This window comes from Mya arenaria, chromosome 1, assembly GCF_026914265.1.
Source record: "Mya arenaria isolate MELC-2E11 chromosome 1, ASM2691426v1".
Classification (NCBI taxonomy): Eukaryota; Metazoa; Mollusca; class Bivalvia; order Myida; family Myidae; genus Mya; species Mya arenaria.
In genome coordinates this window covers 44,797,971-44,928,640 of record NC_069122.1, presented here as the reverse complement: position 1 = coordinate 44,928,640, position 130,670 = coordinate 44,797,971, and the positions used below count along the sequence as shown (strand labels likewise).

At 34.7% G+C, this 130,670-nt stretch overlaps 3 protein-coding genes across 4 annotated transcripts; 1 reads left to right on the top strand and 2 right to left on the bottom strand.

Annotated features, from left to right (window-relative positions):
• Positions 1 to 3,744: 3,744 nt before the first annotated feature.
• LOC128237315 (aquaporin-11-like) lies at positions 3,745 to 7,484 on the bottom strand. The gene is given in 5 exon segments (XM_052952716.1): positions 3,745 to 5,053; positions 5,056 to 5,076; positions 5,079 to 5,117; positions 5,704 to 6,431; positions 7,433 to 7,484. Coding segments are annotated over 4 exon segments (987 nt in total). The 5' UTR covers positions 6,386 to 6,431; positions 7,433 to 7,484; the 3' UTR covers positions 3,745 to 4,808.
• Positions 7,485 to 9,741: 2,257 nt separating this feature from the next.
• LOC128208383 (DNA-directed RNA polymerase I subunit RPA2-like) lies at positions 9,742 to 36,891 on the top strand. The gene is made up of 30 exons (XM_052912258.1): positions 9,742 to 9,854; positions 12,352 to 12,429; positions 12,809 to 12,868; positions 14,340 to 14,414; positions 15,070 to 15,189; positions 15,585 to 15,650; positions 16,073 to 16,147; positions 17,191 to 17,289; positions 18,990 to 19,085; positions 19,351 to 19,427; positions 19,864 to 20,013; positions 20,203 to 20,256; positions 20,612 to 20,729; positions 21,107 to 21,203; positions 21,536 to 21,642; positions 22,185 to 22,320; positions 22,890 to 22,963; positions 23,157 to 23,360; positions 24,211 to 24,408; positions 24,744 to 24,851; positions 25,846 to 26,022; positions 26,331 to 26,475; positions 26,781 to 26,880; positions 29,513 to 29,654; positions 30,618 to 30,676; positions 31,758 to 31,855; positions 32,393 to 32,518; positions 34,392 to 34,519; positions 35,875 to 36,039; positions 36,429 to 36,891. Exons 1-30 carry the CDS (start codon positions 9,783 to 9,785, stop codon positions 36,651 to 36,653), a joined length of 3,429 nt encoding a protein of 1,142 aa, XP_052768218.1. The 5' UTR covers positions 9,742 to 9,782; the 3' UTR covers positions 36,654 to 36,891.
• An 8,071-nt stretch (positions 36,892 to 44,962) lies between these two features.
• Positions 44,963 to 130,403, bottom strand: LOC128230818 (polypeptide N-acetylgalactosaminyltransferase 5-like). Of its 2 annotated transcripts, XM_052943264.1 has the most exons (14): positions 130,292 to 130,403; positions 119,535 to 119,597; positions 86,103 to 86,710; positions 78,843 to 78,996; positions 74,630 to 74,796; positions 68,085 to 68,249; positions 64,894 to 65,110; positions 62,972 to 63,089; positions 58,395 to 58,580; positions 54,073 to 54,201; positions 51,869 to 52,102; positions 49,020 to 49,160; positions 46,904 to 46,938; positions 44,963 to 45,783 (listed from the first exon to the last, which is right to left on the bottom strand). In XM_052943264.1, exons 3-14 carry the CDS (start codon positions 86,509 to 86,511, stop codon positions 45,762 to 45,764), a joined length of 1,977 nt encoding a protein of 658 aa, XP_052799224.1. In that variant the 5' UTR covers positions 86,512 to 86,710; positions 119,535 to 119,597; positions 130,292 to 130,403; the 3' UTR covers positions 44,963 to 45,761. The 2 variants fall into 2 exon arrangements, with proteins under 2 accessions (XP_052799224.1, XP_052799232.1); XM_052943272.1 differs by lacking the exons at positions 44,963 to 45,783; positions 46,904 to 46,938 and having other exon boundaries at positions 47,785 to 49,160.
• Positions 130,404 to 130,670: the final 267 nt, after the last annotated feature.

The window sequence follows — 130,670 nt, the reverse complement described above, 5'->3', positions numbered from 1 at the left end:
TTGATGTTTTATGCATTTTCCTTAAACCGTTAGTATATTTTGCACGGAAATATGAAAATCTATGATCTGCTTTTTTGTCAACAATCTTATATCATTGATTTGCAGATATTTACGCAAAGATTTGCTCTTTCCAAGACAAAAAATAAAAAAAAGTTTTGAATACGGTATATCTGTGAGAGTGCATCAACATTTCACAATTTTTGGGATATATACTCAAAGTGGGTATATTTCGACAAAAAAGACAAATCATTTTTAAAAGTGATTTCAGACTTAAAACACAGAAACCCGAATAATACATAATCTGGGTAAAATGATACATGATAAGCAACAGAAAACAGGCAAGTGTCTGGATAAATACATGCAGCCCTTAAACCAGGTACATTATATAATATGATTATTTCATTAATTGAATACATTACAAATGTATACTTCCTAAAAGATTTTATTGACGAAAGTTCTTATCCTAGAGAAAACAAAATGGCACATTATTAATAATGCAGAGTAAAAACTAGACCTATCACAATAACTTTACAAATCCCCCCAGATCAATGACACAATGTTTGAGCAAATCACACTACAGGACATTTTCAAAGTGCTTAAACTGAGTGGGATTATTTCACTCTTGTAGGCGGAGGGGAGGGGGTTACTGTTTTTATGACGGAATGCATCCAATATTCAACCTCAATAAGGCTGAATGAAGGCTCTGAAGTATGTATGTGTGACCTTCACCTTGGTGATGACAACACAAACCTTAAATGTGCAACATCATCAGGTGCCCTACAATTATGTGAAGTTTGGTAGAATATCCATTAATAATTTAAAAATATCGCTGATACACATCTTAGTGCTATAAATTTGTATTTTGTAACATTGACCTCCAAGTATGACCTTGACCTTTAAGAAGAGAGCACTAATTTCATACATGGCAAAACTTTCCATGGTGCTCCACGACAATGAATCAACTTTAATTATAAATCAATAGCTGAGACTAGGTATAAATATATACACCAATGGACAATTGGCCTCTCTTCTGCAGTTTCTATTCATTATAATAGGAATGTAATTCAAAATTTGTTTAACACTGTTTCACACATACATGCTGCATTTCCATAATTATACAAAACATTATATATACATGTATTAATATATTATAGCACATACCCATAAACACAATTTGACTATTGTAACTTTTAAATATATATTTTATCTGTTACACCCATATATTGCTTATGTTATGCACACATGTTTATACACTCGTAAAATCAAGCACGAGACTAAAAATACTCTGAGACTAAATTTAGATCTAAGTGAATGGCAATTATGTGACATATAGATATAAAGATTAAAATATCCTTAACCACCATTTCTTAATTGCACAATTTAAAATAATACCAACAATTAAAATACAGCACATTAAAACAAATATTTTCAACATACAAAATACAATAGGCAACCAATTTTACACTAGGTAAACTATTCATTGTCTCCATGTATTCCAGAAGTTCTAACAGCTGTTAGTGGTTATTCCAAAAATAGCAAGGGTCTGTTTGAGTATAAGGGATTCATGCCCAAAACAGGAGCTTAGAACCCTTTTTATTAAAAAGAAATTCCATTTTTTGATACATAACTCGCACCTTTTTGAGTGCAGCAACAATTTCATGAATCAAGATTGTTGAAAAAATATGGTGGTAATAGTACAAAGTTCATGACTTTTTGTGTCTTAATTCAAAGCTAAGCTTTGCAAAGCTAAGCACCAACTATGGCAAAAAAGTTATCACAGCAAATGAACTGATTCAAAAGGAAAAAATGCTTTAAAAACAACAATGACTCTTTCTATGAAGACCATATAAAAACAGTATTAGTAAAATTAATTCAATGGGTCTGCGAGTTACATTTTGTTTAATTGGTCCGTGAGTTACATTTTGTTTAATTCGTCAGTGAGTTACATTTTGTTTAATTCGTCCGTGAGTTACATTTTGTTTAATTCGTCCGTGAGTTACAATTTGTTTAATTCGTCCGTGAGTTACATTTTGTTTAATTGGTCCGTGAGTTACATCTTGTTTAATTCGTCCGCGAGTTACATTTTGTTTAATTGGTCCGTTGAGTTACATTTTGTTTAATTCGTTCGTGAGTTACATTTTGTATAATTGGTCCGTGAGTTACGTTTTGTATAACTGGTCTGTGAGTTACATTTTGTTTAATTGGTCTGTGAGTTACATTTTCTTTAATTGGTCTGTGAGTTACAGTTTGTTTAATTGGTCTGTGAGTTACATTTTGTTTAATTGGTTTGGAGTTACATTTTGTTTAATTCGTCCGTGAGTTACATTTTGTTTAATTGGTCCGTGAGTTACATTTTGTTTCATTCGTTCGTGAGTTACATTTTGTTTAATTCGTTCGTGAGTTACATTTTGTTTAATTGGTCTGTGAGTTACATTTTGTTTAATTGGTCTGTGAGTTACATTTTGTTTAATTGGTCTGTGAGTTACATTTTGTTTAATTGGTCTGTGAGTTACATTTTGTTTAAATCGTCCGTGAGTTACGTTTTGTTTAATTCGTCCGTGAGTTACATTTTGTTTAATTGGTCTGAGTTACATTTTGTTTAATTGGTCCGTGAGATACATCTTGTTTAATTGGTCTGTGAGATGCATTTTCTTTAATTGGTCTGTGAGATACATTTTGTTTAATTGGTCCGTGGGTTACAATTTGTTTAATTGGTCTGTGAGTTACATTTTGTTTAATTGGTCTGTGAGATACATTTTGTTAATTGGTCCGTGGGTAACATTTGTTTAATTGGTCCGTGAGTTACATTTGTTTAATTGGTCTGTGAGTTACATTTTGTTGAATTGGTCCGTGAGTAACATTTGTTAAATTGGTCCGTGAGTAACATTTGTTTAATTGGTCTGTGAGTTACATTTAGATTAATGGAACAGTTTTTAATGACGTTGAATGTTTAGGGGTGTGGGGATATCAGGAGACTGGGAACAGAATAAACACCAGAATTGTGAGTAACTGATTTTCTAAATAAACCTTACTTCATTTATACACCTTTACTTACATAAATGCAAAATAAAAACATGAAGGCAATCTCTCTCTCTCTAGATTATATGCAGAAAACAATTTCCTTGTCTCTTTCTAGATAATATGCAGAAAACAATCTCTTTCCCTCTCTCTCTCTCTCTCTCTCTCTAGATTATATGCTGAAAACAATCTCTCTCTCTCTCTAGCTTATATGCAGAAAACAATCTCTCTCTAGATAATCTGCAGAAAACAATCTCTCTCTAGATTGAATGCAGAAAACTGTCTCTCTCTAGATAATCTGCATATAAGCAATATCTCTCTAGATTGTACACAGAAAACAATCTCTCTAGAATGTATGCAGAAAACAATCCCTCTCTCTCTCTAGATAATCTGCAGAAAACAATATCTCTCTAGATTGTCTGCAGCAAAACAATCTCTCTAGATTTTATGCAGAAAATAATCCCTCTCTCTCTCTAGATAATTTGCAAAAAACCGTCTGTCTCTAGATTGTATACAGAAAACAATCCCACTCTCTCTCTCTAGATAATCTGCAGAAAACAATCTCTAGATTGTATGCAGAAAACAATCCCTCTCTTTCTAGATTATCTGCAGAAAACAATCTCTCTCTAGGTTATCTGCAGAAAAAAATCTCTCTCTAGATAATCTGCAGAAAACAATCTCACTCTAGGTTATCTGCAGAAAACAATCTCTCCCTATCTAGAAAATATGCAAAAATCACTCTCTTGCAGATTTTTTTTTCCCTTTTTCTCTCAAGATAAACTTAAAAGTCAACTTTCAATAAAATAGTATAATTTAAATTAGATAAAAAGAATATTTTAACTAGAAATGTGTCCATAGGACACGGATGCCCCCACTTCGATTTTTTGTCACAGAAAATAAGCCATAATGATTATTCAGGATAATCTGAGGGCCCTAACTCCTAAATGATTAAAGCGATTTCCATGGCTATCGAACTTGATGAAGATATTATGGTCACAAACATGTGTTAAAAGTTTGGTGAGGATTGGACAAACAGTTTTCAAGAATTAGATCGAAAGCAATCTTCGGGACGTATTTTTCAAGTCTTTTTTTGCAAATAAAGGGCCGTAACTCCTAAATGACAAAAGCGATTTCCATGGCTATCGAACTTGATCAAGATATTATGGTCACAATCATGTATGTAAAGTTTGGTGAGGATTGGACACATACTTTTCAAGAATTAGATTGGAAACATATATTTTTGAAGTATTTTTGGCAAAAAAGGGCCGTAACTCCTAAATGACTAAAGCGATTTCCATGACTATCGAACTTGATCAAGATATTATGGTCACAAACATGTGTTTAAAGTTTGGTGAGGATTGGACAAACGGTTTTCAAGAATTAGATCGGAAACAATCTTCGGGAATATTTGGCAAAAAAGGGCCGTAACTCCTAAATGACTAAAGCGATTTCCATGACTATCGAACTTGATCAAGATATTATGGTCACAAACATGTGTTTAAAGTTTGGTGAGGATTGGACAAACGGTTTTCAAGAATTAGATCGGAAACAATCTTCGGGACGTACGTACGTACGTACGTACGTACGGACAAGGGCAACCCTATATGCCGCCACTTTGTGGGGGCATAAAAATGTTATTTAAGAATTCATTAATCATAACAATTAAACATTAAACATTTGAGCAAAAAGTCAAATCACCTGATCCTTTTATAAATAAAAAATACCAACAAAAACTTTGAACAGGAATGAAAATTAAAACACAAAAAAACTTAAGATCTGTCTCCCGTAACTTAATTAAAATATCTCCGCCTTGCTCCATTCATTGGCTTCTTTGATTGACCTTTACCATCCCCATTTTCCTGCACCTTCATTGCTAAACCGGTTTTGGTTCCATTTTTCACCCTTGGTTTTGTCTGTGTTTGCTTTCCGGTTCCCGGCCTCCTGATGTATATTTTCTTCTGTATCTGCACGCTTAGCCAGGAACCAGCCATGGGTCCGATCCAGTAAATGAGAATGTGGGTGAATTTGGATGTTCCCCACACCCCCATGTGTGCCCGGTGCCATGGCTGGATGGACGTACATGCCTGTCAGGTGGACACCTGCAATGTCATTCAAGAGTTCAGTTAGTAAGGTAATTATAATAAAAAGCAGTTATGATAAAGTAATTATAAATTACAAAGTAAATGCAGCCTTTTTAGTTTTATAAATCACAAGCTTGAATTAAGTATTGACTAAAAGTATTAGTGTTTTTACCAAACAAATGGTTTCATGCCTTGCAGTCAATAAATGCAAACAAATTTTTTGTTTAACCAGGTTAGTGGATTATATTTTGTCTACTGGCCCAGTTTCTATTTATATACCGGGTAGATCCACCTATTCACCTGGCTGCTGCTGGCTGCTAATTAACCAGAATAATTGTAACAGTTTTGGAAAATACTGCCATCCCACTGGACAACATGTAATTTCGACCAATAAATTACAAATACATGATGTGATGCGACTAGCTTCATATGATATGATCATGGTGTTTGTGAATTTGTGTTCAATGTGAATATTTTGATATTTTAAGTTGAAGCCAATGGTTAACTTATAACATGACAAAGCTGCTGACCTTACACCAATCCTTTATGACAACACTTCAACTTTTTTCATCTTAAACAGGTTAGAAAAAAAATGTAAACATACCTGCTACCACTAGCAGACTGCTGTTGACAATTTTGATGAGGAGATCAATATAAGGAATCCTTGTGAATTCTTGACATTGGAACCAGGAATCGTACACCACTGCAGCAAACTCGATCAGAAACCCCACATGGACAGGAACATGTAGGTCTGTCTCACAAAACTGCTCATAATAGTTCTTCAGTCGATTAACGTAAGCTTCATGAAGTTCCAAGTTCAAGATATACATGCCTAGATGATATGCTGAGATCCCAGCTGATAACTGGATAAGATTTTTTACCAGGCATATCCACAAAGGCATGACCTTCTTAAAGTACTGCAGCCAGACTGCTATGGGGTTACCAAATCCATCACGCTGAGTGGTCAGTGTCAAAAACACCATGGGTACCATTGCTGACACATACCCCACCTCCCCGTAGTACTTTCTCATTATCCCATGTCCAAAAGGATAACCACAAAGCGTCATTGTTTTGACAAAGTCCAGAACAAACCCTCTCAAAAATGAAGGCACAACAAGTTTGGTAATGTTGTGAAGGACGAATCCAAAAATAAATATTGACAAGTACAAGGTGCAAGCGGCAGGAATAGCTGGAAGATACTCCATCTCGGGTCTCCAACCTGTGATGGTTGTGAAGATTTTCTGCCATCCATGAAGGCCGGGTCCAGATCTTCCAATGTTCTCCATGGTTTTGAATGTCAAAAATTCAAACTAGTGTACTACCTCAAATGTCCTGAAAAGTAGCAGTAAAGGTAAAAATTATTTCACAACAAAGTTATAAACAAATAACAATAAAATCCCTAAAGAGCATTATACCGATGGACATGAAGAATAGTATGATCATAATATGCTACATAGATTTTTTATCAAGCTCAGCAAAGGTTCCTTATGAAAACATTATCTCTATCAATCTTTAATAAAATATGTTAGGGCATTACTTCCTTAATTATTTTTTTCTGGAACGATTTGGATGGAATCAAAGAAATTATACGTGAATTAGAAAGTTTCCAATATTTATAACAAATTAAATATATTTAATAATATATATATATTTTAATAGCTTTGTTTAAATAAAAAACCCAACAATGTTACGTTTTTATGCCAAGTGTTTAAAGGAGAACAATACCTGTTGATATATTTTTTTATCAATTTTATTGCATTTTAATGATTTAAATAATGCCCCCCCCCCCCCCCCCCCTGGTACGGGGGTATACCAGGGATAGCTGGGGAAATGGGCCATGTTTTTACGGTCCAGGTGGCTCGCAGTGCCGCGTGAATGCGGTGGTTTTGTCTTCATGCCAAATATAGCGGGAAATTGGCCTTATCTAAGGTCCCTGGGGTGCAGGGGCATTTGGCTGGGGTTTACCAGCACTTCATCTTCGCAGGGCGGAGATTTTGCCCGGGCTTGGTTGCACCAAAAGTCAAAGTCTCCGCTATTCCCAGGACCTGGGGGGTGGGGGTGGTTACAATTGACAGGTACATTTTGTTTAATTCGTCCGTGAGAATTGACACGTACATTATTAAAACAAAAAACATTTGATTTGTGTCAAGTCAAGATAAAACACATAAGCTTTATACTTTATTTTTGAATCAACCTGTCTTTTAAAGGGTTTATAGTCAATGTCTTGGGTTTGGGTTGGGTAAAATTTGATAACAATTTGACAACGATTTTTTATTATTACTGCCAGTAACGTACAAATCAAAGTAACATGCAAAAATAAAAAAACAACATACACGTTAGCTTTTTTTTATTACAGTACGAGTTATTTGCCCTTGACAGTTTTTTGGTAGACTTCGTTACAGTCCTACTACTTAGACAAAACGGAAAAGGCAGAATCGGTTTACATATACAAGAAGCAGGACTCTAGTAGTTTTATTCGTGCAAATATTTGAATGTACAACAGTACATGTTTCAACAAATCAACCAATATCATCGATTGCAATAGCATTATACTTAAATACAAACAAGATCACAGAAATTAAATCATACTACATCACAAAATAGAGATATAATTTGTGTTTTAACATCAACATGAAAACGACTTAATATCGATAGTAAAAGGTTTTATGCTTTTAAAGCTTTTTTATTTAATGACTAAAATGAGGTCTTTGACATATTTCCCGTATAATGAAACTGCAAACCTTAATAATACACAATATGACAATCGCAATATTAACACCATAAAAGACCATCTGAATGTACACTTGCTATTTCTTTTCTTTTTTGAATACATATACTTAAGTATCATTCACAATTGTCACTAAGCTCCATTTGCATGAATATTGGTAAAGAGGTTCATTAACTGTACTCTAAACCTTTAGACTGGCAGTGAATAAGGCAATATCATCGCCAGAAAAAGGTAACATAAATATTGACAGCAAACGAATGTCTTTCGCATCACGTTGGTAAAGTCTTGTATTTTATGATAATATATAAATATAATGGAGAAGGGGGTGGAGGGTGGGGCGGGGCATCCTGTTTAACCCTGATATTAACATCGGAAACATTCAAATCTATAATACTTGATGTAACATTTTTAGATTGAACCATACCCATACCATATTGCATACGCATCAAAATTGCTTCATGTTAAAGAGTATCAAAAGCAAGGCAGAATATAATTTCAACAAGGGATGTTTTTCAAACAGTATGCCTCCCCCTCTATGTTGTCAGGATTACTTGGACAATTGAATGAAATATGCATGGACCGAAATGACAGCTGATTTGTCATTGACATTGGATGCCTTTGAGGCAGTTTTAAGTGTGAGGATAGTAGGTACATATCATTTTAATCATGTTTAGATGATGACTGATATTTGCAGATATCACTGTGACCTTGACCTTTTGCCCGATGACCCCCAAAATCAAAAGGGTCAACAACTGGTCAGATCCAAACTCCAAGTCAAGTTGAGGGTCATGGGTGCAAGCATTGTTAAGTTATCACTCGGAAAACCTTTTATCATTCAATGTCACTGTGACCTTGACCTTTGACCCGATGACCCCTAAAATCAAAAGGGGTCTTCTTCTGGTTAGGCCCAGCCTTCATTTTAAGTTTGATGATCATAGGCCCAGAAATTGTCGTGTTTGCCTTCAAGGTTACTGTGACCTTGACCTTTGGCCCGATGACCCACAAAATCGATAGGAGTCATCTATTGGTCAGGCCCAACCTCCAAGTCAAGTCTGAGGTCCATGGTTTCAGGAATTGTCGAGTTCACACTAAGAACAGCCATTTAAGGTCACTGTGACCCTGACCTTTAACCCAATGACCCATATAATCAATAGTTGTAATCTACTAGTCAGGCCCAACCTTCATGTCAAGTTTGATGACTATATACGTCCAGGAATTGTTGAGTTATCACTCGAGCAACCTTTGGTCTACCGACGGACGGACCGACCGACTGACATGAAGCAAAGCAATATACCCTTCTTCTTCGAAGGGGGGGGGCATACTTAGGGCGTTTTTGTTGGTAATAAACTGGTTTCCGGGTTTATTTCGGTATCACAAACTCTGTAATTGTTGTTACAGTTTCAAATAAAACCAAAACCAGTTGTATCGTGTTATTTAACAAAAACCGAAACCGGTTTTCAAACTATCGAAATCCCTACCGGAGGCGGTTTCATCGGTTCGTTCAATCCGAAAACTTGTTAACTTTAAGAACAACATGGCGGTAATTGATCAACCACGCTTGTTGAAATTAATATTTTTGATAACAATGCCTTACAACGGGCAAATGAGCTTAATGAAAAAGGTACTATTAATAAGTGTGTTAATATATCAGTTTGTATGCTCCGCCATGTTGTTGAAACTGTTCAACCATTTGTTACTTCGAGCAAAATTATCAAAACCGGTTTCGAAACTGCTGAAACCATTGAAACCAAACTGAAACTGGTTTGGTATCAACAAAATCGCCAATAATGATTCATCAAATTCTGAATTATAGTTTTGTAATTGGACATACAAATATATGAAACCGATTCCCGGTTGGCATTAGACCGTTATGCATAATGCGCCGATAATGCGCCTATGCGATACAGACAAGCGCCTACCTACACAGACATGAAGAAAACAAGCAACACGTGAAAATGGAATCTAAACCGAATTATAAGAATTTGACATCAGAAAGCTATGGTAAACCAGCAGAGAAGCAAAATCCGGTATGTATTGAAAAACTTATTATGCGCCACCATCGTTTTAACATTTGCATTCCTTTCAAAATATGTGCTATTATAATTTGATGTACCTAGTGGCACCGGTCATGCCAGTAATGCACCAGTCAATTGTAAACATGGTCCCTCAGGTCCCTCAGGTCCGGGGAATAGCGGAGACTTTGACTATTGGTCCAGCCAATCCCAGGTAAAATCCCTGTTCCGTGGGCAGGGACAAACTGCTGGTAAATCCCTAGTCCAAATAATTGTACTTTGACGGATTTTTTTTTAGATTTTTGATATGGCAAATCCTTCACGTACAAATTGTTTAGTATCAAAAGTGGGTAGTTGTTCCGATCAGGATTCCGGGTTAAAGCATATAGCGTCTATAAAATATCATAAAAACAAGAAATATTACCAGATAATGTTATTTTATATTAGTTCCGTACACAAAAAATAAATATCCAACTTATAATTATGAGTTTGATGGCTTTTCTTCTTTTCATTCTGTCAAAACATAACGATATATACATGAAGGACACCTGCAAGGCTTCACGGCACAGTTTAAAATCGCTCGGAACATTTCGGCCATGGCCGAGTTGTTACGATTGTATAACGAGGTCTATCTCGAAGCTTTGGCGTAGGAGGCCGAGTTATTACGCTTGTATCGAGTTGTTCCCCTTCGCATAATTGTTTTCTGTGTCAGTCAACTTTCGTTTTATTGGAAACATAACAACTTGTTTTAATGCATTACATGCTTGTTTAGTGCAAAATAGCATTTCACTTACATGGTAAAATATGAATATAACTCTTTATGATCAATTTCAACCATAAAATACTTCACTTAAAAGAATTTCAATATTTTTAAAACACCCCCGTTTTTTGCACATTCCCGTTTAGACGTTAGGGATTGGAAGAATCCCGTAAAACACGTCTATTATTTTAGACTAGTAAATCCCTGCCAAATGCCCTCAAACCTCGGGGAGATCCCAGGTAAAGGTAAAGGTAAGGCCTATTATAATGTACAAATGGCACGAAAACAAAACCACAACATTCACTTAGAACTGCGGGGCTACCTGGAAGATATAAACACGGGGGCAGGTTGCATTGTTTTGACACACCAGGCCCCCGTCCGTTGTTTTTTTTATTATATATATATTTTTATCAATTTTTAGTAAGAATATGATGTGGAAACTGTAACTTGTGATAATTGGCATTTTTTTATTTTTTTATTTTATTATCTTTGTAAAGGGTGAGGACTTGACCCTGAATTTCCATATATTTGCCGATAAGACCCTGTTTAAGAAGCCATAACTTTATCAAATCTTAACCAAACTCTACATTTTTGGACTTTCCTTGTAGAGTTAGTGTCAATCTTTAAGAAAATGTACAGTTTTAACGAAAACAAATGCAATTTCAAACCTGAATTTCCTATAACATGTTACTAGACGAACCAACTACCTGCTTATTTCACCGAAATTTTCCTGACTAAAATGCATTATCCTGCTATTGCATCTATGTTACAATTGACTCGTGCATAAGCATAAACTAAAGATAGTGGCAAGTATTTGGTACTCTCAAATCTTTTCTAAAGTAAATTTTAAGTAGGAATAAGATTGTACAGGTGAGTACAAATTATTTCCCTATCTAGAGTTGTTTTTTATGCATATTTACTGTCTTTTTTTTTTTAAAGGCTTTTTCCACTCACAAAGAAATAATGTACATTTCTCAAAACAATAATAACATGTACCAGTGCAATAGACACCATTTCCTTGAAGAAATAAATAAATGTTTATTCAAAACAAACAAGATCTTCAGAAGACTAGCTCTGATTGTATGAGGGATAATCATAAATAACTTTCTTATCGCTGCACATATTATTCTATAAAAAACTAAAAGTTGAAATGCATATCAAAGCGTAATATTTTCACTACATGCTGAGCAAATTTCTGCCTTCTGTTATCTAGAAGTTAAATTTAACGAAATACAGTCATGATTAACGCTTTAACCCCGGTCAAGTGCATGGTGTTTTTTATATAAAACAAAAAATTTACAATTCTGCAAATTTTTGCCTGTGTCATGATGATTTCCAAACAGTTTTTTTTTCGTTCTGTTCGTTTTTACAATACTTTTTATTTATTCTTATATATGTAAAACTAAGATCTTAGTTTGAAAACTTTTTTGATATCCTCTATCAAATTCAAACGGGCGAGTGGATTTGTAGGACTGGTCAATAAGTTTCCAGCATTTTTATTGTTGAAATGTATTTTTAAATTAGAGTATATTTTCAAGCTTAATACGGTACTTTGAATTTGAACTGCAAAGGGTATGTGTTACAACATGAGAATTTAAACCTTTTCCTCTCATTCCATGTTTAAAATTTTGTCCTGAAACTCATCGGCCTAGTCACAAATGTATTAAGTATTGGTTGTAGTACAAGATGGAAAATGGCTATACATGTATAGTGATAAATGAAAAATATTTTAAATATTGCGTATTATTGCAGGTTTTGCAGAATCTGGTAAAGCCACATGTAGAGTCATTCAACTGCTTTTTACATGAGGGCCTAACAAAAATTGTAGAGGTTTGTTTTATGACTTCTTACCCTTAGTCTGTGACGTAAAAATATGTTAAAATTATAAATCTGTATTAAGAAAGAATAATACCATATATCTATAAGTGAGAGAACAATAATATATTTTGTGGTGTTTTATTTTTACGCACTGTCAATGTTATGTATTATATTGTGCAAAAGTAAATGTTTTTTTAAATGAACAAGACGGGTGCATGATAATTTAAAATGTTTGTTCATTATACACGCCTCTTAAATATTGTGCAGTGCAGGGCTCACGCTGGTGATTGCCATTGTTGTCATTTGCACAAAATCCCAACAGTAGTGATTAGTAGTTATTTTTTTCTTTTAATTTGGTGATTTTTAATGTTTTTTTTGTTGTTTTTTTCAGAATCTAGACCCAGTAGAATTTTCCTTACCAAACAAGGATAAAATATCATTAAAGATTGAGGTAAATTGAATATGTGCATGATTTTCATACTAATAAATGTATGTGGGTTATATATTTTCTTCATCACATTTGAAAATGAAGTCCATAACAGAATTTCCTTTAAACTTACCTTAGCAGCTATGTTTTGATAAATATTATCAAATCTTCAAACTTACCTCAGCAGCTATGTTTTGATAAATATTATCAAATCTTTAAACTTACCTCAGCAGCTATGTTTTGATAAATATTATCAAATCTTTAAACTTACCTTAGCAGCTATGGTTTGATAAATATTATCAAATCTTTAAACTTACCTTAGCAGCTATGTTTGATAAATATTATCAAATCTTTAAACTTACCTTAGCAGCTATGTTTTGATAAATATTATCAAATCTTTAAACTTACCTTAGCAGCTATGGTTTGATAAATATTATCAAATCTTTTACAATAGCTTACAATATTTCACATGTATTTTAATTATGCTTTAAAGTCATAGAGATAATATGAGCCACATCACACGATTTGGGGCCTTCGGACATAATTATTACAAATGAAATAATCATTAATAAAAAATGCCAAAAATAATGTTTTTTTCTATGTAAATCAATTTCTTCCTGACTTTTTTCTTTTTAAGGTTTGTCATTGGTGCATCATTTTCTTGACAATTTATGACCATTGGTTTACTCATGTTTCCATGGCAACCATGGATTTCGTCCCGACATATTTTGACTGGATTAATATTCTGTGTTTGAAACGGCCAAATGTATTAAAAATACAAAAATGATTCATTATTTTTACCTTAATTTACGTTTCTTAAAGATTCTGTGATAAGAAAATAGTTTAGATTATAAGTTAGTTGTAATATTGATACGTTAATTTTGCACGTCATTTGAATAATGTGCTTTCATAACAACATCATTTGAATGACGTCAAATTTAGTATTCAAAATGCGCAATACATGGTCTCACTTGTAAACATGTATCTTAAGCAATTTAAGTTTTATTATCATAAAATTTTTAGAATGTCTTCCTGAAATATCATTTCATTTAGATACCTTAAAACATTGTTATATTAAATATATGTTCGAAGGCCCAAAATCGCGTGACGCGGCTCATATGACATAAATGTGATAAATTGGCAAAATTAAGTTTCAAGTCCTTATTTGAAATTAGATGGTTTTAAGCTTGTCCAGTAAACAAAAAAGTTTCTGTCATAGCCATGACATTGTTGTTGACATTCGGGTTTTGGGGTGCAAAAACTTTAAACCTGACCATTACTGATAAAATGTTCAAGTGAAACTTGGTAGTAATGTTTAAGAGACAATATGATAATGCATGAGTACAGGCCCATCACTCTGTCATTACTAATGATTAAGTTCTTTCCCTTCTTTGCTAAAAGACAACCGATAAGCATTGGTGTTTACTCCTTGTTTATGGCACTCTTGTAAAATGATGCGATATCTATAAATATCCCTCGACTCTGTTTGTTACAGAATGTGATAATTGCCAGTCCACATGTCAGTGAAAAGGCAGTCTGCCCCCGAACTGTTAAGGTGTACCCTATTGAGGTAAGATACATGTATAACTTTACACTGTTTTGTATGTTTCAAATAATTTATTTATAAATAAAAAACATAGGTCTGTGTATGCACATAAATAGCAAAAAGTAAAACATCATTTACAGGCCTAATCCTACACTTATATTCTTGGGAGAAGTGACTTCTCCTCAGTCATTCAAAAGAGAGAAGAGTGTCTCAGTGTAGATGATTTTTGATAATTCAAGGGGCTCCTGCTGGTGATTGCCATTTTATGAAAATAAGGACATGATCAAAATGAACATTATCGGTAGATTCATTAATAAAAAGTTTAAAAATGAGTTAATCTTGTTCATGTTCATCCATGTTGATACTGATGTATAATCTTATTAATGGCGTTTGATGACCTATAGATAATGGAGATAAACAAAGACTTCTGTAAAGCCCTTTGCTATGAACTTTGTTAAAGGTGAAATCCTGTGACAACTTTGACCAATAGAATGAGCCCTAGATTTAGAATTATAGTCATAATAATCTTACAAACGTTTTTGATGCAATTTGTCCATTTTGCAATTATCAAGTTAATAAAGGATCTTCAATTAAGGAGGCTATCACAGTATAGATCGGCTACAGTGTGAATGGCCATGTGGGGCCTTCTCTCACCAAAAACGTTTGTCTTTTTTTCCAGTGCCGAGGGCGAGGGGTGACATACAAAGGATCACTGCAGGTACAGATCGGATACAGTGTAAATGGCCATGTGGGGCCTTCTCTCACTAAGAACCTTGGTCAAGTGCCCATCATGGTTAAGGTAGGTTATTTTGGTACTTCAGATTAGTACAATATTGTGAGGTCCTTTTTCACAATTTTTTGTTTTGGCAAATTTCATGGGATTTATAATTTGCATTGCTTTTATTTAATCAACTTGAAGCAACGGTCAATTGAATGTTTTGTGCTAGGTTTTAAATTTCGCAATGTTATTTTAACATTCTACCGTATCTTTGTATGTTTTGCAAAATTTAAAACAGAAACACCTGCTTAAGATGAAAATTATTTGAAATTGATGACTGTTATGGTTCCTGATATGGCTGTCGTTAAAAATAGACATACATACACTATTACTTAATTTTTTCAACTCATCAGCAAACATTGTACTTTTAAGAGCTTGTAGGCTTGTGCTGATTCCTATCAATATTATGATTTCAGAGTGCAATGTGCAACTTGGCGGGGCTGTCACCAAAGGAGCTTATTAAAAGGGGAGAAGAGGAGGAGGTAATTCATTTGGTGGAATTAAGTATAATTTATAATAATTCATGTTTGCTCCTTTTTTAGGTAAAGGTAGTAACATAAAGCTGATGACATGAATTACAACATGTACTCATGAGTTTGTTTCCTGCATAGAAACGAGTTAGAAGATCAAGAGAATGTGTCCATGGTGGGTCTCAATCCCAACCTCGCCTAACATCCGTTTTAAATCAATTTATTTGGTAATCTTAGATAATTGCTGGTAACAGAAATTAAGTTTTTTCATTGTCAGTCTTTTAATTTTGCAAATCTATATAAGTTCACTACAAAAAAACGGCAGTGTAAAATGAATGAGGTATATTCTAGGAATTTGTTTAGATAGAATATCTATATTCATACAGATGCAACATGAATTTTGATTGATGACTTCATGTATGTTTGCCATCCAGGAAATGGGAGGATATTTCATCGTCAACGGCATTGAGAAAGTCATCAGGATGTTAGTACTGCAGAGGAGAAACTTTGTAAGCTTTCAGGGGGTTTTCTGATGTTCCTAATGCTAAAAAGAACTCCATTTTTATCAATTTTTTGATGGAAATTCCCTATGATTTTTATCAATTTTTTGATGGAAATTCCCTATGATTTAAAAGAACAAAACAACCTTAGTCATCAGTAAAATTTATGTTCTGATTTTAGTTTATAAAAACCCACAAGTAAATGGTTAAGAAAAGTGTTTGTGTATATTCAACCTGCGTAATCATTCATAAAAAACATCACAATTTATTGAAAAACAAATTTCGCAAATAGCAGAATTTAAAAAAAAGAACCCTGTTTTTTGTAACAAGCCTTGTGCTGACCACATCGCAAAATATATTAATATATGTTCTTGCAGCATAAATAATGTTATGGTCGGCATTTCCATGAAAACGTACAACCAACTCCAGGAAGGGACTTTCAAATTGGACCTTCCCTCTTTAGAAATTTTGTTTAACACTCTTTTAGAATTTCCTTATTTTGCTTTCCTGGTTAAATGGAATAGTCCTTAGTTGGTCGTTATGAAAAGGAGTTACCGGGTATATTAAAATTCCTTAGGGAAATGCATATATGGCAACATACATAGACACACATGTACAGACAAATCCTGTTGGCTTGAATTCACTTGGCTCGATTTCCTTTTTGGCTCAAATTTCATGAGGCTCAAGCTATATTCGCCTGTTCCTGGGAGCCAGCCGGGTTCGACTGTATTAGTTTGTTTGTTTTGGAAAAATAAATGTTTAGGTCTACTATACCATTTATTAATAGCTTTGGTTGACACCCACAAAATTATAGTGCAAAAGCATTTACCATGACCATAACTCAAAAACTGTTCAAGATATTCAAATGAAACTCTATACACATGTTGCTTGAGAGGCAATATGCATATGGATGGCAAGCTTTAAAACTATGAAATCATTGTTGAGTTATCCCCCTTTTTCATCTGATAAGCAGAAAATGATTTGTTTGTTCTGCAGCGCTCTTATTAAGCACTAATGTTTAAAGATATTAATCATTTGTGGCATATCTTCAGCCAATGTGCACAGTGAGACCCACTTGGAAATCCCGAGGAGCATTGTTCACGGAGTATGGTGTTATGATGAGATGTGTCGCGAATGACCACTCTGCAACAGTAAGTTGTAATGTTAATTAGGTAATCTTCAATTATTTAAAAAGATTGTGAAGAAAGTTGTACCAACAGTTGTACCAACAGTTGTAACAACTTATACTAAGTCACTCTCATTGGAACAATGCCATGCAAGAGTGTGGTCTTGTGTAGTGTGGGACCACAAATTAATTTCACATGCGCAAGGTCTGGAAATCAAAATGAAAATCTGGACGAACAAAACAGTTTTTACACTAGGGCATGGCATCAAATATCTTCAACCAGCCCTGGTATATAGAATCTGGAAAATAAGCACTTTAATCTTGGTAATTTAGTAATGTTCACATTTCACAATCTTGCAATTATGAGCTGTCAGTCACGATTATGTGCTGTCAGTCACGATTATGTGCTGTCAGTCATCAGTTTGGATGGGTTTGTAGGTATAGGGGCCCTTGTGTCAATGATCCCTTGTATTTAGGGATGGAAACGCAGGGCAAAATTGATATTCGAATATTCGGTGATTCTTTCGATCAAATATTTGAATACCAAAATGAACGTTTAAGAATTGTAGTAAACTATTATTCACTAACGTAATAGCAGGGGCCCTGTTACCCTTCTTTGTCGTATCCGGTACACGCGACGGACACTTATTGTTCCACAAATTAGCCTCTGAATTTCCCCATTTTCAGAATATATCCCAAGAAAAAGCGATCTGTTTTAGACAAAAAGCGAATTGTATCAATTCCTCTGCATTCATAGTTGTAAACAATGCAAAATAAGTTCGGGAATTTTCATATTTTCCCGGTTAAATGACGATATGCGCCAACGTGGGACTTGCAGCCTCGTTCTGGGATAGATGTTTACGAAATATATTTATAGAAAATGACACCATGGCCAAACGTCGATTTGGACTAATGTATTGTACAACAATACAGGACAAATATCCTTAAACGCTAAACCATACAGTTACTTTTCAAGGCAAGAGTGTTATATCGAAACATGGAAAACAGTTTAAAGCACATAACTAGCACATGTCCTTCATATCATCAAGGCGGTTTGAGCAATATCGCTAAGCTTGATTAGCAGTGAAGACAACATATTGGTATAAAGGTCGATCTCTTAAACCCTTAATTGGTACGGTCATTTAAATGTACCCAAAATAATTGGAATGTGTTTAAGTCACTTGTTTAACAGCCAGTAAATGCAAAATTACGGGGACTGTTTATAGTTCCCGAAGATATATCCGATATGACGCGTGTATAGTGTCATCAAGTTCACACCTCTGGCATTAGGGGCCAATCGTTGTAAAAACAAGACGGACAAAGAACACAGTTGTAGGCAAAAAGTTGATAAATTTATTAATTCAACAAAAACATCGAATATTCGAATACCGATTTTGACATTTGAATGCCAAACGTTCGATCGAATATTCAAATATTCGTTTGCATCCCTACTTGTATTTGCTTTCTTACTATAGATTTTTAAAACCAGTGTCCCTGAGTTGTGATGATACATTATTTGAAACAAATTCTAATGAGAAAGACTTGAGACAAAGACTTTTTTAATTTCCAAGTTAGGTGTCAATTATATTTGTGATAATAAAATTGAACCAAAATTCTTGATCTTATAAATATTTGGTCGTACGTTCATAGATAATATGGCACCCACATGTAACTGACAACTTAATGTATGATAAAAAGTTAAAGCTGATTTTTTTTATTTTTCAGAATCTAGTGCTACACTACCTAAGTAACGGGTCATCCCAGCTCTGCTTCTACAACAAAAACCAGGTCTACTTTGCTCCCATAGTCATCATTCTCAAGGTATGAGTGAACATTTAATGGAAGTTGATAAATTGATTGTTGTTTTATTTTTTGATCATTAATATATGCATACACTTCCATCTGTTACTGATTCTTCAATGAATTATGTTTTGTCTATTTGATTATAAATCATAATTAATGTCCCATTATGCAACACAACTTATTACATCAACTGAGTGTGTTATTTTATATGTTAGTTAACTGATAGCAAAGAGGTTGATGATAACTATTACCTACATGTTATTTACTTTCTGTTTCCGTGAAGGGTCTGGTATCGATGCCTGACAAGTACATTTATGATGAGCTGGTCAAGGGGAAAGAGGATGACTCTTTCTACAAAGGGTATGATCTAAAACCTTTTATTACCTTTTTCAAATGGTATGGTCTAATGCCTTGTTGTTGTTTTTCATTTATTATTTTATTACCTTACATGCAATGATATGTTTTTGCACATTTACAATGTTTGTAAGCAATGCTATTTGAAGCCCTGATAACCAATCAGTATACATAGTGTTATCATGCAATGACCTTGAATACATCGACCAGTGTGTGTGTATATTATTTTGAATTTTCAAAATGCTATCTGAAGCATCAATTTTTTTTTTTAATACAAACAACTTGATGTTTTTCTTGCATCTGTATTGTAGCAAAACTCAGTGAAGCCCTGACTGAGAAACTATACACACAACAGGATTTTTTTAAGTACATGGGATCTTGATTTCAAGTAATTACTTGGGGTGAAGATGTATTGTGATTGAATAACATATTTTGTTTACAGCTGTATTGTGGCCATGCTCCGTGAAGCTTTGAATGAGAAACTATACACACAACGAGATGTCCTGGAGTACATGGGGTCTCGATTCCGTGTAATCACACATGGAGTTGCTGACTGGAAGACTGACGTGGAAGTCGGACAACACATTTACAGGTGAGGCGGGATATTTTCCTTTCAATTGGTAAAAAGGACATTAGTCTTAGCATTATAACATAAGTAGTAACATGGATTAGTAATGTGTTGAATATTTCTACCACTTGATTCAGAGGCGAACACCTTTATCACTACATCACTCTCAACCTATCTTATGTCTTATTAAGGATGTGTGTTTACTCTTTTCAGGAGATGCATATGTTCCCATCTCACGAAAGACATTGACAAGTTCAATCTACTAGTGTAAGTAAATTGTGAGAACCATGGTATGGAGAGATTTTAACAAAACATTTTAAATATAGACATCTTTTAGCATATATTTTCGGTATAGACATTTTGAACTAACATTTTCAATAAATAGATTTTGACTTTTGAATAAATGAAATGATTAGGAAACTGCTACTTTTGTCAGAAAAAAACTACAGGTCTAATCTTCATTTTAAATTAATTACTGTATTCAATTCAAAGTTTATACCGTCTGAATTATTTGTTTGTCCGTGAGCTTGTATTTACAGACACATGACCCGTCAGCTGTTTGACTTTGTGAAGGGTCATTGGATTAGGTAAATGTAAAATGAACTTGACCTTGTTTTTACAGGCACATGACTCGTAAGCTGTTTGACTTTGCGAAGGGTCGGTGTGCAGTAGAGTCAGTAGACAGCCCCATGTTTCAAGAAGTGCTACTTGGTGGCCATCTTTACCAGATGTTGGTCAAGGTTAGATTATACTTAGTTTCATGGTTTCAAGGTTTATTTTACTTTTGGGCTGTTTGACCTAGGGTCATTGGTACTAAATAAAGTATTACACAAAATGATTCAATTTTAACGTGTATAAAGATTTAAAAAATATCACAAATCCTACCTTTCCAGTGAAAAGTTCATGCGTTGAATAGAATATAATTGAAATTGTGATGAAATTTGATTAGATTTTTATTTTAAAGATAAATACTTTTGGTGTTTCCTAAATAATGATAGAAAAAACATATTAATTTTGATAGTATTTATTATTTTACAATAAACGGAAGTCAAATACAAATATATGCAGACTGCATTTGATTGTCATCTGAAAATGTATAGAGTGCTCTGTTTCACAGGCCAAACTGGAGCAGTATTTAAACGTGCTGCGAACAGTGATAGACAGACATGCCAAGTCAAACAAGGACGGGGCGGAATACTACAAACTTACGCCCGGTATTTCATTCTTACTATTTCATGAACTTCTGTTGAACAATACCTAACGCCCATTATGTGATATCATGTCAGTTCTCCAGACGTAAACAGGTTTTAAATTTTCTGCTTTAAATGTGGGCCTCTGTACCACTAGACCACCCTACATTCAAAATTGCTATGAATTGTTCTTAAATTGATGTAAAAAAAATCATTTCTTTCCCTACTTATTGTCATTAAAACTCCTACTTTTTCTTACTATTTTGTCAATTATATTGATTTTTCGTCATAAGGATATCTTATTTACAAACTTTTAAACTCCTTTTTCTTAAAATTTGGGTACTTTCCTATTGCAGATTCCCTCATGCGAGCTCTAAGGTTTGGCCCAGATATCTGCAAGTCGATAGAGTTCACAATGTCGACAGGCAACATAGACTCCCAGCATGCTCTCTCCCTGCTACAGGCAAGATGCATATGGTTTTTAGATATTTGAAGAAAGATTGTCGAGGTGTTGTCACAGCCTTGGTGTCAAAGGGGGTGTTGTCGTCATAGTGCACTTTAACATAAGCCATAACACAAGAAACTGTTCATGATTTTCAAATGAACTTGGTACACATGTTGCCTTAGACAATACACTAATGTGAAGGAAGGCCAATAACTCTGATTTTTATAATTATTGAGTTATATTGTCAATACAACAACAGACAAGGTCTTTGCACTCTTCGTTGGGAGGGGTATTACTGGTAGCAGGATGGAAACAAACTAGACATACATTCAACATGTATATTGGGAACTAATACTCTTTGTTCATGTTTGAAAATCATAAGTTCATCATTTTGTAAAACATGACTTGAAAGAATTCCCTCATATAATAAATTATTCCCTTTGTAAAATATGAAAACATTTTACCACTAATGTAAAATTATAACATGATTTCAGGAAGGACAGAAATGAAATGATGTATTTAAGTTTATGAGTCTATAATGAATATCCAAACATTTTCAGATGTCCGGTCTAACAGTTGTAGCAGACAAGCTCAACTTTATGCGGTTTGTCTCTCACTTCCGATGTATCCACAGAGGTGCTTTCTTCGGCCAGATGAGAACCACAGGTGTGCGGAAACTGCTACCAGAGGCCTGGGGTATGTTATATCTCATAGTTTTAAGCATCACCAATTTAATTTTCTGTTCTACGGATTTCAGCTGAAAAGTTGAAGCGAGCAGGTAAAAATTAGAATAAGATTACAAGTTGTCTATTTTGTTAATATAGTGGAGCAGGCAAAGATAAAACCATTATATATATTATTTTTTTTACGTAATTTGACATTTGGACTTAAATTCCTTAATTTCCGTTCTAATTGTCATTGGAGGCAAAAACCAGATGAATTATTCATTTCCAATAACTGTTTCAATCATTTGAGAGTTGTCAGATATATATTAAAAAATGTTTTGGCATTGTTTGATATTCCATGATTTAAATATATATCTTGGCACTTTATGAAAAATAGGTGTAGTAAATTCAACGATATATTAAACAATACATGACTTAGGAGTGGCCTTAAGCATGAGACAATGAAAGTTCAAATTATGATCACCATATCATTATAGTAATTGGCGCATAATGTTTTAAATAAGAGTATCATGATAAGTATAGGATATAGGAAGTATTTTTGGAAAAGAAGGCCTGAAAATATAATTAAATTGTTTTTAGGTTTTCTGTGCCCTGTACATACCCCAGACGGTTCCCCATGTGGACTGATGAACCATGCCTCAGCACTTTGTCAGGTACAATTACCTTATATCGTCTCATTTTCATGAGGTTCTTTAGCTATGTAATTTGTAAAGCCATTATTTGAATCATTGGTGTATAAATATTTTACTTAAATGTTCTTTTACTTTAAGTTCTTGTCGTGATAGTTTGAAAAAAATGGCAAATATTCAGTGTCATAATATTTTGTTAAATTTCTTAAATGTTCAGATCCAAGTATTCACCATGTCCCCCCAGCCAGTTTTGAAGGCCCTCTACTCCCTTGGAGTGTGTCCCCTCTCTGACCCCCCAGGGCCGGTACGGGAGTGTTACACCGTCATGGTAGATGGGAAGATGGTGGGGTATGTGGCTGACGACCAGGCAGAGACTGTAACACAGAAAATGAGATATATGAAGGTCAAGAACCTCAGTAAGGTATTAAAATTGTTCCTGTTGTCATTAGTTTTTACTAATGGGGATGTGATTTGTCAGCGGATTCCCGAAATTCCAGGGATCTAATAGCTTAAGGGTAAAAAAAAAAAATCAATATTTTTTTAACTGATTAAAAAAGTTCTAGTTGCTGTTGGTTGCTACTTTATTTGATGTTTGTAATGACACTCCTGTCTGCTTCAAATTTGAAGTCGGGAGAGCCCTTAAAAGGATTTTAAAAAGCCAGTTTGTTTCTTCAGCAGGGTGCTTCACCGCCTTTGATACCCATTTGGGTCCTAAAACGCCCCACAAACCCATCCCTAAAGTGGTTTCTGCCCTTCAGCTGCCAGGTCAATGACATCCCGGACTAATTTCATTCAGCTTAATTATGATGAAAGCTGATTGCTTGCTGATTGCTTATAGAATGACACTTAAGTTCATTTCATTGTTTGAAGTGAGAGTGAGAGTGAGAGACATACACTTATAACATTAGACCGCTCTTCTGCTTTGTGCTTCATCATGTAATGAAACACCAGCCAATAACTTTATTATAGGCTTGCAAATTTAATTTTAATTTAATGAAGACATGACATCTAGTTGTTTCAAAAAGTCTCATCTGAAGGATAATAAATTTTGTTGTCTGTATGGAATCTTGGTACTTCTCAGTCTGCTGTCATGATTTATAAAAGATAGATTATTAAATACTATAATTAATGTACACAATGAAAATAAAAAAATAGATATCTGCTTCCACAATACAATTTTATAACCATTACATGTATCTACTTGTGTATACATTGATTTACATTATGCTTTCTATCATTTCTGTAATGATCCACAAATGAATATACTTCAGGTTCCAAGCACGATGGAGGTGTGTCTTGTGAAGAGGACGCCCTATGCCAGTCAATACCCGGGTCTGTACCTCTTCACGACCCCCGCACGTATGGTCCGCCCCGTGATAAACCTTGCGCTGGAGCAGGTGGAGATGATCGGCACGTTCGAACAAGTCTATATGGACATCTGCATCAACCAGAACGAGGCTTACGAAGGGGTGGGGTTTTGATTATTGTGACATTTTGTTTCCCGATAGTTTGTTTTGTAGTTTGTAAATGGATGTGTTTTTTTCTACCATGAGTTGCTTTGTGTTTGTTGCCTGATTTAGATAGAAAATACAGGTGTGTTCATCACTATGAATTTATTATCACGTATTCAGTGTTTATGAATTTAATTATCCCATTTTAAAGGTCATTCTCAATAGCAGATTGTAAATCAATTAGATGGAAGCAAAAGAACTAACTGTATTGTGCTCCATTTATTTTTGTTATTTTCCAATTTCTGTGTTTTCAATGTTTCACAGTAAATGAAAAAAACATTTTTATGAAATAGGTTACAACACACCAAGAGCTGGACGATGTCAGCATGCTGTCATTTGCAGGCAACCTGACACCATTCTCTGACTTCAACCAGAGTCCGCGTAACATGTACCAATGTCAGGTAGGAAACATGTATAAATTTACATTTGCCATGGACTTTCCGTATCACGTATATTGTATAACACACAAGGTTTTGTGCTGTCATTGTTTATTTCAATATAGCGCTCTGATTGGATTGATGTGACTTCATTAAACCATGGTAAACAACCTTTCAATCATCAGCTGTTCATTTATACAATCATGTGTTGTTGACCTTTCTTAAACGATTCATAAGCTGCTGAAAATTTTGCCTGCATGCTCTACTGCATGAAACTGGATGAACACTAGAACAAATGGGATTTACATGTATACTTAATTTACAGTAAGTATTAGGGGATTATCCATGGGACTATCTCAAGATATGTTGAGTATTTGGTTGGTGCTTTATGCTGGCTTCAATGAAAAGGTTTATTATTATAGAAACCACTTTCAATTAACCCTGAAACAGGTTCTTACCCGGTACGTCAGACGGTTGCTTGATCGCTTTAAAATGAATTTTTCAATGCAATAAAAGTTGAAATTTTGGCATAGCCTTCTATTTTGGCGTCATTTTTGTTGACTTTTGGGGAACGATTCAATATATTGATATAAAATTGGTATTGTAACATATGGAAGATAGGCTGATGATGGGCATACACACTGATATGCTTCAGTGGTTCAGTATGGGAACATCTTACGTTTTAACCATAACTTACAGTCGAAACCCGTTTGCTCAATATCACAGGGATCGGCCAAAATACTCCCTGCCTTGCAAATATCAAGCCAAGCGGGAATGCTTACAGAGAGTAAAACAAAATCAGTCCTTAGTATCAAGTTCGAGCCAACAAGGAAATCAAGCCAAGCAATATCGAGCCATCGGGAAATCGATCGGGAAATCGAGCCAAGCAATATTGAGCCATCGGTAAATCGATCTGGAAATCGAGCCAAGCAGTATCGAGCCATCGGGTTTCAACTGTCCTTCCATTTTAACTTTTTGCAACATTTACACAAAGTTTAAAAAAGAAAATCAATTTCAGATGGGTAAGCAGACCATGGGCGTACCTACCCACACGCTTCAGTACCGAAATGACAACAAGGTGTATAAGCTGCAGACGCCTCAGACCCCAATGGTTCGGCCCAGGAAATATGATGAGTATGACATGGATAACTATCCGCTAGGGACTAACGCTGTGGTCGCTGTCATCTCTTACACTGTGAGTTATGATTGCTTGTATCATTTGGAAATCATATTTGTTTATTGAATATAGTCATTTGCATTTTTGCCAGCACTATTATGCCAAATAGTTGTTGGCCATGAATGAAATATTTTTACATCTTCATAACATAAATGTATGATTGTTAAGCAGAAAGTATGTATAAATTCTGGCAAAACTATTCTGAAAACTTATAAAAATAAAAAATACCCAAGCATTAGGCATAACTTATTCCCCTTCCACCTGCCATGGCATTCTCCTGTCGACTGTTAACAAGATTGTTATAAATGAAGAATGATTTATTCCAGGGTTATGATATGGAAGATGCCATGGTGATCAACAAGGCATCGTTTGAGCGAGGATTTGGTCATGCTACTGTGTATAAGACAGAAATGATCAACTTGTGTAAAAAACAGACAGCAGGAAGATTTGATAAAACCATACTCACATTTGGTAATTTTAATGAAAATTTTTACTTATTGGCTCCATTTTGTTATGAAATTAGCAATACATGTATGAAACAGAAAGACCATACCTTAGAATCCTTTGATTTCACTAGGGCTATTTTCAAAGATGATTTGCAAATTGATCAGGTCTTAATTTTAAACCAAATAAGGTTGAGTACAAATTCTTGTTGTCTTTTTAACAATAATGTCGCGAAGATTTAATGTAAACCTGTTTGACTGCACTTTAATTACTGTTCTGTTTTAAAGAATATAATCAAACGTAAGAAATTAATTGTTTATGTCTACTTTCAGGTTGCAAGCCAGACACTAAGCCTTTCTTGGAGGGGGAACTGGATTCAGATGGCCTTCCTCACATTGGAGCGTATTTGACAGAGGGATGCACTTACTATAGGTAGGGAATGATGGCGTGACTCTGCTTTGTACCAGTAGCCACAATAGGGTGGGCAGCTGTATCAGTTTGGGTGTGTTTGGTGGAGGAATGGATTTTTTATAGGTAGGGAAATAAATGATAGCTTGACTCTGCTATGTACCAATAGCCGAGATAGGGACGCCAGCAAGATTCAGATTGGGCGTGTTTTGTGGCAGGCATCCCTTTCTGCAAGTAGATAAATGAATTTCCACATACAAATAGTTAAGCTAGATTAAGAGGGCCTGCTGCCCATGGGCCACATATGAACTTTTGGAACTCTAAGGTAAGCAAATAGGCTTGAAAAGATTCACCATCTATTTACTTATTTAAAAAATATTCACAGTCGAAAACTTTCAAGCTCATTAGAACAAATGCTGAAAGACCTCAACTTTATCATTTCTGGTTGTTTCATGTATTCCCTATGACACAGAATATTTATGCCCCCCTTCGAAGAAGAGGGGTATATCGCTTTGCACAGGCATGTCGCTTTGCACAGGCATGTCGGTCGGTCCGTCGGTAGACCAAAGCTTGTCCGAGTGATAACTCAACAATTCCTGGACGTATGGTCATCAAACTTCACATGAAGGTTGGGCCTGACCAGTAGATGACCCCTATTGATTTTGGGGGTCATCAGGTCAAAGGTCAAGGTCACAGTGACCTTTAATGTTAAAATAATTTTAAAGCTTGTCCGAGTGATAACTCGACAATGCCTGCACCCATGGCCCTCAAACTTGACATGGAAATTGGGCCTGAGCAGTAGATGACCCTTATTGTTTTTGGGGGTCATCAGGCCGAAGGTCAAGGTCACAGTGACCTTGAATGATAAAAGGTTGTCCGAGTGACGTGACAATGCCTGCACCCATGGCCCTCAAACTTGACTTGGAGGTTGGGCCTGACCAGTAGCTGACCCCTATTGTTTTTGGGGCTCATCGGGTCAAAGGTCAAGTTCACAGTGACCTTGAATGGTAAAAGGTTGTCCGAGTGATAACTCAACAATGCCTGCACCCATGGCCCGCATCATTGAATTGGAGGTTGGGCCTGACCAGTAGATGACCCCTATTGTTTTGGGGGGTCATCGGGCCAAAGGCCAAGGTCACAGTGACCTTGTATGGTAAAAGGTTGTCCGATTGATAACTCAACAATGCCTGCACCCATGGCCCGCATAATTGAATTTGAGGTTGGGCCTGACCAGTAGATGACCCCTATTGTTTTTGGGGGTCATCGGGCCAAAGGTCAAGGTCACAGTGACCTTGAATGGTAAAAGGTTGTCCGAGTGATAACTCGACAATGCCTGCACCCATGGCCCTCATAATTGAATTGGAGGTTGAGCCTGACCAGTAGAAGACCCTTTTTGTTTTTGGGGTCATCAGGCCAAAGGTCAAGGTCACAGTTACCTTGAATGGTTAGAGGTTTTCCGTGTGATAACTTGACAATGCCTGCACCCATGGCCCTCAAACTTGACATGGAGATTGGGCCTGTCCAGTACATGACCCCTTTTGTTTTTTTGGGTCATCTGGCCAAAAGTCAAGGTCACAGTCACCTTGAATGGTTAGAGGTTTTCCGTGTGATAACTTGACAATGCCTGCACCCATGGCCCTCAAACTTGACTTGGAGATTGGGCCTGACCAGTAGATGACCCCTTATGTTTTGGGGGGTCATCAGGCCAAAGGTCAAGGTCACAGTGAACTTGAATGGTAAAAGGTTGTCCAAGTGATAACTTGACAATGCCTGCACCCATGGCCCTCAAACTTGACTTGGAGGTTGGGCCTGACCAGTAGATGACCCCTATTGTTTTTGGGGGTCATTGGACCAAAGGCCAAGGTCACATGTACCTTGAATGGTAAAAGGTTGTCCGAGTGATAACTCGACAATGCCTGCACCCATGGGCCTCAAACGTGACTTGGAGAATTGGCCTGACCAGGAGATAACCCCTATGGTTTTTGGGGGTCATCTGGCCAAAGGTCAAGGTCACAGTGACCTGGAATGGTAAAAGGTTGTCAGAGTGATAACTCGACAATGCCTGCACCCATGTCCCTCAAACTTGACTTGGAGGTTGGGCCTGGCCAGAAGATGGTCCCTATTGATTTTAGGGGTCATTGGGCCAAACGTCAAGGTCACAGTGACCTGGAATAGTAAAAGGTTATCCGAGTGATAACTTGACAATGCCTGCACCCATGACCCTCAAACTTGACTTGGAGGTTGGGCCTGGCCAGAAGATGGTCCCTGATTTTACGGTCATCGGGCCAAACGTCATTTCGGTCCATGCATATTTCATTCAATTGTCCATATAATCCTGACAACATGGCGCTCAGGGGGGGCATAATGTTTGACAAACATCTCTTGTTTTTTCAGTGGTATAGCTTCTGCTAGACCAAGCTATATAAGGAAAGATTAATCCTATCCCTAAATTAAGCCTTTTTGTATTAAAATTTTAGTCTGATTTCCTAGGATATATGTTCCATTAACAGTCTGTTTCACAAAAAAGCTGGTGGCTTGTGGTGTGGGATGCCCCTAGACCCTTGGTCTGGTGCCTACATACCGAAATTGGTCTAGGGATGTCCTTGTCTATTGACATAAAGATAAACAATACACACTTTATATCTGCATTTTCCAGCTATATCAATACGCACAATGGTGAACAGAAGGTTGTCAAGTACAAAAATAACGAGCCAGCATGGGTAGAACACATAAAGGTCCTGGGTAACGACACCGGGGAAAACATGCGCTACAAGGTCGCTATCATGCTACGATTTAATGTAAGTATGGGATTTTTGTGCCATTCGTCGAATATTGTGAAAAATGCATTTGATTGTTTTAAATTTGTTATTACACTGCATAAAACATGTGATACAAGGTCAGATGTGTGCATGGATTACAGAGTGTTTTTGTGTTTTTGTTTCGCCTGAAAAGACGACATATAGGGGTTACTTTTGTCGGCGGCGTCGGTGGCGGCGGCGTCCGTGTCCCATTTTTGCTTGTCCGGAGTATATCTCCTAAACTATTAGTGGTATCAACTTGAAACTTCATATGTACATAGATCTAATTGAGGGCAAGTGCAGTGCACAAGAACTGTTACTCTTGCTTTCTTAGTTTTAAAATTATTGCCCTTTGTTAATTTTCATGCTTAAAGTTTTGTCCGGGGCATATCTTGAAGAATATAAGAGGTATCAACTTGAAACTTCATAGCTAAATAGATCTCATTGAGGGCAAGTGCAGTGCACAATAACAGTAACTCTTGCTTTCTTAGTTTTAAAGTTATTGCCCTTTGTTAATTTTCATGCTTAAAGTTTTGTCCGGGGCATATCTTGAAGAATACAAATCGTATCAACTTGAAACTTCATAGCTAGATAGATCTCATTGAGGGCAAGTGCAGTGCACAAGAACTGTTACTCTTGCTGCCATACTTTTAGAGTTATTGCCCTTTGTTAATTTTCTTGCTTAGGTTTTGTCCGTGGCATATCTCGTAAACTATAGGAGGTTTCAACCTGAAACTTATTCCGTAGGTATATCTGATTGAGGGTTCAAATGCCACCTTCACTTGAAAGTTAAGTGGCAACATCATTGTCTATAAATGAATAAAATGCCAATCTTAACACCTATAATGTTGACAGTTGTCAGGCGACACATCCGACTCGCGGAGTTCTAGTTTTTATTTATAGATCTTTACGTACAAATTAAATGTATGTACTTTTTAGCTAGTGTTTTATATGTGATTCCAGAGAAATCCCATCATTGGTGACAAGTTTGCAAGCAGACATGGGCAAAAGGGTGTTTGCAGGTACACCTATTTAATTCTTTTAGACCATTCTGCTTTACCACTTTCTTTAGTATGAAGCTATACGTAGTATTCTTTTTGAATTTAAACACAGTTATAGCCTTAAAGAAAATGATTGTCCTAGCCTTGGTGTTATTGTTGTTGTTAGAGTGCAGCTTTCTTTGTGCAAAAACATGAAAAGTTTATGCTTATTATGCCCCCTTCAAAGAAGAGGGATAATATTGCTTTGCACATGTCATTTGGTATGTAGGTCGGTCAGTCCGTCAGTAGACCAAAGCTTGTCCAAGTGATAACTCGACAATACCTGGTCCTATGGTCATCAAACTTAACATGAAAGTTTAGCCTGACCAGTAGATGACCCCTATTGATTTTAGGGCTTATCAGGTCAAAGGTCAAGGCCACAGTGACCTTTAATGGGAAATGGTTGTCAAAGTTTGTCTGATTGATAACAATGCCTTGACCTATGGTCATCAAACATGATATTGATACCAGTAGATGACCCCTATTGATTTTAGGGGTCATAAGATCAAAGTTCAAGGTCACAGTGACCTCGAATGCTAAAAGGTTGTACGAGTGATAACTTGGCAATGCCTGCACCCATGGCCCATTTATCTTGACTTGGGAGGTTGGGCCTGACTAGTAGATGACCCCTATTGATTTTGGGGGAGGCCGTGAGAAAGTACCCTTGGTGGAGATAGAACCCACAACCTCTATGGTGATAAGTGGATACCTATACCACTAAACCCCTCTCACCCTAGTAAGGATTGAACCCACAACCTCTTTGTTGGCAGGCAGACACCTATACCTCTTGACCACTCTCACCCTATTAAATGATGCTTAGTACCCATGTTGCCACAGACAAGGTGCACATGTATAGCAGGGCCTATATCTCTGGCTTAAACATTTCTAGAGTAATGATCCTTATTTAACTGGAAAAAAATGAACCAACAAGAATTGAGGTTTGCTCTGTAATGCTTTTCTTTGTCTCTCCAAAACTTGCCTGTTTGATTTTTTTTTCAAATTATAAACAAAACTATGTCAAATGAGGGAAGAATGTGTTAAAGGCTATCTTACACTATTACAGTATGATGTATCCGGTTGAGAACATGCCATTTACAGAGAGTGGAATGACCCCAGATATTATCTTCAATCCCCATGGCTACCCATCCAGAATGACAATAGGTATGTTAGGGTGGGTGTAATGTGACTTGGTTACTTTTCCACTTGTATGCATAAAGAGTCTTTCACTGAGAGTAAAATAATGTTATTGTTTGTCTTCTGTTGCGTTATTGATAAAAAATATGGATTGAGTCAAAGCACTTAATTTTGGGCTTTTGAACATAATAATTAAAATGAAATAATCATTATCATTTATAAAAAATGCCAAAAAACTTCTTGATGATTTATGACACTTAATTAACAAACATTTCAATAGTAGCCGTAATTTGTTTTAAATTATTGTGAATGCATTCATAGTGTCTGTTTCAAATGGCCTGATTGTCTCAAAATACTGAAATGAATCATCAAACTTTGAAAAATTGAAATGTAATGTCTTATTTCAATAAATTAAATGTATTTTCATTCTGACATCATGTGTGTGAAATCAAATTTAGTTAGTTTATTATGTGCAAGTTTTGAGAAGAATTATCATACATTTTTCATGTACTGAAAACATGTAAGTCTTAAAGCACTTGTCTCAGGATTGCCGTCTACTTCCAGGTATGATGATTGAAAGTATGGCGGGAAAGTCGGCTGCCACGTTTGCGCATTGTTATGATGCCACACCGTTCCAGTTTTCCGAGGACGATCCTGCTATCGATCACTTTGGAGAACTCCTCGTAAAAGGTCTGATTCTTTTCCTACACTATATGAATGCAAAACCATTTTGCATAGCTATATATACAAGGCACAAGGTTGCTGTTTTATGTATGGCAGGCCCAAAATTCTTGAATAGATCTTGAACAATTACCATATTTCATTTAGCCATGATAACACCTTGATTTTACAAAACAAAAAATAGTGTACAGTGATTTTCTTAAATACTGTTTCCTTCGAAAGTCCCAAAACAATTAAAAAGCAGGAGAATATAACACAGTTTGTACCAAATGGAAATCATTGTGCTTATCTTGATCCTGATATATGGGAATAAATTGGGGCCAGATTATTATAATTTCATTGCCAATCCATTTGTTATGCCCCCTTTTGAAAAAAGTGGGGTATATTGTTTTGCACATGTCGGTCGGTCGGTCGGTCGGTCGGTCGGTCGGTCTGTCGGTCGGTCGGTAGGAATACCAAATGGTTTCCGATCAATAACTTGAGAACGCTTTGACCGAGGGACCTCATACTTGGTATGTGTATTGGTCATCACCAGCAGATGAACCCTATTGATTTTGAGGTCAGTGGGTCAAAGGTCAAGGTCAGTGTGACCTTTACATGAAAAACGGTTTCCGATCAATAACTTGAGAACGCTTTGACCCAGGAACCTCATACTTGGTAGGTGTATTGGTCATGACCAGCAGATGAACCCTATTGATTTTGAGGTCAGTGGGTCAAAGGTCAAGGTCAGTGTGACCTTAACATGAAAAACGGTTTCCGATCAATAACTTGAGAACGCTTTGACCCAGGGACCTCATACTAGGTAGGCTTATTGGTCATGACCAGCAGATGAACCCTATTGATTTTGAGGTCAGTGGGTCAAAGGTCAAGGTCAGTGTGACCTTTACATGAAAAACGGTTTCCGATCAATAACTTGAGAACGCTTTGACCCAGGCACCTCATACTTGGTAGGTGTATTGGTCATGACCAGCAGATGAACCCTATTGATTTTGAGGTCAAAGGTCAAGGTCAGTGTGACCTTAACATGAAAAACGGTTTCCGATCAATAACTTGAGAACGCTTTGACCCAGGGACCTCATACTAGGTAGGCTTATTGGTCATGACCAGCAGATGAACCCTATTGATTTTGAGGTCAGTGGGTCAAAGGTCAAGGTCAGTGTGACCTTTACATGAAAAACGGTTTCCGATCAATAACTTGAGAACGCTTTGACCCAGGGACCTCATACTTGGTAGGTGTATTGGTCATGACCAGCAGATGAACCCTATTGATTTTGAGGTCAGTGGGTCAAAGGTCAAGGTCAGTGTGACCTTTACATGAAAAACGGTTTCCGATCAATAACTTGAGAACGCTTTGACCCAGGGACCTCATACTAGGTAGGCTTATTGGTCATGACCAGCAGATGAACCCTATTGATTTTGAGGTCAGTGGGTCAAAGGTCAAGGTCAGTGTGACTGTAAGCTGAAAAAAGGTTTTCTGATTGTCCATATTTTTTTAATGCATGCACAGATGATTGGGATTGATGTATAAATGTTTGTATAGAAATGATTTTCTTTTATGTTACTATTTTAGTTGGGCATTTATTTGCCTTCTTAAGTTATCATAAGTAGATGACCTGCCTCATATGCATCCAATGACAAATCAGCTGTCATTTCAGTCCATGCATATTTCATTCAATTGTCCAAATATTTCTGGCAACTTGGCGCTCAGGGGGCATAATGTTTGACAAACATCTCTTGTTCATTATGAAATGTCCTAAAAATTAGGTTTATTATAACATTTTGACAGGTATTTTTTTATCTTTATTTTTTTTAAGCAGTTTACAGAATTTAAGCCTGAGTTTATGCAATTCATTCAAAATCACTCAAATTTTCTTTTCCACAGCGGGCTACAACTACTACGGCACGGAGCGTTTCTACAGTGGGGTAGATGGCCGAGAAATGGAGGCCAATGTTTTCATGGGGGTTGTATACTACCAAAGACTGAGGCATATGGTGTCGGACAAGTTCCAGGTATGTAATTAAGTGGTTGGGTTGGTTAAGTTGTGAGGGGGAACATTTCAACGGGAGTTGTAAACTACCATAGGGTGAGGCATTTGGTGTCTGACAAGTTCCAGGTATGTAATTAAGTGGTTGGGTTGGTTAAGTTGTGAGGGGGAACATTTCAACGGGAGTTGTAAACTACCATAGGGTGAGGCATTTGGTGTCTGACAAGTTCCAGGTATGTAATTAAGTGGTTGGGTTGGTTAAGTTGTGAGGGGGAACATTTCAACGGGAGTTGTAAACTACCATAGGGTGAGGCATTTGTCGTCTGACAAGTTCCAGGTATGTTATTAAGGGGTTGGGTTGGTATGGTTTTGAGAGGGAACATTTCAACGGGAGTTATAAACTACAAAAGGCTGAGGCATTTGGTGTCTGATAAGTTCCAGTATGTTATGAAGGTGTCAGGTTTGTTAAGGTTTGAGGGTTGTGTACTACCAGAGGCTGAGAAATATGGTCCCAGACAAGTTCAAGGTATGTGGTAGTGGGTTTAGTTCTGATGGGGAAATTTTCATGGGGGTCATATACTATCAGAGGTGTAAACAAGTTTCTGGTATGTAATAAAAGCCTGGGGTTTCTGTAGTTTTGTAGGGGACATTTTCATGGGGGTCTAAAAGCAAGGCATATGGTATCTGACAAGTTCCAGGTTAGTTATGACGAGATGGGGTTAAGTTATAGGGGTTGTATTGTACGAAAACATTGCTGGGAAATTGAGGTATACATTTTAATGTTTTTTGTGTATTATTAGTAGACTAGGCTTATGTTCTCAGATAAGTTTCAGGTTTTCAAGAGAGCTTGATTCTTATTCTCATTGAATGTATGTTGAAGATTTTCAAGGAGTTTTCAGACAATTGATAAGTCGCCAAAGCAATTACTGCAACTTGTTGAGATCATTTGGCAAGGTTTTTCAGTTAATCCATATTGCGTAATGCAACCATGTGCTTTTGTTTATTTATAAAGTATGATCCTATTATTGGTTACCTAATTCTTTTATTGACAATTGGGGACTGGTAAATTAAGTTAGATTGGAAGGGGGGAAGTCTTGGATCGACATTTTTAAAGGGGTCTTTAGCTACTAGAGGCAAAAGGGTATGTAAGAATATGAATTATGTTACCAGGTGATCCATAATCCATGCATTAAACTCATGAGTAAATGAAAAAAAGGTTTGAATGTAAAATATACCTTAGATGATGTGAACTATGTATCAACTCCCTAAGTTTAAATCACAAACACCCATTTTAACAAGATAACATCCTATAAATATGAATTTTGAAATATAGATTTCAGTTTACTTTGAAACCCTGATTATTATTTTGTTTATTTCCAGGTCCGTACCACTGGGCCAGTTGACCCTGTGACCCAGCAGCCAGTGAAGGGTCGTAAGAAGCATGGCGGGGTCAGGTTCGGGGAGATGGAACGGGACGCCCTCATCTCTCATGGCACACCCTTCCTGCTGCAGGATAGGATGTTTAACAACTCAGACAAAACACTTGTTAGTAGATACATGGTTTTTGTTCGGCTTCTTCTTGCATTTAAATATCTTTCCATCAGTCTGACAAAATGCTGGTATTTTAATACTGCATTTTACACTCAATTTAAATTCAAAATACCGCATGTAATATGTGGTTCGCATGCTGCAAGTGTTGGGCAAAACGTTAACTTGAGCTAGAAAAAGGCTAATTTTTCATCACAAGGGTGTGTACAAAGTAGTGTACAAGATTATGTTCACACAACTTAGCTGTCTTACGGAGTTGTGCATGCTAGTCATGTTAGACTCATGAATGATGTTTATGATAGGTATGTTGGCACTTGATTGAATGATGGTCATAATAATGCCCACAATGCATCTCCTACATCTTCATACTGCTGTAAAAATTTCAGGCCCCAGTCTGCACAAAGTGCGGGAACCTCATCTCCGTATCTACGGAGAAACTCTCCACCCTGGACAAGAAGGAGCGTAACCGCAGTCATGTGTGTTCACTATGCAAGTCAACCGACCATATACAGATGATCTCGGTGCCCCATGTGTTTAAGTATCTGCTGATAGAGCTTGCAGCAATGAATATTAGGGTGGATTTGAATGTGAAAGAAATGGGTTGCGATTGATAAAAAAAATGACAAAGATTCTATCTCTTCGATGTAAAAATTATACTCTTGCATTAGGAAATCTGTGATGCAAGGGAATGGGAATTGATGGAAAAGTTATAATTCCAACTGTCAAATTGTTCAGAATTGTGCTACATTTACTGAAGTTATGGAGTTAATAGGCTTCACCATTATTGTTACCATGTGTACAATGTATGCAATGTATTAATAAAATAGGAATAAAAATCATTAAAAATAACGTTTTAACTTCCTCACCAAATTTATTTAAACAATATATTTTATTTCTTAAAACCAGAATTCATATTGAACTCCCTTTCCTGGGTAGGAACCTCCCCCCACCCCCTATACATACCATTGGATCAGTAAGATCAGTTGAAAGTGTAGTATCCTAAAATAACAGATTGACAATGATATTACAAGAATTTATGGTTGAAAAAGTCGAGGTCAAAGGAAAAGTCTTTTTTACAATGTGTATTGTTTAGTGTCAAGTCTTGATTAATGTTTGTTTGGCCTTGGTCCATGTGGCTTTATACAGGATATCAGGCTATTTAGATTAAGGCATCTGTCCTTAGTCCTAGTGCCTTTCAGGATATTGGCTAAGCTTAGGGCTACTGTCCTAAGTTTAAGTGCCTTTCAGGATATTGGCTAAGCTAAGGGCTACTGTCCTTCGTCTTAGTGCCTTTCAGGATATTGGCTAACCTGAGAGCTACTGTCCTAAGTCCTAGTGCCTTTCAGGATATTGTCTAAGCTTAGTGCTACTGTCCTAAGTCCTAGTGTCTTTCAGGATATTGGCTAAGCTACTGTCCTAAGTCCTAGTGCCTTTCAGGATATTGGCTAAGCTACTGTCCTAAGTCCTAGTGCCTTTCAGGATATTTGTCAAGCTAAGGGCTACTGTCCTAAGTCTTTGTGCCTTTCAGGATATTGGCTAAGCTTAGTGTTACTGTCCTAAGTCCTCGTGCCTTTCAGGATATTGGCTAAGCTACTGTCCTAAGTCCTAGTGCCCTTTAGGATATTGGCTAAGCTTAGGGCTACTGTCCTTGGTCCAAGTGCCCTTCATGATATTTGTTAAGCTTAGAGCTACTGTCCTAAGTCCTAGTGCCTTTCAGGATATTGGTTAAGCTTAGGGCTTCTGTCTTAAGTCCTAGTGCCTTTCAGGATATTGGTTAAGCTTAGTGTTACTGTCCTAAGTCCTCGTGCCTTTCAGGATTTTGGCTAAGCTACTGTCCTATGTCCTAGTGCCTTTTAGGATATTGGCTAAGCTTAGGGCTACTGTCCTTGGTCCAAGTGCCTTTCAGGATATTTGTTAAGCTTAGAGCTACTGTGGCTAAGCTACTGTCCTAAGTCCTAGTGCCTTTCAGGATATTGGTTAAGCTTAGGGCTTCTGTCTTAAGTCCTAGTGCCTTTCAGGATATTGGTTAAGCTTAGGGCTTCTGTCTTAAGTCCTAGTGCCTTTCAGGATATTTGTTAAGCTTAGGGCTTCTGTCTTAAGTCCTAGTGCCTTTCAGGATATTGGTTAAGCTTAGGGCTTCTGTCTTAAGTCCTAGTGCCTTTCAGGATATTGGTTAAGCTTAGGGCTTCTGTCTTAAGTCCTAGTGCCTTTCAGGATATTGCCTAAGCTAAGGACTACTGTCCTAAGTCCTAGTGCCTTTCAGGATATTGGCTAAACTTAAGGCTACTGTCCTAAGCCTTTCAGGATATTGGCTAAGTTTAGGGTTACTGTCCTGGGCCAAATGCCTTTTAGAATATAGGTAAGAGTTGAGTCCTGGTGCATTTCAGGTTATATGTTAGATTTTAAGCTACTGTCATTGGTCTTTTCAACAAGATATTGGTTAGATTTTGGGCTGCTGGTCTTGGTCCTTGTTAATTTTAACATGAAATTGGTCATATTTTAGGCTACTGGCCTCGTGCTTTAAAACTGAACCTTGTATAACAGTGTGTCTACTTCTTCTTACTGTATCTACATAATTGTTTCATAAATTGAAATGGATATGGCCTATAATGCCTTCTTCAACAAAATAATTGAAATTGCACATGCACTGAGGTAGGATTGTGAAGCCTAGTTAAACCAATTTGGTAATATATTTTTTGTTTTGCACTATCAATGTCTAAGAAAGACAAGTGAACTTCTGTATAGTTGTTTAACTTTAAAATTGAAGTTCGGTTGGTGAGAATGCTTGATGTCCTTCAATTTAAGAAACTGTTGCGCCTCTTTGATCACTAGGCATTTTACTATTTTTTATTTTTTTTAAATAAAAGATGACTGTTTTGCTTTAAACATATTTTTTAAGCCATCCAACATGTACATATTGATGTTTTGGATAGGGAACGTGGATGAGATCTAAAGATTTTTCTACTACAAAACAATTTTCAAGACAAGCATTTCCAATGTGTCCTGCTTCATATTTGGTATCAGATTAAAATTACAAATGTCTAACACCGGCATCTTAAAACCTTTTTAACTTTAGCAACATTTGCAGATTGATGCTTCAAGTGCAATCCTGATTAATTCATTAAGTAGCTCACATATTATGAGTGCATTTTTTTTTGGACAATTTTAAGTATTGTATCTGGTTCATTCATTCTCTTTCTCTTATTTGAGTAACTCAGCATTTTAAGTATTCTCTTATTTTATACAAAATGAAGAGCCAAGGATTATGGATGAAGAAAAATATATCTGGCCTGGTATTCATAAAACATCTCAAGTCATTTCTTAACTCAAGTAGACATCTATTTAAGATAAATACTTAAGTTAGATAATGAGTTTTGGAAGTTATATGAATTCCGGCTGTGAGAATCTAGCTTTATGGCTGGTTAACAAACATTTCAAAAAAATTACTCCCATATACATTCTGACCAATTTAGGTAATGATTGGCCAAAATATTTTAAGTTATTGATCAAAAAAGACTGATTTTAGGTAATAACTATAATTAAAGGACGATTTCTCTTAAGTGACTGGTGCAATATTGCTGGTTATCCAACTTGTCCGAGATACTATGCCCTTACACATTCTGACCAAATTTGTTGATGATTGGACATAGGCTACTAAAGTTATTAACCGGCCAACATACTGGATGCCGCCCGCCTGTCTGACCATTCACCTACCCACCTTTATGCAACAGGTGAAACTAGAACAAGTCCCCATATATATATATACACAGTCGTACAAAAACTTTGTTATTGAGTTATTGCGTTACATTCTTTAGACAACCAAGGGGCATAACTGAACAATGATTACATCTAGAGTTATGGGCCTTGCTATAGAAGTGAAGGTTGTCACTGTCATAAAGCATGTATCATGTAAAATATCTGGCTTGGTGTTCAATCATGGCTTGCGTAAAAGTTTTGCAAGTCGACAAAGACGCGGAAGCAGACAACATGAAGGCTATGATACTCACACACAGCAACAACCGACAAGCTAAATTTATCAACACTGCTCAAACTATTGTGTGCCACTAAAAATAGAATAACAAAACACAAAATCATTTGTCAATATTTTAATGTAATCATAATATGAAGGCACTGAACTTTTGGTCCTCGCTTATAATGCAACAATAGAAGGCCGTTGAATGATCAAAGTATACAATGAATCTTTCATGACTAACACAACAGGGCAGTCTGGAACTTAAAGCAGACAAAATGTAAGCCGGATGATTTTCATTGACAGAAACAATTTCAAAAGAACAATAATTAGTTTAGAAAAAAGGGTCTGGCTTATTTTGTAAGGAATAAGTTGAGGTCTTGGTAAAAGTTCTGAAAAAGCTTCATTACATCAATATTGCTTGTGATATGTCCAACTTCAAACTGAAGACCTTCCTCCATTGAAAGTTCAATTTTCCAATTTTGGATGCAGCTGTTTTTAAAGCTATTTAGGAATAATGTGATTCAAATATCAATCTTAATTCAGAGGCTTAAGTTCTCAAAACTGTAAAAACATTTACTTTAAGCAACACTTTTTTTTTTTTTTGAAATACAGAAAACATGTTTTGGGTTGAAAAGATGTCTGCAATTGAAAGGCAGTACATGTAAATCTCTGGATATATCCTCATATCTGTCTAGATATCTGTCAGACTGGCTGAATAGAATCCGCAACTCTGGATTTGAGTCTATATGAAATCCCCACTTAATTTTGTCTGCCGAATTGTAAAATTGAGGTGAAAAATAGCAATTTACATGCAGCAAAAAACATTGACAAGAAGAATACATATATATTATCCTTGTATACTTAACATTGAAGAAATTTACATCTACCAGTAACTGTAAGTGAAAATACAATCATTCTAGCATACTGCCTAAAATGTTTATTTGTAAATAACACATACCAGGTACTATGTCATCCTCATCAAAAACCTCGATAAACGCACATAAAACTCTGTTCATGAGTACTGGATTAAGTGAACATTTATTTGTCTGACATAAAAATCATTGAGTTTATCTAATCAACCCACATTATGTTATACAATCTCTTTTCCAAATAAATACAGCTAAGAAGTTTTTCAATTTTTCTGTAAATAAAGCTTAATTGGTCAATAAAGACCAACTTCATATGTTTTTGCTAGCAAAACTTTCAATCAGAATTGTGACACTAGCTAAATATCAAACTAAAGTTCTTGATGTTGCATAGTATGATTGCTGATTAAGCAATCCCAATAGTTTTTAAAAGGTTCATGATCTTTATCTCAAAATACTGGGTATTCATAAAACATCTTATGCCATTTCTTATTTTTGTCATAGTCAAATCAAAAGGAAAGTTAGTGTTTTTGAAATAAAAGCATGAATATTGAATGAAATTAATGTCTATTAAGTATTTTAGATAGTTTCCAAATAGTCATATCATACGATCAGTTTGATACTTAACTTAAATAAATGACTTAAGATAGGTAATGAATTAAAATGTTAATGAATACCGGCCTTGCTCTACATTTTTTTACCGGTTTAAATTCAAAATAGCAAATTTTGTTTATATATTTTCCTGTCATCCAGATATTTGGTAATCTAAGATTCTATTAATAAATCAGCATACAATTTCATAAATTCACAAAAAAGCCAATAGATATTTACAAAGAATAAAAATACACAAATCAATCACCATGCATGTAGGTATTAGAAGTGTGTCAAAACCATTGACTTATTGCTTATTCAACTTGTATTGCTTGGAAAACTGATAAAATTATCAACATTAAAAAAATATCAACATTAAAAAATATCAACATACAATAAATCTTTACATTAAATACAACAACTTAAAAAACTAAAAACTCGGCTTAAAATTTAACAAATCATATATATCTCATTTTAAAGCTTTATATATTCAATAGATACCATAGATTTTTAATACATAATACAACACAAACTACTGTAAACTGCTTTATTTTCTAAACATTCCTTTGAAAAAATCTCAGATTTGATGTTTTTTGGCTATATTGGTCTGGTTTTAAGTTTCTGACCATTAAACAAATTCATCAGCAAAAGAAAAAAAAAAAAAAAAGTATTTTTTCAGGTTTTCAATTTCTGATCTGATTAAATGGCGAAGAATAATTGGAATAATACATAGGGAATACTACAGCCTTTCAGACTGCAATTTGCAAATATCATGAATATTTTAAAACCTTGAAAATTTGAACAATCTACAGCAGTCATGGGCTCGTTAGAAGGGAATGTTGTTAAACATACATGGATAAAAAGGGTTGCATGTTTTTCAATAATGCTTTAAGCCCAAGGAAAATATCATTAAAATTTCTGGTCCACAAAAATGCATATAAATTGGAAACGTTTCATTAAAAATTGTACAACATACTTATATAATTCACAGAAATACATGTACTGTTACTGCAAGAAAACATTCCCCTTAAAAATATACAATGATGAACGAGGGCAATTTACAACACTCGTCTAACAAATGACCTTATTTGGACACAAGCTACATCTACATTCAGAGGTCAAACCTTACCGAATGAAGGCCCTAATTTCTCAAAATATCTTGAGTGCAACAGGTTTAAGTATCTTTTTTCATACGTCAAATTCATTCTTTAAACTTGATTTTACAAAACCAAAAGGTGTTTAACGTGATTATCTTCAATATAATAATTTCAGTAAAAGCTTCAAAACTTATAACATTTCATATGATGATAATAACAGTGTGCTTAGCTTGATCATGTTATTAGGGACTTAAGATTTCTCAAGAAATTGAATCTAGATGATTATCAATTTCATAAGTAAAATCATATACATATGTACGTAACCAACCAGGTGTGAATGAACCCTCAACTAAACTGTACACATAAAACACAAGTATATTCACTACTATAGGATAACACAAAACTGCTTTTTATCATGATAACTAGTCTAAGCTAAGCTAAGTATAGAGCCATCGTTTGAGATTATTGACATATCGTGGATTTCAGGATCATTAATGAAAAATCAATAGGGTTCATCTGCTGGTCATGACCAATAAGCCTACCTAGTATGAGGTCCCTGGGTCAAAGCGTTCTCAAGTTATTGATCGGAAACCGTTTTTCATGTTAAGGTCACACTGACCTTGACCTTTGACCCACTGACCTCAAAATCAATAGGGTTCATCTGCTGGTCATGACCAATACACCTACCAAGTATGAGGTCCCTGGGTCAAAGCGTTCTCAAGTTATTGATCGGAAACCGTTTTTCATGTAAAGGTCACACTGACCTTGACCTTTGACCCACTGACCTCAAAATCAATAGGGTTCATCTGCTGGTCATGACCAATACACCTACCAAGTATGAGGTCCCTGGGTCAAAGCGTTCTCAAGTTATTGATCGGAAACCGTTTTTCATGTAAAGGTCACACTGACCTTGACCTTTGACCCACTGACCTCAAAATCAATAGGGTTCATCTGCTGGTCATGACCAATAAGCCTACCTAGTATGAGGTCCCTGGGTCAAAGCGTTCTCAAGTTATTGATCGGAAACCGTTTTTCATGTAAAGGTCACACTGACCTTGACCTTTGACCCACTGACCTCAAAATCAATAGGGTTCATCTGCTGGTGATGACCAATACACATACCAAGTATGAGGTCCCTCGGTCAAAGCGTTCTCAAGTTATTGATCGGAAACCATTTGGTATTCCGACCGACCGACCGACCGACCGACCGACAGACAGACAGACCGACCGACCGACCGACCGACATGTGCAAAACAATATACCCCACTTTTTTCAAAAGGGGGCATAATAAATAATACAATGCATTCGCTCTGTGTCAGAGTAAAATATGATGTTTAAGTATAAGATACTCTTTGAATTAAGCTAGCTGTTTCCAAGTAAAATATGATGTTTAAGTATAAGATACTCTTTGAATTAAGCTAGCTGTTTCCAAGTAAACTATGATGTTTAAGTATAAGATACTCTTTGAATTAAGCTAGCTGTTTCCAAGTAAAATATGATGTTTAAGTATAAGATACTCTTTGAATTAAGCCAGCTGTTTCCAAGTAAAATATGATGTTTAAGTATAAGATACTCTTTGAATTAAGCTAGCTGTTTCCAAGTCAAATATGATGTTTAAATAAATAAAATACTATTTGAATTAGGCTAGCTGTTCATGTGTGATAAATAAGACTAGCTGTAGAATCTAAAAAGGAGGTAATATTTGGCTTTGTTAACAAAATCATGTTGTTTTATGCTTTCCATAAGCCTAACAATAATGTTATCTTTAAACAAACCATTATGCTTATGGACACAACAATTTCCATAACTTCTTCTCAAAACAGGCTAGATTACATTGAAAAGAAGGAAATATAATTACTCCTACTTCTTGTATTAGATACAATATTGCTAAATGTTTAAAATTCTGTGTTAATCGTTTAATGATAGATTTAAAACAAGTACCGGGTATCTATATCTTAAAGCCTTAATGGTTTCTAAAATAACCAGATAAGAAATCAACACCTTAAAGAGACCATTCTCATTTTCTATAAAACCTTGTGACTAGGGGGAGGGAGGAGGGGGGAAGGAGCTGTAGGGGGGTGTGGGGGGCATTTTATCAATTATCTTAGGAGCAATTATGATCCTAGAAGAGTTTTTAAAAAGAAGTAATATACCATTCAAGATCTTTCCTAAGGAAGTACAAAATCCCTTCTACGATTTTTTATTAAACTGCCCCCTTTGTAACACTTCTTTTTAACCTTTTGTAAGTCAATACCATAGGTGTCAGAATCAGTTATAACTAGATATTTCACCAACAAACACTTTCATGAAGTTTGGTGGAAATTGGATGAGAAATGTTCAAGTTAGAGAGCGGACAACATTGTGGAGCCGCCCGCCCGCCCGCCCGCCTAATTTTGACAAATTCAGGGGGCCATAACTCTGGAGTGCCTAGAGCGATTTGGCTGGTTATCGAACTTGACCTAGATATTTCACCAACAAACACTTTCATGAAGTTTGGTGGAAATTGGATGAGAAATGTTCAAGTTAGAGAGCGGACAACATTGTGGAGCCGCCCGCCCGCCCGCCCGCCATGGGTGTTCCCATAATACGGCCATCGTAAGGTGGGCGTATAAAAAGACACAGTTTTTGCAAAAGTGTTCAAGCATCCAAGATCTTCCAGGTAATAGTAGGTACATGTACCTGCTCATAAATTTATATACTTTGTTTTATTACATTTAACATTAAAGTTATTGGGCTTGTTAGGTTTACTGGGCAATGGGTGTCAACGGTCTTGGGAGACCTTATCACATAAGTTATTATATAAATAATATGGTCAAAACAATATATCTGACCATCAGTGGTTTTAAATACCGAGGTGCAAAATCCGAACATCCATCATTATGCTATGTACATATGATTTAAGTAAAATAGCCTAATTAAAACACCAATGTTTAAATATACGCCACAGGCTTTTTTATGAACCAAAACTACTATATAATTAACACATGTTTACACAAAGTTTAACACTTTTCACTGGTTCAGAATATGATGCTATGCACTTTCGTGGCTCCTTGGTAACACTTTCGACCCCGGGCAGCATATTATTTTCAGAAAACAATTGTTTTCAGCCTTAAGATATCCCAGAAAATGCTTCACTTGGCATTGAAGAAAAATATCTCCTTATAAGAATGCCCCTAGACCCCCCTGGCACATCTACCTTGGTCTATCACCTCGCCTGGAATGTATATGAAACATTTAAGCTCTAAGTACACATGTCTGTAAAACTACACTAGGATAAAAATTACTCAATATACAGTCAAAATCTGTTGGCTCGATATCCCAGGGACCAGCCAAAATACTTTCAGCCTCGCGAATATCGAGCCAAGGGGGAATGCTTACAAATAGTAAAGGTAAATCGGTCCTTAACTTCCAGGTGGAGCCAACGAGAAAATCGAACCAAGCGTTATCGAGCCAATGGGTTTTGACTGTATTTCATTTTTACATACTTAAAGCACAACATGTTATCAATGTTGGTATACACCACAATTATCATAATACGAATACACTAATGATTTTACCATGGAATGTATAATATGCCAACTGTACATTATGTCATCACAGGTTAAAAAATATGAAATAAAAATATCAAATCGGAGTAAACATAATTAAAGCCAAGTGAAAAAAGCACACGCTTTAAAGAAACACAAATTAAAACCATTTAACTTTAAAAATACTTCTTTTCTTAATTTCAATATTCTTTTTCTAAAATTCTAAGATTGTAACTCTTACTTGTAACTTGGAGCATTTTATAAATGAATTAACAATATTTGTAGGGTTTCTGTTTTGTTTTATTATAAATTGTATATTCTAATACTACAAAATAATTTCGACCATTGAATATTGAAAATTTCTATTTTGACCACTGACCAAAGAAATCATAAGCAAGTAAACCTTAAGCTTAAAAATCGTGTGTCATCTAAGCCAGCTGAAAGTTAGAAAAACAGTGCCTGCAAATGAAAGACAAAAGATTAAGTAAGATTAAAATCAAAACAAGAGCACCACAAGCAGATATCAATGCTCGTCTGTTGTTGTTGTTGTTTTTAGTCAAAAGGGGTATAACTCAATAATGATTAAATTCTGAGTTATGGGCCTTGCTAGATTTGTGTGAATTGTCCCTGGCAATGTATTTTTATGTACCAAGTTTCATGGGAAATTCTTGAATGTTTTTAAGTTATGGCCATGGCTTAAAGTTTTAGCATGATGACACCAAGACTATCGCGATAACAGAAGTGTTTTTCTACCCCCCCCCCCCCCCCCCTTGAAACCTAAAACCTAAAAACCAGTGCTACTTTTACCTTCTCCCTTTAGGCCTTACATAGGGAACATAGTACTGAAAATACAGAAACAATGCATTATAAGGTATTCAACCCACAATAAGCCTAAGAAATTTAACCCACTAATAAGCCTTACTTAACATAGGTAGATGTTAAATGCATTATTTAAAGTTAACAAAAGTCCCCCCAAGCAGGTACAAAAGCTCATCCATTTTTCATGTTAACATCTATCGACAAACAATACTTTGAGTTTCCACTAGCAACAGATGCAAAGAATAAAAAGTTTACTTTTTAAAATATAACCCCTCTGCTTCGAAGGGGGGCATAATTAAACTAGATGTTCACTGAAAACTGATACTTCAACTCATGCATTTAGTGACATATAAATTTCTACTGTCTACTATATAAGAAAATAAAATATGGACAATCAGAAAACCTTTTTTCAGCTTACAGTCACACTGACCTTGACCTTTGACCCACTGACCTCAAAATCAATAGGGTTCATCTGCTGGTCATGACCAATAAGCCTACCTAGTATGAGGTCCCTGGGTCAAAGCGTTCTCAAGTTATTGATCGGAAACCGTTTTTCATGTTAAGGTCACACTGACCTTGACCTTTGACCCACTGACCTCAAAATCAATAGGGTTCATCTGCTGGTCATGACCAATACACCTACCAAGTATGAGGTTCCTGGGTCAAAGGTCACACTGACCTTGACCTTTGACCCACTGACCTCAAAATCAATAGGGTTCATCTGCTGGTGATGACCAATACACATACCAAGTATGAGGTTCCTGGGTCAAAGCGTTCTCAAGTTATTGATCGGAAACCGTTTTTCATGTAAAGGTCACACTGACCTTGACCTTTGACCCACTGACCTCAAAATCAATAGGGTTCATCTGCTGGTGATGACCAATAAGCCTACCTAGTATGAGGTCCCTGGGTCAAAGCGTTCTCAAGTTATTGATCGGAAACCGTTTTTCATGTTAAGGTCACACTGACCTTGACCTTTGACCCACTGACCTCAAAATCAATAGGGTTCATCTGCTGGTCATGACCAATACACCTACCAAGTATGAGGTCCCTGGGTCAAAGCGTTCTCAAGTTATTGATCGGAAACCGTTTTTCATGTAAAGGTCACACTGACCTTGACCTTTGACCCACTGACCTTAAAATCAATAGGGTTCATCTGCTGGTGATGACCAATACACATACCAAGTATGAGGTCCCTCGGTCAAAGCGTTCTCAAGTTATTGATCGGAAACCATTTGGTATTCCGACCGACCGACAGACAGACCGACCGACCGACCGACCGACCGACCGACCGACCGACCGACCGACATGTGCAAAACAATATACCCCACTTTTTTCAAAAGGGGGCATAATAATCACTTATGGTCGCAGTGGAAATATTTTATACTTCATTAAAAGCATGTTTCTATCTGTACAAATATTATTTTTCATAAATTTCAAGAAAGAATTTCAAAATAAAACAACTTAAATAGACACCCTAAAATACCGATGACAAATTCATTTACATCAAAAATTGTAAGTCTGCATCATAAAATTACGCAATAAATATGAAGTATCACAAAAACACCATTTTTTTCAACATCACACTTTCAAAATTGAATTTAAAAAACACCACCACACACATGTGGGCCCGGGTTCGAATATCAATCACACGTGAAACAAATATAGGAGCAAAATCACAGATTTTTGCTACAATGTATAGTCATGGGTATGTAAAAATGTATATTTACAATGATAGATGGGTAACAGTCTTGACATTTATGGATCATAAAATGTAATTTTCCATAAAATCTGAACACATTTTAAATATTTATTTTACAATCATCAAATTGATTAAAATGGTAAGAAAACAAATTTTTACCGGTTATCGGTACATTTCTAGAATTGGTACACAATTTTGATTTTTTTTAAAAAAATGAAGATAATTATTCTCAATCCATAAAGAATACATTCTGTCTGATAAAGAAATTCATCAAAAATAAACTAAAAGTACTTCAACATTAAAAAACGGTGGTATGAAAAGTGAAAGAAAATAACCCACACAATTTCAGCAAACTATTATGTATTTAATAAGCATAATAACTTGGGTTAGTTTTTATCATACAATATTTTGGCTATCAGCCGACTTGCGCTTCCATGTCCAAAGCTGTCGGTCGATTCCCGTACATTTCTCCATCTGCAGTTTTTGGCCATCTAGTGACACCGTCATACATTTGTTGGTGTTGACATGTATAACTGTATTGTCCTGTAAGAAAATGAGAATAGAAATTTTACATTTAGATTACTTGATACATTGTACAAATACTAATACCTGGGGGTCAAAGGATATTTCTTGGATGTAAAAAATGAGATCTGGGACAGTCGCCTCAAAAAGCTTGATCAAACCTGGCGCCTTGTTGGTGACATGGTAGACAAACGAGGGCTGTGGAGCAAACACCAACGTTGTCTATTTATTGAGAACAAGAGGCATAACTATTATAGCACCTGAGTTGCCAATCAGACAATTGGTCATTAAGACCCGATTATTTTGTTAGTAAAGAAAAGCACATGGTTTCATATTCCAAGTTAGTGTTCAAGTTTGAAATTTAATACTTGAAAAGTTGTTTTAACCAAAACAATTGCAAATAATTACGATCTTGGGAATTGAATTAGCCGAAAAACATAGAATGTTTACAAATCAGATAAAATGCAATACTTAAAAAATGATGTAGATTTAACGGAATTGAGATGTAACCAAAAAAGTCTTCTCTGTAAATAATTTGGTATTGCAAAAATCAGGTAAGAATTTGCTGTATGCATAGCTATTGCCTGGCGAAATTAGTAAATGAATCCGAGTGGATTTTATTTAATTTAATTCCCAACCATTGACACACAACTCCATTACTATCCTTTCTCCCGATCCAAACCAAGTCTCATGCAACTTGGAACCACAAAAAAACCTGCTGATTAATGAGCTGAGGCGTTTTAAAATTAACTGGACAAATACATTACCCATGAAATAAATTGCTTCAGCTACTAAGGTGCTTAATATTTCACGGAATCCCTACAAAGCAACCAGCCAGCAGATTCTGTTATTTAGACTGGAAATATTTTAAAACCAATTAGATAGGAGAAGCCATCGCTGAGAAGTAATTTAGAAATGTCAGGATGGTTTCACATCTTCATCAGACATAACAAATCAAAATACTTGCCACTCAATCAAGCTGAGAAGTACACCTCCGGAAATAGAACATATGTGTCTATGTGACAGATCTAGTGCGGAATTTATATTACATATATAGACACGCTGTCAGAGTGAGCAAATCTCATTTAAAGATGCCTGCACGTCATGATATATGATTTGTCAAATTTGGATGTTAATGAAATTAATTAGTGTTATGTAACCCGCTGGCAGTGCACTCAAAGTGTTAAGGTTGATCTAAATGATGTAACGAGATACACTGTAAACAGATGGCCACTCACCCAACCAAAAATGATTAATCGAAAAATCAACCAGTATTTGTTTCATAACTTAAGTTCATTAAGAGGAAAATCGTGTTGTGGAAACCAAAAAGAGAATCAGTGTGTGGGGTTCAAGAATCAGAGATAATGCCACAGCCCAAATTTCTCGTGCAATCGACCATAAGAACAGATAACAGCTAAGCAATCAATTTTTTTTTCAGTATAATTTGTGTTATATTATCTTTTTAAAGAGTTTTGAGACTTACTTAAGTAAATTATTTCTAAGACAATCAATAAAGACTTCTGTAAAATCCTTTTGGCTAAATGAATTAAGATACTTAAGCCAGGTTTGCAACTAAGAAAATGCCCAGGAAAAGACCACTGTGCACGTTTGTTACCACATGTACCATGTTGTACTACCATGGAAAGTTTTTTTCTTTTCTTCATTTTCGTCTATGCATTAACTCTTCATGTTTGAGCAGAAACAAGTCAAGCGGAGCTTATAACTGTTCAATAATTTAGATATCTTGTAGATAAATAACAATACATCATATGTATAATTGATGCGATCACTTATATGCATGCTAGTTATTGAACACGCTCCTTGACAAGATGGTACAAAACTGTTACTTCACCAAATACCCTTGTGATTAAAATAATTCACTCGCCATTTTGCAAAGTGCAATTACTCTGTTTGCGGGTGCTGTAACTTTTACTTACAAACTTGAAGCATAGAAATAATTGTAAAATATTTCTAACACAAACGTGTTACCGGTATATTCAACATAATTGTTTGCACTTTATCAGAAAATCAAATCAACACATGAACTGCAAATATCAATTTAGAAAAAAAATAATGAATAATGGTTGATTAGAACATTGTTTGATTAGGAATTCAGACAAATGGAAGTTACATTATATTACAGGCCGAGTTACAGAATTTTCCCACACAAACTTTGATCCAGTAATAAAATACCATTACAGTATTAATTCACTTGTTGTTATATGATTTTAGCTAGTGTGAATTACAATTGTGATGCTAGCCCTCAGGGGCCAGAAAAAGATCCTTCAATCCATGTTATAATTGCCACTGAAGTTGCCCAGTAGTTCTACTGGAGTTATATTTCAAAACCTGAATTGAACACAGCACGATGACTTCAATGTACTTATGCATTTTTTTTTTTATAACTTAATCTGACAGGGCGCAGTTGAAACTGAAGCTCGAATGACTGAATATATGCCAATTGTCATTTTCAAGAACAAGAGTTTAATTAATGCAATCATCAATTTTTCTTAAATGATAGCAATGACAAGGAAAAAGCTAAAATTGTCTGTTGATATTACATTTTAAACAAGAGCAATGAAAGCCATTGTTATTTTTGTATTTTTTTTTCAGATGACCAAGTGCCTAACTCAGAGGTTTCTTTAGCTAGCAGTATAGGACTTGCTTTATAGGTGCATATTGTCATAGAAAACATGTGTACCAAAAGAAACAATCAAACTTATATTCACCTCTCTATAGTTCCATTCCTGGTTGCCCTTCTGTCCGTGACACGGGTAGATAATCACGCTCTCCCCTCCGGAGAAGTCAAGGCATCCATCATCTCGGCGAATTTCTCCATTTTTACTCAACATCCAGTACTGGTTCCCCCCTTGGTTATGGCAGGGCCACATGTTCACGGGTTTGTGGTAGTTTTGTGAATCAACAGCACTGTCCACGCACATTGGTTTGGCTCGGCTCCTTATCTGCAATGTTAAGAGAAAATGTAATAATTATTATCCTATCACTATAATTTATTATATTCTTGAATTCTCTGTACATTTTATCACAGGATGTTGTTAATGTTTCAAGTTTAATACATCCATTACACATCTTTTTATATCACGCTAGTGTCATTTTACTTGACATTGAAATTATTTAGCCCTACTAATGTATCGTCAAGCATTTTACTGAAAAAAGTAATGTCGCCAATGAATGGGATAAAAAAATCTTTCATTTTGTGGTTTTTAGTACAAATTTTTATGAAACTCCTTTAGAAAATTTATAAGCCTATCATAAGCTCACTTGATAACTTTTCCTAAAGTCATAAATAAATGTTTGTATTAGATGGCAACTTCAGTAAGATCCAATATACACATATATATGACTTGTTTTTCTTTTCTTTGAGCAATAGTCATTGGTTCACTTGGTTTTGGTGGGTTTATACAAAACATGCAACTTGTAAACATTTCACCTGAAGAATTAACACAATTACATTGGTTTGTGAAAATTATGAGTCTATAGCCCTGCAGTAAATACACACGACTCACTTGACGTGAATTTAGCGAACTTCCTCCAAAACCAGATTCGAACAATATTAATTGGGACTGGTCAAAACCATGTCAATACCGCCTAACCCCTACTGGGTCCATATTGACTAATGTCTTAAGTCTGAGTCTGAGACTTGAGGCTCAGAAAAGCAAGTTCAAATTTTTTTAATAATGCTATGACAGGAGCAAAGATGATAAAACCTGCTGAATCTGTTTCAAAAAAGAGATGTTTGTCAAACATTATGCCCCCCTGAGTGCCATGTTGTAAAGAATATTTGGACAATTGAATGAAATATGCATGGACTGAAATGACAGCTGATTTGTCATTGATATTGGTTGCCTTTGCGGCAGTTTAAAGATTATGACCATTCAAAGTGTGAGGACAGAAGGTACAGTTTTTTATCATGTTCAGATGATGACTGATATTTGCAGATAAACATGTATCCTCTTAGCAGCAGGAAATAAGTAAATATGACATAATTTTAATGACCAATATGAGTTGCAACCTTGACCTTTGAGTTTATGACCTCAAAACCCATAGGGGTAATCTTTTGGTTATCCCCAACCTAAATGTCAAGTTTGAGGGCCATGGGTGCAGGCATTTTGGAGTTAACACACGGAAAATCCTTTCACATTCAAGGTCACTGTGACCTTGACCTTTGACCTGATGACCCCTAAAATCTACAGGTGTCATCTACTGGCCAGGCCAAGCTTCCATGTAATGTTTGATGACCATAGGTCCAGGTACTGTTGAGTTATCACAAGAAGAAGCTTTATTAACCTATTCGTGGTAAAGGTCACTGTGACCTTATCCTGTGACCCGATGACCCCTCAAAACAATAGTGGTCATCTACTGTTTGAAAAAATTGTCAAGTTTTGTTCAAGGTCACTGTGACCTTGACCTTTGACCTGATGACCCTAAAATAAAAAGGGTTCATCTACTGGTCAGGCCCAACCAAGTCAAGTTTGAGGGCCATGGGTACAGGCATTGTGGAGTTGGTACAAGCATTGTGGAGTTATCACTTGGACCTTTTAAAATTAAAGGTCACTGTGACCTTGACCCAATGAACAAAAAGAAATACTGCAGGTCAAACATTGATCAATTAGACATTCAGGGCAGTAAAGATTTGAAAGTTAACAACAATGATGTTAACAACATTGCTCACTTTAACAAAGTTCTGGACAATCTGCATGGTATCTACCAACTGTTACACATCAAGCTCAATATAGAACATGGACTAGTCCAATTTTGTTGAGACTACTGCCTTACCTCTCCAGAAGCAATGGACTCTCCAGGCACGAATAAGTCGGGGTAGACGTTGTGTACAAACCAGCTAAAACTGTTACACATCAAGCTAAATATAGAATACAGACTAGTCTAATTTTTGTCGAGACTACTGCCTTACCTCTCCAGAAGCAATGGACTCTCCAGGCACGAATAAGTCGGGGTAGACGTTGTGGACAAACCAACTGAAACTCTTGCACTGGAGCCGTTCTCTTAAAGCCTTTCTCTCTGAGACGTCGCCATAGTCACCCTGTGAAAAAAGGAATTAATACAATTTATAAAATCCTAGATTGGCTATTGCTGTTGGATTATGTTCTACAACTAAAATTTTGATAGAATACATGTTTGTGAATTGATCTAGAAAAACAGTCTGGCACTTTGATGAAAATTTGTACAATATCCGAGGTTGGAAAAAATATTTGGTAATTTGTAATTAAAGTCAAACGTAACCTGTAATTTAAGGTGTAAAGAGGACACTCTATAGTGTGCAGAACAATTCATATTAACTTTTTTAATGAAGATAAAAGTGGTTTACAATAATTGTCAGAAGAACTTTTGCCATCGTTGTGGGATTCAGTTTCAACTGTTTTTTTCTTCTTATTTTAGTAATCGTGACCTTGACTTTGACCCTAGGGGCCCCAAATGCAATACCATGGAAGCTCTCCATAAACTCTTCTTAAAAAACAACTACCGGTATTGGTCACAGTATGAAAACCTTATTCAGTACCAAACAGTTATCTTTTTTTAGTAACAATGACCTTGACCTTGACCCTTAGAGCCCCACAGGTCATCCCATGAAAGGCCTGCATAAACTCCTCCTGTATACCAAGTTTGGTCACAATATGTTGATCCTAACTTAAGATATTCAGTACAAACCATTCTATTTTTAGTAAAAAAGACCTTGAACTAGCTTGACTTAGGGGCCAACTTGCCCTTAAACTTATCACCTCACACAATGTGCCCTACAACTTTTACTTAAGTTCCTAAGTCAATCAGGGGCCATTATTTGTATTTAGGATAATATGGAATTATGTAACCTCATTATTTGAGCAGACGCCAAGTATGGCCTCCTAATTCTTCAAAAAGAGGAGCTATAAAAGGTATCAAAGAGTTTCCATGTCACATTTCGCTTCATTTGGTCAATAAATAAAGACATTCAAAGTTCATTTCATTTGCTTTTCTGTAGCATATTGGAAGACCCTCATTATCAAAAGAAAAACAATTCAGTATTGTAAAAGATCTAATTTGATAGTAATTAATCATGTTATGTGTTTTTTAAACTATCATTGGGAGTTTTCAACAGCCCGTTAAAAGACCATTTCCTGGCTTAGAGAATCATTACAATGATCTCACTGGTATTTAATACCTTTAAAATCTAAGTTCAGGCATGTGGAAGGTGGACCAAGAAAACCTTAGAATACAATCTACATTCTCAGCCAAAAAAATTGCAGATAGGCATTTAATTATAAGTCAATCATCTGATACACACTGCCTGCGTCAGATTTTGCATTTACAATGTGCCAGCCAATGAGGTTGTATTCTAAGTAAGTTAGATGACCTGAAATAGATTTTAATGATTAAGAAAGGCTCGTTCGCTACATTCACTTCGCCCATTCTTTATCATTCAAACCTTACTTCATGTCATCTTACAATTACATCAAATCCAGATGTTCCCAGGTCAGCATTGCCAAACCGACTGTTATGTTATGTTAACAGTCATTTTCATTACTGGGAAAATGAAAAGCTTTCCAAATATCTCAGTTATCTTTGACAGTGACTTAATAATGTTTTTAGTAGTTTTTATGGTTTTATTATTAGTTCTGCATTTTTGTTAAAGCATATGTACAAAAAAATATTTTAATCGGTTAACTTTTTAATGAGTAATTTGTCCAGACAAAATCAACAGATCAAAGGACAAGCTCACTCCTCAAAACTTTGTTTTGTGGTGATATAAAAAAATCACATCTTTTCAATTAAATTGAACCTAGAAAACAGATTTACACAAAAATCTCTTTTATTTTTCCTTATCTATAAGCAATTTAAATTTCCATTTCAGCCTCATTCTTCCTTTAGAATAAATGCATTGAATATGCATACTGAAATATGCATTTATTAAATAGTTCATCAATTCATACGGAAATAATTGCAGACGGAAATAATTGCTTCATCAAGTCAAACAATTGATAAACCACATAAATTGCATAAATGAATTATTCAGCCTGTTCAAACAAACCTTCCAAACATTGTTTTATCAAAATAGAAAGAATTTACATAAAAAATATATAAATATTATACATCAATATTTGACGTATTTCCGCAAAATCAGTTTGTGATTGACATATCCTTTCATGTTTAATTCACTTTTGATGTTCATATAAAAATAGACATCTTATCAAGCCTTCAAAAGCCATTACGCCTTCCGCCGATACTAGACATGTTCAAATCAACTGCAAATTAATGACCACAATGTGTCAAATTGATGCACCGCAGTTGCTGGGTTTTTTTTGCATGATTAACACATTTAGCCAGAAATGTTTCACCATGAATGATGAGGTGTATATTTGATTCAAGAACTAGATGTTTCATGGTCCAAGCTTCATACATATGACTCGATTGAAACGCACCATATCACCCTTTTCAAATGCTCATAGGCTCAGTTTTTGTTGCAACAACCTCTGGGGTGGTATTCAATATACAACTTAAGGTAACCTTAGGGTTATACATCATTGACTTCATTCACTCTATTGGTCAGTTATTAATAACCCTTAGGGTCATACATCATTGACTTCATTCACTCTATTGGTCAGTTATTAATAACAAGTAATCTGATTAACTACATTGTTCTTAGATCCAATTAGACCAGTATTGAAAACAGGCCTGAGTCTATTATATTCAATATGCAACTTAAGTTAAGCTTAGGGTCATAAATAATTGACTTTATTTACTCTATTGGTTATAAATAACAAGTAATCCAATCAGCTACATCGTTCTTAGATCCAATTTAGACCAATAGTGAAAAGCAGGCCTGGGGCCGTATTCAATAAGCAACATTGATTGAACTTTAATTTTAGATTAGAAACTAAGTGCTTTGATTGGCTATTATATTTAGCTGACCAATAGGCTAATTGGAATCACTGAGGCATGTCTAAGAATAAGGATAAGATCAATATTGAATACTGGCCCTGGGGCCATATTCAATAAACAACTTAAATCAATCTTTAAGTTAAGAGTAGAATCAGAGCTTTTGATTGGACAGTAAAATAATATGACCAATTGACTGAATGGAATAACTGAGGCATGTCTAAAAAAGGATAAGATCAATATTGAATACTGGCTCTGACCATTCCATAATTCTTATTTTGACCAAAGAAAGCTTAAGAAGATCAAGTAAAGCCATGGGGCAATCATGAGTCACCATGCATAATAACTTAATGATAATAAGTTTAGCACAATCTTACTATAGTTTAAACTTTACCAATTTTACAACGATTGCGATGAAAGATATATATCAACATAGGCCAAGTCACTTTTGTTTGCACGACATTACCGAGTACTTGGAGAAAAACCACATGTCTAGCTTTGGTGACCACTAACAAAAACTCACATACGCCCAGGCCAGCATTTGAACCCGGAACACCTTGGTGAGAATCGAGTCAGCTAATCACTAAGCTAACGGGACAATCTACATATCATATTTGTGATGAATTTTAGAAATGTTGTTTCAGGCTCAATATCCTTTTAACCTGCTACTATAAAACGGTTGTCTGAGTCAGTATGAATGAATAAAATAGCTAGTAAATTATTTGTGCATTTGGTGGCAAAAAGATTATTGTCAATTTAATGGAGTACATATTTTTTATCAGTTTTATTGTTTGTGGATCAGGGCTGCTTTCAGTTCATAGTGAGACAGTTATCAAAAAATCATAATATTACAGTCATTTCTTTATTACTGATAACCTATATTTTCTTTGAATAAGAAATCACAAGGGAACTTTAAAACAGTGGCCATGAAGATATAAAGAATGACAAGTTACTGGCTTTTGCAGACAGAACATCATAAAACTGTTATTTATTTTAAGAGATCTTCACAGATGCCAGGAAACCTCAAAAATTATGTGTAATATTTATTCTTGGAAACCAGACAAGTGGTTCCGGTCATGTGACCAGTGCTGAAAAGGTCATATGACCAGTTCTGGAAAAAAATGGATCCTCAAGATGAGTCACGTGCAACAATGCACCAATTATAATAAGAAATTATAAGAAATATTACACACCATGTTTACTAATGCAACACCTTTCAGTGTGGTTTGGCTTTTTTCTTCTTCTTTTTTTGTTATCCAATCAAAAATAAGCAATTTTGGGTGTTATATTTCATATCCCTTGTGGCCATTTTCTTACTAAATTAATCTTTCAACATTTAAAGCAATAAACACAAGGTCTTACCAAATCATTATTAAAGCGTTCGTAGTAATACTGTTTAAATTCATCCATCCACACTTCGGCAAGTCGTATGGAGTTTTTCTTCACCACATTGACGCCTCCTCGCCATTTATACGGGGATCGCTTGCGGAAAATATGGCCGACGTGAGAACAAGGAACGATCTCTAATGTTCCACCACACATCCAAACCTGTAAAAGAGGCATTAAACTTACATTTTTTGTTCATTAAATTTTAACTTACTATTTATGAAAATGTGGTCATCAAGGTCGGAATAACAGCCATGTGTTCAGTAAACGTTTGCTGTTTAGTTCCCCGAGCACATTGTATGCGCTGTGTTGCAACTAGGATGCTGTACAAAACAGTTTCCTTATGTTTTGTAAATGCTCGCCCTGCACTGCAGGTTCATGTTGATACGCTACATGGGAAGCCACCTGTGAAAATGAGTCCTGTTCTGTTGGAGTATGCAAATCAAGAACGAAAACAAAAATTAACCAAGATATATATACATACGCAAATATGTGTACAATCACATTTAAGAACATTTTCAGAAATATGTAAAAAATGCCATGATTGCCTGAAAAAAGAGAAAAACTTCACTTTATCCCCACAGGACTCATTTTCAATGACAATGTCACATAACATACATATCTGTTCACAGTTTTCGGGTAATGATAAATATTCAAGCTATAACACAATGCAGAGAAAGGCACCGATGAAGATACAAGGCCAAGGCTATCGACAATATGCTAACAACATTTCTTCCAAAAACATGGCATTATTTGTTGGGAACATTAACTAAAAAAAATATGGTCACATCAATTTTGGGAAACACATAATATCATTACAATTTTAGCAGATTGATTAACTTTGATAATAAATTGTCTGGCAAATTGAGGTCCTAAAAAATTGTCAATCATGCTAATAGTAGTTTAAACATTAATACATCACTTCGCAAAATTTGAACACTGAGCCCCTTTATCATGGAAGTTCTCGAGTTATTTTAAAATCTCAATGCCAAGCTGAACTTCTTTTTTCACATTACAGCATGGTAAGATTTAAAAGCTATACATTTTCTTGTGCATGATGTTAATAAACATCATTGCTTATTATTCTAATGGAAAATATTTTGAGTACACAAAATGTTCTCCAGTAATATCTCAAAGATAGTAAGTTGGACTTCAGTACAATTTTTACTGTTTTTTTTTTTTTTTTCGATAAAATATTGGCGAAATTTTTGGTGAACATTTATAATCAATGAGAGAACAATAAAAAAAAAAATTAACTAGACATCATGACCAACCTCACTTCAAAGTTTGGTGAACCTAGATCAAAGCATTCTCCTGATATTGCACGGAAATATTTTTTTACATTAGAGGTCACAGCGACGTTGACCTTTGACCTTGTGACCCCCCAAAATATAGGAGTTTTCTAAACCTCATGATCAACCTCCCTACCAAGTTTGGTGAACCTAGGTCAAACCATTGTCAAGATATTGAGCGGAAATGTTTTTTACATTGGGGGTCGCCGCGACCTTGACCTTTGACCTAGTGACCCCAAAAACAATAGGGATCTTCTACACCTCACGACCAACCTCCCTACCAAGTTTGGTGAACCTAGGTCAAACCATTGTCAAGATATTGAGCGGAAATGTTTTTTACATTGGGGGTCGCCGCGACCTTGACCTTTGACCTAGTGACCCCAAAAACAATAGGGATCTTCTACACCATGACCAACCTCCCTACCAAGTTTGGTGATCCTAGGTCATGCGGTTTTCCAGTTATCGATCGGAAACGAAGTGTGACGTACGGACGGACTGACGGACTGACGGACTGACGGACTACCGGACTACCGGACTGACGGACAGGGCAAAAACAATATGTCTCCCCCAGAGAGGGGGAGACATAATTAGTAAAACATGAAATATTGAATTATATGCTATGAGGATCTGTGTAAAAATGAGTTAAGACTGAAATCTGACTTGAGTATTTTTGTGATATTCGGGCCAAGCTTGAAAGAAGCAAATATTTCTTACTCAACACTAATTCAATATATTTTTTTCAAAACTGTTATGCCAGTTTAGGTAGAATCTATGAAGTATATGTTAAAGTGTTCATTTTGGCAATCTATAGAGAATGGAGGACAGTCAGGCCGAGATTGCTCGTGCTATACCAGCTCTGTACCCAGAGCTTGTTTGTATTCACCGTCAAATCTGCTCTTTACGATATGAAGCTAGGGTATATAAGGTAAATCCTCCATTACCATTGGCCCACAAATATATGAGGACACAAATGATTTATGCGACTTTCGATAGACACAATGGCCAATATATTTTTTGTTGACATATTTCAACTCTCTCCCCACAATTGCCTAGGCTTTCTCATTACAGGACAGATTTTTTACTAGCTGACTGTATTGGATCATTTCGGAAAAGAGAAAAAGCATGTGCACTTACGCAAGTCCCACAAGGGCCCACTGTGAAATCATAAATATTCGTGGGACATTAATTTTCGTGAGTTTGGTGGGTTGGCTTATTCATGAATTCAAGTTCCCAACGAAAATTTGACCTTTAATTCTGAAATCATAATGTCTATATAAAAGGGTATACATGTATATATCATAATGTCTATATAAAAGGGTATACATGTATATATATGTGTACATGGTCGCAGTATACAACTTGTAAGTACCTGATTAATTGTTTATTTTACTGTTAATATGGTTTATATTATATATTTTTTAACTTCAATGATAATAAATTAAAGTCAAATATTAGTACTTGCATTCAGTTTTTTATATAACATTGCCACAATTTAATATTCAACCGCCTTAATGCGGCACATGTAAAACATGCTGATTATTAACCTGGTGTGTTTGAGCGTCACCACTTGATTTTGTTTCTTTGATTAAATATTTAATCGATTATTTAATTAAACACCCTTATAATATTTTTCACAGTTTGCCAAAACACATTCAATAGCTTCACTATTTTACATCCTTGATATGGGTGCACCCTTATTTATGACCCTTAATTTACCGATCAAGCAATTATAGACATGGGTATATGCGCTAATTGACATATTGTTTCATTGTAGTCTCATTAAATGTGTGACGTAGATGATACATACCACAATATCAGCGCATGGTGAATTTGCAGACAATATAAGACCGTAATTTCGGAATATTTATATTTTTTTTTAAAAAGAAGAAAAACTACGAATTTTAGAAGCTATGAAATTGTCCCTTTTTCCAAAAACCAAGAAACATCAAGCCAACGAATATAAATGATTTGACAGTATTTTTTTTCCGAAACAGAAAAGTAAACATATGCACTTGCTTTAACGTCCCACAAGGACACTCATGTCTAATTTCAGTACACGTTTTTGACTAATTCATTTACCAGCGAGGGTTATAACGAGGACAAATCAATTACTTCTTTCATCAGTCTAGCTGGAAGCAGCTGACAAATTAATCCAGTCTTGTTTTCATGCACATTGGGTGTTTCTGGGATATTGTGGTGAGACTTACAGCATTTAGTATAATATTATAAATGCCTAGTGCTCCCAATTTACTTTGGTATCATGTTTTTATGTATCATTAGAGAATGAACACCTGAGTATGTAAGTTTAAACCATAAACATTACAAACTAGCTATTTTGGCTTTAAAAGACTGCAAAATACAGTTGAACCCTGTTGGCATGAACTCCCAGGGACTGGTGAAATTACCTTGAACCTTTGGAAATTTGAGCCAGGCGGGAATGCTTACATTAAGTCGTAAAAAATCAGACCTTTACATTCAGTCCAAGCCAACGAGGAAAGAGAAAATCAAGCCAAGCCAGTTCGAGCCAACATGGTCGACTATAGGTAATATCCAATCTTATTTCAGTTAAATTGAGGACTAAATACATACTGTAATAATCTCATCTAAAATATATTACTGGTCATACAAGTCTGGTCCTTAAATTCTTTTCCAACAATTTTCACATTAACAATTTGACACTGAATCATTGAGGACAATGGAATAAAGGCTATGACAATAACCCAATACCAATTTTGTACAACCGCTGGCCCATATTCCATGAATGTCTTGGGTCTGATTTTGAGACACCAGACATAAAACGGCAGTTCTTGATAGTTTGCAAAATAAGTATCTGAGCATTTATAATTATAGGCTGCTGTAAATATTGCATATAAAAAGTTTATTGGTATTCATTCAAGTTGTGTCAATAAAACTAAAGCCAGTTAAAATTTGAAACTTCCTGAGTTTCTCAAACATAGACTCAATAAATTAATGCATACTAATTTCTTTTAGCTTGATTGTGACAAAAGCTAATAGCTTATAGAATCACTATCAGGTCCGTTTTCTGGGTAGAAACCAGTACTATGTCCATTTTGAGAGGCCTTGAGCATTCAGTACTCCTGGTGGGGATCGAACCCACAACCTCTGGCTGATAGGCGGACACCTATACCACTAGACCACTCTCACCCTCAATACTCAATACATTAGTGAATATTGGCCCTGAGCTTTACCTCCAAGACAGGCTTATAACCTCACAAACAAATACCCTGCCTCGTCACATACCCTGAAAGACAGTTCAAGGTTTTCCCCGCCCCAGATGTCCATTCCTGGGTCATAAGCACCTAGCTTCTCAAAATACTCCCTCGATATTGAGAACAGGCCACCTGCCATAGTAGGGCTCCTGAAATGGGCAATACATTATTTTGTAAACACTTTCAGAGAAATATTGATAAATCTGCATTCATAAAACCGAGACCGACTTTAAGCTCTGTCAATCATAAAATCTTGTAATCTCTCCTGTTAACATATATTACATTAGCATGGCTTTATATAGTAAAACAACTGCTTTAAGGTGTAGAACAGCCTCTTTTCAATGTGAGTATATGCAAGACCACAACATAGATGCCATATGTCTAAAATTGTCGTGATCTATTTTGAATAAACAACTTTAACAGATGACTATTGATAGATGCCAATGTTGAACTTATCAGTCAATTTTTTATGATTATAAATAACACCTAAAAAAAACACTTTAATTTAAACCTTCTGTAAAAGCAAGGCTGTAATATATGTCACAGCCTCATTTTGGAATTTGAAGAAATTGAGCTTGAAGTTGAGAATTTTTGCTTCATTTTTAACAAAGTCAGGATTTTTTATAAATAATCATACAGGTTGAATATACTCAATTCTTCTTGTGGGCTTTCAAACGTTCAACAACAATAAACAACAATACTTAAATAATAACATTTTATATTATTATTTTTTATAAAATTGGCTATTTTCATTCAACAAAAATCATACTTTTTGGCATTGTAAACATATTGAATATGGGTTATAAAAATAGCCCCCCAAAAACCCTGATCATTGATAAGTCTCAGTTTCAAAAACAATAAAGTAATTTCAACTCAATTTTAGAAATAAACTATTCAGAAATAATGTTTCCCGTCATTTTTTGCCAAGAGACATGAAAAGCAATCATCAATGTCTGTTTGAATGCTTATTTCCCAAAAGATTTGAAATTAATGTTGCATTGTTTTTACTTCATCCGCATATAAATCCCAGAACATATTCAACAGACCATTATTAATTCATCATCTATATTGAAGTGCATTATTACTGCCAGGACCTTTTAAGCATTCATAAATGTAAAAAATGTCCATCGGAAACCAATGGCCGTCATTGGACAATAACATAATGAAACTGCTAACTTCATTCCAATAAAACCTGGCTGGTTTATTCTTTCCTAAAATTGTTGTTTTACAAGTAATTTCCGTATTATATTTCAAACACCAGCTCTTTTAACCTTTGCTTTTGAAAATAATATTTGCTCTTGAACAAGAGAGCCATCAGAGAATGCCAATCCAGAGGGATAACAATTTGCAGTAAAAGGACTTCCTAAGCACTATTATTTCATACTTATAAATTTCTGTGGAAAATTTTGTAAGATTTAAATATAAAAATATTGACATTCAGACAAAATTTCCCTATTACACAGTGTTTTCTGATTCAGTATCACACAGTGCCTAGTGCCTAGTGCGAATGTGCAAATCAACTTCCACAATACTACGCGAAATAAAAAAGATGTTTTTTCATCGAAAAATAATTGCCTAAATTGCAAAGAAAATTATAACTATTTTTATTTCTTAAAATACTTGGTATGAAATAAAGGTATTACAATATTTGTTAGTTGATCTGTGGGATTAAATCTTCTCTTTGATTGCGTAAAAGGTACATGGCACTGGACCTTTGGTCTCGCGCGATATGGACTTTACGCAAGCAATTTGAAGTGAAACAATCTCACAGATCAACTGACTATTCCATTCATGCATTGCACCAAGTTTCATAAAAATAATTGAACTTTTTACAATGACAGGGGCTCTGAATGTTTATAACTGTCAATCCTGAAATAATAGCCTGGGGTCTGGTTAAGTATTAGGAATTCATACTCGAAGCCGAGTAAAGGGGCAATCACTGTACACTCCTACCTAACAGGTAAATAATCCTTGTTATTGCGTCGTTTCCGTTCGTACTCTGGGATGGCATGCCAGTTAAACTGCAGGTTCCAATCAAATCCACCAATACTTGTAGAGCGGGCATTCCCGTACTGGAACTTGAATGAGTCGTCTTCGATGACATCTATCACAGGACACACAACGTTGCTTTTATTCTCTGCAATTCTGTCGAGCAATGGTTCAATCCATCCTAAAAATATAAACATTCCATAATAAATATATAAGACTCAATTCTTGTAGTGGCTGTGAGTAACACAACCATGGCTAATCCTTTGGCCAATTTATTCTAACATCTGATTGCCAATTGCTGAAATGTACCCCTGTTGGGCATATAAAAATTAGTGACGTCATCAAGTGATCTGCCAAGGCCGCCTGGCACCTTTGTGTGGTAAAACTTCAAACAGTGTATCAAAAGATGTAACATTGGGTGATAGGCACGCCCATTTTTTCCCTAGACTCTATATACTAGAAATGCCAAAATGTACTAGCAGATGACTGTGAATTTGTAATGGTTTCATATCCGGCTAATAACCAGATGAGCTCATGAGCAGTAACGATTTTCATTGACTTTTAAGGTAAAATAATGTTTTTGACATCCAACTGAAATGAACATGGCTTGCAAGAAAAAGCAGTTGTTTGCATTCTATTGATGGATATTGGCCAGAAATGGAAAACAAAATGACAGTGATGACCCAAGAGATCTGAATAACCTAATAGTTTTGTCATCTTCGTTCCACCCAGCAATTTTGATGAGAATCTTGATTTTTAATTCTAATTTTCTTATTTCAAACTGTTATATAAAAGCAATCACAGTTATGGTTAAATTTTGTTTGTTCAAATGTTGAAACGCTGGAGAACCTGCATTCCCCATAAATAATTTCAATAACTTGGGTAGTTGGTGCATTCACAGTATTAAACAATATCATCAAGCATGCCATTCCATAAGTAGCATGCAAATATTGAAATATTGTTGTAATTTATTGGCAGTTATAGTTAGGCTAATGTATAAGCAAACAAAGAAAAACAGTTTACAGTTAAATTATAAATACATTTATTCAACACATTTTTGACATTTATGATGCATTTATGATGTCTCTCAGATGAATCAGAATCATGATTTTAAATATCAATTGAGTGCTCAGGGCATAATGGACATAACACCTTTCATTTTTAAATGGAGTTTCACTCATCCTGCACCTAGCCCTAAAACTCACAGTCTTGTCAATCCATCAGATGATAAAGTCTTTAAATAAACCATAAAACACATCTTGCGACAAATGAGGAATTCCTTAATGACAGCCCATGCATTATGCATGCATCCATGATAATATATCAAACCCTTTTACTGATTAAATTAGAATAAATCATAATACAATTTGGAATGACACAGTAAAGTATGCAAATTTTATGAAACCCTTCTTATTTATCATTCCTATATTTACTCAATGATTATTCTGTGGCGTAACTAGCCTTGCTTTTAAGTTTATGATAGAAACTCAAATGGATAATTAAACTGTTTATCAATGCAATTGAATCCTGCTGATTCTCACAACTTAGGCATTTATGGCCGATGTCTGGATGTTAAATGCGAAAGGTTGATTCCAGTTTGATATTCAATTATCTCTTAAGGCTCCGTCAAACACTAAAAGCATTGTGAGAAGCAAGGGAAGTAACTATGGCAGTACTTGGTAACAAGTAGGTTCCCAAGACCAAAACTGAGAGGGTGCAAATTCTGCCCCCAACCCCTCTCCCTGTGATTACCAAATTCTCCTTCATCTTCATCTTTTCCCAATTCCTGCATAACAACTATTCAACCATTTTGACAGTCTGTGTATGAAAAAGTGCCAATATTTGAATTTCTTATTGACGCGTACCTCGCTAGTTTAGTCATTGAAATTAGACTTTCGAAAGAATACCTAAGCCCAAATTCTTATACTATTGCGTGGCATCAAATTTTTTAACAAGCCCTGCTTTATAAAATTCAGAATTTGAGCAAGCCCAGAAGACATTTTGCCAGGGCAGGGCTTGCAGGCTTGGGTTAATTTCAACCACTGTTAGTTCTCCTTAAAAAGCCACTGAATACAACATATGAAAAAGAGGCTTTTCAGCCTTTAACCTGGATCCAAATTATGATAGGTATCAGAGGCGGACACATAAACACTACTTTAGAAAAAAACACCTCTTTTCTATAATATATAATGCAAAGAATTTGGATTTATCAAGTTAGACTGGGCTTCTTCAGCATAATAATAAAAGACCAAATGAAACGGAAAATGACCCAAGCTTAAGTAAACAAGACAGACAGAATAGCTTAAAGATGATCCGAACCTGATTCTATAAGCCGAAGATGACCAGACCAATTACTTGCTGTATCATTTTGATAGTCTAGACACAGATTTCGATGTGCTATCAGCTATGTGGTCTAACAAAATAGTAACAATATCAGGGAGTTTTGATAGATTCATTAAGCGTCAAGTGCTCCTGAGATTGCTACTTATGGGATCACTTATGTTTATCTGTAGAAAGTGATACCTTATTGTTTGGCATTTTTTATGATGGTCATTAATTTTGCCTCAGCTTATGCGATTTTCTTTTTTGCAATTAATGTTACAACTTGGCTTTATAAAGGAATTATCATACGAGTGATTATTCGATATGGAATTTATCAAACAAGTAATCTGAAAATGATAAGAACGAGCCTCGATTAAGTGATCATGAATGTTATATTTCTATATATAATAAATTATACAAATTTGATGGTCTACAGCACTAAATAAACAAAATAGAGCTATATACCGCACATAACTTGCAATGTTTTCATTTATTATGCCATGTTAAAAGTCATAATACTAAGGTTTATATATATATCTAAAAAATATATTGCCAGTATTTCATGACAACGATCTCATTTATGATATAAGGAAACATGGGCACCTCAAGGCGATCACAGTTTCTTTAAGACGAACAAAACATTTGATTGTAAGTGATGTTTTACAGTAATCAAATCAAATTGTTTTAAATCATTAGAAAAACAGCCGTGGACAAAGAAAGCATTCATATAATTATTGTCGATATCTAGGACAAAAGTCTTGAACAAACCTTTAGATAAAACTTATAGACAAGCCCTCTGATAAAGGGGTGAAATAAAAGTTATAAGTTCGTACCTGCTGCACATTCGCAGTGGGAATCGAGGAAGGTCACAACGTCTCCCTTGGCCGCAGAGAAACCCAGCAGTCTCGCTCGTATCAACCCCTCGCGCTGTTTTGTACGCACGATCTTGACTTTGGGGTAGTCCTTGATGTAGTCTTCCAACTGTGTCTTCAGGAAGTCTGAATATTATACAAATATATGGAATTAGAAAAAAATATTTCAAAGCTTCACTCTCACAGGTTTTGACAACTTTTTTTTTATTTTCTTGCCTTTGAATCAGTCAATTTGTGTGTAAATGACTGGAAACCAGGGATTTTATGACCAAAAAACGCTATTTGTTTTTAAGTGTTAGTAACGCTTTTAGCCATAAAACAACTTTTGAACGTAAATATAAAAACTGCGATCTGATCTTTTGTCTGCAGCTAGTCTTATACCAATGGTTTACAGAGATTTACCGTAGGCAAAAATTGGCTGATTCGAAGACAAAAAATTAAAGTTGTCAAAACTGTCTATCTGTGAGAGCGCAGCTTTAAGGACGAAGACTGAAGAAAAAAGGTCCAGACTGGTTTACTTAATATATCAAAACTATGTTCAAGCCTTACATTAGTGTAAGATTTGCCCAGCTTAGAAAAAAGACAAATCCTATTAAAAACTGAAAATTATTATAAATGGCATTTTCGGGGCAAGATCGATGCAATAAAAGCACTGTTATTTTGTTCTTGTTGTTTTCTCTTAATTTACACTAGATGGCAAATTTTCAAGCCATATCTGATGAACCTATCTTCAGCAATGGGCAATGTAACTGTGAAGATAATTTAATTATATATCAATGTGTAGCCTATGATAATCCAGTGTTCAGGCTTATCAGCCGATGGGCTCACTTGACATATTCACATTTAATCATTTAGAAATGCAAAACACAACCAGAAATCCATTCAATAGATAACAAAACTGCAAAATTTCGACTGTGTACAATCCTCTACATGTCTACAATTAATTTTCACAAATGTATTCATCTTTAAGAAAATATGAAATCTTTAATGTGGTTATAAATTTTATATTAGATTCTTTAGACATAATCAATTAAATCAAATTTTAAGGTGGAGTAAATCATATGACAAATCTTTCTTGATTAATATTTGAGAGGAATTATAATAATTTCAAAATTATATTTCGGTGCAAAAATGGCCTTCATCAACTAGATCAAGCAAACAGGACAGTAAAGCTCTATTACCAACTCTTACAGCATTTTTTTGCAAGGAAAACTATGGAATGTCTTTGTACTGGTCTACCAGTAAAGGCCTTCCATAGAAAACACTTCCCAAACATTTGGAGGGAAAATTTTCATCAAAAATTACAAAAAAGTTTATTTAAACTTATAGCAATCATAAAGTGAGTGAAGCGATTTTTTATGCATGCTATTCCATTGCAAGAATATTGAAAGTCAATGTTCATTGCTCAATCTTAGGGAATTCCTATGATTCCTCAATTCCAATTAATGCAATAAAAATTCTCCGAAATCGTCAGCCTCTAATGAATTAATGATGACGTTATCCAACTATTTGTAATGTTTTACAAAATTTTTAATCTCATAACAATGAAATAAAGACCATAAAACAAATAAATCAACATTTCCAAATCCAACATTGTTTGACTTAATTTTGATTTATGGAGAAAAGCATACTTCTAAAATTTAATAAGCACCCTGATTTATCTTTGCAAGTAATCCTCGAGAGAATTTCAGGATTTTTGCTCTCTCTGCTATAATTAAAGCATACCAGGATATCGTTCCAGAAAATTTCTCGTTAATTTCAACGTAAACGATTGTTTTTAAATTCCGTACTAAAAATCACTGTCATTTTTTATTGTATGGAAGAGGAGTTTTGAATAATATATTAAAGTTTGAATAATATATTGAAGTTTGAATAATATATATGTTCAAAAATATCAAAGTTGTAAGCTTTGGCAATGTATATGCATTGAAACATTTAAATTGACACTCTTATCCAAAATCAATACATACACATGTATAACAAACATCAATTTTGACTAATAAACCTTTAACAAATTACTAAATAATGCATTTATGGAAAATATATTTACTGATAACAAGATAGTAACAGTGTACTTAATAGCAGAAAGCGTAAAATATTAAATGATTGGTGAATGCTAAAAGATTTACTGTGATATACTATATAGTCTCATAAGGTCGAAATACCGTGTTTTTAATGCTCATTTCTTTCAAATTAAACTTGGTATCCTTCATAAGTATACCATTGTTTTCTACTAAATTTCAATTCATGAGCACCACAACCTTTTCATTAGCACCACGAAATCGAGATATATTGCACCTGAAGCTAGTATAGCAAATATAGTTATAAAATATGTAAGGAGGCAACCTTTTATAACAAGAGATGTTTGTCAAACATTATGCCCCCCCTGAGCGCCATGTTGTCAGGATTATATGGACAATTGAATGAAATATTCATGGACCGAAATGACAGCTGATTTGTCGCTAACATTGTATGCCGTTGAGGCAGTTTTAAGATTATGACCATTCAAAGTTTGAGGATAGAGTGTGTTATGACCATGACCTTTCACTCTATGACCTCAAAATCCATAGTAGTACCTGGTCACCAAAAATCTAAATGTTAAGTTTGAGGGCCATGGGTGCAGGCATTGAAAAGTTATCACACAGACAAGCATTTTTCGTTCAAGGTCACTGTAACCTTGACCTTTGATCCAATGACCCCTTAAATCATAAGGGGTCATCTACAGGTCAGACACAACTCCAAGTCAAGTTTGAGGGCCATGGGTGCAGGCATTGTCCAATTATCACTTGAAACATTTTCGCATTCATGGTCACTGTGAACCTGACCTTTGACCCAATGACTCCTAAAATCAAAAAGGGTCATCTCCTGGTCAGGCCCAACTTACATGTCAAGTTTGATGATCATAGATTCAGGCATTGTTGAGATATCACTGGGAGAAGATTTGTTAACTTTTTTGCGTTAAAGGTTACTGTGACCTTGACCTTGGCCTGATGACCCCCAAAGTCAAGAGGGGTCATCTACTGGTCAGGCCCAACCTTCATGTCAAGTTTGATGACCATAGGTCCAGGAATTGTCGAGTTTGCTTTCAAGGTCACTGTGACCTTGACCTCTGACCCCTTAAATCAATAGGGGTCATCAACTGGTCAGGCCCAACCTCCAAGTCAACTTTGAGGGCCATGGGCGCAGGCATTGTTGAGTTATCACTCGGGCAACCTTTTATCGTTCAATGTCACTGTTACCTTGACCTTTGGCCCAATGACCCCTAAAATCAATACGGGCCATCTACTGGTCAGGCCCAACCTCCAATTCAAGTTTGATGGCTGTGGGTGCAGGCATTGTCGCCTTATCACTCAGACAACCTTTTACCATTCAAGGTCACTGTGACCTTGACCTTTGGCCCGATGACCCCTAAAAACAATAGGGATCATCTACTGGTCAGGCCCAACCTCCAAGTCAAGTTTGAGGGTCATAGGTGCAGGCATTGTCGAGTAATGACACGGACAACCTTTTACCATTCAAGGTCACTGTGACCTTGACCTTTGGTCCGATGACCCCCCAAAACAATAGGGGTCATCTAATGGTCAGGCCCAATTTTCATATCAAGTTTGATGACCATAGGTCTAGGCATTGTTGAGTTATCACTCGGACAAGCTTTAGAATTATTTTACCATTAAAGGTCAATGTGACATTGACCTTTGACCTGATGAGCCCTAAAATCAATAGGGGTCATCTACTGGTCAGGCCCAACCTTCATGTCAAGTTTGATGACCATACGTCCAGGAATTGTTGAGTTATCACTCGGACAAGCTTTGGTCTACCGACGGACCGACCGACGGACATACCGACATGCCTGTGCAAAGCAATATACCCCTCTTCGAAGGGGGGCATAATAAAAAGCTACAAACATGTGAAGAAATTGCTTCTACCTTTTAGGTAAGATTACACTAATCTCATGAAAATCCAGATTTTTACGCTGTCAACATTTAGCTAGGGATCAAATATAAATAAAGCAGTAATTTGTGTTTCTTTTCTCTTTTTTTTCATTTTAAAAATGAGGAATTTCAGGGGCTATTTTTGGGTAAAAAAAAGGGACCAGCCCTTGGAGAAGAAGCTGGGTTATTGCATGGCTATGGAAATGAAGGGTTAAAAGGTCCCACTGGGGAGGCTAAAACTTTAACTTTTTGGTGCTAAAGCTTTGTTGAATTGATTGAGGCCGAGTATGATTCAGTAAGTTTATTTGCAAACAGAAGTACCATTTGAGTAACGTTGGAATGAAAAATATTTGCTAAAATTTAGATCTCAAAGACTTTACTTAGGTTTTATTTTGGTCAGTTTTTCAGTTTTCTTCAAAAAAGCTATTGTAACTTTACATTAATTTTCTTGTTTACATGATTTATGATATATACTAACTGAAGATTGGAAAAAACATCAAAGAGATCTCACAAACTAAATAAATCTTTTATCACACACTATCATCTTCTTGTGTTAATGCATTTTGCCCATAAAGAGCCCCTTGGGTCCATATACCGGAAACCAAAATACGATTTTTGGAGATTTTCGTATACCATTTCCATGAAAATAATGACAATTATTGAAAATTAAGATGACAAATCTTCCACTATGTTACTATCTGTTTAATTACCCCCTTTGGTAAATTGAGTTCCGTAATATCCGTATTCACAAAATATGGTCAGACAAGCCTTAGAATGAAGAAGCTCCATAGGGAACTATTGTTCAGATGCAATATTCGCAATATGGCGATATCTGCTTTATTTGGGGTTTTATATTTGCATTTATATTGAAATTTACCATACAATATTATCCAAACAGCCTTAGTTGTATTTATGACCATTTTCAGAGATAAATTTCTCATTGTTTGTAAAGCAGTCTGGTACGAAATACTGTGATAAAATGTTCCATCAGGGGTGAATCAATTCTAGCGCCTCGTTTATTTGACTGTTCAAATTTCCTTTTAGTTTAGATAAAAATATGGCCATGAAAGTTCCTATAAAATACCGTCTATATTTATAAATATTATATATGCATGGCAACTTCACACAAAAAAAGAAATCCAAAAAAATGGACATTATTATGTTTCTCAAAATCCTAAAATGTATCTAAACAAATTTTTTTTTTTCTTCTTTTTATCAATGAATCATTTTGCTGATGTTATATAACTGTCTATCCATTATCCAGTACTTGGGATAAATGAGCTTAAAGCTTCACACATTATATTTTCCAAGTTTGAAGTGTTTATGCAAACAAGTATTTCCAAAAATAAAAAGGCCACTCGCTCACTATAATAAAAGCTGCAAGTGCATTTTCTTGACACGATGTTGTTTTTCCTAAGTCCCTATGATGAAGACACGGGGCTTACTTGTAGTGTTTCATCCAGGACTGGCATGGTATTTTTTTCTTAAAAGGGCACAACTGTAATGCAACACAGTTAATAATTGTCAATCCTGACAAATAGCCAGTGATCTGTTTGAGTATGAGGGATTCATGCCCACAGCAGGGTAAAGGGGCTTAATTGTTTCCAAAGTCATTTATATTCATTTGAAGGTACTTCCGACTGTTTTCGATTAAATGTCAGAGCAAAAAAAATAATTTTACAACTGTACAATAGATTGAAGTAAAAAGACAGCGAGGCCTAAAGGGAAGCATATCGAGACAAAGCTTAAGTCTTCCTCTAGGTTACAACAGTTACTGCTTTTTTCCTTAAAACATGATGCAATATTCTTCTGTGACATTTTTCCAAAAATCAGATTTAGGGTTATTATATGGGCAACATGGATGTGAAACCTCTTGTATCTTTATATGAACAGTCTGACAATTACTTCCATCTTGTTAGTCCTCGCTGAGTAATAGCTCATTTTCTTTAAGGCCTAGTTTAAAGAATGTTTGGCATGATAGTTCCCTGCTCTACATCCCTTGTTTATTGTCCTCGTGTCTTCGAGTCGTTTGTTCCTGTGTATTTGTTTATTGGCTCAGGGCCATTTAGAGTTGACACTTTTAAAAAGAGTAGATAATCTCACTGTCTCACTAATACAATAAAAGTATAAACAATATATATGAATGTACCAATGCATTGATTAATTTGACTGATGGGAAACCTTTTTACGTCATAATTTGAGTAAAGTTTACCACCATTGTCATTTTTTGTCTGTAATTATTGCTATTAAATGGCCAACTAAAATTTTGCCTGACTTTGCTAGAAGATCAGATAGGTTTCATGAAATCTGGGTTTTGTCATTTTTATGCCAACACAAATAATAAATGTGGTTCTGCCATCATGATGTGAGTCATTATGATGGCAGAACCACACTTATTATTTGTGTTGGCCTTATATTTAGGCCCAAAGAAAAAAACTGATACTGAGGATGACTTAAAGCTAAACTTAGGTTCATAAGCGCAACAGTGTTTTAATAGACATTTGGAACAAAAAGTGTTAAAAGAAAAAAAATATGCATGCATGAAGCAAGTCACCAAACTTAATCAAAACAAACCTTTATCAGAAAAGTCGTCAACAAGGATGATCTCCCTTAGCAGCTCTGGGGGAGTTTTGTCGAGGACACTGTGAAATGTACGTAACAACACCGTCCATGCCTCGTTGTGGAAACAGACAACAACACTTGTGTCTGGGAGTTTTCTTCTGTATTTCAAAGTTTTGCACCTGCAACAGAAACAACATATAACATATAACATATAGTAAATGGATGGTTTAAAACAATATACTCTTACACAATAATTTTGGTCATAAGGACATGATTGTGTAGAAGAAAAAAGATATTTGAGAAATAGTCAAGTTTTATTGAATTGTAATGTGTTTAAGAATTGATGATGAAAGTTTGTTATAATATGTCAAACCTAAAGTGTACTAAAATGAGAAAAGTATAAAAAAAAAAATGGAATGTCTTTTTTTATAAATTTTGAACACAAATATTTTTTTAATAAAAGCAATTTCTAGTTTTTTTGTTATTTTGTCTGATTCAGCCTTAAACACGGCACTTCATCTCTATAATTTACAACCAGAAATCAAATCTTCTTGAGAATAACCACAGAATAGCCTTTAGGCATAGGACCTAGACATATTAACACTTCTGTATGCCTAATTCAACAGGTCTTATTCGTCACACAAATTTCTTGGAAACAATTCTATGGAGCTGAAAATGTATAAATACAGAAAATGTTTATAATATGTATAACACGTTTGGTGTTTTTTAATGCGGTCAATTAAATAAATACCGAACTAATGTCAATTTTCTGCCATGACTTCTTCATATGGTTGACAAAATAATCAAAGTTAAGTATTTCTTTCTGAAAGGTTCCAATATCTGGCATACAGATCATGGACAAGAGTAAGAAAATGATGATAATAGTTTATCTCGACCTTTAAAAGTACACAGATTATTGACAAGAGGATATCAAGATGAGACTAGTTGATCTTGACTTTTCAAAAGTACACGGATCATTGACAAGAGGAGAACATGATGATACTAGTTGATCTTGACCTTTTAAAAGTACAGGGATCTTTGACAAGAGGAGAAAATGATGATACGAGTTTAGTACACGGATCATTGACAAGAGGATATCAAGATGAGACTAATTGATCTTGACCTTTCAAAAGTACACGGATCATTGACAAGGGGAGAACATGATGATACTAGTTGATCTTGACCTTTCAAAAGTACACGGATCATTGACAAGAGGAGAACATGATGATACTAGTTGATCTTGACCTTTCAAAAGTACACGGATCATTGACAAGAGGAGAACATGATGATACTAATTGATCTTGACCTTTCAAAAGTACACGGATCATTGACAAGAGGAGAACATGATGATACTAGTTGATCTTGACCTTTCAAAAGTACACGGATCATTGACAAGAGGAGAACATGATGATACTAATTGATCTTGACCTTTCAAAAGTACACGGATCTTTGACAAGGGGAGAACATGATGATACTAATTGATCTTGACCTTTCAAAAGTACACGGATCATTGACAAGAGGAGAACATGATGATACTAGTTGATCTAAACCTTTTAAAAGTACAGGGATCTTTGACAAGGGGAGAACATGATGAGACTAGTTGATCTTGACCTTTTAAAAGTACAGGGATCATTGACAAGAGGAGAACATGATGATACTAGTTGATCTTGACCTTTTTAAAGTACAGGGATCTTTGACAAGGGGAGAACATGATGAGACTAGCTGATCTTGACCTTTTAAAAGTACAGGGATCTTTGACAAGAAGGGAAAATGATAAGGCTAGTTCATCTTGACCTTTTAAAAGTACACAGATCATTGACAAGAGGAGAAAATGATGAGGCTAGTTCATCTTGACCTTTCAAAAGTACACGGATCATTGACAAGAGGAGAAAATGATGAGACTAGTTGATCTTGACCTTTTAAAAGTACACAGATCGTTGACAAGAGGAGAACATGATGATACTAGTTGATCTTGACCTTTTAAAAGTACAGGGATCATTGACAAGAGGAGAACATGGTAAGACTAGTTGATCTTGACCTTTTTAAAGTTCAGGGATCTTTGACAAGAGGAGAACATGATGAGACTAGTTCAAATTGACCTTTTAAAAGTACACAGATCATTGACAAGAGGAGAACATGATGAGACTAGTTGATCTTGACCTTTTAAAAGTACAGGGATCTTTGACAAGAAGGGAAAATGATAAGACTAGTTCATCTTGACCTTTTAAAAGTACACAGATCATTGACAAGAGGAGAACATGATGATACTAGTTGATCTTGACCTTTTAAAAGTATAGGGATCTTTGACAAGAGGAGAATATGATGAGACTAGTTCATCTTGACCTTCAAAAATAATATACAGATCATGGACATGAGATTATGATTAGACTAGATGACTCTGACCTTCAAAGATCTACAGATAATAAGCAAGAGAAAAACATGATAAAACTAGTTGAATTGACCTGGAAAATGTACAGATCATTAAAAAGAAAAGTATTTGATGGGACTAGTTGACCATGACCTTCCAAAATATACTTTGAGCACTTGCGTTTGAGGTGTCTTCACTGTATCAGCATGAAAAACATCCACCTAAAATTTCTAACAATTATTGTTCATACCCCATGAAGGAATAATAATGTTTTGCTCAAAACCTAAATAAGCCAGAAGTCACAGTGATAAAGTATATACAGTTTCTTGACCTTCGCAGCCAGAGAGCTGTAATTTTTCACCAACCATAATTTGCCATAAAATATACCAAAATAAGCCTTAATTATATTGAATGGAAGGAAAAATCCACTGGAGGAAACCTCTTGTTATTAAGTGTCACCAAATTACATTAGGAGCATCTTTGTTTGGAGATGTAACTTGGAACTGGTTCATTTTCAGCACAGCGGTATTAGTTATGTTTTAGACAGAATGTTAATTGATTTACACCGACGCCATACCAATAGGTCATACTCAACAAATTAGTTATGGAGACCACACGGTTTATCATGACCCTGGATTGACCTTGGATTGACCATGGATTTACTCAGATTGACCTTGGATTGACCATAGATATACCCTGGATTCACCCAGGATTGACCATGAATTTACACAGGAATTGACCATGAATCAACCCTGAATAGATTTACTGTGGATTTACACTGGATTCTTAGACAACATACAAAACTTATTCCAATAATTATACTATAACAAAAACCTTGAAATATTACCTTTGAATTGTCAATCATACATGTGCTTCAAGAGTCAACTGTACACTGTTAGAATTTAATATGCATACATGTACTTTTTTTTAATAAACAAAAAAATGTTCTGCCAAAGTAATTTCCTGTGAATAGGTTTCATTGCCATGAACTTTAATTCACAAGGAATTTACTGGGCTGGAGATTGTTTTGTTACAAAAAATAACTTTTTTTCTTTTAAGTACAAAAATTAATTATGTGGTGTTTCTAAAGTACACCAGTGTCTACAATTAAACACTAACTCAAGTCCCAACATTATCAAAATAACAATTAAGATCTAATATAAAGTTTCGACAAAACCTTGACTTCTTTCTTGCAAAAACAATGCAGTCAGGCTTCGTCCTTAACCCATTTTATTACGTGGCCAGCAGGACTAGTTGAAAAATCTAGTAGCCCAGCCTGGTATTAGGTAGTGTGTGTTTTAATTCGTAGTTTAAAACCATTAAAGATTTATGATTTAAGAAAATGACTTTAGCACCATACGCAGATGACAATAACGTTCTATTTCAAAGCCTAATAAAAAAAAAAATAGCCTACCTTCTCTACCTGTTATTGAAAACAATGTTACCCTAACCAAACCATTTTTTTGCCTGATATAAAAGGTGGGGATAAAGGTGACAGTTGTGAATGTCAACAAATTGATCAGGACGCTTTAATATAGCAAAGTGTCTAAATACCTGAGATTAAAAATCATATCCTTTAACTGTACAAAAACACACGCAGCAGTTACTTCCCTTCACATTTTGAAGTAAGGGAAGCAGCCGCCTTGTGGTGTTTCCTAACAATATCGTTGAGGTTTACAGCTAGCTTCACTTCTAGATTAGTCTAGACAAACACATTCTTTATTTGGCTCTCATAAAAAAACGAGATGCCTGGCGAACTACCAAACTCGAAGAAAAAAGTAGTCCTACTGAAAAACTGGTAGCCTCGGGCCTGGCAGTAGAACTATGGTAAATAAATCATTTCAAACCCAAACTTACTCTTCGTCTCGAACATCTTTTAGACTTCGATGCAACGAGATCTGGTCGCTGACGTACTGGTTGAAAGCATTATTTTGCCAGCCATCGTCATATTTCTTTCGTTCTTCCGGGGACAATTTCTCTTTGTCTATGTTTACACCCTCACCATTTTCACCTGCAAGAAAAATATTTGACAACTTTTGGACACAGAAATTAAAGAAATATTCGATAAAGAAATAATTATATTTACTGATTTTAAAATATAGTGTTTGTCATCCATTTTAATGGGGGCGCTGGGCCCAATTCATTTTAAGGTGCCTTTTATTTAAAGCTGCACACTCACAGATATACCATTATTACTTTTTTATTTTTTGTCTTGAAAGAGCAAATTTTTCGTAAATATCTGCAAACCAATGATATAAGATTGGTGACAAAAAATCAGATTGTAGATTTTCATATTTCCGTTCGAAAATAAATGTTTTATGGCTTACACCGTTACTAACGGTTTAAGAAAAATGCATAAAACATCAATTTTTTTACTTATATATAAAAATCTGCGATCTTTTTTTTGTCAGCGGTCTTATTTAACTGGTATCCATGGGTTTTCGCAAGAATTGGCTAGTTCCAAGACAATAAATAAAAAAGTTGTCAAAACGTTCAATCTGTGAGAGTGCAGCTTTAATGGCAGTCATCCATATAAGACTTGTTTTTAATACCAATGGTAATGATGATGATGATGTCATGATGATGATGATGATGATGATGATGATGATGATGATGATGATGATGATGATGATGATGATGATGCCAGAATGTACAATGTACCAAGGGAAATGGAAGTAGGGTGTTAAAATTGTTATCTTTTGCCTTCCGCCAGTTACAAATTTCTCATGTGATACTCATCTCTTTTTTTCTCTTTTCTTGTTATGGCCAATTAAAGTGTCTAAAGATTATCATTTTTTTTAAATAACAAATATTTTTAAAACCCATTAGAAATTGGACTCCTTGCAGTTAAATTTCTCCTTAGTATAAACTTCTGATCCGTTCTTTATAACAAAATCCATTTCCAGGGAGGAATAATAAACGCCAATCTTAATTTCGCATAACCCACTTTTTAATGCATTTTCGACATGTTGGTGAGACTTTCAAACATAATTTCTGTATTAAATTTAAATTAAGTTCCTTCGCTATTTGACAGATCTAATTTCCTTATTCCAAATAGCTTTAATAAAATCACATAATTTTTATTAAAGCCCACTGAAAATCATTTATTATTTATAACAAGGTTTGAAAAGTCACACATAGCCTCTTTAACTCCTTCACAAGTTCTAATAAATGAAAACAATAAACTAGATGAAAAATGAAGATTCAATATACTTCCAATTGATCTTTTTAGATGCCGACTAGGTCGGAATATTTTGTCTTATTTGGGGAGTTAAACTAGAATTGTAATTTAAGGTTGTGCAACTAAAGCATATAACTGGAATTCAGCAAATCAGACGTGTCCCCTTTCCAGAATACCTATCATTTGGACAATTCAAGGGCCATAACTCTTTATATTGACAATTGTTGTCTGATTATTTAACTTTTCTGCTAATAGCGGCCATTTTTCCTTCATGAACTTTTCATTAAAAAGTTCATGAATAATTCATGAACTTCATGAACCTTTTTCGCTGGGGCTGTTACACTTATACGACACTTGCAAAAAATGCAAATGATTCTTTATAGCAGAAAAATAAATGCAAGAAAATTGTGAAACATTTTAAAACAAGATATGTTTGTATCAAAAAAAGAGAAATGTTACATCAGTCAGACATTTGACCCACATATCAACTGACATATTAAAACTCTAAGCTCACATTTTACCAGAAAATGATTCAAGTTAGCACAAACAACAGCCATTTTAATATAGTTTGTTCACATTGACCTGACAGAGCCTGGCTACCAGCTAGATAGGATTTAAATGAAGTTGGGAAAATGGCACTGTCAGGTCAATGTGAACATGCTATAGAGTAATATATTAACATTAGTCAGCTACATGTTTCAATATATTAAGAGGCAACCATCTCTCTCATTTTTTAGATTTCCCATATTTTCTCTGCACACTGGTACTTTCTCTTCTTGTCTGCATGTCTGACATATTAGCAGGACAGTTTTATATACTTTTTTCAAGTTAGGCGATCGTGGAGGCCGCCATTTTCCCTCCGATATAGTAAAAAAAACTGCGCTTTGTCATCATCTTCGGTTTCGTATCCAATACATTTCGTAACAAATGCTTTTCGTACCCAAATCACTTTTTTTTTTTTCACTTTTTTTTTTTTTTTTTAGAGAAAAATAGGTTAGGGTCTGTGGGGAAAAAATAGGGTAGGTCGGGTAACCTGAGACGGACCTATTTTTTTATTTGGTCTAAAGGTCTAAAGGTTATTTTTTTCTAATTCTATGTTTGCCACATAAATGCAGTTTTTTTATAACAAGTGAAGAAATTTACCATTAAGCTACTAGATAATTGTGTTTATAAATTTTTCCCAGCAGTCTGAATGGCATTCACAATTCATTTCAGATGGAAGAACCCTCATTTTGTGGCCAAAATACTGGTATTAATGGCGATTCCTGAACTCATATGATATATATAGCCGGTAAATTGGATGTTTTCTTGGAAAACGAATCCTGTGTAATAAAGTTCCGGCCTAAATAAGTAGGTGTTAGGCTTACAATAAATTGACATCATAGAAAAATTATGCTATATACACAACTCATTATATTTCTATTCTGAAATACGGACAATACATAATTGAAGGCTTCGTGGGATATTGCTTTAGTATAGTGCTCAGTGTAGCCTTACATTATTATAGGAGCCATATGCCTGTAAATTATATGTTTCTGCAAGTTTTCTTCAGTTTATTCGTCAATCAATATGCAATTTCATGCATTTTAGATAAGGAAGCAGGACAAGGCTATAAATAAAGTTTAATGTTTTGATCTAAGGCCTACTTTTTTGTTGTTTTGAATTACCTTACCAACCATATTTTTTTAATCGCCAACCAACTTTCTTTTTCAGACATTATTTTTTTTTCTTTTAAATACCAGTATGACCCCAACATGTCCAAAGGGATTTGAACACTGCAATGCAAGAAGATAAAATCCTTTCCTATTACCGACCAATATTTTTTTCAGGCAGTAACAAGAAACAAATCTTTTTTAGGCCTAATATCTATCATCTTTCAACAATGATTGTTTCCATTTTTACAAAGTTGATGCAATCTGCTAAGTAGACGTTTTTTTCAAATAAAAGAATACATCATGTCTGGAAGAAAAAAATCACACATTAAGAAAAACAAAGCCCCCGAGCATATTTCTTTTAATCGCCCAGTATCAATTTCATAACCTAATTAATGTGAAATGCTTAAATTAGGCTCTTAAATGACAAGATTAAGAATTAGGAAATCTAATTGTAGAAAACAATGAAATACTTAAGAAACGACCAATTCCCATTTCAGAATGGGTGCGCAAATTCAATGCTCCTGAACTTGGTCTTTTTCACTCCTCATTTAATCACAAAACAAGCTCCAATTCCATGCTACTTATTGAGAAATAAGAAAATAATTCCCGATCGTCATGGAAATTGATTTGTGTCCCTCGTCTTTCAATTCAAGTGGCCGAAATTTATGTACAACTAAGGGAACATGCAATTTACATTAACTTCTCTCAAAGTTTCAGCAGATTTTATGATAGAAATTGGTTTTTCAAGTTATGGATGCTGTTTGCATTTTAGCGCTACTTTTGGCTTAAGTTCTTGAAGTGTCTTGATAAGAAATTGTCGGGAAATAAGTCGCCTATTGTTTTAAATGTTACGATGACAAATATTTGATAGAAATCAGGCGCATATATACCTAAAGTGTTTTAACCTGTACAACTGCTACATTATTGAGGTATCAAAATGTGAAGGTCTTTCATTAGTTTGTTCTTAATATGTTATAGGATTTTGGAGGGGGGGGGGGGGGGTACCCATCCCTTACATTCTGTAGATTCTGAACACAAACATTCAGTAAAATTTATGACAAACATTTACTCGATATCCTTAGCATTCAATTGTAATTCCTGATTTCCAGATTTTAGCACTTGCCATTTTGGATGCACCAGAAATGATTTGTTCGCCCAGGCAAACTGGCGTATGCCTAGATACGCCCCTGAAAATATTATTTTATTATACTTATGAAAATTGCAAACATTTGAAAATTAATAACCAATACAAGTAGAAAGACCTAATATGAGCTGGGATTTGTGTCCAAACTGTCATATGTACACAAGTATGTTTGTTTTACTTCCAACCTCAAATTAATATCAACCATCTCAATCAATGACAATTTTGAACTACAAAGAAATATTGATAAAATGTGCTGCAATTATTCCTGTTGCACAATCAAGTTTGCTTTGATTAAACAAATGAAAATGTTGTATAGTAGCATTATGTGACAACATTCTCTGTATTATCGCGGTCTATAATGCCACACAGTATCAAAACCTTCAATGGGAGAGTTGTAGAGGCAGAGCACAAATCAAGACACACATATAAGACTTCTCAATTACCTTAGAAATGAACTGATTTTAAAATGCCCTTTTGGGTAAACATACAATATATAAGTTATCTAACAGAAAAAAGCAGGAAAGGTTAAGCTCAACCTCAAGAAAGTTCCTAACCCTTTGCATGCTGGGTAAATTGTCGTCTGCTCAAAAATGTTGTCTGGTTTATTCTAAATTTCTTTCAATTTACTTAAAACTTTGGGAATATATTGACTGAGTGGCAAACAGCTTGGAACCTGACCAGGCGCCGAGTTACTCGGCGTCTGGTCTGGTTCCAAGCTGTTTGCAAAGCCTTTAAAATCGCCATCAGCAGCTTAAGGGTTAATTATGGTTTTTAACAGTTCAATTTAGAAGAATATTTTCTTTGCAATAACCTGATTCAAAATGGTGTTATCAGTGTGGAAGTATTATGTTAAGGGACTACTTGTACACCAGATTGGCACCAAAAAAAGTTTTTTTTTGTTACGAACCTTGGGACAACTATCTAATAGAATGTGTTACGCTTTGATATCATAATTGTAAAAAGAAGTACCAAAATGTAAAAAAAAAATTGTGTCGGAAACCGAGTTTGAATCCATGTCGCCAAAATTGCAGTCCAGCGTCGTATCCACTGAGCCACGACGGCTTACTTTTATTGCGTGACATATTTAAGCTATACACTTACCTCAGTAATATCTCGTGATAACACCGACTAGCCAATCACGCATAAGGAATGAATTCTACCTGGTAGACATACCCAGTTATCTTTTATAATGGAAAAATACGAAATAACTGCTAAACTTAAATAAATTGTAAACTTTGTGGTACTTCAGTTAGTAAGTTTCAATGCATTGTACACATCGATGCCAAGTTTATGTCAGTTTTCAACAATTTTTATTTTTTTTTCGCTATTTTATCATACGTGCCCCTTTAAAGCAATGATGTAGGACTGAGCTGAAGGAAAAGATCTCCCGTTAACAGACTGATGCATAGAAATTCATTTCAGTACACCAAATTGTATAGCTTAAAGTGACACTCTTATTCAAAATCAATACATACTCATGTACCGTATTATATCATGCATAGGACGCACTTTTTTACCCCCAATTCTCGTCTTAAAAATTGCCTGCGTCCTTTCTATGCTATTAGAATTTTATCTGTTTTTTTTCCAAGTCCATTTCAGGTCGAAAATATCAGACTGGGGAAGAACGCGGTAATAGTAAGTATCTGTACTGCGTCACCGAAGAGAACAACTGACATAGGTAAAATCATGCAAGTTAACACACGCAGAAATATATTGAATGTTTACTTTAACATGATTAATTGAGAAATAAATTGAAAACAAACATGAGTGTTTACTTTTTTACAAAAGGGACGCTACTCACAAAAACTCGATGTGAGTCAGCACTTTAACTGGATTGAGTTATAGCGGCAACGGAAAATCGGGAAAGGAGGTAAATATCAATTAATCTTTATTCATGATTTTAATGTTTCGATATTTTACAAAACATTTTGTTGTATGTTACTGTTTTAAAAAACTAATAAAGGAATGTGCATAACGCAAAGTAGCATTATTGTCACTATCAAATCTTTCAAATGTGTGAAGGTGTGAAAAACACCCGCTGTCTGTCATTAGAAAAACATCAATAGAACACACTATTGCGATGGTAATACCACATGGTTGTTTATTCGCACCATACCCAACGTGCCTTCAGCTGGCAAGGCTAATTACCGACACGCATTAATTATGCCGACATGCTTTAATCTGCGCAGCGACAAGCCTTATCAAAGCAATCATCAGTTTTGACAATACACACTTTTGCTGCGATTGCAACGGTTGCAACGGTTGACTGTCATTCAAAAGGCATGTCGGGACTATTGCAACGGTTGCAACGGTTGACTGTCAGTCAGATGGCTATCTGGACTATTACGGCATTTGTATAAGTCTTATTATATGCGTGAATGTTCTCAAAATGTCAAGACTTATATCATTGTAGTGTACGCTAAATACCGAAATACGACGATAATTATCAAAATACACAAGACAGTTATCGAAATATGCCTTATATACAATTTTTTGTTTGTTTTTTTACTTCAAAATATGTTATAAATACTTTACCGACCTCAATTTTTCGGCTCCGATTTTGACATTTTTCCGCTGCGTTCTATGTTATATATTAGGGGTTTTTACCCGTTTTTCCAACTATTTTTTTGCCTATGTCCAATCTATGCTAGCGTCCTATGCATGATATAATACGGTAAAACAATCACAAAGTTTGACTGATAAACCTTTTACTACTTACTAAATAAATCATTTATGGAAAATATTAATTACTGATAACAATAATGTAACTGTGGATATAATAACTGAAAGCGCAAACATATTAATTGATTGGTGAATGCTAAAGGATTTACTGCAATTTACTATTGTCCCATAATGTAGAAATACCGTGTTTTATGCAAATTTCTTTCAAATTAAACATCAAGTATCCTTCATAAGAACCATTGTTTTCAACATTTAATCATTCTTTTTGGTATATTAAAACACTTGTATTAATTGTGGTAAATCTTATTTGGGAGTAAGAGTGCATCTTTAAGCAACACACCGAAGAAGTATATAAACGTCAGCTGATTCCCTTTAAAAATGACCTCAAACATTACGATTACTTCTGATTGTTCCCAGACTTGGTTAAGATCATAAAAATGTCTTAAGATACTAACCTGGTGCGTTGGGTGCCACATCTCTGTATTTTTCGGAAGCATCATACGCCTGATGTACGATTAAATCGTCAGGATTTCCAATATCTGCAGGCGGATGTAAACCTTCTTGATCCATGTTTTGTATTTCATTCTTTGGTTTATCTTTATGAGTTACAAAAGGATTAAATGGTTCAACCATCCGATTAAATTTATTGATTGGATTTTGGAATCCTTCAAAAACTCCGCCACCGCCGGAATTCTGCACGTCTTTTTTCGCGATATTATGCTCGTGATGCTGGTTTTCGCGAAACGGAGGATCATTATCCGTATTTTGAAAACTTAAAAATATCACTATAACCAGCCACAATGCAGGTAATCCTATTACTAATTTACATATAAGGCTACGCTTTCTTCTAAAGAAACTTGCCATTTTTCTTGAAAAATCCCGACCAGCAGTTTTTTTACAATCCTCTTTTATAAAATTATTTTTCCTTTATCCAAGGGAGGTAATTTGCTTTCTTCACAGAGAGTTTACAGAGTTGTACCTCATTACAAAGACACTATCACAGACTATAAAGATCACTCCAGTGCTGCCTGATAAGCCATTCTTTCTCAAACGGACATCTTGCCTGAAAATAGAAATTGCGTTGTCTTAACAAAAATAGTGTCAGGTTAATTGTAACATGTAGAAGAATTGAATTAGAAACACTACAGAAATAAATGGACTTGATGACAGAAATTATCATGTTTGTTGAATGGAATTATCATCAGAAGAATAAATTTTAATGTTGAAGGGACATTAGCCTGATGAAAGTCAGCTCACAAGGAGGCCACAAAATGTAATATCTATAGTTTACATATTAACCTTTTTAGGTGCCAGAAAAAAAGTTTCAACAATTTGAAAAATGTCTTTTTAAGTCCTTTAAGTTAATGGCAACAGGTCAAGCTTGTTGAAAGAGCCTTTGACACAGTGTAATGCTCTTCCATTCAATTGGAATACAGAACATGTAGTTGAACAAAACTGGAAGGATTATTTCAACCTTTGACCTCAACCTTTACCTTTAACAAGTTTAGGGTAAACCTTTGATCTCTTAGTATAACCTTGACCTTTGAGGTACAAACCTGGGTCTTGAGTGCAACATGCGGCCTTAACATGGTGAACCTTCATGACAAGTTTTTGAAAATCCTATTATGCATGGTCAAGATACAGCCCGGACAAATTCATTCCAGATGGATACACTCACACATGCATGCACAAACAAATGGAACAGCCATTGTGACAACTATGTCTTGTTCACCACAAGCAGACTCGGCAATAAATTTGTGTAGTATTGGCATATTTTCTTATTCTGTGGAAAATATTAGCTAAGGGCTCCCAGAGTGACAAACAAAAATAATGTTAGCATTTTTATCAACAGCCTGACAAAACAATATTTTTATCCTGAAATATCAGCTCTGACAAGGCAAATAAATAAATAAACTTCTTGAAAAACATCGGAGACAACACAGCCTTCAACTTCTGTCATTCCATGTCAAACACATTTAAGACGAGTTATTGCCGAAACTTATTTAAATGCTAAACACATGGGGCTCAATTTAGCTGACGATTACTTCTAGTTAGTCTGTCAAGATACAACTTATAGTCAAGGAACCTTATATGTCATTCTGACAAGATAAGTAATGTTATGAGCAGATGATACTAACTAAATATTACAGAACATTCTGACGATTTGTACACTTAACTTCTCAAAATTTGTGTCAAAAGCCAATTATATATATATTTTTTTACCAATTTAATTTTTAGTTCTACAACTTTTGACAAGCATGCGAAACAAATATAGAATAATATGACAACATTATTTCTGCCACATTCAATGCAACACTGCTTTTTTTAAATATTTTGATATTTTTTTAAGAAAAGTAGTGGCGATCGCTTTTAAAAATAAATAAATGAAAAATTGCAGTTTCTAAATAATATGTTAATCTTACAAACAAAACATTAAGTTGGTGCCCAGCTAATATGAATTCCAAAAGGGCTTGGTTCCTAGTCATTATAAGTCATAATATATAGTGACAAAACAATCCTCTCAACTTTAGCCAAATTCTCACTGAAACATTTTGAGGACAGTTTTTTAGGGTTCATTTAATTCAGAATTTTAAATTTCATGACTATAATGAATTTTAAGAAGGCCTTTCAAAAGACACATTTTAGTTAAAAAAAACAAAAACAACACCAGTTAATATCTGATGAACAAGACAACCCTGCTGATATATCTACTTATACTAAACTGCGTAGGTTACTTTGTTCGGAGTAAAAACATGTACTGACCTAAACACAAACCTAAAGCCAGGTATTTATCAAAATTCCTCCATTTAAGTCACATAACAGTTCGCTCTAGATAATAGTGATGGTTTCTCAATATCTTGGTAACACTGAAAAGTATAGTCCAATCTTTAATCCACAAACTGTCCCTGAGGTCCTCAGATAAGACAATGTGTCGACATTGAGATAACGACAATCCTGGGATAGTAACAGGAATGGAAACGAGCTCTTCACTGTATGACTGTCTGACCAGGATATTGGAAGAACTGCTTCTGGTTAGGACTAGTAAAAAGTATTGACAAATTTGCTCATTTGTATGGCATAATATCCTCTATGTAATTTACTTCTGTAAAATGGTAATCCCTAATTGTCGTTACGAAGACAACACTGGGTGTTTCATCTTGTGCCAAAGTAACTGGTTAAGTAGCTAATCTTGTAAACTGAGTTCAGAGGGATTCTGAATGCACTAGCATAAAATGTGATTGATTATTTTTAGCATTTTAAACCTTTTCCAAAATACAATGGCATCCAATTTAATCCCATGTCATAGTTAGATGACATGAAGTAACATTGTGATGATTAAGAATGGACTGAGTGAGCGTAGCAATCGAGCCCTTCTTCATCATTTAAATATTACTGAAGGTCATCTAAGTGTCTTAAAAATTACTACAGTCGAACCTCGCTATGTCGACGTCGGATTAGTCGATTTTCCGGTTATGTCGACATTTTTTTCCGGTCCCGAATTTATTCCTTCTTATTCTATATAAAATAAATCTGTTTGTGTCAATTTTTTTATCTCGACTTTTTCGCTATGTCAACCTCGTTTTTTAGTCCCAGTGGTCGAATTTCACACATTTCCTATGTTCTTTGTGTCGAACTGTAGATCCGAGACGTAGGTGTGAAAATATTCATGACACTTTGCAGCATGTCGCAAAATACCGTGCGTGTCAATATAACAAACTGTCATAATTGGGGGATACAAAAATGTAATTGGTAAGTGCGAATAATTAAAGTTGTTTGTTTATGTATTTAATTAAAGAGACATTTATTGCTCAAGCTCTTTGGTATTGTATAAAACATGAACATTTTATTGATTAGATATCAAGGCCAGAGTTTTTTATTTTTCGTTTAACGGGAGCGCCGTACCTAAATATTGCAAAACCCAAAAAAGAAAAACATTCAAATTCCTAACTTTATTTTTATTTTTTCCGCCGCCCGTTTCTTCGATCTCCGATAGAAAATAAAATTTAGTGTTATTTAACCTAACGCTAATTTCACAACAACAAAAAACTATCGCGCACTGTTTCCAAGATGGCGGAAGCCGGCGATTATTGCTTACAAAGTTAACTGAAATATGTTTCATTGTTTTGTGATATCACATGCATATTATATGCCATGATGAAAATAAAACTTGAAACTTGCTTAATATCATCATCTGAGCGCTTGTAAGGAATATGGCTGCCTTTTACGAAATTTTGAAGCGGATTTAGTTTGAAGACTGATACTGTTGTACATAAAATCATGGCGTTTTCATTTTTTGTGATATCGGAACAGAATTGTATTTTCTATATCGAAGCATAAAATAACTTAAATATTTCTGTGTGTAGACCTGTTTACACGGGGACACACTGAAAATTGGAATTTGCTGTACAGTTTCTGACTACAGAAAAAGACGAGAATGTGACATTGGATTTGGCTTGTTTGTCTAAAAGACAATAAAGTTATACCAACATATTGCATACCATTTTAAAGGGCATTGACTCCTCTTTTCATGTCACCTATTTTAAAATGGATTGTTTGTATGTTGATAAAAGAAACTTAAAAAAACTGGACTCGACCGTGAAATCTGGTAAGTTTGAGTTACATACCTTGTTTCTTTCTTGTATATCAGACATTAAATGTCCTCAGATGTGTTGTTTATCTCATTATATATACCCAAAATGATATTAATCAACATTTTAGACACAAACAATGAGCCATATGTCTTTGGTTTTGCCAGTGCAAGTTTCAGTGACTATTAAAAACACTACAGAAGTGTTTAGAAGCACATATTAAAATCATGCACATATATATACAGAATTGATTTAATTATCATCATGTGAAAATGACAGCTTGTTTTGCCTTCATAATACAGACTATTGTTGCATCATTTAATCGATTACCAGTTATTTGCAAATATTTAGGTCCTGAGTGAGAATTGTTTATATTTATATGTTAAATCTGCGTTAGAAAGTCTGGATTTTTTTCACTAAACGGTTTTTTTTTTTCCATATATCCAATATGGCTGCCGCTGTTTCTGCTACAGCGGGTTGGCCAGTTCTCGGCCACCGGCCAAATGTCAGGTTGAAAGTTGGCTGTTTTCTGGCCATTTCTTGGCCAAATATGGGCCGCTCTGTTTAGACACCGGCCAGAAAACGACCCAGCCAATTTTCAGCCAGTTTATGGCCAAATCCATGGAAATTGCTGGGAGATGGCATTCTTGTTTAGGTTTTCATTGAGACAAGCCGCATTTTTAGTTTTCTATAATTATTTTAATAACTTTGGATTTTTGGCGAAATGTTTAATAATTTTACAAAGATTTAAAATGAATAACATTTATGCTGCGGATGTCATTTTATTTTCTACAAACTTGGAACATTTTGGCATTTATTCTTGTTAAGAAATACATAACTTAGAAAGTATTTAATTTTCTGAAAGTATGGACACTTCAAATATATTTGAAGAAGTTGTAATTTTTAAAATAATGCCCTCTAACAGCTGTGGCGCAACACTATTATACAACAGGCAGTATGGAGTACAAAACAAGTGTGCACAACTTCAAAACATGCATTGTATAAAAAAATTCAAAAAAAAGAAAAAAATATGGAAAATCCATCTTATTTTTATTCTTTTTTTCTTGACGCTCATTTTTTAACATCTTTTTCTTATTTTTATTCCCTCCTCCTGGTGCTGATTTTTGAAAATTTTTCCGTAAAACGAAAAATAAAAAACTCTGGCCCATTCCCGAATGGGAACAGAAAGAATAACTTCAAAATGTCAAATGTTAGTTCCACTGCTCTGGTCGACCAAGTCAGAGAAGGACCCGGTATAAAATCTTACAATGTACAAATGTATGCAACTGTGGTTTTATATGTGTTTTGTGTGATCCATAAACGTAAAAGAAATAAATTTGACACAAATAATTCTTCTTTTGTTTCACTTTATTTTTTCAATAATAAGTTTGCTGCTTTCACAACGAAAATATTTAACAAGACCGTTCAATTGTGGATGTAAACATCGTACCATCCAACTCAAATGTGTTGGGATTGGTGATATTTTTTGCAATTCGGATGAGTTGACTTTTCGTTATCTCAACTTTTTTCACTAGGTCCCGAAAAAGTCGACATAACGAGGTTTGACTGTACCTCATTGGCCGAAGTTGAAATTCTTAATGATGAAGCTTGTAGTACTTAATCTTGCCAAATTGCAATTTCAAGTGTAGGTAATGTATTCTAAATAAATGCAGTATTTGAGATTTTATTCATTGTGCACTCAAAGACGCCCAATTGTGTGCAAAATTAGCATCTGCGATAGAAACTTTTGGTCTTAATTGCGAAAATGGTACAGAAAGAACAATATCTGGTATAAACATTATTATGAGAGAAAATGGCCCATGGCTCGATCTGTTACTTGTTATGACAAAGAGATATGAACAAAAACAACACAAGGGGATGCTTTTGTAAGTCAATCAATAAATTAATAGCTCATGAATTATTATGGCTATAGTAAGCCATGCTGAGCCACACATATACAATCATAACTGTCACTGGTAACATGAATTTGAACTTAGATCCACTTCACATAGATTATCCTTGCTAATAGCAAGAATATCTTGAACATCATTAAGTTCTCCAACAACCTATGAATGCAACCTTTTTTGTAAAAGCATGATGATGCTAACGCCTGGCCATCACCAACAATGCCAACACCATGACATAATGTCAAAACTTGAACTTTTTCCTTTAAAAAATAGGAAAGTAAATGGTAAAGCTACGCTCTCATATCTAATAAAACGTCTTTGAAATATGTGCATTCTCGACTCTGGTTTTGTAGATATGAAGAGCATTATCAGCAGCAATTATCAAGTAGTACAATTCATTACAGACAGTGTCAGTCCCCAGACTCTGAGCAGGAATGGGCAGACTTACTGTGTTCCATCACATCACTTTTCATGTCATTCACTCTAGGAGCTCTTAACACAATCCCATGAAAGGTCTCAATAAACCCTATCTATATACCAAGTTTGGTCACTATATGTAATAACCTTACTAAAAAAAATCCATACCATTGGTGAGCTTTATGCCGCCCTCCCACCTGGTGTCCGAACAAGATCTTAGTCATTCTAATAACCAGGTTTCACTTTTGTTCCATCAACTCTCCTTATATACCAAGCTTGGTTGCAATATGTTGACCCTAACTATAGTCATTCAGTACCAACTGTTTTTCAATTTTTAGTAACAGTGGCCTTGGCTCTTGGGGCCCCAAACACAATCCCATGAAATGTCTCCATCAACTCTTTCTACATACCAAGTTTGGTCACAATATGTCAACCCTAACTAAAGTAATTCAGTACTAACCTTTTTTCTATTTTTAGTAACAGTGTCATTGACCTTAACCATTACTCTTGGGGCCCTCAATACAATCCCATAAATGGTCTCCATAGACGCATCCTATATTCAAAGTTTGGTCGCAATATGTCAACCCTAACTAAAGTTATATATTTACAACCATTTTTCTATTTTTAATAACAATGACCTAATGACCCTAGGGGCCCCAAACACAACCCCATGAAAGGTCTCCATAAATTATTTCAATATACTATGTTTGGTTACCATATGTCAAACCCTACTAAAACTATTCAATACCAGGCGAGACTGATGCCACCCTCCCACTGGTGTGCCAAAAACAACTTTGTGAAAACCTGGTTAAAAATACAAAATTGTGTACAAAGGCAAAACAAAAAAGTCAAAAAAGTCAATCAAGGGCCATATTTGTATTAAGGCCAGTAACCTAATTGTGTGATGGCTACTCTGTAAAGTTTTAAAGCTATTGGATGAACGGTAGTTGAGATCTGAAGTTGCCCTTAAACATTACTCAAACCTTTTGAGTTCATCAAGGGCCATTATAAATCTGTATTGAGGATAATATGGAGTTATATAACCTAATTTTGTGATGGCCATTAACAACTGTGTGAAGAAGTAATTAGTGAAATTCCCAAAATGCCCTAAAATTTTAACAGGGCACAATGTGCAATATTACTTGAACCCTAGTTCCTAAGTCAATCAGGGGCCATAACTTGTATTCAGGATAATATGGAGTAATGTAACCTCATGAGGTGATGGTCCTTAATGACTGTGTGAAGTATAAAATGAATTGAATGAAGGGTATTGCAGTTAAAAGAGAAAATGACAACTTGCCCTAAAACTTTAACTGGACACTGACGCATAATTGCTCATGGTGAGGTGAGTACTTAAGCCTTTGAATAGTCAAGCTTAAAATACTTTATCCTATCCCAACCCAAAGTTATGTAAGTTTGTTTTTCACTTCCTATAACCACTTATCATAGCAAAAGAACAAGGTTACCACAACTGTTGCTTTTGACCTACTGACCTAAAAATCAATAGGAGTCATCTGCTAGTCATGACTAACCTCACTAACAAGTTTGAGGCCAATTAAAGCGCATTCTAGTTATAAATCGAACAACATTTGCTGACTCAGACGGATCAACATGTACTGCAAGGCAATTTACTCCTGCTCCTTTGAAGAGGGGCATAAAAATATATGACCTCCAAAGAGGCTAAAAAAATGTTTGGGTTGATGGTACTTATGTGAGTCAGTTGCAAGGCTAACAAACTCTTTATCACTTGTGGCCTCAGTAATTTGCCAAGTGCACAGCAGTATAACTCAACTGAACTTAAAGATCAAAAGTCAATAGAGAGGGACATATAAAATTTGATAGCTTTAAATTCCATAAATTGGCTCATTCGCAAGGCTCATATGGGCAAAATTACTTCTGTCTCTTAAAAAATGCAATCAAATTGTACCAAAACCATACTCAATCTTCAATTTAATACAGTGAAGAATGCGTGACAAGGAGATTTTTAAAGAAGGTTGTTGATGGTAAAAACTAATACAATTTTATTATTGCGCCTCTAAGCAGTATTTGAAATTAGGCTATTGGGCTTGTCCCTGCAGTTTTCCTCTACAACATTGAAAGTTTTGATATATTTTAATAAAAGAGACACTGAGAAACTTGAGATGGAAAACTGCTCTGACAATGTAACACATATTTCCGACAACATCAAAATATTTAGACGATTGTAGAAGATTCGGACAGATTCACTAAAACAGGAACCATTTATTGTCATGAAGTCATCACGATGTGTTAAAATATTTGGACACTTGCTACGGGAATGGTGGCTGAACTTATAAGTGCACAAACACCTTTTGAGGGATAGAAATGTCTGAAATAATTACAGAATCACTAGAGACTGAGGCTTATGCATTATTCATGTGCCTTAAATACCAGCTTGGGAAGTGGCCATTTCTTCTCTTTTAACCCCTGCAATTAAACTGCCTTGCAGTCCTTCATCCCATTTTTTTCTTTCACATTTTTGCACGTAGAACGGGCTCACAATTCACTTATTAATGTTGACAACACTGTTGAAGAATCCACCAACATAACTTAGGCTTATTGTTATATGACACTTATATCCGCCTCAATTTTTCCTTTGACAAGACATACCATTCTAGTAAATTGGTATAATTCTAAGTTTAAACTTATTTATTTTACAACAATTGCGAAACAAGTTATAACATCATTATATTAATTACTCTCGTTGGCACGATGTTACGCGAAAGTGTGGTTTTGGGTTGAGGGGGAAACCGGAGTACATGGAGGAAACCCGCTTGTCCAGTTTGTTTATCACAATTCAAACTCACAATGCGCCCAGGCCAGGAATGTATCCCGGGTCGCCTGGGTGACTAGTAAGTGTGCAAACCACTGCGCTAACCAGACATATAATGGTATAATTCTAGTGAAAAAATAAAATAAGCCAATTATCAATCAAATATTTGAAAACATTAAATTAGTTAATGATCACATTGAAATCAAGTCAACAATCCCTGGCGTATTGAACATGTAGCAGAAGGAACATTACCCTAGCCATTTGTTTCCGAAATAAGAATTTTACCATGTAATGTTTTTTTACCATGGAATATTTCCATATTATTTTTCTCTTTCTAACCTCTTCACAAACTGAGACCTTTTTTCTTATTTCTTTCTTTATTTTTCTTTTTCAAATGGAAATAATCCAATGATTCAAAGAATTTAAGAAGCGCAGCCTCAGAGATGAAGTATTAAAACTGGCAGGTGTATTGAAACCCATAGTCTGTTTGTCTGCGAAAAACATCCAACTCAATTTATGATTTATTCGTAATTCACACTATTCAAACTGGCAAACAGGAAAAAGACAATTCTGTCATTGAATAATTAAGTTTGTCTTGAAATATAACAAAGTTCTAGAAATGGGCGATTCCCCAAGGGCAAAAGATGCTCCAAAGAATTACTAGGAAGTTTGTTTGAAGACGATAATGATGGAATAATGATTACTTTTCACATTAATGTCAAAAGAGGCAACAACTTTAATCTTTTTATACCAAAATCTAATATTAAAATTCAGAAATTATAGGGATTTTTTTTAATAACATTCGGAGATGAAAATTAAAAAAAAATAAAAATGGAAGAATTTATTTATCATTATACAGGAGAAATGTTACTGGCGCGATTATTTTCCAATAAGCTTGTCCTTAGGTCTTTCATCCTTCACAGATGAGTTTTGCGGTCCAAATCATAGTCTTCTAAATTTGCAGACATGCATTTTCCTCTTCCATAACAATAACTTCATGGTACTATTAGAGATTCCACAACTATCTCCTGTTAAACAGAACAACAAATGATATGCTACTGCCTTGTGTGACAGTGTACCAAAATTGCACAAGAAATATTCATTATTTCTTCAAAATTAAGTGTCATACATTTAGAGCAATGATTTAACATTGAGCCTTACAGAGTCTAATATTTATTTACTGCACAAGTGTAACAATGACGTCGTTTGATGATCTTTTACTCTTGGCACTGACCTTATTTGTGGTAAATCAGAACAAAAAGAAACTCTTTTGGCACCTTATTTGTCATAATGAATGCTGAATCTGGGTGGGTAATTTTTCTGACTCCTAGCACTAAAAATCTTGTCCAAATTTGTCAATAAAATGGTGGTGTGTAACCTGTGAGTAGTATTGTAGGGCAAAGGTTTATAGTCATATTGGCATAAGAACATGGGCTGTCAAAAAATATCTGGTTATGACCATGATTTTACAGCAAAATGATCAGAATTGATGGATGTTTTAAATCAGGGTGAGCTTTTGTGAATTATGCTCAGGAAAAGATCACCCATGCACATCTCATCTGTATAGGGACAAACATATTATATTACTTGAATCATCTTGAGAGCAAATCACAACTCAAGGGCTGAATGCGAAAAGGTTCTAAGTGACATTAAATAAAGAAGCAGATAGAACCTTTTCGCTTTCACCACTCGAACTGCAACTGGCACAAACACTCAGCTGATTTTCAAAAATACTTTGGTTCTACCAACAGTAAATGCCCCCGAATTATAAACATCACTTCAGAACCATATGCCATTACGCTATTGTCTTTTTCCTGGGATAAAAAACAGGGCCATATTTAATCATCAACAGCTATTTTAGTGAGAGTTGAGGAATTTCCTGCATATAATTATGTTATAGTTCTGTCATAACAAACATGTGTACCAAGTTAGATGTTCATATCTGTAAATTTAGAAGAAAATCATTATTGTTCAAGTTTTTATTCTATGACAGCAGACGACAACAAGGATATAGAACAATTATTCAACTCTTTCTTTGAGAAAAAGACAAGCTAAAAATGGAAAAAGCTCTCTTTATATGGCATCATGTACGATCTTTTTAATAAACAACAACTAGCACATTAAAGGGGATGTACTCCGTATGATGAAATAGCGAAAAAAAAGAGAAAATTGTTGAAAACTGACGTAAACTTGGAATGGATGTGTACAATGCATTGAAACTTACTACCTTAGGTACCACATAGTTTACAAATAATTTATTTTTTGCATTTTTTTCGTACTTTTCCATTAAAAAAGATAACTAGGTATGTCTACCTAGTAGAATTCATTCCTTATGCGTGATTGGCTAGGCGATGTTATCATCGTGATATTACCAAGTTAGGTATATAGCTTAAATATTCCAACTGTTTAGGGTAAGCCTTCGTAGCACAGTGGATACATAACTAGACTGCAATACTGGCGACACCGATTCGAACCCGGTCTCCGACTTGACTCTTTTTTTTACATTTTGGTATTATTTTTTTACAATTATGATATCAAAGAGTAAAACATTTTATTAAATAATTGTCCTGAGATTCGTTACAGAAAAAAACTGTTTTTGGTGCAAATCTGGTGTACAGTCCCTTTAAAGCCACTTATTTCATGGTTGAACTTTTTTTTAAATAAAATCGAGACATTTAAGATAATAATTCCCCATGAGCTCCCACATGCCAAAGCCGCTTATTTTCCCCCACATAATTTTTTTCCAGACTAAAATGCAGACAGACTTCCATACAACCTAAATGAACTATAATGATAGCACCACATTTTCTTCACGTCATTCTTAAGCATCCCATTTCCTTGACATTAATTCTTCGTACTCCCCTATCCATCAAGGCCTTAAATATGAGCAAACACCAAATGAATCCATCTGTGTTCCCCTCGGTGGTAAAACCTTAACTGTTCAATCACATGTAATATGATATGTGTCCGGTTCCGTGTCCCTCATGTAAACAGTCAATTAAACAATGAATTATTTTGCATGTGACTTGGTAAATCAATCTGACAAATCCCTCTGAATTCCTTCTGTCTTCCAGCCATATCCAGACAGAGAATGTATTGTTAATTTCTGGAGAAATGTCTCATTTGTGCCTTGATCCGAATGTGGAAAATAATTATCACTTCAATATCCATTTTTTATTTCTTAAGGAACTAAATTTTGTATGTGTTGAATTCAACTCATTTATAATAAGAAGATTAATCGATACTACAAGAGAGCGGCAAAGGGATCATAACTAATGCTTATCTGTTGTTGTTTTTTTCTTAATTGGTCAAGGGGCATAACTCAACAAAAAAATTAGCCAGATAGAGATCGAGGTGGGTGCATAAGCTTATTTATACTCAATGAGTATTTTTTTAGTTGTGCTGCAGAGAATCGAACCTACAACCCCTGGATTGACAGCCAACTGTGTTAACACTAGACTACAGATTCGCCTCTGAGAGAGAACTGACAGGTGTATGCATGCATAGTGTCGCAATGACTGTATGAATGAATACGGAGTTCAATCAGTTGTTTTGGTTTAATTTGTTCTACATGACTGAAGAGGCACAACCAATAAAATTCAGATGATGACAATGATAATGAAACCAAGGATATGACAGTACCTCCATTAAAAAAAAAGACACCACAATATACGCAAACTAGAAATTGTTGTTAATACATCCTCATGCTATTGTGGTCACTTTTGCCAGATAATTTCAAAATACAACCATGAATGGGATGGAACGGCTGACGTATGTGATGACACGTGCGATTCCTTTATGACCTGCACCTAATTTTTGTGAAGCAGGCCGTTATAATAAATACTTCAGAACTTGATGATCATAATCCTCTATATTGTTCGACTGAAATTTCTCAGTTATGAAGAAACAAACATTAATTCATCTAAACTTTTATAACCCCCAAAAGTGCATGCAAATATGTCTGACACAACAAAATATGAACCTGAAAATGCTCTATTATCACACATAAGCTTAATCATAGAATGGCACCCAACTCAAGCTATCACAGAATGGTGCCTCTACTCAAATCCCTTGAGTTGCAGAAGTCGTCAACTTTCTGACAAATTATCGGCTACATTTAACACACATGTCTGTTGGTTGATATCAAATGTCCAATGTTAATGAGATAAAATGTCTTCAGGGAAGACAGTCTTTCTCTTTGAATACTATGGAACTAATACATAAACTGTGAATGCCAATTTCTGTAGAATACATTCTTTATAAAACAAGAGCATCAGGGAAGACAGTCTTTCTCTTTGAATACTATGGAACTAATACATTAACTGTGAACGCCAATTTCTGTAGAATACATTCTTTATAAAACAAGAGCATCAGGGAAGACAGTCTTTCTCTTTGAATACTATGGAACTAATACATTAACTGTGAACGCCAATTTCTGTAGAATACATTCTTTATAAAACAAGAGCATCAGAAGCTGATTCCAACACTAATCCAACACTTATGTCTGTTGTTGTCGTGCGTTATTTCCAATAATGGCATGCTTTAATTCTGCCCCAATGTTATAAGTGAATATATTAAAGGGAGTAGACACCGGATGATCCCAAAATTGGCAAATACAGTATTATCTCAAAACAAGCCTTGATCGAGTTGTCAATATCAGCTATAGTATGATGCTGATAATATATCACTTTACCTGATTAAAGAAATATTTTGTCGCTGTCTAAGCTGAGTTTACCTGTTTAAAAATAGTGCATAATGGTTTCCTAGTTTATAGTGTGTATATTCAGCATGTAAAAGTCACTTGATCTGTTCAGATACATATACCAACACTATTTTAAATTTACCCAGATTTACGGATTTACGTGGTAGACACAGTTCCAGTAAAGTTTGAATTCAAAAAATACGAAAAATCAGCGATAGATGCAATGTTTCATAAGCGATGTGATATATCAGTAAGAAAGATTCAATGCGTTGTTCACAACGATATTAAATTATGTCATTTTTTTACTATTTTCTTTTTATCTTGCAATGGAATCATCTGCTGTCCCTTTAAGTCATGAGGTACTGAAACATCAGATAATTGGACTGGAGTACACTTTTACATAATTAAATTCAAAATTGAATAGGAGGGCTTTATAGCCCTGCAAAGTGTTCATTCAAGAGCAGTTTACACTGGTTTTACTTCAACCATCCAATTAAATCACTTTAATTTACACATCCAACAAAGACGGGCTGACAAATGGAACACTTTGGAGTGATGCATTGACTGTTCAAAGAACCTGTTTGGGCAGTAAAAAAACTTCCGTCACCACGGTGAAAAATGGCATGTCACACTCATGCTTTGTTTCACTAATTGATGAGCATGTTCCCTTAAAACTTATTTGCAAACAGTAAAGCATCTGAAATGCTGTAGATTATACCTTAAAAAATATTTCTTTAATAAAATTAAGTCACTATTAAACAGACACAGGCAAGATACATTTTATAAAAATATCCAAGCAAACATACTAGCATACAGAATCAGAAAACTGCAGTATTTTCAAGTTGTTTAATTAAGGATATGGAAAAGTTAATTGATAACCGTATACAATAAAAACCCATACCTATCTTTACAAGTCACACATAACTTTGACCTTCAAATAATGCAAAATACATTTCTGAGACAATTTTTTCAATTTCAAGCTCCACAACAATCAGATCCTTCATTAGCTATGCAAAAGAAAAATGATTTATCAACATTTATCATGAAATCTTTTCAATATTCTAATAACAAGACCTCACACTGTTCAGAAAAATGAACATTTCCAAAGCATCAAGTAGCACTGAGCAGTGACACTGCATCGACGCTAAAATATCTGACAATATTCCAACAATAAAGACACGGGAAGCTCCACGTAGATTATTGCTTCCTGTGACGGCGACATTTTTATGTTCTTCAATCTCGGGAGATATAGCGACGATGGACGGCCTTATTATTCCGTCACTACTTATTTCTGCCGCTTTTAATTCCAGGGGGGCACTCAACAGTTTGGAGGCAGTCGTGGTCACAGCGGTAATGAAATATTGATGGAGGTAATTGATGCTATTGATCAAAACAATAATAGCAATTTCCAGAGCCCACAGAGACCCTTAAATCCCGGGCAGCAGGTGGCTAAAAATGGTAAATTGGACATAGCGAGTGTTTCTGGAAACCTTAAACCATCAGGAAGATTCAGATGTTGTCTGTAGAAAGACTGTATATATACAAGGACAGGGCGATGCAGAAAAAAGAGAGGGTGGTTTTAAAGGGAGAAAGGGGTATAAACATCTGGCAGTGAAGAATAGGAGTTTCACACACAAAAAAAATAGAAATTGTGCTTAATTGAAGTTATAATATGTTTCAACTGCCAAATTTATCTAGTTTATATGAGTACCCTGTACATAATAATATTGAAGTTTTAATCAAAACAAAATACTTCTTTGATTATCTTGGGCATTTATTTCTTTGAAGGCAGAATTAAGGGTAGTAGTCTGGTCGGAGTCCTGGATGAGGGCCGAAGGGTGCTACCAAAAATGGACAGGGTGCTGGCGGGCTGAGCACCCTTCCATAACCCTACTTTCGGTAGCTTCTGGCATTTAAACCCATGTACAGATGACATTTAAACTGTAGGCCAGTGACTTTTTATTTTACCTCTTAGTTTTCGATATATTTTCAATTGAAACAATGTAGGCATCAATTTTCTGTCATTTGAGGCCTTTTTTGAAAGATCAAGTGAAATCAAAGATGAAAAATTACCATTTATGGCAACCTAAAGCTGGAGATTTTATGGGTCTCGTAAGAACAAAAGAGGCTGGATTTATATCACAATCAATGGTTCAGCACTGACAACTTACAATTCCCTGCAATTTAAATAGGCCATCTATCTGTGCAATGTGAGATCAATGATATACTTCTTCTGAGTCAATACAGACAAATGTAACAGTCACATAATAAAACATCGATGAGCCCTCAGCAGTAAGTGGGGTATATATAACAATTGTCCGTATTTCTCAGATTATCAAGGGGAGTAACTGAACTAACATTTCGCCCAGAGTCGTGTGACTTGCCTAGCCATATAATTGACATAGTGAACATATGTACCAAGTTTCATATGATCAATATCTAGATTAAGTTCCAATAAAATTGGCCAACACCAAAGTGTCTGGATGACAACAACAACAACAACGTCAATGACGCCATTAAATCAATACCTCAAATGCTTTCTTTGAAAAACAGATGAGCCGAGATTCATTCCATGCATATCACATTCCATGCATATCAACAATCTTTTATTAAGAAAACCGATAGGGTAAACATCCCTCTATTGTCCAAGTAAGCAAGTCAAGCTAACCCAATAATGAAATTTGTCTCGCAGCATATAAATTATGGTCGTGTAAGTCCCGTCACCCAAGGTCTGCGAATGATTTTCTGTCTGTGACAATTACCTTTTTCATCAATTTTAGTTTCCATCTTCTGTGGACGCTTCCGTAAGTAAACTGTATTTAACATCATTAGTCTACAATCTTTTCCTAGCAGATGTTTTGGGATGGCGCTGAACCATCTGTCAATGGCACCAGTGGAAAATACTTTTTGCGTTACTCCTGTTTCTTATAAAATTTATATATATATATATATATATATATATATATATATATATATATATATATATATATATATATATATAAAACAATTAAATTTCAAATTTAGACATTTTTGAGAAAAAAATAAATAAACGTTAACAACTGACCTCTCACTTTGATCATGCAGAGATAATGACCAAAAGAACATCTCAATATTTAATGCGTGGCAATTACCTCAAAATGAATTCAGCTTTCATTTTTCTTTTAATTTTTTTAGGATTTTCAATTAATACTGAGAAGAATTTTCGTCTCCTTGGAGACCTTTTTTCAGTCATCAAGTTCATTGAAGATGTAAAATTACCATTTGTAGCCACCAGAAGCCAGAGCTTTTATGGGTCTCAGACGGACAAAAGATACTCCACGGGTGAAAGCCAAAAGGCTCTATTTGCTGCGTTATTTAACATCATTTAAAACTGTTTTGTCTTAAACTCTTTGGGCTGGATTTATTCTTGTGATCAATGGCATCAAATTTACATTTATCAATATTTTATCACCCTTGTGACTGCAGGCATTATCTCAAAGTAGCTAGTGACTACTACAATGAAATGATTCCAGCAATTAAAACCTTGAAGCTGCAATAGTCTGGTGACTTGCAAAAAACTAGTGTTCATTGTCTACGGTGTCCAGATAGCATAGTGGTAAGGGCACTTGCTTCTCACCAAGGCAACCCGCTTGGCTAGACAAGTGGGCAATTTTTTTTATACAGGTTTCCCAACAAACCAAGACCATGCACATTCTCATGCAACATAAGCCAACGAGAGTGACTTTTAATAGTATATGTTCAATTAACTTTCTTCACAACTTATATAATTAATATAGTTTAAACTTAAAACATCCAGTGTATGGAATAATCAATTGGAACAAATTTTACCATTGATTTTGAGATTGAAAACCAATCAATAATAAATTTACAACCATTATATTTATGCTTGTATCAATATTTCCCATATCTTTCTGTTTTCTTAGTACAACACTCTGGGTTTCTTAAGCATATGAGACTTCTCTGTTTTGTTTGTTTTCTTTTTTCATCTAACATATATTGATCTTTTTAAATTCATAGCAAATTGAACAAGCAAATTTGTTGAATTGATAATCCCCCGCCTGATTAGGCAAAGTTCATGGATTGGAAATGAAAAGTATGTGGAATATTCCTTATATTAACATGTAATTATGGCAGCAGAGAAATGGACTGTTATGAACGTTTAAGATATAAGTTTAAGTTTGAATGGAATTATTTGAAATAAAAGTTTATTATATAGATTTTTGTAAGATTTGACCCAGTGACCTAATTTGTTATCACATGTGACCCAGTTTTATCTAATTTTTTATCACATGTAACCAAGTTTAAAACATGTCAAAGAGTTCATCAAGGAAAACATTCTGATCACATTTCATGAATATACATAATGCCTCTAATGTGTTCCAAAGATTTTTCTAAGATTTGAACTAGTTACCTAGTTTTTGACCCAATGTGACCCACTTTTTCAAGCGGACCATATTTCATCAAGGGGTATATCCTGACCAAGTTTAAACATAATCTGACCAATTATTACCAAAATATGGTTCCTGACAACTTTTTTTTAAGATTTGACCTAATAACCTAATTTTCAACATATGTGACCCAGTTTTGTATACGTCCAAGAGTTCATCAAGGAAAACATTTTGATTAAGTTTCATGAATATTTGACCATGTATAATGCCTCTTGTTTGTTCCAAAGATTTTTGTAAGATTTGACCTAGTGACCTAGTTTTTGACCCCATGTGAACTACTTTTACAAGTGTTCGAGATTTGATCAAGGGGAACATTCTGACCAAGTTTGAACATTTTCTGATCAATGCCTACCAAGATATGGTTCCAGACAGACGGACGGAATGACGGACAACGCCAAAACAATATCCCCCTCCCGGAACCTTCGATTTGGCGGGGGATAATAAATTGAAAGGGTGAAATCAATTAGATGAGGAATTGCTGTCTTTAAACAACAGAAATAAGTCCGAAAAGGTCTTACATCATTGACAGACAGCCCAAAATTATGAAATCACTATCAATAATCACCAATATTAATTAATTATCAATTAAAATCAATCTTCAGAACAACATTGCACAGATCAGAAAGATACTGCTACCCTATAGCCTTTATTTTCATTAAGCAACCATGTGAAACAAAAATGCCTATCTGTTTAAAATGAAAAAAGTTGCCCAATAGAAAAAGCTGGATAGAAACCCCGGCCAATAGAGAGTCTGCAAGGATCTTAACAAGCATATTTTCTATCCAACGACCTGATTCGAAAAAGCACTTTACGTGAGGCAGCAAAATTCGAGACCATACTTATACAAGGCCCTTAAAGTACCGCTGTCACTTAATGTTCAAAAGAATTTATTTGTGGAGAACGCAGTCAAAAACAGGCAACCCCAATTAAACTTTCAATTTTTGAGAATAAGGTGAATATTCAATAATTGACTGGTTTAGGCTGGTGCAGGTTTGTAAGCTTATTAATACTCGCGATTGGGCAAGTCTAGTTCCGCTTAAGTGCTTCGATAAGAATGTTAATTATTTAAGGTTTTTGGAGCATAGTGCACATACAGAATGTAACCCTGGTTATATAGAGCTACCCTGGTTCTTTAACATGCACCACACTGTATAGCACTGTCACACAGGAACCCTATTTAATGTCCATCCCGAAAGACATTTTTTTTAATGGCAGGGAATCAAACCTGATACCACTGAATTGACAGTCTATTGTTTATAACCACTAGAACACGGATCCTCCACCCATTTACACAGATGTCTCACTGAATAAGAGTACTACAAAACCAAATATAAGGTTATTTATGGAAGCATGGAGCATGAGCAAATCTTCATTGCTCTTATGGTTTCAAGCAGAAAAACAAGCAGCATTTAACTTTTATCAATCTGCAAGATGGCAATGGTGCAAATTTATTGTTTTATTGTTGGTCATATAATGTTTTATCAGTCTCTTGAGGCTAAAAAATATCAAGCGATTTAGCTTTAATTATTGAAAATAAAATCATAAATTCAAATTATTTACTTAACATGTGTTAGATGATTAAGTCAGGGAAATTGATTGGATTACATTTATAGCAATTACAATATAAAAGTGTCCACCCATTCCCTTTGCTAATGAAAAAAATTACCAATAAAAGAAACCTTAACACTCACTTTAAATAAGCACAAGGTAACTTTTACTGTAACTGATACACACAGGTTAACGTTCACTACCAAATGAAGAATAAGTTCATTACCAATTAAACACAAGTTAACATTCACTACCAATAAAGCACAAGTTAACAATCACTACCAATAAAGTACAAGTTAACGTTCACTACCAATAAAGCACAAGTTAACAATCACTACCATTAAAGTACAAAGTAATGTTCACTTCCAATTAAGCACAAGTTAACAATCACTTAACCAATACAGCAAAATATAAGGTCAAATGTTCATGCATTACCAATAAAGCACAAGATAAAGTTCACTTCCAATTAAGCACTAGTTAACAATCACTTAACCAATACAGCAAAAAAAAGGTTAAAACCAATAAAGCACAAGATTACATTCATTACCAAGTAAGCACAAGTTGACTTTCATTACCAATAAAGCACAAGTTAACGTCCATTACCAATAAAGCACAAGTTGACTTTCATTACCAATAAAGCACAAGATAACGTTCACCACCAATAAACCACAAGTTAACGTTCATTACCAATAAAGCACAAGTTGACTTTCATTACCAATTAAGCACAAGTTAACGTTCACCACCAATAAACCACAAGTTAACGTTCATTACCAATAAAGCACAAGTTAACTTCACCACCAATAAACCACAAGTTAACGTCCATTACCAATAAAGCACAAGTTGACTTTCATTACCAATTAAGCACAAGTTAACGTTCACCACCAATAAACCACAAGTTAACGTTCATTACCAATAAAGCACAAGTTAACTTCACCACCAATAAACCACAAGTTAACGTTCATTACCAATAAAGAACAAGTTAACGTTCACTACCAATAAAGCACAAGTTAACGTTCACCACCAATAAACCACAAGTTAACGTTCATTACCAATAAAGCACAAGTTAACATTCACTACCAATAAAGCACAAGTTAACGTTCACCACCAATAAAGCACAAGTTAACGTTCAATACCAATAAAGCACAAGTTAACGCTCACCACCAATAAAGCACAAGTTAACGTTCATTACCAATAAAGCACAAGTTAACGTTCATTACCAATAAAGCACAAGTTAACATTCACCACCAATAAAGCACAAATTAACGTTTATTACCATTAAGGCACAAGAGTAAACTTCCACAGCCATGCCACGTAAGACTTTGTCAGTCATAATTGAAATCATTATAACCACAGAAAACCATCTGCCGCTCTTAAATAATTCCTTGCATTTGTTTTTAAAAGAATTCTCAGCAACATTTAATCCATCCACAAAACTGGAATAAACGTCAATATAAAGAATAATACAAACCCACTTACTTTAAAGTAATATCCCAAGTGTTGGCTAGCATGTAATATTGGTTCGTATTAAAGTATGGTCCTGATAAGGCCTTTATCATTCGAAGTAGGACAGAGCAGTGCAAATCTAGCTTTAAGCACTTATCAAAAAGTCATGTCCACTGGACTATTCTATTCGACAAATTTATTATGATTTTTGAAATCACAAAATTAGTATTTAAACACAACCAGAATTACATCAGATTTGTAAATGCTACAAGAAGTATCTGTTCTATCTGTCAAAGCCTGTTCAACTTGACAAGTTCATTATCAAATACAACCAGTGGAAACAGTATGCAATTTGTGTTCATTCTTTTCACTACTGACTGCAGTACATCATCTTTATGATAAATTACAATAAAATATGCAGGAAATAACTGTTTAAGAAAATAATAATTATGACCAAATAAAACTTACATAGATGCTGATTTATAATAATTAATTCCACTTGTTCTGACTGAATGTTAACACAATTGGCAATTATAGAACTGTTTTACATTAAAAATTGCAACATATTTAACATATCAGACGAATTGATGCATGCTATGTTAAAAAGAGTTCAGTAAGTTACTAATGTTACGTACAAGACGTATTTCCCTACTTAATCAAAAGATTAATCAAATCGTAATAGCTTAATGATGCATTTACTGTAAAAAAACAACCAACATTCATTAGAAACTCATTACGTAATTTACATGGTCAGCAGAAATGAATAAAAACACCTGCCTTATTAATCACATCTTAATCATCATTATAAACATATTTCTCCAACAATCTTCAAAAATGAGTGCCCAAATTTTTACATTTCTCTTCAGCTCAAGCAATTTGTATAAGATTCAAAATTGTGAAAATTTGAGGGCTTGTCTCCAGGATGTCATAATTTTCATGATTCCTATAAATATCTTATTCAAATAATGAATTGTATAAATTAAATATTTCAGAACGGCTATTTTTATCAAAATGTTACCTTCTTCAAAGTTGTCATAGTTACGCAACTGGTCAAGAGTATAATGATTAAGCTAGGTGTGGAAATTTGATCTTATCTGAAGGACTTGAAAATCTCTAAATACTATCAACAAATGGACAAAATCGTTCTAAACATCTTTGTTTCCATAATAATAAGCCAATTTAGACTAAAAGCTATTAACATTTAGGAAGCAAACACCATTTAACACAGCTGCTGATCAATACATTAAGCTGAATTATTATTTTACCATCACGAACATTGCTCATGCTTTTCTAGCATTAAAGTAAAATTTGGCCAACATTAAAAGGTATTTGATGTTTGCATTGTGTGTCTCTCGTCTGTGTATCTGTATCTTCTCTGTATAATGGCCTTATAAACCATGTTCCTCATCATAAGGCCACTACTTGAACATGGCTTGTCCCAGTAGTTTCCACTAATCAAGGCGTGAAAACAAAACAGTTCTATCTTTTTCCATTATTTAAAGGGACTAGACACCAGTGGTCCCAAAATCAGCAAATACAGTATTTTCACCATGTCAATACTAAGCTAATATGAAGACTATAATACATCATTTAACATGATTAAAAAAATCTTTTGTCACTGTCTCGGCCATTATACATGTTTACCTGTTAAAAAAGCGCACAATGGTTTCCCAGTTTATATTGTGTAGATATATATCCAGCATGTGAAAGTCATGTGATAAGAAGAGATAAATATATCGCCGCTTTTTTAAATTAACTGGGATTAACGTTGTAGACAAACCCAGTAAATTTTGAAATTGATTAAAAACAAAAACGCAAAAAAAGCGAAAGATACATGACTGTGTCGTAAGCAATGTGATACATCGATCAGTACTGGTAAGTTTTAAAGATTCAATACATTTTACACAACGATATCAATTTTATTTAAGTTTTTGACAAAAGAAAATTTGGGGTATTTGTATCATCTGGTGTCAAGTCCCTTTAATGTTACAACCTTTTCACACTCACCCCTCCAATTTGTATTATATGTAATTCTGAACATATTTTTGTAGTAAAATATAATTAGATTAATAATACACTACGTCAACATTTAATTTTTTTTCTTTTAAGACTCCAAATACAAATTTAAAAATAATATTTTCATGAAGTATTTAATTGTTTCAAGAGTTAAGAAATTTATGAAATACAGATACAATCTCATCAAATTCAGAAATTTGATAACAATTCACTTCTGAAGAATAGGATGTTTGTAAAAATTACAATCAAGTCATAATAAAGCAGGAAAACACTATGGGTTTTTTATAACATTTGGACTAAAACATCCAAAGTTCACGATTTAAAAACTTGCGGCACACAACAGTTCCTGTGAGCCATATATTTCAATATCAAAGTTTCTCCATTTCTTTTGAAGGAAGGATAATCTATTGATTTTGAATCTTAAGTGGACGAGATATTGTTTGAAAGTAAAGATAAGAATGACAGACGATATGTTTAAAGTTAGCTCCAGTCGTACAGTAAATACGATTTAAAGCGATATTTAGCAAAATAACCCCAAAAATATTTTCATTTTTTGAAAGTCACATTTTCTTTTTTCCCATCAATCAACATGCATAATTAAATAAATATTACAAACAGAGTTGGGGGTATTGTCACTGGTTTTAATGTGAAAACAGTTTGAATTACGGCTGCACGCCTGATCGAGTTACGCCGACAACAGCAACAATGACAAAACCAAGGCCATGACAATTAAAGCAGAGCTACAGATAACTTTTAACTTGAAGTGTATTGTACACCTTGATGTAATTCAATAAAGTGTAAAGGTACTCAGTGGATCATTTAAACATGCATGTATTTTACATATATGATAAGCTTGATCATTAAAACAGTTAGTTCTTAATCGATTAAAATACCAGACAGCGTTTCCTTTCCTTAAAAAACACAATGCACGTCAAGGGAAATCACTGTGTAGGAGTTGAAGTGGTATAGCGGCGATCTTCGATTTGATCAAAACAGTTGTTCCCGAAATTGTAAAATCTTCCTTAAAGTAATGGTACACCCTTATGGCAATTTTAAATATTTGTATGGACACTAACAAACCTTCTCCGTAGCTCTGCAAGGCCATGACAATAACATTTCTTCAAAAACAAGAACAGACGTGAACTAAAATAATAAAGCTAAACATTGCTTAACGTGATTGGTCCTGGTTTAATACCCGACAGTGGGGTGACCCTCAAAATATTGAACTTTGAAAGTTAAAACATCACTGCACATCTATCTGAAAAAACACAGATTCACTGGGTACTGTATTCATAAATGTACCAGATTACATTAACACTTAAAGGGGCTCCACCAGATGATTCAGTTGCAAGAAAAAATGGGGAAAAACAGATGAGACAGCAACATGATTGTTGTGTTTATTATTTCAATCATGTAAAATGATGTCTTATATCCGCCTCCTACTAACTCGTTTTGACAATTCTAGGCTTGTTTAGAGAAAATACTGTATTTGCTGATTTTGGGACCATCTGCTGAGGTGTCTAGCCCCTTTAAATAACAAAGAATTGACCACTTTTACAGCATGACCCCCCCAAAAAGACATTATTGATCATCTTCCTGAATTATCATTTAATTTGGTTATAAACAATTATCTCATGTATACCTGCCCAGAAAATATCAATACCCTGATTACTATCAATCTACCTGTTCAAGGAAATCAATGATAATGGCCACAAACAAGTTTTCAAATACCTGCTACAAACTGATAAATTGTGAAGATTCCATGAATCTTAAGAAAGACGATAGAATTACTTCCGTTTCCCTTTTTTGCAGCTTTTAAGCTCAATATAAAACAGTTCTTAATTAGACTAGCTAGCATGGCATATGAATATTATAAAGGCATGCACCCTCAGAGCAACACATTTCACATTGCAGAAGTATGCGCTTATTAAACTTTAATTGTAAATTATAGCCTGCAATTACGGCCATATATATCCTAGTGGTAAAAAGTTGTTCTGAATCAGTAACTTCAAAAGGGAAATGACTTTTGATACATAACTGATGTTTCTATGGCATGAACAAATTGGAAATGACCTTAGAATTTGTCAAGCAAGGCTTAAAAAATATATATTACCAGTGTTTAGGGCAACCCTGACCTTCTTGGCAAAACCTTTTGCGACCATAAATAAAGAAAAAAATGAATTTCCAATTTTATTTGTTGTTGATCAACTGTGTTGATTACAATAAAATGATAAAGAATTAATCATTGAATACATAATTTACCGAAATTTAATGGTATGCATTCACGACTTGCTTAGCTGTTTTTATTGGATTAAATTTTTTTTTAAATAAGGCCACACCAAATTGATATTTCGTTCCGCGGATTTACCGCTCCTATTTTTTTGAAAATGTAAAAAAAATATTTTTATTTTTTTTGTGCGCCCGCACCTCCATTTTGATCGCCAAGCAGATTTTTTTCAGGTAATAATTTATTAAAAGGCTAAAAATAATCAAGTATAATTTTTCTACGCTAGTTTTCGTGTTTTTGTAAAGGGAAGTTACCGATGCGTAGTGTTTTTATACTGTATATCGATCGGTTTAGCATGGGTTTCAATAAATTCAATCAAAATGGCGGCTTTCGGTATAAACAATGTGGCTCGAAGTTTGGAAATTAAATCTTATTTTTGACAATAAATATGTTTTGAGCATGCTTGAAGTCATTGTTGATCGCCTCATGCACTAAAGGATCATTATTTAAAGCAATCATTATGCAACAAAGAATGTGTACTGGTATCTAAGACTGGTAGCGATTATATTGCGTAATTAGTGACTCGTTTTGAATGGAAATCGGACAGGTCAACTTAACTGCAACATGTGTCATTGTTTGGTCCAAATTGATGTATCAAGCTCATTTTTGATCAAATTCTGACAAAACAACAGTTTTGAACAAATATCTTTTCACAAATAGCGATATAAACACTGGTCTGGATATACCTCGACATAAGTAAGCCTAAGTTTATCACCTTATATTTTGTTTTTATTTGCAGCATAATCCGGGATTGTAATGCACTTGTCAATTGTAACCACTGCCCGGCCCACCCCTCGCCCTTGTTCAAGGGGTATACCGGGGACAGCAGAGGCAATGGGCTGTGTTTTTACCTTTCAGGTGGCCCAGCAGTGCCTAGTGAATGTGGTTTTGTCTTCATATTGAAAATAGTCAGGAATGGGCCTCACATAGGTATTCGGGGTTGCGGGGCCATTTGGCAGGGATTTTAGCAACAGTGTGTCCCTGCAGGTCGGGTATTTTACCCGGGTTTTGAGAGACCTGAAGTCAAAGTCCCTGCTATTACGGACTTAGGGGGGGGGGGGGGGGGGGGGGGCATATACAATTGGTTGGTGAATAAAAACATCTAAATAACCAAAAAAAAGTACTCTGAAAAATACCCTTTTTCTTTTTGTTTAATAAGCACATGTCATTGCATTTCCTGCGATAATAAAAACAAAATTTAGTCTATGTTATATGGAGTCTGATGTTTGATGATGCCTGTGTAAGTGATCATTTTTTACAAATCCCAAATCAATCCTACATTATGTCTAAATACAGTTGCATATGATGTTAAACTGATTCAGGTAGATTTATATAAGTCGTTTCAAACTTTTTACAAAAGCAGGGTTATTTATTATTATAAATGATTGTCATATTAAAGTACGTTTTAATTATATAAGAAATTAGATTTATCCATATAATGTTTGTACTAAACACGGATGAATAAATAGTATGTTTTCCGACATTTTCCCAATGTCCATTAGAGGTTCAGTTCAAGATGGCATTAAAATGGGTTTAAGGGCAATTATTTGGAACAATCTTTCTTATTTATATTGAATATAAGGAAAAATATATTTTTCGCTCTTCGCTCGCTTCGTTTTTTATGAAAACTGACAAACTTTTTTCTTTTGTTTTTTTTTCGCTCTCTTACTCCAATTTTTTTTGGCAAAAATCCGAGGAACTAAACATTAATTTGGTGTGGCCTAAATACTTTGTCCTGTAACACTACCTAGCATTTTTGATACCTTTCCCGTAAAAATCAGATATAATTTTAGGCCAAAGTTGGACTACTTCATAATGATACTATAATTATCATAATGTTATTCATGTATTTTTATATGAATAGAAGTTTGCAAGAACCTAAGCATGAGCATCACAAAATGTCATGCCAACATTCAACCATTTTTGAACAGGGTTGTTTTCAACCCTGTTCAGTGTAGCCACAAACTGGACACTCACAACATAAAATGCCTATTAATAGTAACAAGTGTCGTCTGCCTCTTTACCACCAAAAATATAGTTTGAGAAAGTGAGGACTATATAAATTGCAAGCTATGTTTCCAATAACTGAGCTAGATTTGACAAATCAAGAAGCAATCATAACGCAATATCTATTTTAATCATTTAATTTGTTGAACTAAAATAAAGATAATATTAAAGTAGTATCCCTGCGCCCAAAAATGAATGAACATCGAAATGTAAACAAAGAATAACTATCCACTCAAAGCGCATCATTCCATCACGTGACACAATGATCTCATTGATCTCAATGATCGCAGTTTCCCCGCTTAAAACATCACGTGATAGCCCACGTTGGAATAACAAACACACCATTTTGACAGGCACGTGCTAAAGTGCTGACGAGTAAGCTGACGATATAGAATAGGAGAGAGTTGTTGACCATATAGAAAATGAAGGAAAAAAAGTTTTGAAATTAAAGATGTTTCAAGACTTAATGTTAACTTTATTTAATATACTTTTTATAGTGTACGTATTGAAATTAATTGAGTTATATTTTTTGCTGGTTTGTTGTAAATATGAGAAAATATCACAGATTTAATAATTTTTTAGGTGTTTAATCTACAATTGTTTGAAATCAATTATTTTAATTTTGATCAATTTAATTAAGAAACTAGTTCTCTTTAATCTGTTGTATTTTCGAAGTTGTTTTGTGAATAACAAGGCAAACATAGGCAAACTCTTGCTGATGAGTAAAGTTTGATTAGTATATATTTCATTTTCTTGATTGGGTATAGCACAATCATTCATCCTTTTATTATCTTTTCATTTTCTATTATTAAACCCCACACATTTACGGGAAGGAAGGTTTCGTGGAGTTTGTTTCTATGCTGTTTCAATAATTCACCAGCCGTTGCATATTATCTTTTTATCGTTCCTCCCGGCTGAGAATCCATTTTTATGCAAATAATGTATATATCATTTTAGAATACTATTTAAAATTTTAACAGTGTCCCTGAAAAGGATCGTTTTCAATTTCACAATTAGTTTAGTCTGTGTTAATGCCAACATCTAATTACCAACCGGAAACGGTTTTAGAGTTTATTTTAAATTCACCCTGGATGATCAACCAATTTCTATTTTATTTCTTTGGTTAATAAATCCTTGGCAAGCCCAACTCATATTGTAACACCATAGGATGGAGTTATGCTGGTATTGGTTACATTCTCCATCCTGGTTTGCCTGCTTACACAGCGACATTAACTTTATTGTCAATAAAAAAAAATATTTGTCATTTTCCATCATGCTTCAATAAACCTGGGGCGGCCCCTGTGGTTGTTTTAAAGGGGGACTCTGAGATTCGCTGTGCTACATATCTGCACCTTATTAATAAACACGATCGTGAATCATAATTGTAAAAACCCGTATAAAACCCCAGGGTTTCCGCCAGGAATTTCATAAGGCATGCCGGAAGGGGAGGGTTTGGGAGGGGTGTCCCCTCCTGACGTTGATTTTTTTATTTTCGTAGCCAAAATGGTGCAATTTCCTGCATTTTTAACAAGTTTACAATTATGTTCCTATGATTTCGAATTACCAACTCAAGTCCGATTAACATTAAACATATTTGTGAAAAGGTTTAATGGTTTCTCTTCATTAATTATTGGTATTTTTCCGACAATACAATATCGACGATATCGCTCGACTCATGTTTCGTTTAATGCGGGTATTATTTTTATTGACACTGTTGACGTCACAGCAAAACGTGTAAAGCACGCTGCATGCTGGAACACAAAAGAGCCCGGAGCAAAGCGACTGCTCGTGGGTGTATTCGTATTTAAAGCTGCAACAGCTTATATTTTTAAAGCCGGGTCGGCTAAATAATAACTTAAAGGGAATGTAATGTGTATTTTCAGATTTATTTATCTTTTTTCTAAATAAATTAAAAGAACGATAAAATAATCAAAGTTTAATAATAAGCAACACTTTACACTTTACTAAAGACGGGTACGCGACTCAATTACATACGACGACATAGCATAACCCTTGTTTATAATAACACAGATATCTTAACACGGTTCTCAATTATAATTTAATAATTGGTTAACAAACTGACTCTGGATTAAGAAACAAAATAAAACGACACATGATTTATGTTACCGAAATCAATTAACACTTATTGTTTACTTTGCGTTCATAGATGATTATAGGGATGAAGGTCGCAATTACGACAGTGGTGTTTTTCACACATTCCCATTTTGATAAAGAATAGGAGGAGTTTGGTTAATTGCACTGTTGAACCTCACCGACACGCCTTCATGCTGTCGTTGATCCTGAATGGCTGATACAAATGCCCCAATAGTCCTGACACGCCCTCTGGCTGTCAGTCAACCGTTGCAACCGTTGCAATCGCAACAAAATTGTGTATTGTCAAAACTGATGATTGTTTTTATAAGGATTGTCGCCACGCGGATTAAAGCATGTCGGCATAATTAAAGCGTGTCGGTAATTAGCCTTGCCAGCGGAAGGCACGTCAGGCCCGACAAGCCATTAAGGGCTGGCGGAAACCCTGAAACCCTGTTCATGCAGCGCTATCAGCGCTTTGATTCTAAGTTGAACCAGGGGGAAATTAGCTCACTTATTTCTTTGCTCAAGTTTAAATCTGTGAAATACATTTTTGGGAGATGGATTAAAACGAATTCATGTAGGTTTGAAATAAAATTGCTAGGCAGATATTATGACACGTGTAAACATGTTGAACAAATTTATACATCTTTCACATTTAGTCAATAGGAATTGATGTCAGGTTCATCTCAAAACAATTTCTTGAAAACCTGTCATGCCAAAATCATCCTATTGGGGCCCCAAAAAAGGAATAAAATTAACTATAAAGTAGAGTTAAGAAAATAAATATGGCAGAAGATGAGAAACTAAACAATATTTTTAATTGGCCTTGAAGCTGCACTCTCACAGATTGAACGTTTTGACAACTTTTTTTATTTTTTTGTCTTGGAATGAGCCAATTTTTGTAAAAATCCATGGAAACCAGTTATATAAGACTGCTGATAAAAAAAATCAGATCACAGATTTTTACATTTAAGTTCAAAATTTGATGTTTTATGTGTTTTTCTTAAACCGTTAGTAACGGTTTATTAGCCATAAAAGATTAATTTTCGAACGGAAATATGAAAATCTACGATCTGATTTTTTGTCAGCAATCTGATAAATTATTGGTTTGCAGTTATTTACGCAAAAATTTGCTCTTTCCAAGACAAAAAATAAAATAGTTGTTAAAATGGCCATCTTTGAGAGTGCAGCTTTAATTTACTTTAAGAACATATAAAGTTAAGCAGAAATTGCTTGCATTACCTAATCCTTCCTTAATACTGAACAACTCAAATTAATGAAATATTGATGAAAATTATCTTTTTTTTTTCAGAAGTCATTAATGACAATGCAATATTCTTTGAACTCATAAAAACTTCACTTAACAGTTAAAGGTTTCTCCTAATTTCTCAAACATTTAAAGAAAGTTTTCATTTGCCTAGAAAACATGATAATGTTTCTTAACTTCTGCTAACGTAAATCAAATACAGCACCTTTTTTACAATTACATTTAAAGCTTTACTCGAACAATGTATTTGACATCAACTTACCAGGAAAATCTTCTGAATAACGAGAAACGTCAAGTCGTCCCTAGCAGAAGCAAGGATTCTCATGAACAAATTAAGACGAAACGGATGACAGGCAATCTTTCGGAAGATAGGCATTTTGTCGCGGAAAGAAAATCATGAATAAACCTCATTTACTTGCCCTGTCTACTGGGTTTCTTATAGAGATAAATTTTTTATAAACATTTGGTTTCAATCGAAATGTTAGGAAGCATTCCCAACATTATCTGAACAGGTATTCTGTAAGGCTAATTAACTATTCTTTGTTATTTTCTGAGTGAAAATACATGTTCATAACTAAAAATAGATTTAGATACATCATAGCAGTTTGCATAGCAGTCTGCCACACTACCTATTTACAAATGCTGTGTCCTGAATCAAATTGAAGGAGTCAAGCATTTATTGTTACCGTCTCCTAAAATAGTCTAAACTACGTCGTCTGAACTACGTAGTCGTCTGAACTACGTAGTCGTCTGACAGACTGCCAACCTAATTGGTCTAGGAGTAATCGAGTCTCAGACTCATTTAAGTGTGGTACCCTGGCATAATTCTTGAAAATGACACCATTTTATGCAAACAAGAAAACAGAAATTCTTAAAAAGGTCTATATGTTAAGGTATTTTCATTAAAAACAATCCTGTTAAGGACTTTGAATTGGTTAAAACTCGTTCCGAGTGTTACTCGTTCCGAGTGTAGACTTAAGAATGTAGATGAAAGCCAAAACGGGATCTCTGTCCATATTATATAGATTATGCATGATGTGTTAAATTGGGTTTTATCTATATATGCCAGAGACTTCTAGATTCTTTAACCATGATGAAATCTTATTTTCAAAAAAAAGAAATTATTGTGTCATAATCATGACAATGTTAAACCATCTTGTGACACTAGAATGAATTTTAATGTAAAGGTTTCTGTGTTAGTCTTTAACCACATATTCTCTATAATAGTGGACGTCTATTTTTCATAGATATATCAGTGTTTTTTTTTCATTTCTTTTTAGAAAGCGGCCAGGGCCACTAAAATTGTGAAAACAGTGACAAAATGCCTAAAATTGTTAATTGACCACAATATATTTCAAACCTTAGATCCTTAGTTTGAAGACTTCTAAAAAATAAGACTACATTTTAACATATCTGTACTCATATCAAATTGTTCACTCTCTCAAAAAGAAAATATTGATATTGATTATTATTAAAACAAGATATATATAAATAATTTAGTGTATAAATTAGCTGGTTTCATAGAGTCCATGATGGAACAGTCTGATTTTAAATTGTATCGTTCGATCACTGTCAAACTGCACTGAAATCGAAGTAGAAACAATTTATTTCCATATAAATTGTTGACAAGACACAGCTAGTTTGAATTTACAATACGGATCGTTCAGTTCAGGAAGTGTTCTTATATTATATAAGTGTCATTTTGAACAAAAAAAAATTGATCTTCAAAATTTTAGTTGTACTATAAGATGCTAACGCTAGGCTGACTCTAGTGTTGAGATGCTAGCTGCATGCAAGAAAACTTGTACAAATTTGGTACTGTTATGCAGTTAAATAATTATGAATCTAGATAATTTAATTTATAAAATGACTTATAGGAGCTCGATACCATACAGTCCAAAATTTGGCAAATACAATATTTGCCTAGAATTGTCAATATGAAGTTTATCAGGTTTTAGCAGAACAGCCTGCGCAAGGTTTGGATGTGGATGAACCTATCTAACACGAGTAGCCATGGTAGATGCTTTTACTTCTAACTCAGTTAAACAAAATACAGTAAAATTGTATTTTAATCCATTTTTTTTACATACAGGACATTTTTTATCTTTGCCCGTGGGCAAAATAAGGATTTCAAGCATAGCCAAATATTTGGATCTTCTTATCTGGGCTGATAGAAAAGGATTTCGAGCATGGCCAAATAATTGGGTCTACTTATCTGGGGTGGGAAAAAAGGATTTCCAGCATGGCCAAATATTTGGATCTACTTATCTGGGGGTGGGAGGGGAGGGGGGGGGGGGAGGATTTTCACCATGGCCAAATATTTGGATCTACTTATCTAGTGTGATTGAGAGAATAAAAATCTGCAACCTACCCAGTTGGTCACGATAAGCCCAGCTTCACACCAGGGACTTGCACCGTTAAATTGCCCTTGATTCTGAAAATTAACAACAAGCCTTTAAATTGTATTCAATGAAGAAAACCTATGCATTATCATATAATTAGTGAGGTATAAGTCATTTTTTTTTGCAATAATGAGTTTAAATTTACATATTGTTACAGTTCAGTTTATTCTATGTGCTGCGCATCAGTGACTTCTTTTTTCAATCGAGGCTTCTGACTTTGGATCTAATAAGTCAGGCGTTGTTACAGTTACACTTTAAAATTATATTTATATTTTTTGTACGACATTTATTATTCATTCAAATAAATGATGTCAGATGCATTTGTCTACTTATTTTTTATAATTATTTTACACTGCTTGTACCTTCCAAACAGGGATTCTTTTCTGACATAGTAATTCCAAATTAACTGATATATATATAAGCAAATATATAAGTTTTGACTTTTTATGCATACACTTTACTGTTTCAGAGCTCAGGTTTTGTAAATATATTTTCTGTTTCATTTCGAGAAATACATTTTTTTTAAATTCATTCAGTAAAACTGTGTTCACAGAATTGGGATAATATTGTGAATTTTTGGGGGTAATGACCACTTTTTGAAGGGGAAAAAGCTTTTAGGAGGCAGTTAAATGCACAAAGAAAAATCCCTGTGGTCTCGTTCCATAATACATAAATGGATGCTTTCATTTAAACATAAACTAGTGCAGTGTTTACACTTGTGTCTTCATAAATGGGATTGCTCGATGGATTCTGACTTAATCATTTAAAAAGCTTTTGATGAAAACAACCGCAATGATCCAATATAAAGTGGGTTATTTGGTGGTTTGAGATATTTACTTCAACATGCATCTTGTATTGAGACATTTGCTTCAACATGCCCCCTGTACAGAGACTCACAATTCAACATGTACGCTGTACAGAGACATTCGATCCAACATGCCTGCTGTAAGGAGGCATACAATTCAACATGTACGCTGTACAGAGACATTCGATCCAACATGCCTGCTGTAAGGAGGCATACAATTCAACATGCACGCTGTACAGAGACATTCGATCCAACATGCCTGCTGTAAGGAGGCATACAATTCAACATGCACGCTGTACAGAGACATTCGATCCAACATGCCTGCTGTAAGGAGGCATACAATTCAACATGCACGCTGTACAGAGACATTCAAGTCAACATGCCTGCTGTGAGGAGGCATACAATTCAACATGTGCGCTGTACAGAGACATTCACTTTAACATGCCTGCTGTAAGGAGGCATACAATTCAACATGTGCACTGTACAGAGACATTCACTTCAACATGCCTGCTGTAAGGAGGCATACAATTCAACATGTGCGCTGTACAGAGACATTCACTTCAACATGCACACTGTACAGAGACAAACGATTCAACATGCACACTGTACAGAGACAAACGATTCAACATTCGCACTGTACAGAGACAAACGATTCAACATGCGCACGGTACAGAGACATATGATTCAATATGCGCTCTGTACAGAGACAATTACGATTCAACATGTGCGCTGTACAGAGACATATGATTCAACATGTGCTCTGTACAGAGACATATGATTCAACATGCATGCAGAACAGAGACAAACGATTCAACATGCACACTGTACAGAGACATACGATTCAACATTCGCACTGTACAGAGACAATTACGATTCAACATGTGCGCTGTACAGAGACATATGATTCAACATGTGCTCTGTACAGAGACATATGATTCAACATGCATGCAGAACAGAGACAAACGATTCAACATGCACACTGTACAGAGACATACGATTCAACATTTGCATTGAACAGAGACAATTACGATTCAACATGTGCTCTGTACAGAGACATATGATTCAATATGCATGCTGTACAGAGACAAATAATTCAACATGCGCACTGTACAGAGACAGACGATTCAACATTCGCACTGTACAGAGACAATAACGATTCAACGTGTGCTCTGTACAGAGACATATGATTCAACATACATGCTGTACAGAGACAAATAATTCAACATGCGCACTGTACAGAGACAGACGATTCAACATGCACAATGTACAGAGACATAAGATTCCAACATACGTGCTGTACAGAGACATTCACTTCAACATGGGTGCTGTTTCAATTGCGTAACATTTGTGCCAAACGCAAATAATTAATTGGCAATTAATCAGCAAATGGTTAAGCAAAAAACACACAATAACTAGTAAGTAGTGTCTGAAATTCTTTAAATTGTGTCAACACTAAGAAAGTTAATAATCATTTTTGCTTTTAAAAGCTAACAACAAAATCAGTATTTTATCTATAATTTAATAGTACAGTTAAAAAAAATGGACAATGATTATCACATAGTGTTCTGATAAATACAATTTTCTGACGAGCTACTTGTAGATTGACTTTATAATTATGGTAACAATTTTAAATAAGTAAATAAAAAATTTACATAGCGAAACAATATAGTATATAAATATACAATTGCAATTCATTTATACTCAAGTTCATTCCCAAAGTTCTATCCATCTCAATGCAATAATCCAATGACACTTTGACAAATTTAAAAAACTTCAATACCTGACTATACTTTTACGACAAATGTCTATGCAATATCTTTAGTTATAATGAAGTTACATTTGCTGTCAGGAATGATACTTCAAAATAAAACTCATCAAACACTACAATGCAACACATGATTTATAACACCAGTTTATTCATATTAGGCCACACTCAATTTAATGTTTTGTTCCACCGAATTTGGTCGAGAAAAACTGAAGCCACCGAATGAAATAAAATAAAAATACAATTTACCATTTTGCTGAGTTTAAGCGAAATTGAAAACATTTTTTCATGTATAAATATATATATATATATTTATTTATAAATGCTTTCACTTTTATACATATATTTATATAATGTTTATACTAAATAATTACATCAATTCATTTTAGTTTATAATTAGTTAAAGTTAATACCCCACAAAATATTAATGTCACAACTATTTTCTGTGAGTTTTCCAACAGTTGTCAGAGACAAAATATAACACGATTTGCGTTAACGCTTAATAAAACCTGACTTCAAATTATTGTTTGTCTTATTTCCTGCATTTTTAGTGAAAAATAGGAGAATTTGAATAATAAAAAAAAATATTATCATTGTGTTTTTGTTTTGGGAGTTTTTTTTTCAGAACAATAGGTGAGGCAAATCGGTAGAAGGAAACATCAATTTTGTGTAGCCTTATATATACATATTTAAAGATAATACACCATTTCAGCAGCTTAATATATTACAATTAATCACTTACTAATTATTTTCTAACCAACCCATTTGTATTCAAACCAAGAAAAAAGTTTGCTTAAACATTATTAAAATGAAATCAGAAACATATTACTAAAATTTGGAATTTCACCTCACAAAGGCATAATGATTATGAATTTTTCATAATATATGGTCTGCATAACCAATGAAAGTGTTAAAAATAAGCTGATGACTTTCACGACTCGACAATCAATCCTGCACAGAATATTGTCAACGTACAGGAACAATGAGACAATAAATTTACTTTATATCAGAATCTGCATAAATCTATATTTGTACATCCAACATGCCTCTTTAGATGTTAATGAAGTTCCAAGAAATAAAACTAGAATGAAAAAAGCCAACACACATGCCTCCTGGAAACTATGAATTATTCCAAATTGGATGAAACTTTATGAAAGAGCCATTCACTGCATGTTCACTTACCAGAAAACTGACTTGAATTTCCAATACTAACGTCCAACTATTGTTTAGAAACAAAAGGTAGTATAAAGAGAAGTTTTAGGACCGGCCACACGCAATTCTGAAGTCAAATGAGTTTTATCGGCTTTTGCAGTTACTCCCAGATCTTTGCCTTGATACTTGGAGGTCAACTTTAATATCATTTAACTCAAGTTAATAATGCTGAAATTTATCTTTTCTGAATCAAATTCCTTAAGGCAAAGCAAAGAGGTCCATCATTGGTTCTGTAAAATGAGGAAGAAAATCATTTATCTCGAAAAAGGCCACAGTTTGTTAAATTCAAAGTTGATTTAAGCTAATCTTATTTTTGTAGACAAAAAAATAATTAAACAAAAGCATCACAGGTTTGATCCAATGCAAGTCTTTTTTAATCCACACAGTTTGACAAGGGCCAGAACTCCACATTTAATTAAGCAAGAGTGATTAGCCTTCTTACATATATGTGCTTGTACCATCATTGGTAGTATTAGTACCAAGTTTCATGTCAATATAGAAAACATTGAAGACCTGAATGGTTAAATGTTGTGCTTAAACTTGGTCATGCATGGCAAACTACAGCAGCAGTGTGACTTATTACAGAATGTGCATGGATCATCATTTTTATTATTAGTACCAATTTTCATGTCAATATTGAAAACATTGAAGACCTGAATGGTTAAAAGTTGTGAAAAGACTTGGTCATGGTCAACTACAGCAGCAGTGTGACTTATAACATCATGTGCATGTATCCTCATAGGTTAGTATTTCTTCCAAGTTTCATGTCAATATCGAAAACATTGAAGATGGGTTAAAATTTGTACAAAACTCGGTCATGGCCAACTACACCAGCAGTGCGACAATTAACCGTAGCTAAAAATATAACAACAATTATGAATGTCAAACAAGTTCTTTCATACTCAAAATAAATACAGTTTTCACCTCAATTTCCCTGTTCATGTCAACATGCTAGGAATTTACCACAATAGGCCATATATCATCATTTTTCATCCAATTTAAGCCAGAAAATTAAAACTGCAGAAGTTGCATAATGTGAAACAAAAGAACGATTGAGCTGTCAAATATAATAGTTGGTGTCATACATTTACACTAAGATATTAAATGTTCATTTTTGTCAAATTATTAGCAGGTTAAAATAATACTTTCAAATGTAACAATTTCAACAAGAGCTGTCAGAGACAATGCTCGACTACACAGCTTTTAAGTAAAGGATTGCTATGTTTTGGTAAAACATGAATGGATCACTGTTAATTAATTTAGGTTACACGCAAGACCTTAACCAGAAGTCAAAATATTCAAATGGCATTATATGCAGGATAGAGTTATCATACTTGAAAGTATAAAGCTTCAATACATCAAATAATAGGGGAGTTATTGACTTCAATGTGCTATCATGCAAAACTGTAACCAGAATTTTTAAGTTGAATAATAAAGAAACAAATTTATATTATATGAAAGAAAGAGTTATCTTACTTGATTCATTAAGAAGTTTGGATGGTTGGGAGCCCTTGTATAAAGTTTCAATGAAAAACATGATGTATTTGCTGAGATATTGTCTTATAATGGGCCATTATCTGCACTATATTTGAAATAGTCAGTTATATCTAACTCGGTTATTCAATTAAGTTTGATGGCAGGGTTCGAATTTAGACTCGCATACTCGCAAAATGCGAGCGACATTTGCAAATTGCGAGTGACTTTTATTCAAGCTCGCAAAATTCTGCGAGTGGCTTTTTCTAGACCACAAAATGTTAAAAAGACAGTAGAATAAATATGAACTTAATTCCGCTGCGTAGTCGAGTGTAAACACCATATAAGTGGCATGTTTACACTACCAGTATAAAAAAGATAGAACGGAGTCACGCTCTAGTAAGTTTTCAAAAATAGAACATATACGGAAAAGGCCGAGTTTTATCTCGAATCTTTCCGAGGCGTGCATAATACAAAGTGAATACAAATGACGTAATCATCGCGCACTATATGTAAACCCCATCAACCTTTGATATATTTCCGCCGAACTGCCAAAGTGAATAGACTTCGTCGATCGATATATTTCATGGTCCAGAACATCCTCGCTAATTTAATTTTACTGATTCTTTCATTTATTAAAATTTATAATGTTATTGCTTTTAATACTTATAGATTTAATGAAATCTGTACCGTGCTTGTCGAATGGATATTACCCGATGGTGAGGGTAAATATACAAAGTGAACAATGTCAAATTATTGGACAGCTTTGTAATCAAAAAGCGTCTAGCATCTGATGAGTCTTTCCGTACTCCCCAAAAAGAAAAAGCCATAAACAAGTTCTAGTAGTTGAGTTACTCAAGATTGATACGTTTTAATATTCATAATTTGTCTTAGGTGTAAATTTCTACTTAAATTAGACAATATTACAAGGGAATAAAGCAAATAATCAAATTGCAAGTTGATTTTTCATTTTGCGAGTTGCCTCAAAAAGCACTCGCAAAATTTTGCGAGTGCTCCTCAAAGTTAAATTCGAACCCTGGATGGTTGAGTAACATTGTAAAAAGTCTCAATACAATACATCAAGTAGTTGCTGAAATACTAACATGCAAAACCTAATCCAGAGTTTCTAAGCTGAATAGAAAAGAGCAATAATTTGCATGATATGCAAGACAGATTTATCGAACAATGAGGACCATTCAACGGTATTAATATACTGGTGACTGTAAAATGTGGACCACAAAGTCTTTCACGAAGGTTCTGATTCAATAAAAGAAAACCAGATTTTACATTTGTGATTAAATAAGTTACATGCATAAAATGATAACTTTCAAGAAATAGTTATTTTCAAAATCATTTCCTAGAACAAACAACTTTTTTTGAGGCAGTATAATTATTTGTTTTACCAGAAATGACAGTATAACATTCGACTGAAGCTGGAGGAAAACAATCAACATTTTTCAAATTGTGTTGGTTAACTTTATAAAGATATGATCTTGGTCATAGTACAAGGCTTATATTACTTCAATGTGAAAACAATCATCATTCCGTAATAATGTGGATATAACTCGATTTCGACATATAATTGCATTCCCAGCACTATAAATGTGAAAATGTTAACTGTTAAATAGTGTTGTCAAGGCGTACAGCATTTTTTCCATTCTCCAAAACAGCAAAAAAATGCTGTCGGCTGCGCTTTAGGTAGAAATGCCTTAAATGTCATTTCATTTGTATTTCAATGCCAACAAAATAATCATGCACATTCATAACATACCACAAGTCTGGAAATTCACAAGAATTTTTGCTTAAAATTTCTCAAATAATACAATGCATGTCTGCAATGTTGTTCTTTAAATTCACATCACAAAATGTATATTTTTATATGACGCACTGGCCTGGGACAGAAATTCCCTGTCAATACTTGTATATCCAGACAACTGCAACAGTCGACAGTGCAGAAAACAATAACTCAGTTTCACGCTATCTTGTCAGAGACTATCAGACAGAATCTTATGAAACAAAACTTCATCAACCAGTGGCACAATGCAGTCATTTCCAATACATTGGTGTATCACAGTATCTCCAACATTTCCTGCTTGTAACACTGTGCTTTTAACAAGACCTGATGAATGGTGATCACCACTTATGAGGCTCCGATGTTGCACAATTACAAAGGGCCATGGCTAGTTTTTAGACGAAAATGATGCCAATTTATCCCTAAATATGATTATCAACTGGGTATCCAGTACGCCAAATATCATTACTAGGAGTTCTATGTGTCCACCGGGGACGAGTAATACAATTTGTCCTGATGGTTGGGATATTGTACAGATATTGTTACAGTTCCTGTGTGACTTGCAAACCTTCCTTTTATGAATGGTAAAAAAGATAACCAATAATAACCAAGTAACAGTCAAATAATTGGGTTGCAAAGACCGCTTCACCTCAATCTTACAATTGCAGGTTTTTAATCTGCAACGGGATCAAAATTAGCACATTTAATTTAAGTCTGAAACCCTGCACTGGTAAATTGCTTTTTGGGATTGCTCAAATTCTGGCATTGATATAGCAGGGCTTGTTTAAAAATAAATGGCAAGACCTAAACATAAAGTAATATTTCACACTTTCATATCTAAAAGTAACATTTCTAATAACTGTCTATGCAAAAGTATAGTAAGAAGAGTTGAAGAGGCCATTTGGGCCTGTGGACTAGTTAATTCCATAAGCCTGGTTAAAGCTCTGCAGGCTTATAACATAATGTATTGAACAAGGCCTGAAATAGTACAAGGCCATTGGTCTGTTGAATTTGGATTTCCTACAGGCCATAATATTATGATAATTAGTCAGCCATGTTGTGAATGGGGCCAGGGCTTTTTTGATATGTAAAAAATGTGTTGTCATTTTGACCAATATTGGGAATGTATAGTAATTTTGCCTAGAAATGAACAAGAATGCTTTAAGTATTAGACTGAAAAGATAAAGGACTGTTATAAAGATTGTTTCTTTAAGAATACACCAACACTCTTGTACAAAATTAGTTTGAGGCCAATTGTTCCTATTTGGGGTACTATTTTTTTTCCAAACATAAATCTGGAATTTTATTAAAGCATTGGAAATTGATCCAGATTTTGCCCAAAACTGATCAGAAAAATAAAAGTGTTCAACACTGAACTATCACATAAACATGATATTTACTGATGTGAAAGCATCCTATAACAAGTCCATTTACACAATTAGAGTGACAGTAAATAACCCTGATGTTAAATGAAAATTGTACTATGATTTTGGACATTTTCAATGTCTACTTTAAACTGAAAGTCAGGAGCATGTCTTATGGGTATTGATACTTAAATCAAGACTTCAAGTGTACAGTATTACTTAAATGTTTAATTTGATTTGGCATTTAAATGAAATGCAACACCATCAGACTCAACCTTAAATAGCTATTTGAGCATTTATGATTTATTTCAGGTTTCTCAATATTATCAGTTGTGGGTCATGGGACCCTCACTTAACTGATAAATTTCTTCAAAAGTTTATTTTAGGTGTCCAAGGGATGCACAGTAGGTTAGAAAATGGTGTCAAGAACTCTGGTTTTCTGCCTGAAGGAAATCTTTAATACTTCTATTAGTGTAGAATTATGGTCATTTCGTAACCTTTCAATTTCGTAACCGCTCATTGTTGGTCATTTCATAACCATTGTGTTAGTCAATTTGTAACCATTAAGAAATCAAATGGTCATATCGTAGCTGTTGACTTTACAAAATAAGTTTACTGTAAGTATAAAACATAAAAACTTGAAGTTAAATCTAGTAGTTGTATTCCTTCTTTATTCCTAATAGTGTAGTGTGATTTGCCAATAAACTCTGAAACTATGACAAATAGAAACATTCAAACTAGCTTTTTTTTATGTTGCGAAGGAAATATTATAAGTAGGCTGAGTATTAAATGTAATATTTTTTTAATTCATAGATGTTTTACCATTGAGAGGAACTGTGACCTTAAGCCAATATTTTTAAATATATAGACCATATAACTTTAGACTTTCAATTTTTTTTAAATTGCATAGAAGTATTGTAACATGTAGTGAGTTTGACGAATGAGAGTATGCGCTTTTTATATGCTTATTGTATTAAAAATGTGCCAGTATGTTTAATTTTGTATCTTGTTATTGGAAATTAATACCATAACTAATAATTTTAGGCTGTTTTTTGGCGGTTTCGGATATAAAGTATGCAGAATGGAATATGGATCAATTGAGAAAAGAACAGAACAAAATTTTGTTCGTTTTAAACAATTCAAACAAATATAGTCAATGAAATAGGTCAAGAATGACCCTTGATCATTTATGTAAACGTAATTTTACACAAAAATACATCGTGATCAGTCTTAAATTATTGTTTATAAGTAAGCAAAATGTAAGGAAATAATTAACATATTTTGGTAGTATAACAAATCATTTGTAATTTACCATGATATATATAAATCTAATTACTATTGAGTAACGTAAATTATTGGCTTGTTATTAGCGAGAATTTGAGTAATGTCTCCCAACTGTTGTCTTGGTTGCTGTGCCATGTACATCCAGGTTCGAACAATACACTTAACGAGGTACTTAAAGTCTACTTTTTATCACCTTGTTAAATGGTGATTACCATATGACCAATTGATTTCTTGACGGTTAGGAATTGACTAACAGAATGGTTACGAAATAACCAAGATTCAGCGGTTACGAAATGGTTAGGTTACGAATTGACCAGATCCCTGAGTGTACCTGAGGAAATAAGACATCATGATTCTCTTAGTTTTTTTTATCAATTTTGATGTATTTTTTAATTTGATTCAACTACATGTAACTAATAAATTGACTGACTAATTAACAAAACAGTTAACTTTAACAATACAGTTAACTTTAATATACTTAAAATAGGTCCTCATCGAGTCAATGTTTCTTTATTGTTGGTTACTGTAAACGAAACAAAAATGTCATTGATGTTGAGAGAATTTTACCAGGATGCATAAATACATGTACTGCGTTTATTCAGTTGCACTTTTCTTGAAATGCCTGTAAATATACAACATATGATAAAAGTTTTCCTGAACCCATGGTTAATTCTGGTTTGTGTTCATTTTGATAACTATGGTGAACATTTTTAAGGTGAACATTTTGATCACTATTAAAATTGCATCACATACTTTCAAACTAAAACAAAACTTTTACTAGTTATTAATTATGTTTGTTAAAATAAACTCATATTTCAAAAAATTAATATATATTTTCGTTTATTCATTTTTTTTGTTAATGTTCAGCAAAGTATTAAGTACTATCTGTGAATTCTATCAAATTCCACGTCACGAACAACTGACACTTGGTGACACTTCTATTTTATTCAGTAAACCTTAAAAAAACAATGAAGATAATCTCGGCGTGAACTTAATGAATAGTCAACAATAACAAGAAATACCACTCTTACAGTAAGGAAGCAGAAGCTTTCTGCTAGTTGTTTCCGATGTATTTATTGATCAATACTGTTTTTCGGTTCCTAGATCAATTTTAAGAGGATGAATTTACTTTAACGCCGTTTGTTGTTTCCATATTGACCGAAAGAAAAATATTGAGAAGCAAGAAATGGTCACGATCATCAAAGCGCTGAGTGCACTGGATGAGCAGCGGGTAGAAATGATCGAGTGACATACCGCAACAGAAGACAGGAGCAAACTATCGAAATGAATTTAATTTTTTACTGAGGCCATCCCGGCAGACTTATGAAAAATATTTAATTTATCATAATGACGTGTGATTTTAAGTCACACGATTATTATTTCGGATGATCAACATCACCTGGTACGACT

What these genes read in the sequence shown, in the direction of transcription:
- LOC128208383 (XM_052912258.1), top strand. Translation starts at nt 9,783, where the DNA reads ATGGAATCTAAACCGAATTATAAGAATTTGACATCAGAAAGCTATGGT. An exon ending in CGAATGACCACTCTGCAACA is followed by an intron (nt 17,290 to 18,989) that starts GTAAGTTGTAAT and finishes TTTATTTTTCAG; the next exon opens with AATCTAGTGCTACACTACCT. An exon ending in ACAACTCAGACAAAACACTT is followed by an intron (nt 36,040 to 36,428) that starts GTTAGTAGATAC and finishes TAAAAATTTCAG; the next exon opens with GCCCCAGTCTGCACAAAGTG.
- LOC128230818 (XM_052943264.1), bottom strand. Translation starts at nt 86,511, where the DNA reads ATGGCAAGTTTCTTTAGAAGAAAGCGTAGCCTTATATGTAAATTAGTA. An exon ending in CCACTGCGAATGTGCAGCAG is followed by an intron (nt 65,111 to 68,084) that starts GTACGAACTTAT and finishes TTATATTTTTAG; the next exon opens with GATGGATTGAACCATTGCTC. An exon ending in GTAAGGCCTAAAGGGAGAAG is followed by an intron (nt 45,784 to 46,903) that starts GTAAAAGTAGCA and finishes TATACATTCCAG; the next exon opens with GCGAGGTGATAGACCAAGGT.